Source organism: Mytilus galloprovincialis, chromosome 4 (assembly GCF_965363235.1).
Source record: "Mytilus galloprovincialis chromosome 4, xbMytGall1.hap1.1, whole genome shotgun sequence".
Taxonomy (NCBI): domain Eukaryota; kingdom Metazoa; phylum Mollusca; class Bivalvia; order Mytilida; family Mytilidae; genus Mytilus; species Mytilus galloprovincialis.
This window is the reverse complement of record NC_134841.1, coordinates 99,389,187-99,533,365: the sequence shown is the minus strand read 5'-3', so window position 1 is coordinate 99,533,365 and position 144,179 is coordinate 99,389,187. Positions and strand designations below refer to the sequence as shown.

At 31.7% G+C, this 144,179-nt stretch overlaps 3 protein-coding genes across 17 annotated transcripts in view; 2 read left to right on the top strand and 1 right to left on the bottom strand.

Moving 5' to 3' along the window:
* Positions 1-18,797, top strand: part of LOC143073591 (serine/threonine-protein phosphatase 2A 55 kDa regulatory subunit B alpha isoform-like) — a 19,973-nt gene extending 1,176 nt beyond the window's left edge. Inside the window, exons 3-8 of the mRNA XM_076249245.1 lie at positions 809-906; positions 2,003-2,168; positions 3,747-4,037; positions 14,902-15,066; positions 17,010-17,271; positions 17,944-18,797. Coding sequence (XP_076105360.1) covers positions 809-906; positions 2,003-2,168; positions 3,747-4,037; positions 14,902-15,066; positions 17,010-17,271; positions 17,944-18,220 — 1,259 coding nt within the window. The 3' untranslated portion in view covers positions 18,221-18,797. The remainder of the gene's footprint in view (positions 1-808; positions 907-2,002; positions 2,169-3,746; positions 4,038-14,901; positions 15,067-17,009; positions 17,272-17,943) is intronic.
* A 12,444-nt stretch (positions 18,798-31,241) lies between these two features.
* On the top strand, positions 31,242-126,335 carry LOC143073589 (nucleolysin TIAR-like). Of its 13 annotated transcripts, none has more exons than XR_012977536.1 (16): positions 31,242-31,412; positions 31,540-31,636; positions 42,788-42,823; positions 44,693-44,788; positions 85,037-85,094; positions 87,089-87,176; positions 108,774-108,849; positions 111,867-111,972; positions 112,998-113,087; positions 113,643-113,727; positions 114,282-114,444; positions 114,994-115,169; positions 115,568-115,644; positions 117,704-117,777; positions 119,723-119,763; positions 121,865-126,335. XR_012977536.1 is itself a non-coding variant. In XM_076249234.1 (16 exons), the coding sequence occupies exons 1-15, from the start codon at positions 31,381-31,383 to the stop codon at positions 119,759-119,761; spliced, it is 1,275 nt and encodes a 424-aa protein (XP_076105349.1). In that variant the 5' UTR covers positions 31,242-31,380; the 3' UTR covers positions 119,762-119,763; positions 121,865-126,335. The 13 variants fall into 13 exon arrangements, 11 of the variants coding, with proteins under 11 accessions (XP_076105349.1, XP_076105348.1, XP_076105350.1 ...); XR_012977535.1 differs by having other exon boundaries at positions 115,568-115,671; XM_076249234.1 differs by lacking the exon at positions 117,704-117,777 and adding an exon at positions 116,069-116,124.
* A 6,826-nt stretch (positions 126,336-133,161) lies between these two features.
* LOC143073588 (baculoviral IAP repeat-containing protein 7-B-like) overlaps positions 133,162-144,179 on the bottom strand; it is a 17,344-nt gene continuing 6,326 nt past the window's right edge. For 2 of the 3 annotated variants that reach the window (XM_076249232.1, XM_076249231.1), the window contains exons 4-6: positions 142,472-142,493; positions 139,852-140,007; positions 133,162-138,946 (exon numbers count right to left, since the gene is read on the bottom strand). In XM_076249232.1, the coding sequence (XP_076105347.1) occupies positions 138,753-138,946; positions 139,852-140,007; positions 142,472-142,493 (372 nt within the window). In that variant the 3' untranslated portion in view covers positions 133,162-138,752. The remainder of the gene's footprint in view (positions 138,947-139,851; positions 140,008-142,471; positions 142,494-144,179) is intronic. The other variant, XR_012977534.1, reaches the window with a different exon arrangement.

Below are 144,179 nucleotides of genomic sequence, written 5' to 3'. Positions count from 1 at the left end.
GTTTGAAAGACATTCTGTTGATATCATACATGTACATGTATTTATTACAATTTAGTTGTCCAGGGCGTCTTCCAAAATTCAGTATTGGAACCCTGCAATTTATGTCCTTGCAAATTCAAAACATGTTGAGGAAATGTCACTGTAGTGTTTTTGTTTCGAGTTGTATATAAAAAAAGGTGTAACTTCCAAAAAAATGACACTGTAAATTTTGAATAATGCTTAGCAATTCACTGATGTTGAATCATTCTTTCCCCTCTAAATTATTTTACATTAACCCTGAAGAAGACTGTCAGAATCTGAAATTCCCCTTCCAAGTGGTAGGTTTCACTTTGCTTGCACTGCCAGGCTTGGCCAAAGTTGCTATAAATACAAGTAGTTCTTGCTATATATATAATTTGTCTTGCCGTGTCTAAAATTCATACAGTATGGGAAATATATTTCAAAAAGCTTAACACATGGACATAAATATTAACTGAATGTAAATTTAAGTGAAGTTCCCGGGTTGGAAAAAAGTGCCAGGCCAGGTACATGATGTATAAAGTGTCGGCAAACATTGAATTGAATAAAAAAGTCTAAATATCTTTTGTCTTGATCACAAGTTTCACAATAGCAACTTGAGCACATGTACAATGTACCAGGGTATTGGTCTCATTATGCAGACAGCTCTTCAGATTGGTTCTTTTCACCAACATATTTACTGCAGTTCATCACACCTACATTTATCTGCATGATCTGTGTCTGTTCCATGCGTGTGTACATGAAACCTGAATTTGATATTTATATACATGTATGATGTCCTTTATTACAGCTGACATAATATCTTGTGTGGAGTACAACAATACAGGTGATCTTCTGGCTACTGGTGACAAAGGGGGACGAGTAGTAATATTCCAGCGGGACAAAGCAGTAAGTTCAAAGTTAAAATGTGTCTTCTTCAAAATTGTTCCAGGTTTAAAAAAAGTGATGGTCCAAAGGTTCTGACCATCAAAATTTGGACAAACATCATTTCACTAATTTGCAATAGAGATACAATGACTGTTAGGACTAGCAGTTTTCTTCAAGGACCACTAGGTGAAAATAGATTTCGAGAACTGTATTTTCACCGACATATGAATTTTTGTAATGACTAGATTTTTGTCAAAATATCATGAATATGTTAAGAAATTATAAAAAAAAATAAAACATCATAAATGCATACATAGAAAAATTGCAAATGGCTAGAGTTCCCATATATGGTAAACATGTACTCTTATTTTATTATAGACCAATGTGTTAATATTTTCTGGATTTATTCTTGTGATTTGTTATGAAATGTCATACAGTTTTAGGGTTATGCCCCTAAATAGAAAAATTGATTTCAGTTCTCTAACTTTAGTTTGCATCAACCAAATGTCATGAAACTTATACACAATGCTTCTTACCACAAAACTCGGATCAATTTGATTCATGTTTACAGTTCTTGAGTTATGTCCATTTTATCTAAATATAACGTTGTATGCAAGCAGGATATCATCTGTGTAATTTTGTTCCCCATTTAATTTTTAAGAAGCACAAGAATTTTCTTCAATGGAGCTTTCATTTTTTTGTTATATAAGTAATTTCATCTGGACTGTACACTGTCAATAGACCACTTGACAAACTTGGCTATAAGATTTAGCTTTCGGTTTAAATATATATAGTTTTAAAACACCTGCTATTCACATGAAAAGCAGTTGCTCAACATGTAATTAGACAATTCACTGCACATATGACAATACACACAATAATAAAACCTGAAATAATAATTATTAGGAAAGAGCTTGACGGACATCAGATAGTTGTGATGATATAATATGGTTGTTGATACTTGAAAACGACCTTTTTTTACATTGATTATGTTAAAAAAACTTGCATGGTATGGATGTCTTGTTTATTGCATGTTGTGAGATAATGTCTCATTGATAATAACATGAAATCTGCATCTACTTTCATATGTAAATTTTGTAATTGATCTATTTTACAGGGAAAGGTATCTGTTCCACGTCGTGGGGAATATAATGTATACAGCACTTTCCAGAGTCATGAGCCAGAATTTGACTACCTGAAAAGTTTAGAAATAGAAGAGAAGATCAATAAAATCAGATGGTTGAAAAGAACAAACCCAGCAAACTTTTTACTCTCCACTAATGGTAAACAAAATCAGCTCATTTCCATTACCTAAACAGTCAGAACAGATTTTGACCATCCATGTCAAATGCTGGCTACACTACATAAAATAATTCTGTAATTATACCCCACGCAACAAAGTTGCAGAGGGTATAATGTTTTTGACCCGTCCGTCCGTCCGTCAGTCCTGTTTCTTGTCATCGCAACTCCTCTCAAACCACACAACAGAATTTCACGAAACCTTTTCAGATGAAAAGGACATACTATGTAGTTGTGCATATCGACAGGAAATTGCGATTCAATTTTTTTTATAAGAGTTACGCCCCTTTGAACTTATTTGCTTAATGTACTACTGCAACAGTTTGTCATCGCAACTCCTCTGAAACTACACAACAGAATTTCACGAAACCTTTTTAGATAAGGACATACTATGTAGATGTGCATATCGACAGGAAATTACGATTCAATTTTTTTTCTAGGAGTTACCCCCTTTGAACTTATTTACTTTATTGTACTACTGCAACAGTTTGTCATCACAACTCCTCTGAAACTACACAACAGAATTTCATGAAACCTTTTAAGATAATAAGGACATACTATGTAGATGTGCATATCGACAGGAAATTACGATTCAATTTTTTTTCTAGGAGTTACATCTCTAAACTTATTTGCTTTAAGGTACTACTTCAACAGTTTGTCATCTCAACTCCTCTGAAACCACACAACAGAATTTCATGAACATTTGTAGATAATAAGGACATACTATGTAGATGTGCATATCGACAGGAAATTATGATTCAATTTTTTTTCTAGGAGTTACGCCCCTTTGAACTTATTTGCTTCAATGTACTTCTGCAACAGTTTGTCATCTCAACTCCTCTGAAACCACACAACAAAATTTCATGAAATTTTGTAGATAATAAGGACATACTATGTTGATGTGCATATTGACAGGAAATTATTATTCAATATTTTTTCTTATACAATTTTTTTTTCTTACACTTATTTAATTTCTCCAATGACAATGTGGGGACGTGGGGTATGTGAGCATGCTCACTAAGGTTCTTTAATTTATTTCTGTTAATGATAAAGAATTAAGGATAAACAAGATCTCCACCCTGTTCAATTTGTATATCTATGCAACCTGAAATTGGTTTCCATTTTCTTTAAGTTTGTCTCAACCTAATGTTATTTAAAACTTGTACAGGATTCTTATTACCACAAAAACAAATCAATATTGAATTTCAATTATTTGGGTTATTTATATTAAGGTAGCATCACTTTCACCTTTCTTAAGTTATGTCCCTTTATAAATGACAAAAATTACTTCTAACTAGCTGTTTCTACACTCTATCAAATGATATAAAACTAATGCATCCAACTATCAAACACAGATCAGGTTAAAATTATGCTAGAGTCACTTTAACCATTCTCAAGTTGTGTTGGTTCATAAAGCAAGTGTTTAAAATTACTGATTAGTTTTACAGTTTGATTTGATTAAACAAATTGCAATTGAGAAAGCAGTTCCAATGGAACCCACCACTTCAACAACAAGTCGTAGTAATATATGGTATTTGTATTCTGTTTCACTTATATTTCAGATAAAACTATCAAGTTATGGAAGGTTACAGAGAGGGACAAAAGACCAGAGGGGTTCAACCTGAAAGACGAAACTGGCATAATGAGAGATTCTACCTCTATTACTTCCCTGCGGGTCCCCATCTTCAAGCCCATGGAACTTATGGTGGAGGCCAGTCCTCGTAGAATATTTGCTAATGCTCATACCTATCACATCAACTCTATATCAGTTAACAGTGACCAGGAAACTTATTTGTCTGCTGATGACCTTAGGATTAACCTTTGGCATATGGAGGTCACAGATCAAAGCTTCAGTATCCTTATTTAATTTTCAACAGTTTCATTGGGGAAAAGAGGATAAAAGATGTTTCTGTTTTAGATATAAGTTAAATAATTAGGCAATTTAGGGTGAACAAATTTTGAAAAAGCCAACTTCAGAGTACTGTTTTTATAATTTTTGCGGTCGTATATTGGTATCGCGTCGTCCGAAGACGGATGGTTCCCGGATAATAACTTTAGTATTAATAAATAGAAATCAATAAAATTTCAACACCAATGCTTTATGAAATCTTCTTTGAAAATTGGAGTCATCTTTCTTTGTCCAGAATAATTGTTAAATCAACTTAAATCAATGCTATAATATATACAAAAAACAATGCAATATTCACTTTTTTACTATCAACTGATAAATTAAAGCAATCTTTACCATTCAGTGATTAATAGCACTTTGACTACCATTCTAGGGTTATGCCCCTGTACAAGTGGAAAAATTAAAGAATTTTTTCGTTTCTGGTTCTCTTACTTAAGTGTGTCTCAACTAAATTTAATGAAATGTGTATATAATGCTTATTACCTCTAAACTCGTTTAATTTCAATTTCGGCAGTTCACTTTTACAGTTCTTGAGTTATGTCCCTTTATAATGTTATCAGTGTTCTCCCCAGGCCGATATGACGCTGCGGCGCCGCAGCGCCTTCATAATATTTTCGAAGATCCCGCAGCGTCTTAATTGTCCGCTGTCCCTTAATACTTGATCCCGCAGCGTGTTAATTTTCACATTTTCATTATAAATGTTGGTTAAAATTGTCAAGTTGCTGATCACCGCTGAGAGGTCGGTCAGTGTTACGCAATAACTGATAATTAGTTTTACCTGAGCCACGCTTATCTCAGCCTTATCGGACTATGTTATCATGTAATAGCATACATGATCATCAAGAAGATAGATATTTGTAGAAGAAAATTAAAAAAAAATAAAAACTTCAGTGCAGAAATTGAAGAAATAGATCGCAAATACATTGTATTTACGCATTGTGTGTGTGATCACTTGACCATTTAAATAACGAATTTTTTCATTGGTCGAGAAGAAGAATCTATTTTAACACGACCAATGAACGTGATGAATACACGTGATAAATTTGAATACACATTGCTAAAGATATTCACGATGAAAATTATGAATGAGAGTATTTGTAATTGAAAAAAATAGAATAAACTTTGATTAAAGATAAAGAGAAGTGATTTATTTTAATATAAAGTGATAAAATGTTACTTGCAAGGTAAATTGTCTCAAACTCTTGTGTTTTTACAAATATAATAATCATTCAACATCGATCGTAAAATTCCGTTCGTCGGAAAATGTGACAATCAACACGGGTACGGAATTGCTGCAGCTTCTATATAATGTCACTAGTTGATAATTTCAATGGTCTTAACTTTAAAAAACTTGCAAAGTTTCGTTTATATCTACCTGCCAGAGATAGGTTTTAACAATAACACACACGGAAGCGTAATGTAAAACTACGGAAACTTGTCAGCTGTTCATTAACATATTTTTGTTTTAAAAAGTTGTATACAAAATATGATCAAATATTTTAACCATATTCGATTTTATTAATTCTGAATGAACATGTTCTCTGCAAATAACAAAAGGGTGACTTCTAAGCAAAAGGCAGATAATGGAAGTAGAAGTTTTTTTTCAGCCTAATGACTTCTAATGAAAAGGGGAATACACCTTCCTCTTCACTGTCAGTATAAGCAGATGTCATTGCTTCTCCTAATCCCAACCTATCTAAAGTTTTAGCAAGTGATAACAGCAAGCACCATGTTTATGGTTTCAATGACAAGTGGCTGACTGAGTTTTCATGGCTTACAAATGTTAAAGGGGGTATAAGCAAAAGTTATTGTGAGAGGGGGTTTTTAACCCTAAAGAGGATAAAGACAAAAATTGAGGAACAGACTGTCCAACAAAATAACACTATCTTGAAACATTATCCCAAGAAGGAGCAGAGAGTACAGGGATGAATATTTATATTTTGACTTATAAATAACTTCAATTTATTTCATATATATATATATATATTCTTGTAATTCATTATTAAATACTCTGCATTATCAAACACATAACACACAGCATTATAATTCATATTGCATGTCATGGATTAATGACTGATTGCTTCTGACAGATCACAAAAGTTCACTCTCAAAAAAGAGTTACGCGCCCTTGAATTTTGCGCCTTAAAAAAATCCTGGGGAGAACACTGGTTATATGCTAGCGGGGGCATCATCTGTGTCCCCTTCCCCATTTTTTGGGATACGATTGCTTTCAACCAATCAGTAAACTTATACCAGTGGCTCAGGACAATGCCCTCGCGTCAAACGTTTTATTCTAAACATTAAGGACCATCTCAGATTCTTATGATTGTCTTGGTTTAAAAGGTAAAAACAAACAAAGGGATTGAACTTTAAACAACTTTCCTACAATGTTCTTTTCATAATCTTCATGTTTGATATTTCTCTTGCCTTATATGCGTGTTTTAACAACATGGAAAATCAGAATCGAGCAGTATTTATATTTAGTGTTTTTATAAATTTAGAAACACGTCCGAGGGAATTCCCCAATTGTGATAAAAATGCGAGAGTTCTCTGCATTCCGATAAATCTATTTCTGTCATATAAGAACTGAAGTGGAGTTTTACTTGTATGTCACCGTTATTAAACTGATATTTGATATTGTACTTCCATAAAAAATAGAGAACCATTTAGGTTTAATATACGTTCTTACTTCAGGGTTTGTGTAGGTCATTATGTGCATGCGTATAGTTTTCTTGACTTCAAGGGGTACTAGGTTAAATGGTTGCTCTGGATTCCCCACTCGATTAATTAATTTATAACTCGTGGGACCCTTTCTATGTATGTCTGCTATTGAGGGTTATTGTTGTTGCATAATTTTGAATCATATGCATCATTTAAATTAAAATAAATTAGTCCACATCGTTCAGGTTTATTTTCAACACCCCTTCAGGCGAAATGGAGTCTTCCATATTATCGTTTCAAGTTGTCTCCCTTCCGGAAGTCACTTCCGTGAATTCTGAATCGAAACATTACGTTGAGAAAAATTAACTGGTTCTGTCGATAAACGTCGTATTATATTAAAAACGATCGCAATTTAAACCGAGGAATGTGTACGGAAAGGAGTCATGATCACTGACCCAAAGGAAATTATATATTTAAAGAGATAGGAATGGGGTTCCTCCTAGAATTAACGTAGGAAAATTGGTGATTTGATACGAAGTGAAATACTTCTCTCACTCTGAGTCTCAGTGACTGCTGTGGAAAGTAAACTTGGAATTGATAGTACAAAAATAAAACACAATAGGCCCAAGTACGTTGTCACACACTTTTAACCAGGCTTTGGCTATTTTGTAACTATTCAGATGACGTAAATTACATTTTACATGTGCAGTTGAATTAGTTTTGAAAATAATATCCAGCTACATGTATACATGTGTCAATGAAAGCAATGGCAATCATATCCCTCAGAGCAATCTGCTCTTTGATTTTTATACGACCGCAAAAATTTTAATTTTTTGGTCGTATATTGCTATCACGTTGTCGTCGTCGTCCGAATACTTTTAGTTTTCGCACTCTAACTTTAGTAAAAGTGAATAGAAATCAATGAAATTTTAACACAAGGTTTATGACCACAAAAGGAAGGTTGGGATTGATTTTGGGAGTTTTGGTCCCAATATTTTAGGAATTAGGGGCCAAAAAGGGCCCAAATAAGCATTTTCTTGGTTTTCGCACTATAACTTTAGTTTAAGTGAATAGAAATCTATGAAATTTTGACACAAGGTTTATGACCACAAAAGGACGGTTGGGATTGATTTTGGGAGTTTTGGTTCCAACAGTTTAGGAATTAAGGGCCAAAAAAGGGCCCAAATAAGCATTATTCTTGGTTTTCGCACAATAACTTTAGTATAAATAAATAGAAATCAATGAAATTTAAACACAAGGTTTATGATCTCAAAAGGAAGGTTGGGATTGATTTTTGGAGTTGAGGTCACAACAGTTTATGAATTAGGGGCCAAAAAGGGGCCCAAATAAGCATTATTTATGGTTTTTGCACCATAACTTTAGTATAAGTAAATAGAAATCTATGAAATTTAAACACAAGGTTTATGACCATAAAAGGAAGGTTGGGTTTGATTTTGGGAGTTTTGGTCCCAACAGTTTAGGAATAAGGGGCCCAAAGGGTCCAAAATTGAACTTTGTGTGATTTCATCAAAAATTGAATAATTGGGGTTCTTTGATATGCCAAATCTAACTATGTATGTATATTCTTAATTTTTGGTCCCGTTTTCAAATTGGTCTACATTAAGGTCCAAAGGGTCCAAAATTAAACTAAGTTTGATTTTAACAAAAATTAAATTCTTATGCTTATTTGATATGCTTTATCCAAACATGTACTTTGATTTTTGATTATGGGCCCAGTTTTCAAGTTGGTCCAAATCAGGATTCCATATCAAGTATTGTGCAATAGCAAGAAATTTTCAATTGCACAGTATTGCACAATAGCAAGAAATATCTAATTGCACAATATTGTGCAATAGCAATTAATTTTCAATTGGAGTTATCTTTCTTTGTATAGAATAGTAGTTGATAATATATGTTGGAAATTTGCCAGACATGACTATGATGTCATTTTCTATTTTTATTTGCCAATAACTTTATGTAAATAACTTCATTGGAAATTTGCCAATATAAAATGTTGCTGATGAAGCTTTCTTTCCTTATCTTATCTAAAATGTTTTTAGATAATGTATGTTGGACATTTGCCAGACATGACTATGATGTCATTTTCTATTTTTATTTGCCAATAACTTTATGTAAATAACTTCATTGGAAATTTGCCAATATTAAATGTTGCTGATAGAAGTTTTTTTTATTGTTTTATACAATAAACAATGTATATTCACTTTTACTACCAACCAATCTTTACCATTCAGTGATAACAAGCACTTTATTTTACATTTTAATATTTTATGATGTATTTAAAAGAGTAGTTATTGTTGCAAACTCCATTAGAAATTTGAATTGATATCAGTTTTGGAAAAAGGGAAACGGAGATGTGAAAAAAAAATGGGGGGGGGGGGGGGGGTTAAATTTTTCTCATTTCAGATTTCATAAATAAAAAGAAAATTTCTTCAAACATTTTTCTTAGAGGATTAATATTCAACAGCATAGTGAATTGCTCAAAGGCAAAAAAATTTTTTTAAGTTCATTAGACCACATTCATTCTGTGTCAGAAACCTATGCTGTGTCAAATATTTAATTTTAGATTTAAATAAGTTTGAAGAAGAAATATTTAATTGATTTGTAAAATCTTGACATTTGTTTTGTGTAAAAAAAACCATGTAATGTCAAAAATTTGATCACAATCCAAATTCAGAGCTGTATCACGCTTGAATGTTTTGTCCATACTTGCCCCAACTGTTCAGGGTTCGACCTCTGCAGTCGTATAAAGCTGCACCCTGCGGAGCACCTGGTTAGAAGTTACTATTCATTTATATGATGTATATTACTGAATTTAACCATGACTGTATGAAATTTTATATTTTAATACTTTATGATGTATTTAAATGAGTAGTTATTGTTGCAAACTCAATTAGAAATTTGAATTGATATCATTTTTGGAATAAGGGGAAGGGGGTGGTGAAAAAAAATTGGGGGGAGTCAATTTTTCTCATTTCAGATTTCAGAAATTAAAAAGAAAATTTCTTCAAATTTTTTTTTTTTTTTTGAGAGGATTTATATTCAATAGTGAATTGCTCAAAAGCAAAAAAAAAAAAATTTAAGTTGATTAGACCACATTCATTCTGTGTCAGAAACCTATGCTGTGTCAACTATTTAATCACAATCCAAATTCAGAGCTGTATCCAGGTTGAATGTTGTCCATACTTGCCCCAACCGTTTTGGGATTGTATAATGGTATGACGTCGTCCGAAGACACATTGGTTTCCCAACAATAACTTTAGTTTATTTGAATGGATTTCTATGAAATTTAATAAGAAGGTTCAATACCACAAAAGGAAGGTTGGGGGTGATGGCCTTAACCGTTTAGGGATTCTGGGGCCAAAACATGCATTTTTCTACTTTCAGGATAATAACTTGTGTATAAGTATTTTAATTGCTCTGAAATTGTTCCACAATGGTTGATACCACAAGTCAAAGGTTTGGAATTTTTTTTGGAGTTATGGTGCCAAAAACAAGTATTTTTGTAGTTTCTTGACAATAACTTGTATGTAAGAGTATGGATCTATCTGACAATGTACCATAAGATCTTGATATTTGTTTTGTGTCAGAAACCTATATTATGTCAAAAATTTGATAACAATTTAAATTCACAGTATCAAGCTTGAATATTGTGTCCAAATTTGGCCCAACTGTTCATGGTTCAACCTCTGCAGTCTTATCGGGCTATGCTCATCGAAGCATTTTATTATAACTAGCTTTATTCCTTTAAAATTTGAATAATTTAAAGAAATTAATATATCTGATATTTTTTAAGGACAAACAAAGACGGCTCATTTCAGATGTCAAAACTTGCTTCTCCACTGTTCATGTCGTACCGTGCCTTCTAAATACCAATAATGGAACTTTGAGGAAGATTTATTATATTAGTTTTGATGAATTGTAATCCCTCTGTTTAAGGAGACCTATTTACATAGGTGCATCATTTGTGCATCTAGAAATATATGGAGATTCATCTTAAACTATATTTATTTTTTGTAGTACAAACTAATTTGTTCTCAATACCATTGGATATTTGGATTTCAAATTTATACTTGATTATTAAAAAAAAAAAAGGATGATCCAAGTTGTACACATTCAAATCATTTATATTCACGTTCCCTTGTCACCATCTTACAGTGTTTATATATCTCAACTTGTACGATTCGCTCGTGTATGTAACAATGTTTTAGATTTTAACGAGAGAAATTTATGTATTACTGAAAAATTATTACACCAGGGTTTTCGACAGAGTTCGCGAAAACTTTATTTGACCCGTTGGTCATGGGACCGACAAAGCAAGATTATTTGTCAGTCCTACAAAATTTTAGCCAGTCCTAAAAAAATCTGTCAATTTGATCCTAAAATAAAACATGTAAAAATAATAACATATTTTATCCAAAAGTAACTTTATTATTATTAGTTTTTTTTTTCACAGCCACGGACAAATTAATAATGAAGGACCAGTTCTGACCTTCTGTTTGTTCTTAATAAAAGTAATTTTCTCTATCCATTTCATCATCTGAATCATTTTCACAGTGAGTATTTGTTATCTCCATCTAAGATCGCCGATTGTTTGCCATGAACAATTTTAGCAGGCCACGTGTAGTACGACACTTTGGTTTCCATAGGTTTCAGTTTGTTTATAACAGGAAACCAGTACCGGAAATTAGCAGCAGGTACATCTGAAGACCGATGTAAACACATATTGGAATTAGTTCTGGTACAACTAATTACCGATAAAAAAAGGCACTGCAATGGCCTTTTTTACATCGGTCATCGGGACCGGCACTAGCTTTCAAAATACTGGTCCGAGCCTCATTTTGACCGATAGGACCGACAGGACCGACCATTTTCGCGAACTCTGTTTCGATATCACAAACTAGTCAAAACATTTACTAAATTTTATCATCGGTATAAGGACATCATTCGTAAATATAGCTCAACATGCAGACTTCTTATACGTTCAGGTATTTCACATCCAATTTTTTATGGAAATATTCTTTATAAAGCACAAAGGTGTCATTTGAATAGACTTATTAAGAAAGGATATAGTTACGATACTGTTGTCAGGTCATTAAAGATTGCATATTTTGGCGATAATATTGATTCACCTATAGGGTCTTTGCATCGGAACTAAACACATTTATTCAAAAACCAGTTGTTGGCATGACACGGGTTATGTTCTTTTCATATATTTTATGATGGTATGATACTAAACCCCTAACGGGAAGGATTGTGCCTGATGTTCATATGATGAAATCATAATCTTTTAGTCAATTTAATTGAAGTCTGGAGCTGGCATGTCAGTTAACTGCTAGTAGTCTGTTGTTATTTATGTATTATTGTCATTTTGTTTATTTTCTTTGGTTACATCTTCTGACATCAGACTCGGACTTCTCTTGAACTGAATTTTAATGTGCGTATGTTATGCGTTTACTTTTCTATATTGGCTAGAAGTGTAGGGGGAGGGTTGAGATCTCACAAACATGTTTAACCCCGCCGCATTTTTGCGCCTGTCCCAAGTCTGGAGCCTCTGGCCTTTGTTAGTCTTGTATTATAATTATTTTAATTTTAGTTTCTTGTGTACAATTTGGAAATTAGTATGGCGTTCATTATCACTGAACTAGTATATATTTGTTTAGGGGCAAGCTGAAGGACGCCTCCGGGTGAGGGAATTTCTCGCTACATTGAAGACCTGTTGGTGACCTTCTGCTGTTGTTTTTATACGACTGCAAAAATTTTGATTTTTTGGTCGTATATTGCTATCACGTTGGCGTCGTCGTCGTCGTCGTCCGAATACTTTTAGTTTTCGCACTCTAACTTTAGTAAAAGTGAATAGAAATCAATGAAATTTTAACACAAGGTTTATGACCACAAAAGGAAGGTTGGGATTGATTTTGGGAGTTTTGGTCCCAACATTTTAGGAATTAGGGGCCAAAAAGGGCCCAAATAAGCATTTTCTTGGTTTTTGCACTATAACTTTAGTTTAAGTGAATAGAAATCTATGAAATTTTGACACAAGGTTTATGACCACAAAAGGACGGTTGGGATTGATTTTGGGAGTTTTGGTTCCAACACTTTAGGAATTAAGGGCCAAAAAAGGGCCCAAATAAGCATTATTCTTGGTTTTCGCACAATAACTTTAGTATAAGTAAATAGAAATCAATGAAATTTAAACACATGGTTTATGACCACAAAAGGAAGGTTGGGATTGATTTTGGGAGTTTTGGTTCCAACAGTTTATGAATTAAGGGCCAAAAAAGGGCCCAAATAAGCATTATTCTTGGTTTTTGCACCATAACTTTAGTATAAGTAAATAGAAATCTATGAAATTTAAACACAAGGTTTATGACCATAAAAGGAAGGTTGGGTTTGATTTTGGGAGTTTTGGTCCCAACAGTTTAGGAATAAGGGGCCCAAAGGGTCCAAAATTGAACTTTGTGTGATTTCATCAAAAATTGAATAATTGGGGTTCTTTGATATGCCGAATCTAACTATGTATGTAGATTCTTAATTTTTGGTCCCGTTTTCAAATTGGTCTACATTAAGGTCCAAAGGGTCCAAAATTAAACTTAGTTTGATTTTAACAAAAATTGAATCCTTGGGGTTCTTTGATATGCTGAATTTAAAAATGTACTTAGATTTTTAATTATTGGCCTAGTTTTCAAGTTGGTCCAAATGGGGGTCCAAAATTAAACTTTGTTTGATTTCATCAAAAATTGAATAAATGGGTTCTTTGATATGCCAAATCTAACTGTGTATGTAGATTCTTAATTTTTGGTCCAGTTTTCAAATTGGTCTACATTAAGGTCCAAAGGGTCCAAAATTAAACTAACTGATTTTAACAAAAATTAAATTATTGGGCTTATTTGATATGCTTTATCTAAACATGTACTTTGATTTTTGATTATGGGCCCAGTTTTCAAGTTGGTCCAAATCAGGATTCCATATCAAGTATTGTGCAATAGCAAGAAATTTTCAATTGCACAGTATTGCGCAATAGCAATTAATTTTCAATTGGAGTTATCTTTCTTTGTATAGAATAGTAGTTGATAATATATGTTGGAAATTTGCCAGACATGACTATGATGTCATTTTCTATTTTTATTTGCCAATAACTTTATGTAAATAACTTCATTGGAAATTTGCCAATATAAAATGTTGCTGATGAAGCTTTTTTTCCTTATCTTATCTAAAATGTTTTTAGATAATGTATGTTGGACATTTGCCAGACATGACTATGATGTCATTTTCTATTTTTATTTGCCAATAACTTTTTGTAAATAACTTCATTGGAAATTTGCCAATATAAAATGTTGCTGATAAAGTTTTTTTTTCCTTATCTTATCTAAAATATTTTTAGCTTAAAAGTTGTGTCCATACTTGTTCTCATTTCAGATTTCATAAATAAAAAGAAAATTTCTTCAAACATTTTTTTGACAGGATTAATATTCAACAGCATAGTGAATTGCTCAAAGGCAAAAAAAATTTTAAGTTCATTAGACCACATTCATTCTGTGTCAGAAACCTATGCTGTGTCAACTATTTAATTTTAGATTTAAATAAGTTTGAAGAAGAAATCTTTAATTGATTTGTAAAATCTTGACATTTGTTTTGTGTAAAAAAACCCATATAATGTTAAAAATTTGATCACAATCCAAATTCAGAGCTGTATCACGCTTAAATGTTTTGTCCATACCTGCCCCAACTGTTCAGGGATCGACCTCTGCGGTCGTATAAAGCTGCGCCCTGCGGAGCACCTGGTTTTTCTATGGTCGGCTTGTTGTCTCTTTGGCACAGTCCCCATTTCCATTCTCGATTTTACATTATTTTTCTTGTTTTAAAAATAAATCCATCTTTAATATTGGTTTGCTACAGTTTACACCCATAACACATAACTGGAGTCAACAAGTCCGACTCTCAATTTGTTGAAAATTTTAGTTGGATTCTGTTGGCTTGTAGAAAAGAATTTTACATGCCAATGCCATAGGTCTTGTGGACCATATGTAACCAGTAACTTGTAGGTAGTTTTACATACTTTCAGTTAACATGATTGATCATATACAGAAAGAATAATTGGACATGTTATATAACCTTAACCTAAACAGATATTGTTGATATCAAGCCTGCTAACATGGAGGAGTTGACAGAAGTGATTACAGCAGCTGAGTTCCACCCCCTAGAATGTAACTTATTTGTATATAGTAGTAGTAAAGGAACAATCAGGCTTTGTGATATGCGTCAACAAGCACTATGTGATAAGCATGCCAAATGTAAGTTGACTGGGTCAGTATGGATAAAAAGAATAGTCTTGTGTTTATGGTAATACTAGAATCTATACTAAGGTATCTTGAATTGCATTTGATTAGTCCTGATTCTTGATATTTTACTGAAATAAGAGAAATGTGAGTTATTTGATGAATTTTATCTCGCAGCTAAAATATTAAACCACATGTGTTAAAAACATTTTATAAGGGGAGATAAATCTTAAAATTATGTTCAATAACAGAGTTAAATGTCGATTCTACCATTATATTTAACTTTTTAATTGTTTCATTTATCATTCTAAAAGTTGAAAGTAGTGTAATCAATCTAGAGATTTAGATTTTATGACGAACTTATTTATAGAGCTAAACTTTCATAACATTTTTGGAAAATGACGCTATCAGCGGCATGTTTCCGATACCATTGGCCAGAACTTACGGAATTCGATTATATTTCCACCTGCCACACTCTGTTTCATATTTCCTATGTCACATACTAACTGAAATGTGCTTGTATTACACTACAATCGAACAAAGTGTTGTAGAAGGATGGGAACCAGTTTTTACCAAAAAAAATCTTGACCTGTCCATAGAAAGGCTTGTATAGTTTGTGGTTTTATTCTCCAAATTGGACCTTCCAGCGGGGGTGGGGACTATAGAGAACAAGTTCAATTTTGCGGCAAGGTGGTTTGTTTACGTTCCGCCATCTTTGTTATTGATATTGTAGAGGGCGCTCTCATCATTTTTCAAACTAATAATTTTAACTCGTCCATATTAATAAGTTATTTCTGTTCAATATCAAATTAATACTGATAAATATAAAAACTAAACCTTTCAATACAAATTGTCTCATGTCAAGACAAGATATCTGCTTGATTGAACAATACAAACATAGTAAAAAAAGACAACCGTAAACCAGCTTAGAATTTGTAAACTACAAAACGTAATCGGTTAATGTACATTCTGTTTTGGTGTTTTATACTGACTAATATGCTTTGTATTAGCTTAAGACCCTTCAAACATTAATGTGATAGGTATATTAAAGACTGTTTTACAAAAGAATGGAACTGTTTTACTCTCAAATTTGTATTATACTGATATATGTCATGTACGGATTTTGACTCTCACCGGTTTATTTCTTCTTTAACACGTGCTTTTTAAACTTCCTGTTTAAACATACACAAGTTTCTAAATTGTTTTTAAGTGAATTAAACTTATTTTAACAATCATGAAGTGTTCAAGAATGATTAACAAGCAGTTTTATAATGGAAAACAGGTTTTCCCAAGAAAATACTGCAAACGGTTGCACAGGATTTGAAATTACCGGAGTTTCATTAGACCTTTTCTAACTGTACCAAAAAGTTTTTTTACCTAAAATTTTGTGGAGAGAAGGGGTTCAGACTATGTACCAGTGCAAACTATACAAGCCTTCCTACGGTATTTATTTGTCCAAAAAACCAGCCAGTAAATGGATACTGTAGATCATTCAGGTAGTCTTGACCTATTCATTTTTACTATTAAAAAAAACCAGCCAGTTGTCATCTTCGCTTCACACACACACACATAGACGTATATCAATTAATCAAACTAATTACGGTATGTGAAAATCAAGACTTGCATAAAAACATCCCAATATTTGAGACAGTGGCGTCATTTTTCTTCAGAGCTTTCAGCTCTTTGATTCTGAAACTTGGACAAGCTTCTATGTGATGAATAGATAGCATCTTAAGTAAAAAGTTTGAAGTTTTTCTCTGAAATTTGCTGACGAGTGCACATGTTCCAATAAACAAGGTACAAATTTGTCTGCTATAATTCTAAACCAAGAAATCTTTAAGTATAATTTGTAAATTCTGATAGCTGTTAATATCTTGTCTTTTCTTATGTTTTGTAATTGCAAACTAAAAAAAATCTGTCTGAATTCTGCTTGCATTTTTGTCCTTTTATATTTACAGTATTTGAGGAACCAGAAGACCCTACAAATAGAAGTTTTTTCTCAGAGATTATATCTAGTATATCCGATGTTAAATTTAGTCATAATGGTCGCTACATGGTGACTAGAGACTATTTGTCTGTGAAAGTATGGGACCTGCAAATGGATACAAAGCCAATAGAAACATATCAAGTACATGAATATTTACGAAGTAAATTATGTTCCTTATATGAAAATGACTGTATATTTGACAAGTTTGAGTGTTCATGGAGTGGTGATGATAGGTAAGGAATATAAAAAATATTAAGTTCATGTAGTTGTAATTTAAAAAGAATTCATCATTATAATAACTGTACAGTTATCAATTAAAGGCAAAAAATCTTATCCTTATGCAGTAAAAGAAATTCATAAGCCATGTACATGAAAATATTGATTAGAATTGCTAATCAAAAATTGGGGCTACAGAATTGATATATATATAAAAAGAATATGTAAACAAAACCAAAAAAAAGAGAACCTGTGAAGATCAATATCTATATGGTCCTCTGCAATAGAAAGTTACACACACTTATAGAACTCTTAAAAGGTCAATAGATGATGAGAATATATTATATGGAAGTTATACTAAATGTTTATATAAATTTATTGTGTAAAAATAATGCAATCATAGAATTCTGCTGGAAAAATTCTTATCAAACCAGCTGAGAAAGGCATTTGTGTAAAAGAAAGATATATCTTGATTACTTCCCTTTGTTTATAAAATGACTTATGTATAATTGTATACTAAAAAAAGATACTTTACCTTATATGAACAAAGCATTTAGAAATTTTAACCACATGTAAAGAATACACATAAGAATAAAAAGAAGTTTTGTTATAAGTATAGATATTTTCTATTGAATGGGGAAAAACACTTATATTTACAAGCCTTGAAGTACTTTATTTATCTATTATAGGAACATTATGACTGGGTCATACAACAATTTCTTCAGAATGTTTGACAGGGAGAGTAAGCGTGATAATACTTTAGAGGCCAGTAGAGAAAATATGAAACCTAGGACAATTCTCAAACCAAGAAAAGTTTGTACGGGTGGAAAACGGAAAAAAGAAGAAATAAGTGTTGATTGTTTAGACTTCAATAAGAAAATTCTTCACACAGCTTGGCATCCTAATGAGAATATCTTAGCTGTAGCAGCCACAAATAATTTGTACATTTTCCAAAGTAAAGATTGATGTGAATAAGACGCATAGTTAAAATTTCATATAGTGCTGATACTACTTGAAGGACCAAGGTCCACAAGTGCTACTGGACATGAGTGCTAACATCGATGGTGAGAGTTCTTCCATAGTCTACTTAAAGAGTCAGTTGGTGTCACTCCAGATTATTGACAGATAAGCTGTAAAATGAATGGATGTTTTGTATTTTTTCAAACAATTTTATAAATGATAATGTGAACAATAGTCGTGTATATTGTAACAAGTTGGACCCAAAATATATGTGATTATTTTCTACAATAGTCATATATATTGTAACAAGTTGGACCCCAAATATATGTGATTATTTTCTTACAGCTGCAGGTCTGCTGTTACTCAAATAATATTTGCCAAAGAATTGTAAAGTTGGTTGAGTTCTGTGACTGTGCAATAGTATTGTGTGTGTTCAGATAAACTCAACTTAATGCTCAAGCCTAGTCAGTAAACAACTTAGGTTTATATGTTGCTTATTTAGAATTTTCATTTTTGAAAGCTTCCAGTAAGGTCCAACTTCGTTCCTCAAATAATTCTTACATTAAATTAGACCTTTAATTAATTCTGAATAAGCTCTTCTGTCTCTTTATATGGGATTATTCTAAAAATATATAAAGTAAAGATTTTAGAGATGGATGGCAGAATTAAATGAAATGGCAAATACTTGGTGCAGATGAAACACGTATATAAAATAGTTGGTGCAAGTATGAGGGTGAAAAATATTCTTTAAAGAGATCATTTCTCATGTACAATGTAGTTAGTATTTAATATAAAACTACATATTTAGTGCTCTAAATTTATCAATAATAGAGGACCACTCTAAACAACATTAATACTGTGTAACTGGTGTATGTGTATGGTTGTAAACCAACTACCTGGTTAATTAATTCTCCCAAATCAAGTAAGGAGACATATTGCAACTGTCATACCCAACCACTGCCATAAGAATATTAAAATATCTTGAAAATGGTTGAGGTCTGCCTCTATACCATATATTTTCTTGTTTCACATGGCAGGGTGAATTGAATGATATAATGGGTGATTCCTTGGCCTGGGGTATTTATATTTAGGGGGGTCTTGGGAGAAACTTATCTTTAAATCATTTCTCCATTTTGTATTTATTTCAAATTGACAAACCTTGCCATTAACTAAAAGTAGAATTCCTGGATAAGCATTTTATGCCCTGTCATAAAGTGGAAAAGTCGTGCATGGTGTTACTCCTTTTGTTGGTTTATCTCCTGTGGTTAAGAACAATCTTCTAACCCTATCGTACTCCTATTGTTTCCATGTTAGTAGCAATACAAATCCTATATCTTCATAATCCTCTATAGGTGTCAACATCTGCATTCTGTTGGGTCATCATGACCTACAATGCATTCCCCAAAAAATACATGTATGTTTGAAGTACAATGTTGTAATAACTGCCCATGAAAAACAGTGTTTAATTGACAAATCATTCTTTAGTACACAAAAAAAAAAGATTTTTACATATCATTGTTACAAAATGTAGTCTGTACTTTCTAAATTGAATGTCTAAAGTTTTACTGACTGTCTTGTCTTGCCTGTAAAATACCATGGGTTATCTCCCTTAGATTTCAGGTATTTGTGATTTATTTATAACATTCCAGGAATAGAAACAAAACAACAAAGTTAACTGTCTACCCTATATTAGGCCTCAGCATACAATTCTGGGGTTCCATTAAATTTTGAAATGCCAAATGTGCTACTAGGATTGATTAGGTTGGACTAATTATGTATCTGAGATTAACAATAATGATCATGTACCTGATTGTGAGAGTATTGTTATATTTATGTGAACAAATATGTTTTTTGTTGAAAAGTATTATTTTTTATGTCAAACAATAAAATTGCAAAAAAAAAAATTAAATAAAAAATCTGAAGTATACATGCTTTTCTCTTTAGTTTAATGCATATGTAAGTGTCTTGTACAAGGTCTTGTAATGTCTAAATGTTTGACGAGTCTCTCATCATGAACTTGTTTTCTAGCTACCGACAGTCAAAAATCGGTGTCAACTGTTTATTTGTCCCCTACTAAAGAGGACTTAAGGTTGCACTCTGTCTGTCAGTCGGACAAATTAGTTTTCCGCACTTTAATTCGACCTCAAAATTTTTTTTAAATTTGGTCGTATATTGGTATCGCGTCGTCTGAAGGTGGATGTTCCAATAAAATTTATTTTCAACTGGTAGGGACGGACTATGTATTGCCATGCAAACTCTCAGAATGCTTGTTATCTTATTTTACTATCAAAATTTTATAGTCTAGACGTTTGTACAACATTTTTTGAAGTCTTGTCGGATGACTCATTATCAAGATGTTTGATTGACAACATATTTGTTACGTTTGGAGGACATATTTTTCAAGACTACCAGTATTCCAATGGGAACCAATTGTGCCGACTTGTTTCTCTATTATTATGAGACTGTTTTCATACAGGAACTTCTTTGAAAGAAAGATAAGAAGTTAGCAATATCCTTTAACTTTACTTTCCGCTATATACATGATATAGATGATGTTCTCTCACTAAATAAATAAGAATTTGGTGACGATGTTGAACGCATCTATCCCATTGAACTAGAGATAAAGGATACAACAGATACATGTACAGTTAAGTCGGCCTCATATCTTGACTTACATTTAGAAATTGGCAATGAGGGTCGGTTGAAAACAAAATTTTACGAAAAAAGAGATTGTTTCAGCCAATTGTGAACTTTCCATTTCTAAGTAGCAAATTCCTGCATACGGGGTATATATCTCCCAATTGATACGATATTCAAAGAGTTCCAAATGGTGAAGTTGAAACCATCCCATCGTAAATTTTATGGACGCCATCACTAGTTGTTTGACCGTTATGGAATAACAATTTTACAGATGATATCAGATTTGTTCCTCACGTCATGACAATCCCCTTCCTATTCATGAATGTGACCTACCGGATTTGTAATAACAGGTGCCAAATGTGGAGCAGGATCTGCTTGCCCTTCCGGAGCACCTGAGATCACCCCTAGTTTTTGGTGGGGTTCGTGTTGCTTATTCTTTAGTTTTTTATGTTGTGTCATGTTTACTATTGTTTGTCTGTTTCATTGTTAGCCATGACTTAGTCCGTTTATTTTCAATCTATGAGTTTGACTGTCCCTCATGTATCTTTCGTCCCTCTTTTGAAAACAACAAGAGAAAATCTGACTTATGGCAGAATGTTTTAAGATCTGCCTTCTCATCTTCTGTCTGTTTGTATGAAAACTGACGTTTTTGAATGCGAGTTAGTTTCATGAATTTAGTTTTTCTCTTTGTTCAATGTTGAGTTGTAGACCTTTCAGTCTAGTTATTATAGGATTTGTTTTTATTTTGAGTTATTTTCCTTTGAGCAAAAAATTGTGAAATCAGTAAATTAATTTCATCGAAAATTGAATTCTTTAAAATTGATATGCTGATAATAGAAATGTACTTATAAGATTTTGGATAATGGACCATAATAGGTAAATGTCGAATTTCAATTTTTTTACTTCTTTGACCATATTCATTTTGTGTCACAAACTTAATCTCTATGGTTCATAAGTTAATGTTCATTATTTGTAATTATGTCTTTCTCAAATACTATAAGCAAATGTAATGGATAACTATACTTGGTATATGCTATGATTTTAAGGTGTGCACCTTTTCTAAAAGGGGCTCATCGGACTATGACCTCATTTAACATTGATAATGTTATGTTTGGGGAAATAAAATTGAGAATGGAAATAGGGAATGTGTCAAAGAGACAACCCGACCAAAAAGCAGAAAACGGCATAAAGCCCCCCAAGGGTCTTCAACACAGCGAGAAAATCCAACGTGTCTAACAGATCTACATTTTTAAAACCCAACAAAACAATGCCTTCGTAATGGCACAACCTGATCTGAAACTGCTTCACCCTAATTAAAAAAACTAAAAGTGATTCATATTATCTCAAGTGCTCATAAATTGCTGAATAACTATGATTTATATTCCCCCTTAAGGTTTTCTCAAATATATGCTGCAAAACTAAATCAGAACAATAACTTAATTCCTTCCGGGCCCCTCTTGTGACACTGCCATAGAAAGATCATGTGTACTATCACCGGCAAATGATTGCAATTTTAGCCAATCTTTACTGATAAACCATTAGTTTTAAATTCTCTGCAATGAAAAAAAAATAATCATATTACTTTATATCTATTGGTCTAGCTTCATTATAGATCATGACTGTTCATCCTTTACAATTTGAAAAATTCTTTATTAATCACATAAGCAGATGATGGTTTTCCTAAAATGTTTGAAAAGATGTTTATCAGTTGCTGAGTTAGATCCTGAACAGTATAAGAGGATAAGCGCCTGGTAAATGAGCACTCAATTTTATCCTTTTGACCCAAACAATTTCATGTAAGTGTGCAAATTAAAAAGGCAACCTTGAACAATTAAATTTACGAGGATATTCAACAAATGTTTCTTGACTTTTCCTTCCCTTCGAACAAGATGAAGATTATGCTTTTCTATCCAACGAACTCGCATCTTCCCCTGTTAAGCATGCCAGTCTATATACTAGTAATTATCAGTTAATACCATCTGCAACATTGCATACTATATTTAACTCCTAACAAAATTACAAAAACATACCACATGTATATATATATTATATATAAGAAGATGTGATATGAGTGCAAATTAGACAACTCTCTACCCAAGTCACAATTTGTAAAAAGTAAACCATAATAGGTCAAAGTACGATCTTCAACAAGGAGCCTTGGTTCACATCAAACAGTAAGCAATAAGGGGGCCCCAAAATTACTATTGTAAAACCAAACAATAGTGTAACATCACAACATAAAAACGACAAACTATGAAATATCAATTAAAATGGCTTAACTATACCAAAAGACACATTAAAACGAGTGAACACACACTGAACGAATAAATTTAATCTATGACACACAATGTCAATGTAAATACAAAATCAATAAAATAAGGGGTGACATGTTGAACAATTTCAGAAAGACAACCACAACCTTGATCAAAATGCCGCCAAATAGAATAATGTATACAGGTAAACGAAAATAATTTGTTGTAAGGTATACAGTAATGGAGAACGAAAAATTAATATAGACATAGTACGAGAACAGAAGTGAAAATTTATAGTCATACCAAAAACTTATTAAAGCTGGTATATATTAAAAATAGAGAGACGAGATATAACACTAAATAAGTTAACATTAAATAACAAAAAAGCATTACAAATTGTATCAACAGGTCAAATGACCAGGAAAATGCGACATTCTGACAAGATGGAATAAAAGTGATCAAAAGTAGAATCAAATCAATGCAGATCAATTTTAAAATTGCTACAAATCCAGGGCCGTAACTAGCCCCTTTTAATACTGAGGCAAAATATATTTTTGCGAGGGGTCTTGGGCCGCTTAAGCTCTGAAGCTCAGAAGCTGTGAGAAAAATAACGCAAAATTGTGCATTCTGAGCGTTTCCCGGACTCTTTCTTACCTAGAAACGCAAATCATTTTTAGCTATTTTTGCGACAATATTCTGGTCTCAAAGCAAAAACATAGATTCACTTTAAAGTTTTAGGGAAATTCAAAACACTAAAAGACCGATATGTAGAATAAAGCAAAAATCGTAATTCACATAATCATTAATACCGGATCTGTCCGTCTGTCTGTCTGTTCTTGTCTTGTATTGTGCTGATTTTTTATGACTAGATTCAAATATAGTGACAGTCATAAGTGCAGTAATATACGTTAAATACTAGTATTGCTCATGTCGACACTAGGGACCATATCGACCTTGTTTTACGGTATTTATGATTATTTCATTATTGAAGACCCTCCAGCAACTATCAAGATGAGGAACAGGAATAAAAATTAACTTTGACCATTGATCATTTGTATTTTTTGCTTTATACATTGACATTGTGTGCGAATAGCTCCCGTGCACGTGTACTTCATATTCCTTTTTTTTTCTGTTAAAGGGTCTGAACACGACTTAATGGAAATTTAACCCTTGAATGTAAAAGGTCATATATATGGCAATACATTGATGTTTTTTTTCGACAAATGATTTGATACCGGGAAATTGGTGGTTTTACTTTAATTTAAACCATGTCAGCTATCTTGTTTTATCCACAGGCGCTTGGGTATATGATACAGTTATTTTTTCTAATTTTTTTTTGTTGTTGATTAAGTTAGATATTCAATTTTCTATATTTATAATACATATCTATTACTTCTGTGCATATCTCACCTACAGAAAATATCTAATTTTGCCCTCTATACTAAGAAAAATTGGGTATGGTTTTATATACAAGAAAGGCAGTTTCGTATTCTTTGATATCAAGTCCAATTCTCCATGCAGAAACGACCACTTTTTTCTGTGTCCAGTAGCATCGTATATTCTAAAAATACTTTCTCGCATAATGCATGGAAATTAGTGGACATGCAACATTACACAGTGTGACACGTTTACAAATTAAAATCAACACTCAGACTAGTCATTAAGTAGGACAATAAATGAACAAAAGACAAACCCGGGACACAGAAGTTCAAACAAAAGACCATCAACTCTGAAAACGAACAAGTAAAATAGACATGGATTACGAAAAATATGCAGGGGCGACATCAGAGAGTGCAGAGAAATTGCTTCTTGCAAGACACTTTCAGTGAAAACAATTGATATGAAGACAATCTTTTGTTTTAGTTTTTTTTTTTTTTGAAATTTAAAACATGAGGCATTTGCCTCATTTGCCTCAATGTAGTTACGGCCCTGAAATCTAAATACTAGTATTCATTTCATAATACCATTTTTGTCCTAACATTTACCGCCCTGACTATTCCATGACCTTATTGCTTTCATTTTATCAGTCAGCAGGTAGGTCAACACATGGATTCAACAGAGTCTCCCTCAATCCTTTTACTCGATTGATCTTGTGTCAGTATCAGACTTTAAGATACCCACAAGTTTCTCCTCACTTTGCAGTACCAGAGCAATATTCCTATAACCAGATACATTCGCTGACAATTCGACCTTCTTGTCAAAATAAAGTCTCCATTTCGAACAACCTGACCAATGATCAATGTTTCGCCAGTTATCTAACTCTTCCTTCAGAGCTCCTAATACTTAAACCACTGTACTCACTTCCTAATAGAAAAGAACATATCGTTGCTGTAAAATTCCTATATAAAAATATCGTTGCATTAATCTACCTACCTACAAACAAAAAAATACAACACGGTTCAGCCAGCGACATAGAAATGCAAAACCCACAGAATCTTTGCAAATGAGTATCTGATTGCACGATAGAATAAATTCTTAAATAACCTTTAGGTTTTTATTATCTGTTTGTTATATGAAGCTGGCGAATATCAGGTTTATATAAAGATTTGTTTTCAGAGACTACTGGTGAATCATGTGATATTCCATCCGACGACCTTTCTATAATTTGAAAAAAAGTACCTGATTTTTTTTTTTTATTTTATTTTACTCCAGTGGATTCTGACTCGTTTTCAACTTTTTTTTTAATTTTGGGATGCTTAAGCATGTTATACGTTAAGGCTTGATTGTGCAAGCACCATTGTGGAGCTGTTCTGATATAGCAGTAGATGTCATGTCGGAATTCCTTTTTAAATAGTCTCCCCTTGATTGAATATTGTTTTCAATCGTGGTTAATAATTCTTATATTTGTATCGATACTACATGTCTGAATAACTTTTTATGTCCCATTTATGAACATTATGTTTTTGGTCTGTGCATGCGTCCATTCGTCCATCTGTCCCGCTTCACGTTAAAGTTGTTGGTCAAGGAATTTTTTATAAGTTGAAGTCCAATCAACTTGAAACTTAATACACATATTCCCTATGATATGATGTTTCTAATTTTAATGCCAAATTAGAGTTCCGAGACCAATTTCACGTTCCACTGAACATAGAAAAGGGTCATACGAGTTGGGTATCCATGTGTTATTGACACATTCTTATTCTTTTCTGTCTTCCTGACAATGGAACATGTGCTATCGGAAAAGGCAACATAAATTTTTCACTTTCTGTGTCTTGGTCTGAGATGATAATGGTAATGTACTCATACCCAAGGATTTGTATGGTAAGATCTTAATATACAAATCCCACTCATATCGCACTACTCGGAGATACAAAATTGGCAGAGAAGCGTCGTCATTGAGTTTTACCATTCCTTATATGTCTTGCTATTGATAGATGTACATCATGCGTGCATGGAGTAATGTGTCGAACTTGTGTCATGCATGATAGCTCCAATAGCTCTCAAAAGATCATGAAAACACGATTTCTATCAAATATAAGAACTTGGGTACAATTCATGAACATGAATTTGACAGGTGATATACCCCTTTCAGGCTTTCGAGACGTTTCGCTATTCCACAGGTCGTTTCGGCCACACTATCAGTTCAACCACAGTAGTTTCGGCCTAAGTCTATTCGGCCACACTTTTTTGTATTGTTCTTATATATGCATTAGCGGAAGTTTGTTGAGAACAGATATTTTACATAACAAAAAGTAATTCGATCAAATCAAATAAATAGATCAATAAAAAAAGTAAGAAAAATTGTAAAAGTTGATGAGATACTGAAAAAATTGTATGACCAAAAAAGTAATAATTACAACAAACTAAAAAAAAATCACCTACGTTTTGACAATATTCAATAAATCATAGATTTGCAAGCATGCGTTGGAAAGTAAACATTTGTATGCTTTAATTTCCTTACACGCTTTTAGTCTCTTTTCCTTTTACGGGCAAACACCAACGGCAGTTGTTTTATGGACTATTCTGTCTGTAGGAACGCATGCCGTTGTGAACAGCTGGGTAAACGGATTTCGTACAAACTTGGAGGTCCCGTCAAAGTACCACCTCCTAGCTTTCTGTAATCATCTATACTGAGCTGATCTGGTGATGCCTCGGAAAACATGACATCTGAATCGAACAACAATATTCTTCACTCATATCTTGTTATATCAAGGATTTGCATAGTAAGTCTTACTATATATACTGTTACAAATCCTTATATATGGCTATATTATATATATAAATATAACATTTCCATTAAAATTAGAATTTTGCATTCAAAAATCATGCGGGGATTCCTAGCACTGATTCTGACCATTTCGCCAAAATTATACTTGGAAAATAAATTTGTGTAAACCAACACTTAATAATGCTCAAATGATTTGTACATATATGATTTGAAAGATTCCAATCCAAAGCGGTTGATCTTGGCTCTTACTGTGAAACTAATTTCGTGGTCACTGAGACTATGAGTCACTGTTTTCAACATAACATATACGTTATATGTATAATAACAGTCATGTTTTATTTCCTTTGCAAACGATTTTTTTTACACAAAGTGTCATTGCCTAATTATTTTCCCCCAAAACTATTCTAGAGGTACCCAAGATGCCATTAATAGTCATAAATCTGGGTGAAAGACTCTGAAAAATTAGTGTATTGTTCTTCAATCCATATCTTGATTTAATATAACTATGAAGACAAAAAACATGACAATTTGTTGTTCTTGATAAAATATGTATCAAGACTTGTTAAAATATCATTTATCAACAGCTGCTCTTGTAAATGTTTACAAATTTTATCTTTTATTTTTCAACTTGGAAATGAACAGATCACGTATCTGTTGAGAAGACAATTTTAATATTGAAAACTCTGTTATATCGGTTCTAGATCTATTAATTAGAAATTAACTTTAAATATTATATAATATTTGAAATCAAAGAAGTGAGTGTAACGCTTCAAACTTGAATGAAACAATAGGATATACAATGTAACGTATCTAAAACAAATACGTTGCCATAGAAAACAAATATGTTACTGTTTGCACCATCAATTACAATACTAAAAAGTACTTTAACATTATGTTTATCCTGTAGTTCCTGTACTTACAAAATTTAAATGTCTAATTCGTATCTATGTGATAAAATATCTAAATTAATATATAAGCGAAAAATATATTAAAATATTAAAATCAGTACACTGATTACTAAAATTTACTTTGTTCCTCCATATGTCTTCGCAAATTGCAGGTGATCACTTGTTGAACTGATCATGGAAGTAATATTTGAATATTACTTCTAATTTTAAATATTACTTCTATGAATAAACAAAACTAAAATGTATTAAGGCAGATAGCTCATATGTTTGAATTTTGACTTGAAATCATATCGACATTTCATCGTTAATCGAAACATAGTAACGTATCTGTTGGTATCTGTTTAACAAATAATTATTGGTCCCGAGTATTTCTAATATGTTTCTAATAACAGGACATTTTTCACTGTTGAAAATTAACATCAAATATGTAAAAACATATTTATGCAGTTAAATAGATCCCGTGCAAGTGGGTAATGTTTATGCAAATGAATCCATAGAAACGTATCTGTTAGAAATTAACGTACAAACGGGCCATTTCCTAGTTCAATAGCTTATCAATTTTCTAAACCATTAAAGGTACACATTCATTTTGTTTTGGTTACAACTATCATATGGACTAACACGTCAAAAGCAACATAATTATACTTTCAATGGACCTGTATATAAATCTAGAGTCTAATTAAAAGTTGGTAACGTATATGGTCAAAGAAATTGTGACATATAAATTCAAAACTGGGTAGGTTTTATTTTATGAAAAAATCCACAAAAATGGCATAAATATGTATTGGCTAAAAGTTTGATAGATCGGAAAAGGCAACAAAAGTACATGTTTGCAAGCTTCTAAAGTCGACTACTCAATAAAAAAATATCTGTACATATTCCACCAGAGACATTCGTTGTACTCGTAATAATACGTTTTAGTGTAAGGCTGGAGTAATTTTTATATTCTTCTACGTAGTAATTGTGTTAGTTTTAGCGAGAAAACTTCCTGGATTTTCATAAAACATAAACAGACAAGGCTTCACATATCTACAGGGACAACAAATCAAGTATTGGATTCAATTTCCTGAGAATGAGTGCTAGGTTCTTCCAAAAGTTAATTATAACTGTTATTAAATTCTTTCTTCAACAAATTTAAACAACAAACATGTTTCAAAAAGCTTTATGATGCATTACACATATGATGCAAAGCAAATACTGTTTTACAAGTCTTTTTAGAATGTACCCAGAATACATGTGATTCAACTAAAGGGAGTTCGTGTTCATGCCGATATATCAATTTCAGCCTTGTCCTGAACATGAACATGTCCAACAATATTGATGTATAGAGTTGAGATTTGGAGAAATCCCTGTTGACATTGAAGCAATATTGACTATTGTTTTAGCAAGACTGTATTTATAATAAAAACTTTCTGAATGTATAAATAAAACTAACGTATCACCATGTTACTATATTTCTTTAAAGACTGATTCCAACAATTTATACATAAAACTGTACATGGCACAATTCTCAGAGTTATACAGATCCCAGGGGCGGATCCAGGATTTTGGAAAGGGGGTGAAGTTTTAAAAATTTTGGGACCTGTTTTTAGCCTAAAAAAACATAAAATAAGTGTAAAATACACTTTTTAAACGGTTTCTGACGTGGGGCATGTATATTTTATAGTTGATGTAAAGTGTAAGGGTAGGACATTTTTGATGCTTTATTCTCCCTGAGACTATAGTAGTCTCAGATTCCCCCTATTAACTGTCTATCATAAAATGATAGTATGGATTCAAAGCTATGTACTGATATATTTGATGTGAGACTTGTCAGTAATAAATAGACCTGGACAATTCTCGTTTGTTGTATGTTAAGTTAGCACAACCTCGTTAGATTTCTTGTTGCAAACAAAATATACGCAGGGCTATTCGATGGAATACAAAACGACCGACACGAGTTAAAACAGACGAACATTCAATTTTATTCAAATGTTTGGTTGATATGTTTCACCAAACAAAATGAAGGGAAGTGAGGGGTTCCAAATCAACAAAAGGCTACGAATGAGTCTGAAATGACAACGAATTAATGAACAACGGTCGACAAAAGGAGACATAAAGGCCTCACCCACATGGCAGGCAGGTTGCAGTCTGGCCTTGAGAAAAAAGTCAATATATCAGTTCGGTGAAACATGCATTCAGGTCAGACATTCAAACCTCCGACCCCCCCCCAAAAAAAAAGACCGTGAATACGCCCGCTTTTTATTCATCATGTTAAGTTAAGCTAAATGATTCTGTTGGAAATTTTCGTTTCTAATAGCAAAAATCAGAGTCAGATTTTGTTCACTCATATATCTCAGACTGCCCCCTCAAATCAAATGGTTCTTACCTTAGACTTAAAATATTTCTACATATATGTCATTTTACACCACGTGAAAACTTCGACTCATTCGAAATTTCGAGTCAATTGAGTTTGATACAACGAGAGTTAACTGTATGTTATTTTAGAATAGGCTGGGGTGTTTGGGGTTACACATGATTAATCCTGTGTCGCTTTGAAGGTGTCATGATTGTCAGTCTCAGCTTAAGCAATGTGTTACTGTAATTTGAATTCCAGGCTAAATGACTGAGTGACGTTTTTTTCGACCCACTCGTCAACTCCACCCTGAGACTACTATAACAGAGTTATAGTAGTCTCAGCTCCACCATATGACATTATAGCGAATCATGATAAGTAAATACCAGCGAGAAAAATCTTTATAAGTAAAGAATTGTCGCATGAAAATCAAAGACACGGTAAATGGCAAAATTCACGAAGTCTAGGCTATTTAATCATTTTAAAAAAAAAAAAAAGTCCGAGCAAAGGGGAAAGGGGGGGGGGGCGTTTGTAAGTCCCCCTCTGGATCCGCCACTGGATCCAACAGCTTTTCTACTCCTGATTTACACTGTGTTTAGTAAAAAGGAAAACCATCAATTATGAATATGAATTATCAAATATAGGAAAACAAAGTGCAGTTATAACATAAAAGAGAAAACAATTTTCAGTTCTCGGTTTTTGGACATGTCTTCCCACAATGCAGTGTAAGACAACGAACTTCCTGTACGTGTTTGTCGCCATTCGAGAAATTAATAGGTGCTTTATTTGAAATTTATCGCCGGAATTCTTCGTTTTATATTGATTGTTCTTGTTTTATCTGAGACGAATCAGTTTCTATCATCATGGACATGGACGAATCAAACCCAAAGACACTGTAAGTATCATTTTACTGTTTAATTATCCACAAATCTGTTTCGTTTTGTTTTTTCACATGTCGTGATGTTATTACTTTATATTCACCCCGTCTCACTGCAAGTTGTTGCAATTCATTTATTTCATAGGTATGTCGGAAATCTGGATCCATCGGTTACAGAGAGTCTAATACTGGCCTTGTTTGGACAAATTGGACCATGCAAAAGCTGCAAAATTATATACGAGGTATGTAAATATAACTTGTAATTCTTCTCAATTTATTTTCTTATCTTTCACGGCTGTTTTTGTTATCGTAATAGGCCTGTTTCTGTGTCTGAACTGCAACATTGGTGTTGTCATGTTTATTTTTTCATGTTGGAACCACATTTGACTAAAACTAAAAGGCAAAAAATACAACCTTTGTTCATGGTTAAACCAGGAAGCTTATTAAAAGGAAGTTCAGAGTATATTTCCTACTTTAAAATTGATTTACATTTATCTTGTCAATGTTGGTCAGGTCTTAAAGCTCCAATGTGTCCGTAGGAATGTCAGAATAGAAGTTCAAAATTTTGAGAAACCACTGTCTGGATTCATATCAGAGATGCAAACAGTTTTTTTTTCCTGTCAGACAATGGGGCCTACAGGGTACCAAGTTTTGCCAGACCCATCAAATTTCTGCCAGACCCATATTTTCACTCAAAAATCAAATGAAATTATGCTATTGAACAAACGTTAATTTTGATTTTGTTGATATTATTATTATTTTAAAATAACCTGTGATTCATAACAATTGTAGTTTATTGAATAATACATTACATAATATTGATCTGATTAAAAGTTATTCTTCACAAGAGTACTTGGAAACAAGATAGTCATTGGTAGTTTCATTCTGTTCAAATTCAAAATCTGACTCATAGTCGTACAAAGACCGCTTTACAGCTTTATCAACTTGAATAGGTGACTGGTTTGGTCTTTTACCGGGTTTCGACCCACTTACAAATTTTATTGGCCATGACATATTTCCTGAACTTATCAACTATGCTTAATAGACCTCCTTCCTAGAGAGCGAATTTCTAAAACAAAAAACATGACGGAAATACGGAGAATTGTTCGGGGCGAGATGGACAAGGTACGAAAGACTATTACTGGGCGGAAATACTGGTTCCCGGAGTTAGAAAATGCAGGGGAACAGGACATTTACTTTTATTAAAGATGATCGCAATTTTATAAACAAAATACTCTGCCGGGGCCGACGGGGATTTCAGTTTTGGCGGACCCAAGCGGACTTAAATATTGCCGGCCATCAGGTCCTGCACAGCTACGAGTTTTGCCGGACTTGCATAAATTCTGCCCCTTAGGTCCGACGGGTCCGACGATTAGTTGCATCTCTGATATGTATCCACATCTGGTCAGAATGGAGCAGAGATGTGCCACACCATTATGATTGAATAAAGAAAGAACGATATGTGCCGTGGTATAATTATCATGAGACAACTATGTATATATCCAACAGTCCAAATGACATAGATTCCCAAGATGTAAGAAACTATAGGTCACTGTATTCCTATGGCATTCAGCAATGAACTTAACCCTAACTGTATAGACAGATACATGTATCACAGGCCCCACATGACAAAATTTGAAAATTCTTCAAAAAAAAAAAACCAATGGCATGACTTATGCTTAACAGGTATGACAGATAGCAATCAACATCAACCACAAAATTACAGGCCCCTGATTTGGGACACACACATATATAATGTTTCTTGGTTAAACATGTCTGTGAGTGCTCAACCTTCCCTCACCCACATGCACAATTGAAGGACTGTGGACAACAGCAAGCCAAACGAAAAAAACTAAAAATCAGTTTGAAATGGCTTGATATGTCAATCAGACCTGAAACCCTAACCAATCTTACACATTGTACACATGTACAGTTGTGTATGATACTCATCCCTTTTCATCCTTCCAAATGAAAATCGTATAAAAGGGGAAAACAAGGATTAAAAAATAAAAATAAATAGATTAAAAAGTAATTATTGTTTTAGAGTTAAAAAAAAGTGCATACTATAAACACTTAACATGCTTAAAGACAACTTCCTTATAATTTGGCGGGAAAATTTGCGGAGATCCTTGCACAATTTTATGTAATTTAGGTCCATTTTCAGTAAATTTTAACAGAAGTAAGATGAAAAAGATTTAAGATGCAGCATTTTTTTTTCTTAATTCCTTAACAAATGCTTAATCAATGCATTCAGACTGAAAGATGGGAAGTTACACATATGATGCAAAGCAAATACGGTTTCACAAGTCATTTTGGAATGTACCCAGAATAAATGTAGAATAACTAAGGAGGTTTATGTTCATGTAGATGTAGCAATTACAGCCTTGTCCTGAACCTGTACAGCAATATTAATGTATAGGGTTGAAATTTCGAGAAATCCTTATTGACATTGAAGCAATTTACTAATGTTTTAGTGAAGATGTATAAATTACAAACTTTAATATATATAAAAATAACATATACATGTATAATTCTTTAAAATATTACCTACAATTGATACAGAAAATAGCAAAATTCACATTTTAGCTCATATGGCCCAATTCTCATCTTTCTGTGAAACTATTGGGCAAACTGGATCCCAAATTTGGCCACAATTGTTCTTCCCATCTTTAATGTGCGATGGTCCCCATCCAACATGGCTAGCAAGTCTAAATGGAACAAAGGGATAAAATGCAAGTTTTCTCTACTATTTTGAAGACCAATTTAGATTGAAAAACCTGACTCGCAAAACTCTCCAGAATGTAAACTTTGTACTGTGTACCTGTTGTCCTTGTTTGAATGACAAATTTTGTTATTTTGTTTTCATTTTTGCTAAAAGAAACTAAAACCTGAAACAAATATATACAGAACTCCAATGAAAATTCAAATAAGAATGTCCTTACTCAAAAGGCAGCATCAAAAGCTTAAACACATTGAACACTTCAAAACATAAAACTAAAGGAAAACAACTGTCTGGCTGTCATATTCCTGACTTCATATAGACATTTTCTTATGTAGAAAATGGTGGATCAAACTGATTTTAAAGGTACCTTAACCTCTCACTTGCATGACAGTCACACCAAATTCCATTATATTGACAACAATGGGAAACAAAACAGAAAGAGAGAAAAACTTTTTAAAAAATGGCAAAACTGACCAGCAAGACAAGAGTTATTGCCCTTTAATGAACATATATAAACACATTTTTTGCAAAACTTTAGAAAATAAAGAAACAGTTTGTAGCAAAACAAGATATGTGTCAAAATGTCAACATAGGGGAAATTTTTTTCCAAAAATAGTCATTGTTAAAATTACAAAATGTACACATACATGAAGATCCTGTTTAGCAACACCTAGTAAAGATTTAAATGCAAAGCCTATTTATATATACATATTCTGATACATGTATAGTTCACCTGCACCTGCCAATATGTTACATGTACATGATGTTAATTTAAATTCAAATATTGATTCATACGTGTATGTTTTACTTTAGTAAATTACACAAAAGTTATCAATGCATATTGATTACTTCAAAAAGGGATGAAGGGTAATCTGGTATTTATATTAAAATAAACATCAACCCAACAACACAACTAACCAGTAGAAATCCAACACACCACTATTGCCAATAATTAAACAAGCTTTAGTTAAATTGCCTTATTCTCAACAAATTGTGAAAAAATTAACAGACCTTCCAAATCAAATTCAGTGTAGGACAAAAAAAGCAGGAAAGACATTCATGACCTTATAATTTAAGTCAAACAGATTATAAAAAGATATGTAATTTTTTTTTCATAGGAAATGTAGTAACAGCCTGACTTGATTTCAAGTGCAATAAATGTTTTTACGGGGGACAGCCTCTTTCAGCAGCTTTCATTTTAGTTTTTTGGGTTCGAAAAGACATTTTTATGCCCAGCCGTACTGCTGCAGAGGGGCATTAAGTTTTACCCTTGTCCGCCCATATGTATGTACGTCCCAAAGTTGGTCTTGGTTCTCTAGCTTTAGTTTGCCTCAACCAAATGATATGAAAGTTATACACAATGTTTATTACCACTAAATACATATTTAGTTTGAATTTTGGTGGTCTCACTATTACTGTCATGACTGTTCTAGAGTTACGTCCTTTACAAATGAAAAAATTGCTAAATTTTTTGTTTAGGTTCTCTAACTTCAGTTTTCCTCAATTAAATCTTATGAAACTTATACACACTGCTTATAACCAAAATGAACAGATTAAATTTGAATTTTGATGCTTTCACTTTTACTGTTCTAGAGTTATGCCCTTAACAACCTTTTATTTTTGTTGTTGTTGTTGTTGACAAATACACATGAGAACTTATGATGAGAGCAAGAGAATAACATGTGATTATCTAAAATTAACATTTTGTACTTTATCTTTAGGGAACAAATGATTGGCCTAGATATAAAGAACTCATGATTTATAGGCTCCACAAAAATACATTTCAGGACCATATGAGAGTCCATTTGTATGTAGATCTGATAAATGATATTACTTTCAGTTGTCATTGGTTTTGTTTACCTTGTCATTTGATGAAATAGCTCTGTTTCTTAGAAACACCCACAATATTTTGTTGTAAGAATTAGTTAAATGAAAATGAGCATGTACTCCTAACAATTTTGATTGGACTTAATGACCTTTCATTCTACTTGAGCAGGTGGGTCCATTTTGATTGCCAACTATTGTTTAGTTTTACATGGTTTTATGAAGGAATGCCTTAATTTTCTTAACTGTATGCAAATGTAATTGTGCAAACTACAGGAAGAAATTTACTGTTCAAGATCAGGACCTTCTGTATGTAACTAGCATTATCAAATAACACTTCAATTTAATGCTTATCTGGGTCCTTCTAGGAGCATGTCTTCCCCTGTAAGACCATTTTTTTGGAGAGAACTATTGGCTGTTTAATACAAGTTACAAAAGATAAAGATGAATTGCTTCCCTTTATCATATAAATTGTGTGTATGCCTAGTAAATGTATGAGAAAGCTTTACTTACTGAAGTGTTACTAGAATTGAATAGAGGTGTTTGAATCAGTTAGATATTTACATTAATTCTTTGTAAACTTTTATAAAAGATGTACTTTATGTTCTTCCATTTTATATGCATGATATGCTAAGTCTTGTCCAATATCACCCATCTGAACAAATTTTATCAAATAAATATGAATTTTGGAAAACTAAATTGGATATTAATATTATATGGAGCACTTATACTTTAATTGAAATTCAAATCTAAATTTTGTCCTATAAAAATATGTATAAGTTTTAAAATGTTGGCATTTAATATTGATCAGTTCGGTTGATTTGATATGACAAATGTGACATTCGTAGAGAGAGGTATGTTGTCTACTGCCGTCATGTGATGTTTTAGATGTAACTAGCAATGTTCAAATCTAACAGAATAAAACATGAAAAAATTGATAATGTACATTTAATAACAGGATATTTATTGTGGGCAATAAACGTTAGGTTCCCTAGCGTGAATTACTAAATGTCACCAATTATCCTGTTAACAAATTGCTTTTAGTAAAAGTCCACCAGTAATCGTTTGTTATGAGTCAGTGTCCTTGGCAGTTGTGTTGTCGTATAGACCTGTAGGAATGGATAATCTGGTTTTACTTGCCCCTGTTTACAATCCCCAGCCACAGCTGTCATTAGCCTATGGGGGACAGGATCTTTACTGTGTGGTAGGAACTTTTTCAATTGTTTCTGGTAGTTTGTTTCAACATTTTTTTTTATGAATTTAATTTGGAAGTAAACTTTGTTTAAAAACTTACATTTGAATTGTAGTAAGCTCATTTTGAAATATTAATTTGTTTACTAGATTTGACCATAAAAAGTTTACTTCTTTTGAAAGAATTGCAAAAGGAATTTCATTTTCTCCCTGATGTGACCCTAGTGAAAATTCTTATAAATGTCAAAGTCCAGAATGACATGTACATCTTCAATTGTCATAATCTATTGATATTTCTATAGAATTTTTTCCAGAATGATGGTGATATTATAGAAACTTTCATGTATACATGTATTTATACTAATGTATTAGATGATTAAAGACTATAATCAATGACTTATTTAAGTCAAGCTCAATGGTGTCCAGCAGTTATTGTAGACCTTTCTTGATATCAGACTGAAGGTCTGTGATGACAAACATGTGTCAGATTTCAAATTTTCAAACGTTTACCAGCCTGTCATTGAAGCATTGATTTGAAAGCTTTGTTGACCTAAATAAGGGACACATGATTCATTAAAGATAGCATTTCCTGATAAAAACATTAAAAAAGGTTATTATGGAAATGCTTCCTCGATCTCTTGACCATATAAAAATACCCATGTGACTAAAATTTGTGGAACAGGTTTTAATTTGGTCTCAATCACAAAAACACTGAATTTACTGAAAAGCACTCCACTTTTTGTGTTGTTTTAACTTATTTTCATCTGGGTCCATACCTCTGCTGATGGACTAGTTAGTCCCCATGTGTTCTGTCAGGGACATCAGCTAATTAAGAAGCCAGTGCTTCTGTACTGACAAATTGAACATGTTTAAATTCTCTGTAGACAATTTTAGAAATTATTAAGAAACTATGATTCCAACTCCCTCAGGCAAAGTTGACCTTTAAGCTTGAGTTTATATCCTTTCTTTGTGGTCTCTGAAGGTTAGCTGGATCTTCACCTTATAGATTTGTTTTAATGCCTTAGCTTTTGATATTTTGGATTTGAGTGTTCCTTTGAGACATGCATCATATTTTAAAGTCCATAATCACATGGCAAAATCTACATATAGTGTTTTCATATAAAAGTACCAGGGTCAATTAACCATATGGTATTTGACCACACACAGGTTCAATTTTCAAGGGGTTTGACATATGACACCAATATTACATATATTGAGCTTGAATGGAAATATACAGTCGTATCTGTCTGAAAAGTTGATTTTTGTTGAGTTTTGCTAGCTATGTCTCAAGCTACTTGAGTGAGTCATAATTGAGTATAACTGAAGTATTCTATTGTTGTTAGATAAAAGCATGTTGACTATTAGAATTTAGAAATAATAAATGCATGGTAAAGTTGTGGACACAGCTTCTAGAACGCAAAGTATAATTAGACCCACCTATCAGGAAGGATGATATACATCCAAACTGTGCTGTAATTGTACACAAATGTTGTAGTAAAATCGATTTGAAAATTAGATGAATTTGTTCTTTTAGTTAATTGGTTCTTTTTTATGATACTGGGACCTATATAGGAAGAATTGGATCAAAGACCAGCATTTATGGATTCAAATTTGCTTTACCTAATGAAAGGTCCAGGACTAATTCAATTTTCAAATGAAAAGAGCTCCTTTAAAATCAACAGTTTGGTATAAAGCATCAGTGTATTTAAGAATGAGGACCTTTGAAATAAATTTGTATTGTAATTCAATGATGAAAAGCCCCCTCCCCAAAAAGACTGGTATAGAACCTTTGACCCAGATTAATGTAAACACCTGAACATCTATACTATTAAACGAGAAGACCTCATTTTGTGTGTCGCTTCTCTTCCTCCCACAATAAATTGATCATCATGCCTCTGTCTTCTATAGGTACCATGCATAGTCGCATTTGTCATCCATTCTTATGACTATTCAGTTTGGGTTATTTTGGAAGAAAAACGAAAATAAAGGCATCTGGATATTCACTCCTTCATCAGACCGACTATTATGTCAGACATGACTACCCGTTTTAACATTGAGAACAAATTGTATGATGGATAACAAAAATGAAAAATAAATAAGCCAATCAAGGTGTTATCCATATCGTGGATTTTAGATCATAAGAATTACTACTATTATACCTCGGTTTAACTTCCACATATCTTTCATAAGTTCTCGGACAGGGACAGGACAATTTTGTTTATTGCATGTATACTATGATTAAAATACTACTATAATATATATAGACTTTATATAATATAGCAGTGATCACCATGGAGAAGAAACTTAAAATTGATAGTTAATAGAAAACTAAATAAACTTTAATATTTATGAAATAGATATGTATGTTCATAGCAGAGCTTTAAAATATTATCCTGTCTCCATGTACTTATATGACTTTTGATATCATTTCCTAAATTCTCCAGACATAAAATCTTTTACAAAAATTCATCATAAAATAGATAACATACTTTCAACCAAGCTTAAAATGTCTCTGATTTTGCTTTAAAGTCAAACAGGACTTCCGGTTTTGAACTTGATCATAAATTTCATTAGATTACTTGGGGACAGGACAATAATTATCGCGTTGATAGAGACTATATATAATATAGCAGTGACCACCTGGGAGAAGAAACTTGAAATTGTTAGTTTATAGCAAATACACTTTATTTATAGGATACGTATGTTCATAGAATACAGAAACACGAAAATAATGGAATTTAACAGAAACAAATAAATAACTGGGACTTTGGAAACAAGGGAGAGGGCTGAAACTGTTTCCAAGTACCTATGAATTTTGATACCTTTTCTGAAATTCCCCAGACATGATCTCTTTTACTGAAATTCTCCAGACACAAAATCTTTAACAAAAAATCTCCCTACAACAGTTTACATACTTTCAACCAAGCTCTGAATGCCAGCGATTTTGCTGGTGTGTTCTAGTAGTATATTATTTTGAAAGCATATTGCACTTGTCAGTCAAATGTGGATCCAACAACAGTAATTAAGAATGTAGAAATTCATGATATTCATTTTCATCATACTTATGTTGTTGTTGCAGGAATATATGTTTTATATGTACATGTGTTTTATTTTTAAGTATTGTCATTTTTATCAAATCAATAAACACTTGTTCACCAGGATGTTACCAGTTATAAAAGGGCTATCATAGGCCAAATGAAATTAAATCTTTGTCTTTACCTTTTAATGCATTTCATTGTGATTACCGTAAACATATTCAACTATTAGGAAAAGCTATATATACTCTTATTGTTTCTTAGATATACATATATACACAAGATTGGCAATTTTCTAAAACCTAAACCCTTTGAGGACACAACATTCCTGGAAGAGTGACTGACTAGACCAATTTTGTACTTTACTGAATTTCAACTTACTAAAAGAAACGTCTTCATTTTACTTCAATTGTTTCAACTGATATTTAACAATACTGGACTTTACTTGTTCTGAAACGTATTTGAAAAACCATGACTGATGCTTGACAGACCCCAAACTGTACTGGTTCATTGGGACAAAAATAAAGGTCTGAACTGTTCAACACTGTTCACAGGTTCAGTGTTCTCCCCAGGCCGTTTTAGCGTCGCGGTACCGCGACGCTATATGTTTTCACCGTGATGCTATAATAATTCCCGCGACGCTATAATTATTTTGAAGATGCTATTTTACTTGTCCTCAATTTTGAACTTTCATCTATTATCGATTATGATCATAAAAGTTATATCACCTTTAATTGTAATCCCTTTAAGTCGGACACTAAAGGCAATTAAGAGATTAAATAGCTAGGTGTTAATTGCCCTCAGGGTGATAACTGTAAAAGTGTTTGGATGCGAATATCCCAAGCTGACACTTGTGACATGACTAATACCACGTGTCTGCAATCACCAATATCGACATGGAGAAATGCAATCACAAAACAATTCGAAATCAACGTTTTGTATTACGAAATTTCAGAGATTAAAACGATTTTTATTTTTTTTAAAAAGGTCGTTTATTTGTGCAACTCTCCAAAAATTACTTTCTTTCTCTTCCGGTAATACGAGAGGTTTAAAGCTAAAATAAGTTTAATACTTCTATAAAAAGTTATCATAATTGGCTTAAGTTTATTTTTAATCCATTTAATGCATTAAAAGCGTCTTATTCATTCACAATCTCTTGTCAAACAATGTTTATTCTCGGACTCATTATCGTAAATTTTACAATCGGAACAACTCGGCCTTTCTGGTTGCACGAAGAAATAGCTATTGTACTGCGTAGCGAGAATGGCCGAGTAGTTACGATTGGTAAATTTTACTACGGCCGCCATTGCACATTTTTGTGTAAACTACGGATCGGAACCGGACCAGATATGACAAAAATCCGCATTTTCACGATAATGACAACAGATGGACAGTAGACAGAAAAATTAAACCAAAAGAGAAAACTACGCATTAACAGACTATTTGTTAGATAACTTTGTTAAAAATACATATGATTTTGAAGTAAAGATAAGAAACAACTGGGACTAATTCATTGAGTGGCATGAAACAATGAATTTCATAAACATGATAAAAAAAAGTTTTTAAATTGATTTTTTTTTGCTTCTTTTGCTACTTTATCTTTACTTGATATAATATAAAAAGTAGTTAATTTTGTGTACTAGATAATTTAGTTTTGTATAAATACAGGTTGCACTGTAATGAACCATTCATGAGGGAGGGTAGGAGGGGTCCTGATCCCGAAATCCCGGGCTTAAAAACACGACATCCCGAAATCCCGGGCTTAAAAAACACGAAATCCCGAGGTCCCGAAATTCGAAGAAAAAATTCCCGGATCCCGAAAGGGTCAATCCCGAAATCCCGAGCTTAAAAACACCCGATCCCGGAGTCCCGATAAAGGTCCTATCCCCCCTCATTCATTCATTTGACTTATTGTTGGGTAACTGAAACCACATATTTATTTTTATTTGGCACAAGAGGAAAAAAATAATTCTGTAACTATAAATGAATAAAGAAGACATAAACTGAAACAACTGTTTTTGTGGTTATAGTTTAATTGTATTCTCAGTTATGAATTGAACAATATAAACTAAAACATATAAAGGAAATAAAGCATCAACGCGACGCGACAAACGACATTAAAAAAAATACAGTTATTTTTTTTTACGCAAAATGTGATGCTATCCAAAATTTCTGGGGAGAACACTGCAGGTTTAAACAAATTGGGTTAGAATTCAAACTTTTCTCTAAATTGTCAAGTAAAAATCTAAATAGTTATTGACTTAAGTTCATTGGTTTATTAAGACTTTTCAGTTTTAGCTACTTTTATGTTGCAATTCTGCACTTCAAAATTCCGAGACTAATTGTTGGCCAAAAATCATTTTGAAATTTCAGATTTTCAGGAAGTCCATGATTATTTTTTTTATAAAACTTGAACACACAAAATTATAATATAATATATAAAAACAAGCGCATTCTGTATCTTGTATTTTTTCCAAAATAATTCATCAATTTATTCAGATATATAGACTTGCTTATCAATAAATCTAATTTATTTTTAAATATTGAATCGTGAATATACTTGTACTAACACCATACTAGTTTAATACCATAACCACTGGAAAATGTTGATTTTATTCCAGACTATGACCAATGCCAGAGGGGATCCAGCTGCAGAAGTAGGTCCTATTTCATTATCTTATATTACATGGCGCCGCTCAACCACGTTATAATGTTTATAGATTCTCAATTAAATTCTTTCAAGTTCAAATTAGATTAATCAAAGAAGCAGTGTACATGTAGCTAAAAATCATGTGCTCGTTGTAGACAGTATCAAAATTTAAAGTATATGTAGCTAAAAATTGAATTATAGATGGAACCAAAATCTGACTTTCAAAATGGGTAAAGTTTTGTGTTTTGCTAGGACAGGGGGTTCTGCTTTTGAGAAGTATTCTATCTGAGGTCGTCTATAAATATAGTTCTAAATATACTTACACAAATGAAAGTAGGAGAGATAAGTTATTTATATAGGATAGAGTCTATCATAGAGATTAACAAGTGAAGATTATTTAGATATTGTACTCTGACCAAGTATTTAACAACAAGCAAATGTTCTGCAAAATTGCATTTATGGTTCTGTGTCAAAGGTCTGATAGAGAAGTCGGGAAACTTACTTACTTTTTAAAATGAATATTCTAAAAGATTAGCAGACTCAATTGAAAGATATGACATAAAAGCTTTTGAAATGAGTTTCTGTTAGGAAAAACTAGAGGATTTACTGAGATCTTTAAACATTGCATGGTTCAGCCTATTAAAAATAGTAATCATATCAAACAAGAGTTATTGCTCTTTGTAAGTTAATGGAGGTAAAAATACCAAAATGAAAATGATACAGAAGAAAAAAGCTCTGTTGTTATGATTGAACAGAGTTTTACAGATCTATATATTGTTGAATTACTGATTTTGCATTTAGAAGTTAGTAGCTCATGATCAGTGGTAGCTCATGGAGTACTTATGTCTTGGTATAAATATTTACATCAGTTGTGATAAAAACAGTAAGTATATTGTATCCATAAGCCCTATTTAAACAGTTTCTCAGAGAAAGGTGGCAGAACAGCTTACAAACCACTTAATACATCACAAATGTTACTTTCCATTTAAAGATTGACAGTTACCCATCAAAATGTGAAAATAAAGGTAAGTTTTCAATGAAATAGGGATCTCCTCTGACCTACCACTGAAATGTTATTGTATTATATAAAGTAATGTACAGCTCTTATTTGTTAGTTTGATTTGTTTGATTTCAAAATTGGTAGAACTTATCTGACAGTTTTAAATCTGTTGTAATGCATTGCCTTGAAAAATATCAGTTTGAAGAAATTTTGAAATGAAAAAGTGTTACGCTCTTGCAAAGAGATTTTATCAACAGAGAGTTGAGAAGAGGGATATCTACAAAAATTCAATTAAAAATAAAGCAGGCATCACCAGGTAAGACCATTTTCTTTACTTTTTGAATTTTTTAACATTTGACTGCAAACATTTTGAAAACTTGTCTTTAAGGTTGGCTGAAGAAGTCCAAAGCCAGACATCACAAGTATCAGGTCTGATGACAAGTCGTGGGTATGGACTTTTTGTTTTTATACATTATATAGTCCATTTCTGATTTGTACACTTAGAGTTTGCTGTTAATAAACAGGCAAACAATTATAACAGTTGTCAACATGATTTTTAGGGAATATACATGCATAACATTCTGATGAAAATATGCAAAATTCACACTTCTGACAAATTTGTTAAATTGACACATGGTTATGGCTTAAATTTTCTGCTTTTCTTCTATTTTGTATTAAGTCCATCTTAAATCTTTTTGGATTTTTTTCCTTAAGAAACAAAAACATTTCAAATTGACTTGGGAGCTGTACTGTCAATTAGCCTAAACCATTTGGACTTTTTATGGTCAAGTCTACAAAAAATGCAAGATCAGTAAAAAAAAGCTTAAAACATTGAATATTCCATTTGAGATTTGAGTAACTTTGTGTTTTTTTCAGCCTGGTGCAGATCCTTACTGCTTTGTTGAATTCTATGAACATAAAGATGCTGCAGCTGCTCTATCTGCCATGAATAAAAGAATGTGCATGGGAAGGGTAAGTCACAATGTGTAATATTGTCATTTATTGTTATAACATTGTCATGGGAAGGGTAAGTCACAATGTGTAATATTGTCATTTATTGTTATAACATTGTCATGGGAAGGGTAAGTCACAATGTGTAATAGTGTCATTTATTGTTATAACATTGTCATGGGAAGGGTAAGTTACAATGTGTATCATTATTATTACATCGTCATGAGATTGACTTGTTGTTTCACATTGCACGATTGAAAAAAAAAAAAAAACTCCACAAAACCCAAATACTGATGGCCATATTAAGAAATGGACACTAAGGTGCACAGTTTTGTTATTTTGATGTTCATATATAATCTTTCCAACTTTCAATGATTCTTGAATACACAGTAGTCTAAGTGATATCATAAGTCATTTCAAGAATAACAAGGGTCAATTGTATGTATATATTTATAAAGTCCATTGAGAAGGGGGTAGAAAACAGGCACCATTCTATTGAAAAAATAGTGAGCTATGGATTAAAAGTAGAAAGAACAGATTGCATAGAAAGGTAGGTTTTTGGGAGTCAGATTACAGAGGCAGGTAAGTGACTGTGTTATATATAACATAAAAGTATAAATATGAATAATAAAATTGTTGATGATTCTGACCAATTACTTTTTATGTCTATAAGAAATATAAAAAATACATTTAAATAGGAAAATTTGTGTAGGGTTGAATGTACGTGTTCACATCTTATTCATGAGAGGTTTTTCGTAAATGGTAACAATTTCATTAAAAGAACTGTTCTTGGAGTATTCGTTTTAATCATTTAAGGATGTTCGCTTGTCATGTTTTGGGATTTTTGTCAGATTTTCAGAATCCTCTGGTTTTATCCATTTGAATGCCATAAAAAATTTTGCCCATTGACCCCCATTTTTCTTTTTATAAATCTTTTATATGTATGATTATAAACCATCTGTAAAAGTCTTATAAAATCGTTGTTATTTTTTAATAGTTTTTGAGAGCTTTAACTTGTCAATGATAAAGCAATGAAAAATCAAAAGAGATAATTTTCCCGCCAAATTTTCAAAGGCTAATATCTCGAAAACAAGCACATTGACCTATATTTATGTTTTGCTTTTTTGGTTCCTTTATTAAACCCCTATCAATATATACTAGTGTTATGACAAGCTTGTTATTTTGAAAATGAGTAGCGAACTTCCTTAATATTGATTTATCTCAATAAATATTGTTTAAACTAAAACTAATGCTGAAATCACAAAATCCAGCATTTTAATTGGTTGAATTTTGAGTGTGGTAATCATACTTTAAACTTTTATGCCTGCAAAATCTCGCTTCATAGACGACTAGAAAGGTTAATCAAGATTGCTGACACCTGTAGCGAACTATATATATTATGCAAGGATAGTCGTTGACTTTGCCAAGCATGATATAGTAATATTGAAATGACACAAGTTATGCAATACTTATTGAGTCCACAAAATAAGAAATGTCATAGACAACCTGCAATGAATCATATATTTTAATAAAATATTAAATATTTCAACAGTTTCCATCTGACTAAAACGTTGATGATGGCCCACGGTTTCAAGGTTTGGAGGCCTAATGAGGAAGCAGGGAATTTATCAAAGTTAAATGCATCAACAGTAATAGAAGTCTTAGGGTTTTATCATTAACTATTAATGGGTAATGTGTGGATTTTAACGCCTCAAACATTAGAATCACACTATTTATATGGTATTATTGCATGTTGGAAATACATTCTCATCCTATTTTTACATATTAAGAGATTTTTGTTATCCATTTTCATAGCGAGCAATAATTTTATACCCTTTGTGGTTTATTTTTGGTTTAGGAGAAACATGGTACATGTATTGATACTTGATCGTACTGAATCAATTAAACTTCAATCTATCTGTAAATTATCAGACTGCTTTTTGCAAAATCAAATGTTGAATCTATGAACTCCAAAAAAACATTGTAAATAACCTTTTTCATGGCTTATACAGCCTTAATAGGACAGAATATTAAAAAAAATAGCAAAACTATACATAAATTCATGACTATTTGACTTGCATATATTTAAAATAAAATAGAACACAGCTAATATTTACATAGTAAGTGTATGATGTGTATTAATTCACAGGCAAAATATGAATATGGATGAGACAAACTTTTGTTATGCTAATTTAGCCTGTGTCGCAAAGGCTTGGTAAATATAAATGCTACTTGAAAGCCTTTTTTATACGACCGCAAAAATTGAAATTTGGTGCAGTTGTCGTTTTCGCACTCTAACTTTAGTAGAGGTTAATAGAAATCTATGAAATTTAAGCACAAGATTTATGACCATAAAGGGAAGGTTGGGATTGATTTTGGGAGTTTTGGTCCCATCAGTTTAGGAATTAGGGGCAAAAAAAAGGTCCCAAAATAAGCATTTTCTTGTTTTTTGCACAATAACTTTAGTATAAGTGAATAGAAATCTATGAAAATTTTAACATAAGGTTTATGACCACAAAAAGAGGGTTGGGATTGAATTTGGGAGTTTTGGTCCCAACAGTTTAGGAATTAGGGGCCAAAAGGGTCCAAAATTAAACTTAAATTATTGGGGTTCTTTGATATGCCAAATCTAACTGTGTATTTAGATTCCTAATTTTTGGTCCTGTTTTCAAATTGGTCTACATTAAGGTCCAAAGGGTCCAAAATTGAACTTAGTTTGATTTTAACAAAAATTGAATTCTTGGGGTTCTTTGATATGCCGAATCTAAACATGTACTTAGATTTTTGATTATGGGCCCAGTTTTCAAGTTGGTCAAAATCGGGGTTCAAAATTGAACTTTGATTACAACAAAAATTGAATATATTGAGTTCTTCAATATGCTGAATCTAACCATGTATTTAGATTTTTACTATTTTGGCCCGGTTATCAAATTGGTCCACATTGAGGTCTAAAGGGTCTAAAATTGAACATTATTTGATTTCATCAAAAATTGAATTCTTTGGGTTCTATGATATGCTGAATCTAACCATGTATTTAGATTTTGGATATTGGACCATAATAGGTAAATGTCCAAAAAAAACCATTTTAAGTTCATTAGACCACATTCATTCTGTGTCAGAAACCTATGTTGGGTCAACAATTTTATCGCAATCAAAATTCAGAGCTGTATCAAGCTTAAATGTTGTGTCCATACTTGCCCCAACTGTTCAGGGTTTGACCTCTGCAGTCATATAAAGATGTGCCCTGTGGAGCATCTGGTTTTAAGCTGAAAGAAGTTGAATTATATTGACAATCATACCGGTAGTTCTTTTTAGAAAAAGATGACTTTAAGTACATGGCCAAAAGTATTTGTCACTTGAGATTTTCCCTACGTATTTTCACACTCTGCATAATAACTTCATCATAAGCCTCAAAACCTGCCATCTTTATTCTTCCTATTTATATTTAATTTTTGTTCATTATCTCCATGAACTAATATGACTATCTTAACGAAATACAAGGAAATACAACTTTAAAGGTGCACAAAATATGTCCAATACAATTCCCTGTAGACATTTCAGCTGACAGCTTTGTTCATAAGTCATGTTTTATATGCCATCAAATGCTGGAAAGTTCAACAAGACTGTAGATTGTAGAATTAATAATTTAAGTACAATAAATTGCCCTGAGCTGTCTTAACTTTAGAAAAATAGATTAAACACATCAATCTTCCTTTTGAATGGAAAGAGAAAGCAAACAAAGACATCATTTTTATTGAGGCATATTGCAGCTAATGTACAATTACCTTTTCAATTAGTGCATACATCTTGAGTTGGGTAAAATAGCAACCTTGATACATGCTTCTTATAGTGGGGTTAAATATGCTCTTTTGGGTCCTTAAATGTTGAGCTAGATACCTAAATATGTACCAAAGAGGTTACATGTGATGAGCTATGTACTTAAAACATGTGTCCTACTGGGGATACTTGTGCTGGATTTCTAAACATAAGTCCAATGGGACAACTAACCAGTATTGATGTATATGCTTTAAGTTTATATTTTATTCTAAGGACTTGCATAATGAAATGAAAGATTTGTATGAGCATCTTTAACATGTATTTGTTACAAATATCTGAATATTATTTCCATTACAGTTTACATTGACAGTTGTGGTCTCTGTCCCAGCTCAGACCTGGTTCTTATGCATACAGATTATAATAAGCAAGCATGGAATTCATAAACATCCAGTACAATTTCTGTATTTAAACATATTTCTGCTTACAAGTTTTCCATGTATTGTCTGATATGGTTAAATTGAAAGTAGAAACATGTAATTCACAGTTATCCTAAAGGTTATGCAAAGTTACAGCATGTTCTGTGACAGACTAACATTTTTTTCATAACAAAATGAAATTCAGTATAAGGCCTGTATATAGGTTCTTTCTACAACGATTGTTTATTAGGGCGGAAGCTTGGGATGTTGGTAATCCCTCATAATTAAACAAGACCAATGACAAGTTTCTCCTGTGATTCAGGCAAAGAAACAGATGGGATTTTCATGTCTTTGTGTCAGAGACGGCCATTGTTTGATGCAGTAAAAAGCTTAGAGTTATATATTGATTAAGTTGGCATGTTGTATTAAAATTCCACTTTTTTCCATAGCTAACCTTTCATGCTATATTATATTCCTATCAACTCAGCAGGATTGTTAAATTAACTTTAATGGCCACACAGTTGTGTTGCTTGTATACTTATTTTTAATGTGAAATGAACTTTGTTGGTCTGCATTAGGTAAAAATTCCAACAGAAATCTATTTCACACATAACTCAGTCAGTCCTACATTGTTATACATATAAAGTGCATGTATACTGACTTTTGTTGATTTCACTAGAACTAAGGTTACACATTTTACTAGCATGAATATTAATGTTTGTTAAAGTATGAGCTTATTCTTTTTAAAAGATATTGCTGACAGATAATTTACTCTTTATTGGTCTTACTTTTGTTGGAAAAGTTTTATGGCATATAATTTGGGTGGGTGTATAGATCCAGTTTCTATTTTAGGATTTTTATATTTCTAGAAGAAAATGCTTCTTTATAATGTTCATTTTAAAATAAATTTCATCTATTGGAATTTTGAAAACAAGGATGTTCATTTTTGACAATCAAATTTTCCATTTATAAATGCTAAGCTGCAATAAGGAGAAAAAACCGTGATGACAGTCCACAAATGGTCCACTAATGTTACAGCACTGTTCCAGGGAAGAAAAAAGGTGGGAAGGTTCTAAAGGGGATGCTTAGCAAACATTTTTACCCTACCACTTCTTGTGCCTGTCCCAAGCCCTTGGTTGCTGTACTCAAAAATGTTGTAAGCATTATACAGACTTAGTTTTTTATTTCTCTCTGAATTGCTCCTGCAAACTAAGTTTTATGGGAGTATATAGTAATTGCCAAGCCCATCTGTCTGTGTATGTGTCCATGTGCCTTGTAAACGCAACTCCTCATAAATTGTTCGATGGATAGAGATGAAACTTTACACAGTTGCAGAACACTTCCTAAGGATGTAAAGCTTAAAAGGAATATAATCCTGGTCCCACATGTAAAAGGGGAGATTATCAATCTATTTCCTCAGTATTTCAATTTGTGAAAATAGTCTCTCTTAAGTAAAACTCCTTCTTTTGTCATTTGTGGCAGGCTTCAAGTTGGAATTAAAAACATCATAGTTTATATATATATGATTTACCTTTGAAGACCTCTACAGACTTAATATTGATCTATATAGATGGTGAACGAGTGGGACTTTTAATGTGAATACTACATAGCTATTGTCTGAATAGTTGGATATTTATTGACTCGATTCCTAACTGTAAATTATGGCACGACTTGAAAAGAGATATCAAAAAGTAGACTATAGGGAATTAAGGAAACATTGAGAATAAGAGTTGGATTTTAGAAAATGTCTTTTGTTTTCATGTTAAGCAGTAATTCTTGAAGACACGGTTTGAATGACAATTTATTGTAAGGCTATTCATGAACAACTAATTCTGTAATGACTGAAACGATAATCCTCAAACACATCTGTTTGAAGGCTGAATATGACATTTCTCATTACGTATTCCTTGTTTGCTTTGAAAAGAGCAGAAATCTGCAAGATACAAGAATAATTAGGAGTAATTTTTTTGTGTATTTATATAAGAGATTTTCCTATTAGCATTCTTTTCTTTGAACATGTGACTTAAGTGCCAATAAGTGGTATAAAAATGTCAATGAGTACTTTTGTATAATTAGGAATCATTTGAAATGGTTAAGATATTTTACAAAGCTTTTTTGACGACTTGAAAGATCCAGTTGGCATGGCAGTTAGTCAATGTACTCTTTGTCAACTATGTGGAAAGATAGCTGGCCAGTGAGCAAAACAATGGGGACAGAGTGCCATTTTTCATCTTTCTGGCAAGAGAGCTTGAGAGTGTACTGCTAATAATTCAGGAGGTGAAGCAGCTAAACCATGGCGTGTCAATATAGTCTTGCTGATCCAAGGTACATAGACACTGGTCAACGAACTATTGGTGATCTATTGGTGAAAACATGCTTGTCAATTAGGTCTTGCTGATTCAAGGTACAAAGACAATAGACAATGAACTATTAGTGATCCATTGGTGAAATCTGGCTGGTCAATTAAGTCTTGCTGATCCAAGGTACAAAGACACTGGTCAACGAACTATTGTTATCCATGGGTGAAAACTGGCTGGTTAATTAATTCTTGCTGATCCAAGGTACAAAGACACTGGTCAACGAACTATTGTTATCCATGGGTGAAAACTGGCTGGTTAATTAATTCTTGCTGATCCAAGGTACAAAGACACTGGTCAACGAACTATTGTTATCCATGGGTGAAAACTGGCTGGTTAATTAATTCTTGCTGATCCAAGGTACAAAGACACTGGTCAACGAACTATTGTTATCCATGGGTGAAAACTGGCTGGTTAATTAATTCTTGCTGATCAAGGTACAAAGACACTGGTCAACGAACTATTGTTATCCATGGGTGAAAACTGGCTGGTTAATTAATTCTTGCTGATCCAAGGTACAAAGACACTGGTCAACGAACTATTGTTATCCATGGGTGAAAACTGGCTGGTTAATTAATTCTTGCTGATCAAGGTACAAAGACATTGGTTGATGAACTATTGGTTATCCAAGTGGGAACATTTGCTTGTCAATATAGACTTGCTGGTCCAAGGTACAAAGAAACTGGTCCACTGGGCAATGTACTCTTGGCAGTCTAATTAGTGGAAAAGTGATCCATAGAGCAAAGTAGCTGGCCAGTGTACTTTTGGTTTTCAAGGAAGCAAAGTCCATTTTCTTTTGTTGATCCAGTTGGCAAAGGGTTTTTACTAGATCAAACAATTTGGACAAGACTTTTTACTAGACATTCAAATAGATTTTTCCTTCAATAAAGAATTTGCTATACAGGGAACTTGGTTAAACAGTATTTTTGGCTTATAATGCTGGACATGTAATTGACAAATATTTAGAAAAGCTGTCAAAAAGTCAAGTTTAAAAAAAATGTTTCATGTGATATAAAAAAGAAGATGTGGTATGATTGACAATGAGACAACTTTCATCAAAAGACCAAAATGACACAGAAATTAACAACTATAGGTCACTGTACGGCCTGTTTCGAGAATATTTTTTCACTATTTTTTTCAAATAATGATTAGGCTGAATAAATGAAAATATAAATAATTAATTACTGTATTTGCAGCCGTAATGAATCGGCATATATTTTTTCAAGGGGAAAATTTCAGGTAATGATAAAAAGATTATGAATTGATTTTTGCATCCTAAACAAAAAACGCATAATATTTATCAACTGATTGTTGTCAACAAAATTCATTACAAATTATTGAGGCATTAATTCTTGTTGTAATGGGAATTACATTTAACTGATGAAACAGGATCATTATTTGGTGTTCTGCTTCTATTGCTTTTCTATTCTCTTTGAAATTGGTGTTTTGTGGAATAGGATTGATGGTTTTAATCTGTGATCTCACATGATTAGGATTGAGAAAAACAAGTAATGCAAATAAAAGGAAAAAAAAGAAAGAAAATGCTACAGATGAAATGTTTTGAAATTTTATATGGACAGTGATTTTCCAGATAATTTTCATTACCATTCAATTGTTACAAGAAGCACATCTGTGAAAAAATGGTTCAGAAAAGGGAAAAACTTATGTTCTAGAACATTCTGATGCCCTTGATTTATTAAGACCCCCTGCTTTCAGAAGTGGATTTTTTTTTTATTGTTCCCTATATATTATTATAGAGTCCCTTGCATTTATCCACCCACATTCACTAAGTTTTACTTGCATGATATTCTTTTGCACTTGTACATATTAGTACATATTATTTCATTTCTTGATCTGAATTATTTTGAGGTTTTCTATGGCATGACCTGGACTGTTGTCATATCAGCTCAGTACAATACGCTGAGTAATACCACCATTGATTCTCCCCTATTAATCTTTGTTAAATTGGCTAGGATTTGGTGGATAACACCTTGCATGTTTCTTTGTTTCTTTCCTCATACATTGGTCATGTTTCTGTTCAAGTTTCAGCCGAGTGTTTAGCTTTGGTAGATATTACACCTTACAGAAAGCAATGTTTTTCCTCATACATTGGTCATGTTTCTGTTCTAGTTTCAGCCAAGTAATAAACTTTCGTGATATTACACCTTACAGAAAGCAATATTTTCCCTCATACATTGGTCATGTTTCTGTTCTAGTTTCAGCCAAGTAATAAACTTTGGTGATATTACACCTTACAGAAAGCAATGTTTCTTTCCTCATACATTGGTCATGTTTCTGTTCTTGTTTCAGCCGAGTGGTAAACTTTGGTGATATTACACCTAACAGAAAGCAATGTTTTTCCTCATACATTGGTCATGTTTCTGTTCTAGTTTCAGCCGAGTGGTAAGCTTTGGTGATATTTCACCTTACAGAAAGCAATGTTTCTTTAATCATAGATTGGTCATGTTTCTGTTCTAGTTTTAGCCAAGTAATAAACTTTGGTGATATTACACCTTACAGAAAGCAATGTTTCTTTCCTCATACATTGGTCATGTTTCTGTTCTAGTTTCAGCCAAGTGGTAAGCTTTGGTGATATTTCACCTTACAGAAAGCAATGTTTTTCCTCATACATTGGTCATGTTTCTGTTCTAGTTTCAGCCAAGTAATAAACTTTCATGATATTACACCTTACAGAAAGCAATGTTTTTCCTCATACATTGGTCATGTTTCTGTTCTAGTTTTAGCCAAGTAATAAACTTTGGTGATATTACACCTTACAGAAAGCAATGTTTCTTTCCTCATACATTGGTCATGTTTCTGTTCTAGTTTCAGCCAAGTGGTAAGCTTTGGTGATATTTCACCTTACAGAAAGCAATGTTTTTTCTCATACATTGGTCATGTTTCTGTTCTAGTTTCAGCCGAGTGGTAAGCTTTTGATATTACACCTTACAGAAAGCAATGTTTCTTTCCTCATACATTGGTCATGTTTTTGTTCTAGTTTCAGCCGAGTGGTAAGCTTTGGTGATATTTCACCTTACAAAAAGCAATGTTTTTCCTCATACATTGGTCATGTTTCTGTTCTAGTTTCAGCCGAGTGGTAAGCTTTAGTGATATTACACCTTACAGAAAGCAATGTTTTTCCTCATACATTGGTCATGTTTCTGTTCTAGTTTCAGCCCAGTGTTTAGCTTTGGTGATATTACACCTTACAGAAAGCAATGTTTCTTTCCTCATACATTGGTCATGTTTCTGTTCTAGTTTCAGCCGAGTGGTAAGCTTTTGTGATATTTCACCTTACAGAAAGCAATGTTTCTTTCCTCATACATTGGTTATGTTTCTGTTCAAGTGTTAGCTGAGTAATATGCTTTAGTGGTATTACACCGAACAGAAATATATTGTTCTAGTTTCAGCCGTGGTAAGCTGAGATAAAACGACATAAGGATAATTAAATAACAATAATGATTCAGTCTGTCAGTGACAAAATCACAGCAGATAACTTTCATCCATTATATCTCTATTGTTTCAGGCAACATTAAAATTGTTTTTATAATGACATTACATTTCTCGCTGAAAATTTAAATGTGGGTTAATTGCCAACATTGTAGATTTATGTTTGTGTAGTTTCAGGATTTATATCCTTATTTTACCATATAGAACAAGGACTAACAATTATGATATTGAAAAGAGATTAAACTTATTACACTTAAGAGATATTATTATGTCATTTTCTATAGGTTTTCTTTCGTTTAAGTTTGGTTATTCTGTTTGATAAACATAGGTTTATTCATGCAGTTTAAACATAATTAGCGTTTAAACAAAGGGAAGTAATCAGGATTTGGTTGTTGCATGTCTAAGAAAGTGTTTACAAGTAAACTTGGAAGGTTTGACATTATTAATCCGGTGACAGAGATATTATTTTGCTAATGGATGAATGCCTCGGTAATCACTGCCACTTATGTGTAATTATATAAATTAACTCGTTCAGATATTGTGATTTACTATATTTACCGAGCTCGACTGACAGAAGATGACAATAGAATCAATGAAAACATATTGTAGTGGAGGATATTGTTTTAATTTTCAAAACATCCAAAACATGCAAGGGTCTTTTGAACATAGATAGGAATGTTCAACTTTAATGTGTCTCATCTCAGTTGTCATGAGAGCTAATTGTCTTTAAGGTCATTGCATGTTTAAATTGAAATTATGAAAATAATTAGGGTTTCTAAATGTATTGTAATGTTTGATTCTAGTTCTGTCATGTTTCATGTTATATTTATTTTAAAAAGTTCTTTTCCATAATGGTTGACTAACAAACCAATGAGTCAGCATGAATTTCTGACTGACAAAACAAAATATAGTAAGTTTGTGTTTCTTTGTTTTGGTTTATTATTTGGCAAGCAGAAACAAGCCTATTTAAAAGATTAGAGAGTCTGCTTACAAAAAATGATAATACTAGTTATAATAACACTAATTAGTACAAATCTATGATAAAGTCTCTAAAAAATGACAATCACATATATACCTTATCTATTAACCAACATAACTACCATGGCTTAAAATTAGATGATGAAATTACCTTCTGTTACTTTAGGGGTACCTGTTCTTTTGGTTGACGGTTTTGACAAGTGTTAGGGTTATAGTATAAATTAGGACTACCCTATTCAAACTTAGAGATGCTTATAAGATGCATCTTGGTCTCTAAGGAGCCTAAAACACACAGATTTCTCCCACATATGTATCATATAAGTACCACTTAGGTTGACACGGTTTTCGGATGTGACCACTTCATTTCATCATTCAGGACATTAATAGGTTTTCAGGAAGAAGTTAAGATGCTGCTCCTCAGTGACATGTTTTTCCAATATTTCTTGATATTTTGTTCCGTGTATATTTCATTTTGCACCTCATTTATGAATCTGTTTTAAATCAAATAAATAACAGCGCATTTATGTTTTTCTTTTGTATTTATTTTGTACATTTTGTGTTAGATTCTAATTTGGATAGTTTATGTGATTGCATGTTTTAAAATTTAGATATAATTGCATCAACAGCTTGTTTGCCAATGGTCTATTGACTATAAAATTACGAATGGTTTAAAGTTTTGATTTTGATCAGTGTATGGGTATCACTTAGGCCAACATTAAAAATATCTTTGTTTCCCCTCCCCGACTGAGGTTATTAGGGTATGGGTAGGTAGGTAGGCAAATTATTTTATTTTATTTCTTGATATAATTTTTATACGCCCGTCGTCTTTTAGACGGGACGTATTATGGTATACCGTTGTCCGTCCGTCTGTCCGTCCGTCGTCCACACTTCGGACAATAACTCAAAAACACTTTCACCAATTTCCATGAAACTTAAGTGAATTGTTTATATCTATTGACGTAAGCTCCCTTTCCTTTTTTTTTAATTTCAGATTTTAAGTTTTGGATTTATGGGGCTTTATTCATAAAAAAGGGGGGATTTTCCACACTTCGGACAATAACTCAAAAAGGCTTTCACCAATGTCCATGAAACTTTGGTGAATTGTTTATATCTATTGATGTAAGCTCCCGTTCAATTTTTATAAATTTCGGATTTTAAGTTTTGGATTGATGGGGCTTTATTCATAAAAAAAGGGGGATTTTCAAAACTTCGGACAATAACTCAAAAAGACTTTCACCAATGTCAATGAAACTTTGGTGAATTGTTTATATCTATTGATTTAAGCTCCCTTTCAATTTTTATAAATTTCAGATTTTAAGTTTTGGATTTATGGGGCTTTATTCATAAAAAAAGGGGGATTTTCAACACTTCAGACAATAACTCAAAAAGGCTTTCACCAATGTCCATGAAACTTTAGTGAATTGTTTATATCTATTGATGTAAGCTCCCTTTCAATTTTTATTAATTTCAGATTTTACATTTCCGTGTTATGAATTTTTATACTTAAAAAAGGGGGGATTTTCCAATTTTGGGACAATAACTAACACTTTCACAAAATTTTATGCAACTTTGATAAATTGTTTATATCTATTGACATAAGCTCCCTTTCCATTTTTATAAATTTTAGATTTTACGTTTTCTTAAGTAATGAATTTTTATACTTAAAAAAGGGGGATTTTATGAAACTTTGGTGAATATATTAATGTAACATCCCTTTTGATTTGTATATATATTTCTAGTTGATCATATAAATTTATTTAAAGCATAAAAGACAAGTTAAAAGAGCAACGGGCGTATCATGCGCTAAAGCGCAGCCCTTTATTCTATATTGAATTCAACAGGTAAGATAAGTCAAGAAAAGTGGGGTATTCCCTGTATTCAGTATACACCCCAGTTTTCTGGTGTTAAAAACAGTGTAAAGGAACCTTCTTTTTCCTATTCATTTTATGGTATGAAATCTACAAAAGCACACATTCTTCATGTGATAACAATGTTTAATGAAAGCAAGTGTTTAAAATCAAGCTTATTTCAAGTCTTATTTCATGCATATCTCACAACAAAACAATTCCTGTGTTCACCAATTTATACCTTGATCATCAATTATGAGATGACAAAAAGATATGTTAATGACTTGGAAATCAAAATTTAATGAATAAAAATATTCAATAGAAGTGAACATAATTCAGTTATGTTCAGTTACACCTGGATCATGCAGCTTGGTCAATTAATTCCTAAACAAAAGATTTGTATGTTTTATCCAGTTCTAGAAAAAACAAAGCTTCACGTTTATGTTTTGTTGTTCCTAGAATACTTTAAGTACTGATGCAGTTATAACTCAAAACGTGCCCTTTTGTAAATTTCATGCCATAAATTGAAAAATAAAAACACATTTAAACTGGTTTTGTTTACACCAGAAATCAGGAATTTCACGTATCCAACATTTTCTGACTTGTGCCCAACCTGTTCAAAGACAAAGTAGATTGATTTCAAAGCACGATTCAGACCATTTTTACTCAAAGATTTTATCCTTTAACAGTAACAGAGGTAAAAGACAATCAAGGTGCACTCAGTGGGTTGAAAGATGCTTCAGATTTTTAATTTTCAAATATCAAATCGTGTGGCAAGGCATTATGGTTTGTTTTCTTTGACTCCCAATCATATAGATGCTTCCATGCAAAAATGCCTTGATTTAAAACGCTCGTTGAATACAGCATCAGAAAGGTATGACAAAAAACCAACATAGCAAAAAAAAAATTTTGGACAAGAATGGCCAATAAAAATTTTTGAGTCACGGCGATTTTACCTGGTTGGTGGTGGGAGGGGAAACAAACAATATTTTTTTTGGGCCTTATGGTAAGTCTAAGATATTTGTTATGGAGTTGTATAAGCATTTGTATTTCTCATTTCCACATCAGCATTTTTAGTCATGGTCCATTGGGTTTAAAACTTTTGAATGGTTAACATGTTAAAAGTATTGTCATCATTTGCATTATTGAATTGAAATTGCAAACATATGTGTCAACTTCATTTATGTTTATGCCCAACCTATGGTAGTAGAGGGGCATTATGTTTTCTGGTCTGTGCGTCCGTTCGTCTGTCTGTAGGTCCGTTCGTTCATCTGTTCGTCCTTTCATCTCGCTTCAGGTTAAAGTTTTTGGTCAAGGTAGTTTTTATACACCCGTCAAAATTTTGACAAGACTTATTATGGTATACAAATGTCCGGTGTCCGTCCGTCTGTCTGTCCGGCGTAAACATGTTGCACCGTAACTTGAGAATGACTTATCCAAATTTCATGAAACTTAATATAGTTGTTTCTTATGATGGTAAAATGATCTGTATTCTTTTTGGTGAAAATATGATTTAAACTTTTTGAGTTACGGCACTTTGTAACTAAAACAGGGGTGTGCTTTTTTCACATGTCGCACCGTATCTCAAAAACGATTTTTGATTATGGCTTGAAACTTTATACACTTTTTAGTAATATTAACCTTAATATCTGTATACTTTTTGGTGATAATTCAAAATTTCATTTTTGAGTTATTGAGTATTTTGTAAAAAAGGGGGAGGGATTTTTTACATGTCGCGCCGTATCTTAAAAATAATTTATGATTATTGCTTAAAACTTTACACACCTCTTTGTTATATTGATCTAAAGATCTGTATACTTTTTGGTTTTGATTCAAAATTTTATTTTAGTGATATTTAGTTTTTTGTAAAAAAAAACATGGTGGGGGTTTCACATGTCCCGCCATATCTCAAAAACTATTTATGATTATTGCCTAAACTTTACACATGTCTTTGTTATATTAATCTAAAGATCTGTATATTTTTTGGTGATGATTCAAAATTTCATTTTTGAGTTATTGAGTATTTTGTAAAAAAGCGGGAGGGTATTTTTTTTTACATGTTGTGCCGTATCTCAAAAACTATTTATGATTATTGCTTAAAACTTTACACAATTCTTTATTATATTAATCTAAAGATCTGTATACTTTTCGGTGATGACTCAAAATTTTATTTTTGAGTTATTGAGTATTTTGTTATATAGGGGAGGGTTTTGATTCAAAATTTTATTTTAGTGATTTTAGTGATTTTAGTTTTTGTAAAAAAAAAACATGGTGGGGTTTCACATGTCCCGCCATGTCTCAAAAACAATATATGGTTATTGCTTTAACTTTCTCAGAAACTATAAATGATTATTGCATAAAACTTCCACACAAGACGTCGGGCGTATCATGCTCTCATGGCGCAGCTGTTTATTGATGAAGTTGAAGTCCAATCAACTTGAAACTTAGTACACATGTTCACTTTGATATGATCTCTCTAATTTTAATGCCAAATCATCAGGTATGGGAAGATAAAAGTATTGTTATTTTTGTCTAAATTAAGTCTTTTAGAGACATTGTTAAAATAGGATTTATATATATAATTTTTTTGTTCAAAATATTTTGAGAACCTTAAGTTAAAATTCAAGACCTTGCATCTTTTGAGTTTTACGTTGTATAATCATGGTTACAAAATACATGTCAGTTTAACGATCGTTATTAGATAGAGAGGCTGATAATTCTCGGTTATTTGACAGGCCAGTGGTAAGCATTGTATCAGTTAAGATTTATTAGGCTTAAATTGCTTTAATAATTTATTTCAAATTTGTTTTCTCTTTTATTTATTGTCGCAGGAGCAGGCCTCATACAGAACGAAAAGCTAATATAATTTCAATTAAAAGCAGTAGCATCTAGTACCCTGACTGAGTTAATGATTATTAAATTTTCCATGCTACAAACACCAGGTTTACATAGTTGATCTGAGAGTCTTCCAATTAACACAGTAGTGTGTGAGGATATGGTCATTTGACTTACAGTCGAGTGCCTGCTTACAGATGAGACAAAGTCATTTATTCTCAGCTTCAGCTGGTAAAAAGGAAACTAATTTCATTTTTTATTCTTCAGGGTATTTCTGATAATGGATGAGTCTGGGATTAGTTAGTTAAGAAGAAAATTACCTGCCCACAATTGTCTCTGACTATTCTATATAATTTGATATTAACGTTATAAATGTATTTATTTGATCTTTGATGATAGAGAGGCTGTCATTATTCAGTCATAGATACTGTGTCATATATGAATATCTTACAGAATTATGATGTATCGGGATGTTTGTCTGTCACCAATACGACTTACGATGCCACTTTACTTGTTTACAATTTATGCAATTTTTCCCCGTTTTTAAAATCTGTTTCTCGCCTGAAGATTTGATTGGACAATCTAAAGTAGTTTTCTATGCTTTGATATATTATCTGTCTGTAGTGTTTACATTTAAGTTGTTCATTGTATAATTTTGCCACTTTGTCAAGTTTTGTTTTGCCATTTATTGACTATAACTGTGATGGTGTTTTTGATATATTACTAGTTTACAGCTCACAACTTTTAAAACAAAAAGACTTCTTTTCCACATTTTTTGTCATGATAGATAAGCTGATTATTCCAAAGTACTCTTAAAGTAAAATAAGTCAAATTTATTAGGGCTAGATATTTTTGGCAATTTTTGGCAATAGCAGTGAATGCTGAAATATTTCAAAAAACAGTCATATTTTCTTTGCTTGAATTTTGTTGCTGTAAAAATGCACATGATCTGACAGTAATTTAAGGATTTGGCCAACATAAATATTTGCTCTCTTGTATCTTGGTCATGTTAGTACAAATAGTCTAAATCATTACAATCGATACAGCGATTGTGGAATATATATTCTATATCCACATTTTGCATGTTTATTAACTGATCAGATCCCTAGTGACAGAGTTACTGAGTCATTGTAGAGTAACAATAAAGTACCCCTATAGTCAGCTCAATAACATCTAAGCATTAAATATTAAAGTCACATTACTGTGTTGCTGTCATAATTAGATTATAACATATTGAAGGGAAGTTTGTAAGTATGCCTGTAGCGGAATTATTTATACTGTAATTGAATATCGTAATGGATTTTTTCACCAGTATACTCTTTTCCAATTGCAATTTAGGGTAGCTAGAGACTTGTTGTTGAGAGTCGTATAGCAGAACGGAATTTTTTAATGCCTCATCTAATTTCAGAAATGATCTGATGTAATTTATATGAAGTTTGGAGAATATTTAATTTCCCTGGTTACTTTTCTGTAATCTAGTCTTTTTATTTTATTCTTTACTTGTACTTGGCTATTTTTCCGCTTTGTTCAGTGCACTTGATGTCTTTATATATAGTCTAAATGTTATGTTTTTGATTCGTATTATACTTCAGTTTGAATAACAGAATTCTGGTTGCTATGAGACAGCTTCTCAAAAACACACAAAAACCAAGAAAAAACTGGAAAACATCAAGATTCAGAAGGTCAGTCAAACACAGTCTTCAATTGTTAATAAAGGCCACTGTGGCCACTGTGGTCTAATAAGCCTGTAAACACTGAGGTTGTGTCAGTTAATCCAGCAAGTGGTACAGATGCATTTGACTCCAATATTAATTTCACTTAGATATATAGTTTTCCTAACGATACAGGATACAGAAGGTTGCTGGTTTTGTCTGGGACTCTGGTTTCCTCCTTATATAAAAAATGACCTGCACAAAAAAGAGGAATTAAGTGCTGAAAGTTGTGTTAAACACCAATTAGTCCATCAAATGGTATGTCAAGCTCAAGAAAAGTTTTAAATAAATTTTGCAAAAATGTAGATTTCTGAAGAACAGAATACATTAATTTTTTGCTTCAAACCCAGACATATTTAGTAGAGAGGCAATGGCTATATAAAGCAAACCAAAAAATATACTTATTTAACGGCAGCTTGGCAACATTAATTTGGAGATGAAATTTCTTGTTGTAAACATATGCCAGTCCGATTTCAATTTATTCTAGGATAGATAGACTAACATTATTTTAATTTAGAAGAAAAATGATCCTTACAGATAACCTGCAGGCTTGAACAGAAGTTTTCCATTATATTCTGTGGGAGTCTTGTCATTCACTTTAATAAATTTATTTTTCTGTGGCGAATATTATGGATAAAATTTGTGTAAAATAATTCAAATTAATGACCACTATAATGACACGAAGTTGGAAAATATATTAAATTTGATATTTAACAACCATTGATAGGAGAAAAAAATCTTGATTAAAAATCTTCTACTGTGTATGAAGTTTTCCATACATGCATAGGTCAGAAACTTAAAACAAAAAAGGTTTTGAGAGCAAGACGGTAGGTTATAGATAAAATTCACGTTTCACTAAAAAGCCTTCAACACTAAGCAAAATCTATACCTTTTAATGAGCTATAATGAAGGCAAAGATAAAAGATTGTTTATATTGATCTTAATGTAACAACTTTTAAGGACATTTTGCATTATTAGAAAATTTGGATTTCCTTCAGCTTCTTCTGTAGATTGTTAATTAGATAGTTATAAAATTTCAAGCCAATCTGAGGTCTATTTCATAGCAGAATTTATAGTTAAACTGGTATCATTTTTTGTGACCTAATGATTCAATGTACTTTACTGAAGTATCTTTGCTTGTACTTTTCTCAATGGAGTGTAAATTTCATTTGATTATATAACTGAGAATGGGAAATAAAATAATTTGACAAGAGTTTATTATGTGAAAGCATCTTCAGTAATGCAGTGATGGAAATATTGAACTGTCAACAATTTTTTACATATTGCACCATTGGGAAATATCATTGATTGAAACTTTGAAAAAAATTCCACATTTTGAAAGCATATTGCAGATCATAAGAGTGAAAATATTGAAATGTAACTTGGGTATTATTTGTTTGTTTGATTAATCATCGGAGATGATATTTTAACGTTAGTTGCTGCTATAAATTTCTATTTATTCCATTGTATCACGAAATTTTACACATATAGCAATACGGTAATTGACTAGAATATATATGTTTTTGATGGAGCATATCAAAAGTTGATATAAAATATGAAATTTTTCAAACATTTACGAGACAAGCATGATACAATACAGTGTGGTGTTGTTGGAATTATGCCATTTGGTTTCGACAGTTACTGTCACTATCTTTATACCAGCACTGCCCGATTATTTGGTTTTATTTCTCATTGTATAGTAAAGAGTGAAAATATACTCATAAATTTCAATTTAAGAAACAACTTGTGATTCTTTGATTTGTTTTAAGTGTAAAATGATGGAAGTTTTTTGTTAGATTTATCAAGGGATTAAGATGGTTGTCGTTTAATGAGCATTTGGATTTTGGTTTCCAAAATTTATGATATGTTACATGCAATAGTTAAATCAGAAGTGAAAAACTTTATTTGATGGTATTGAATAAATGTTAAAAACTCCCATCATAGTTTTTGGCATGCTCTCTTCAACTTGAACTTTATCTCTGTAATGTCAGTTCTACAGAAAGTGTTAGTCTGAATAATTTGACCTAGTTAACTCTTCAGTAGGATTGTAGGATTGGACAGATACAAATGTTTTTTAGCTGAAGCATTTCAAATATAGTGTCAGTCCAAACTTCCCATTTTTTTCCAAATACTCATATTGTCACATTATATTATGCCAGCCAGTTTTGCCATATACATTCATAGTCATGTATTAAAGTGCATTATTCCCTTAAAATACTACCAATAGTCTTATCAAATTGTGTCTTCCATAACAAAAATATATTGTGCCAGCATAGTAATCTTTTACCTTAATATGCTGAGCCTTTTTATAGTCAACTTTGAATGAATAAGGGACGACATCAAAAGTTCAATGTAGGATAAAAAACCAGTGTAGGATAAAAAACTTAATTCACATAGTTTTTTCACCGACCCCCACACCCCTCTCTTAACTTTATTTGGGAAAAATTGATTGACCAATAGAGATATATGTAAAATCGATTTTGGATTAACAAAACTTGCAGCAATGTTGACCCCCCACCCCCAAACTATTTGATTTAAGTTTTTTATCCTACATCGATCTTTTGATGTCGTCCCTAAGATAGAAGTTGAGAAAAATGTTGCTGATAATGAGAGATTTGCTAGATTTGACATCACAGCTTAGGAATTTCAAATTATTTGATAAATTAATATGTGATTTTAATTGTGACATAACATGACTACATATCTCAGATATTGAAGCTTTTTAAGGTTTTTTTATGGAATTAAAAAAAAAATAGTATGATGGAAATTTTTAATTTTTCGTCAAGGGCAGTTTTGAAGTAATGGAAGTGAACCAGACTATTAACTTTCATAAAAATGCATTTTAACCTCATTTTATTAAATTTACCGATTTTTGGTAGAACAAATTAAGTCCCTGGAGTCAATCGTGATGATACATAGACAAAACTGAGGTATAAATAGATTTCAAAGTCTACAGAAAAGTTTCCTGGGAATAAGTTATTGCATGATTTTAACAACATATTTTATCTTCGTATTTATTTTAAATAAAACAAATTGTAAATCACTTTTTAAAATGTATAGGTCTGAGAGTCGTAAAGGCAATGAATTCTTATTTGAGAATTTAAATATCTACATTTGAATGTTGAGTGAGTGACACCTAGTGTTTATAGAAAGCTTTTAGAGTCAACAAGATGCTTTTAACAAAGGAGAACAAAAGCCACCAGGACTTGTAATCTCACCATTTCAAATTCATCATCACCATTATAACACTTAACAATAGCTAAAAAGAATTCTTATACTTGTATGGACAAGTTTATTTTGCAAATGGACTGCATTTCCTTGCTTTATTATACTTCTTCCCACGGAATTGCAAAAGTTGACATTCTTTTTCAGATTGAATAACTTTTAACGGTTCAGTGGAGTTATATTTATAATTTATACAACAACCTTGAAGACGAATTGATAAATTAATCATAAAAAATCCTAATAGAAAATTACAAAAGGAACATAAAGCAAAATTGATTCTTAACATTTTTATTAACTTAGTTTTATTCTAAAAGATATTTTTATTTGGAAAATAAAAAAAAAAGATACATATGCAACTTATATTAATGACATATGGAGTAGATGTTTAAATCATTGGTAAAATGCAGAGTTGAAGTGTATCAAGGAGAAAACTAATGTTTAGCAGTACTTTTATTTTCTAAGTACAAGATTTGAGCTCACCTGGACCAAAGGACCAAGTGAGCTTCATCCATCACTTGGCCTCTTATCATCATCCATTAACTAGTCCAGTAAAGACAAGTTAAAGTATACATTTTGGGGAAAAAGTATTTTGCTTTCTCAATAAAAACAAATTGATAAGGTATATAGATAAAGAAGAAAGAATTAAAGATAAATTTTTGCATTTAAAAACCATACAAAGTAGGAACAAAATTGCCATGTATTTTCTTTACTGCTTTATATTTTGAAAATCAAATTAACATTCAATTATTTCTTGTCCACAGTTGAGATTTAGAGCGCATTTGTTTCTAACCTAAACGATGTAAACGATTACGCGTGTAGTCGTTCAATCCATTTGTTTCTTACAGTTTTTGGTCAACGTTGACATCGTTCACATAAACAATGTACGCGCAAAATAGTCGCGTAGTCATTGATCGTTTATCGTTGAGACGTGTAAACGATAAATATGTTTCTGCATCTGTCGTTTAAATAATTACGAGCACGTGTTGTTTTCATAAAGTCCTGGTTATTTATTTCCAGCACTTTTACCTGTTTGTTTACAGTGCGTGAGTGTAATCTATTTCTGTCTGACTACTCGGGGTCGATAAAGTTTATTAAACGATGTATTTGTTTCTAGCAGCTTAACGTTTACTAAACGATAGTCATCGATGACAAAATTTCGGGTTAGAAACAAATGCACTCTTAGATTTTCTTTAGACATCCCCTTGAATTTTGACTGAAGATTGGAAATGTAATTGCATGGAAAGAGCTTATGGATTGTTATGTTAGTATATAGTAGAACCATCTGCTTCTGTGTCATACATATCTTTCTGCTGTCCTTGGGAAATGTTTCTAAGCCACATTATTGTACTTTTAATATGTAGCCAACATGTCTCTCCCTAAGGATATGTAGAAAATTAATTTTGAGTGATTCAAGTAACACTCATGTAATTTGTACTTTATAATTGACCAGCCATTGATCATATATTATAGATGGCTGTGTGACCGATTGATTTTCTCCAGGTTTTGACATGTTATGATACTTCCTAATTTTTGTCAATATTTTTTCATTACAACTTTCCCCCAAGGGTAGAAAAAAACACTAGCAGATTTTTTTACTGAATATTATTCATATTTTTAATTTTTATTAAAACTGATAATTACTAGATTTGTGACCTTTTATTCTGAAAATGAAAAACTTTGAAGCTTAAAAAAACATCATTATTATCACAGTATCAGTTGTTAATGATAGATTAGGCTCTGAGTTGATATATATTATGTGTCTATAAGTTTTTATACAAGGATGTCATTTCAAATTAGAATAGATATTCTAGCATCATGTTCTTTAAACCATTGATACATTTATTATACAACTCGAATATAATGATGATGTTGAAAGGATGAAAGAATTATAGATGATTTAGACTTGTTTTTTAAGATGTCATTCTCAAACATATCGCATCCTGTAGATCAGCATACAGTCTTGAAAAAAATGTATTTTGAATCCTTCTTTTTCTTTACAGAAAGCCTTAAAGGGTTTTTGGCCATGGTACCTTTATTAAACTTGCTCATTTTGAAAACAGAACATATTTAGCAGCCTGATACTGTTACATTAGTTTGGTATAGACCTGTTAATCCATTCTTATACAACACAGATCAAAACATCTTTAGGACTAACTTATATTATATCGTGTCCACTCAATAAAACTTACATTAAATTCTGTAACATAAAAACTGAGTGTCTGCCCAAATATGATAGTCAAATTAGTTGAAAGCCATTATACAGTAAAAAAAAAAATAATTTAAAAGGAGTATTACATTTTGTAAGAATTTTATATTATTTGTGAAGATCTATAATAATGACAAATGATTTCTACCTCTAATTTACCTACACCTGTTGCTTTATACAGGTATTGATTAGTAGATATACATATGTTACAATCTCCTTAATATGCAAAACCATTAAAACCTTGTTCATATTCACTCTATATACTTTATATAGCTTTGTTTAATCTTCTCTTTCATCTAAACTTGTCATTAAAAATATAGTCAAATATAATTTGGTAAAATAAATGAAGCAAAAAACTCCATTAAAAAATCCTGAATTATAAAGCATTGGATTTAATCCATTAGTGATGCACTAATGAGGGTTTTTACTATTCTCTTTAACTGTTTTAAAAGGTTGATTATTTTAGTATACCCCAGTCAACATGTTATGTTGAGGACATAGTCATGTGTGGTTAAAAAAAAATTCTGTCTTGTGGATTTGGCCATAGTGTTTCCTGTTTGCTTGACTTATAATTTTTAATTGCTCTCTTGCTAGTAAATTTTGCACTTTATACACTTTTAAAGACTAGGATAACATGGAATAATTTTCATAGATATTTTTGGAGGCTGGAGTGGACGAGTGGTCTAAGTAGTTACTACTGTAATCACTAGTCAGTCAATTATGGGAGTTCAAACCCCGCTCATGCAGGTGCACTTGTCTGCAATCTTAATTGACTAGGGTTGTAAGTTTTCCTATCGAAGGTCTGTGGTTTTCTCCGGGCACTGCAGCTTCCTCCACTAATAAAAACTAGCCGCCACGAAATAGCCCAAAAGCAGTACTTAAATGAGGCATTAAAATACAATCAATCAATCAATCATAGATATTTTTAGGAAGCAATCAAATATTTCTAAATCAGATGTTTGACCCTTTTATGTACCCCGTGTTCAGTATAATATGTGTAATTTTCTCTATAAAGACCCAATATGCAACAGCTGAAAGTATGGTATTTTCTTCATGAGAGGATGTAGTACTGTTGTTAACAACATTTCAGTTTCTTTGTAAGGAAATTTCATTATTATATGTTGTTCCTTCATCAGATATTTTCTATTGATTTTACTTTTGGTTTTTTCTATCCTTTAAAAGCCTAGATGTTCATACTGCATGAACATTTGATTACATTTTAATATACAATTTTGATGACGAGGTGAATTTGTTTCCTCTAACTACAGTTACTTGACATTTTGTTGGTAGTTTAGTGTCCAAATTTTTTGTTATTAATGAAAAATGACAATTCAAATGTCTGAAGCTGTAAAGGAGTAGTTTCAAGTGAGAGATTTTTGTTTTTCTTATGATTGCCCTTATAATCTAAACACATTTTACAAGTTATCAGAAAGTTGTCATTCTTTAAATCATCTTTTTAATACACATTGACCTTTGAGCAAATGCAAGGGTTTTTTTTGCCACTTTTACATAAAAAAAATCCTCTCAGACTACTCTGGGCAATATAGAACATAACTTGGCCACATCTATCTTCAGGGTATCTTGTTTTTAAAAGTTTCCAATGATCTAGCTGGCCAACCACATGGCCACTTGCATCTTAAGAGCCTAAAGATAATTTTCACTACTTAGAAAAAAGTAAAATCACAAAAATACCGAACTCAGAGGAAAATCAATTCGGAAAGTCCATAATCACATGGCAAAATCAAATAAGAAAACGCATCAAAAATGAATGGACAAGAACTGTCATAGATCATTTGTTCAACATAGTGGCTTATGTGAGTTTCATTACTTGACAAGAAAATGAAAATGAGATAGATGCATGTGTGGACCAAAAACTCAAATGAAAAGAATATGGATAGTAATTCTGTATCTGTAGGATCTCTGGTCTTTCAAAACACATTAATATTGCCCAAAATATGTGGCTTCTTTATAAGAATGAACATTATGTCATATGATACCCACATATGCCTTTTGAAGGTAACATTTGCAGTGGTAGCTCAACTTGATATAAATGAGTCATCTTGAAGGCAATGTCATCTGTTGCAGGAAAACATATACGCATAATACACTGTACAATGAAAACATAGCATAAACTGTCCACGGACAAGATGTTTGCTAGATAGTTAGAAGAACTTAAGACTAAAGTCAACAAAAAGGAAGAAAATTGCAACAACAAAAGTTTTTTTACTCCTTTGTTTTTGTATTTACTTTGATAATTAGTTTTCAGGGAAGGTTTAATTTTGACTTTTATTGCATAACCTAAATGTTTAGATATTTTTTGGGAAGTTACATTGACCAGTGATATTTATTTGAAACATCAACATTCTGAAAAAACTCTGGTTTATATTTTTACTTGTACTGTTTCAAAACATATGTTGTCCAGATTCTGTTAATAAATAATTTACATATTTCACTGAAATATCCATATTTTATTAATTTAGTGAAATCAATTTTGTGAGTAGAATGACAAATGAACACTTAAAAGTGGTAATCATAAAGTTATTAAGTTTGAATTTTTCATCCTTTGTTGTGTATTGACATTTATATTTGGCCTAGGATTAATTCTCTTCATGTTGTCAATATAACTAACTATATATGATTGTTAAATGACTGATTTTCATGGGTCCAGTTTCCCAGGGGATGGCTTGGGTTCAGATAAGAAATGAATTGAAGCCAAATTTTGTCAGTTTTATATGTACATTTTATACCTCTAATCCCTATTCATAATTATGGCTACGTTTCATAAAAAATTTAAAGCAGGGAAAATGTTGATTTGCACAAAGCCAACTTGATATTTAAATGTTTGAGAGTTAATAATACATGAAGCAATACGAGAACGAGTGCATCAGTGAAAAAGGTAATTTCAATTTCATTTCAAATGTATGAAATTCAGTCTTGGTTGAGTTATTTTGCTTGGGAACTGTAGACTTATTTGTGGACACGGTTGACTAGATCTTTGGATAACAGAAGTACGGATGATTCACTGATTGATCGTCATTTAGAGGACCAGAAGACATATTTCACTTGTCACCTTGGAGGACTCGTACCCTCAGATCACCCATGTCATACCTTCACTCGTAATGCAATGGAAACCAATTACTACAGCTAACACCAAACGTTTATTTTACTAATAGTTAGTTATTAATGCTACCTTTTTTTTAACGGCCACTAGTGGAAAAAAAAAGAAAATTAGTGATAATCTTCTTTATAACGACAGGAAATTGTCCACAGCCGTGCATGAATGAAAAAAGTGAGTGAATATTGAACACATTATAGGAAAGCTGACACACACGCATTCACCTGTTTATCTATATTGAACTGTGACAGTGTATAATTGTGTAGCGTAGTTCCTCGTCAGTCTGGATCAATTCAGTACTATTGCTGCTTTACAGCTAGCCTCGGCAGGCTCCTCATTAACACCTGTTCCAAGGATAAAACCCGTTGTTAATCTTAGGAGGTTCGCCGGCAATAACGTCAGGATGCACCCGTACCAATATTACGTTCAGTATGTTCCTATGCCTATAAAACAGTCTGATTTAATGGTAAGAAAACACTTTTTTTCAATTTTTTCAACAACTTGGATTTTGTAATTTTTTTTTTTAAGTATTTTTCTAAAATTCGTTATTTGCTATTTTAGAAAGAATAAAGTTAATTTTAAATTATTTAATTTTTTTATTGATAATTTTTTATTGGTGAAATTAGATTTTTAGGTAAAGGGGTAATTTATTTATAAGGAATTGAAACTTCAGTGTAAACAATTTGGATTATTGTTAAACCAATTGATATTTATTTGGAAGAAGTTTTATTTTGTAACTCCATACAATACACTTGATAGATGATGTGGCTTACTTTGTATTTTTCCACATAAACTAAGTTACAGAAATTTCTTTAGTCATTATACATTCTTATCTAATAAGGGACGCTAATTGTATCAATTTCTTAAAGTTTTGTTCAATAAGGTTTATAAGTATTTCAAAATTTAAACCATATTTGTGATAAAAATCTCTTAGTAACCATTTAAACCAGAATTATGCAATTTAAATATGGTTTTATTACACTGCCAACAAGAAGTTCAATTTCTTTTGGATTAACTCAAATGATTTAAATTTAAATTTGTTTTTGATTTAATCAATTGGAAAAGAAAATTTTTCAATGATATAAATTAAGTTTGAAGATTTCTGACCTACGATTACATCACAGTGCAATTAAATTCATTCAAAGTAGAAAAATAAGGTTTTTAATAGATTCCTATATAAAAGTAAATATGTACATAGTCTGTAAATTGGTATATGAGAAATTAAATGATTTTATGGTAATTTAATTTTGATTTGGTCGTAGCATGTCTTCCTGGTAAAACATTGCTAGTAGCCAAACTTTGTTGTATTTACAACTAACTAGGTGTCAAAAGGACTTTATAGTTTACTAATTGTGAGAATATAACATCCTTGTTTATAAAATTGTTCTCTAGATAATTTTCACGCTGCCTTCAGGGTATGTGATTTTGGAAGTTTTCACTTGATTTCTAAAGATAAAAAAGTTGTAAAGTGACAAAATCCAATTGATTAAATGTATTATGTTCATTGAAGTGTATCATTAAAAAAAAAATAAAACATTCAAGTGAATCTAAACGCTTTAGAGAGCAAGTTTGTTTAACCTAAGAAGGATTTTAAGTAGATGTGTCCTAAACTTAGTCAGTATTTTGGTGTATTGCAAGTTAATTGTTGTTAACTTCAGTTTTAATATTTTGGTATATTTCAAGCTAAGCTGTCGGTGTAAAGGTACATGGCCACTATTTTGGTAGCTTAAGGTTTACTGGTCATATTAATGAGAACACTATAAAAGCTATATGTTACTTGTCATATTTATAAGGCCACTATTTTGGTAGCTGCAGATTAATGGTCATGTGTATTAGGCCATTAATTCTGTAGATCTAGATGTAGGGTTACAGTTGTATTATTTATGATGCCACTATTATTTTGGTAGTGTAGGTAAATACTGATCCTGTTTTTGTGGCCTCTATTTTGGTAGTTGTAGTATACTGGACATGTGTATGTAGTCACTAATTTAATGGGAGCTGTTAAGTTGCTGGTCATTTGGTCATTGGATCATACGAATGTTTTAATCACTATTAGAAGTTTGTTATGTGATCAGTAGATGTGATAACATACATGAGAATTTAAAAGATAAAAGTATAGAATTTTGTGGAAATATCCGCTGAAAATAGTTAGATGTATAGATGTCCGTTCCTATTGTAATTATGTCCTAACCTGAATTAAGTATAGATAGATTTAGGTCACTGTAACGATTACAATAAAAAATTAATTACAAATTAACCATACTTAACATTGTTACATTAATAAATAATAATTATGAGAGGTCTATAAAGTTTCACATAAATTTGTGTTGTTATTTCTACAATTTGATTACTTCTAATCCAATAGCATCCTTCACTGAGAAATGCCTTGGTATTTTTCATTGAGAAACACTTTAGTTTTCTTCCCTGCAAAATGCAATAGTGTTTTTCACTTCCAAATGGCTATATTATACTGCAACTTTGCTATTTGCACGGTCAAATTGCATTGACCGAATATCCGTTTGTACTATACAGTCACTGACCGTATATTGCTTTTTTTGTGACATTGATAATGTATTTCCGTATAGTTTTATTTATGACATCAATAAAGAACACAAATTCACAGAATTTCTGAAAGTGTCTCGCTGCATATTTGAAACAGTTGTAAGTGTTGCTGTATGAAGACAACAATTGTCTTAAAATATAAAATGTATTTGTACTCATCTGGAAAATGATGATGAATTGTCTTCAAAGGTTTGGATTCTTCCTGTTTCTAAGCTTTGGATTCTTCCTGTTTCTAAGCCTTGTACCAAAAAAAACTTAACATTTTAAGACCATGTATAGTTATTCTATGTGAATTCTTAACTGCAAACCAATATCAATTATTGAAAAAGAGCAGTTAAGTTTAAAGCTTGTCTGATAACAGCTTTCCCACCTTAAGTAAAACAAAACACCAAGACAAAGGTTCTTATTGGTATAAAAGGTTTTTTTTTTTAAGCAGTTCTGCTTTCATACCAAGTTAAGTGATTTCATACTGAAATGGAAAGAAAAGTATAGATATGTTTGGTTAATTGTGACATTCCCTCTCTCATTGATTATACCACAGTAAAACCACACATATCTTTTTATCATACTGAAAGCTCAATGTTTGATGCCTTCAAACTTTAATGTAGTGCTCTCCTGGGGGCTGCCATATTGGTTTTTGACATTGTATTTCTCACATCAGGAGAGCATTTAGATGGTTGGATATTTTTATGTTATTGAGTGTTTCTAAATGTTTCTGTCCTGATACTAATCAAACTTTTCCATTTGTGATTCGAACCTGAGTGGTAAAATAAATAAATTCTGTTCTCATCACTTCCATATAAATAAAGATGATGATGGGTAAATGTCAGTGTGACAGCTACCCAAGTACTAAAATTCATCAAAGTAAATAATTCTGTAGTAGTAACCATTGGGTCTTGAACAGTAGACAAAGACCCACATGTTTAAATGCATTTACAGTTTGAAGAATGTTTTAGCAGTGTCATAGTTACATAACTGAATATATTTGTGTCTTATTATATTAAACATTAAGTGCACATTTATATGTGAAGAAAATATTTTGAGGTCATTTCAATTCAAAAAGTTTTAAGCCTTTCATTTTAATGTCCATTGATGCAGAGAGAATATTTTATAAATGTCTTGTTAGACAGGAAGTTAGAAAGGATGTAGTTTGCATAAAAATCTCGTGAGAAAAATGAGATAAACATTAATATTGTAACCATTGCCTTCTTTGGGGGTGCCAGTCACTTTAACCTACACCTGACGTCACAGTTATACACTTTTAATGATGATGTTTCACAAGAAAAAGCCCTGCCTTACACCTCTATATGTAAACCATAGATTTATGAAATTATGCTGAAATTCAGTAATGCTGTCCAAGCTGTCGCGTGATAATGCTTGAAATCGTAGGGGTTAAGCAAACAGGATTACACAAAAATGATTTCTGCCTGTTTGACTTCCAATAAGTAACATGTGCTGAACTTCTCAAAAAACAACATCCCCCGTCTAATCTCAACGGGTTTTATAAGTAAACAAGTCGGGACTGATTACGCCATATTTAATTTTTGTACACAAAAAAAGGTTAAATTCACAAGGTAATTCAAATGATTGACTTAATTACTTTGACAAATACCAAAAGTATATTCTCAACACAGAAATTATATTTAATTGGATCCCCCTTATAACAGTGCACAATAGAAGTTACGTACACAGCTGGTGATATTATTAAACCCTTTCACCGCTTTATTATACTGCCTCAATAGTAGAGTTCCTCTGAAGAATAGAAAAGCTTTCGTCAATAAGAAATTATGAATAATTCAATTTTAGATGAGACGCTTTGTATTTCCTTTCTAAATCTGTCGACTGTACTTTCAAATCAAATTTTTGAATGCATACAACCTCTACCTATATGAAAAACTTCAAATTATCGGTTTTTAAAAAGAAGCCTTAATTAAAAGTAATTAGCCTAGCATTGGTCGTGTATAATCAGACAATTATTTGGATGTTTGGAAGACTTTAATTAGAATCTTTTAGAGTAAAGGAATGTTTAAAGCGTGAAGTCATACATAAGCCTTGAAATCTATTTTAGTTCATTATTTAGAAAGACATTAACGCCTTTTAAAATTTGATGTGTCTTTTTAACACACTAATTCAACAATAAGACTTATGCTTTTCTGGGATAGTTTAGAATATGTCAAGCATATTTTTCATACTTTTTGTATCAACTTAAAATCAAATCTATTGCGTGATTGATGATGGAGTAAAATATGCCTGAAAAACTTGAATTAAGCTTAGGTATTGATTTTTTCTTTACAATTTTGTACAAAAAGTTCAAAAGATTTATTGCTGTATACTGGTACACAGTCATCTTTATAAATATTTTTTGAGATGCTAAAAAAACCTATTGAATTGATACTGATGCATAGAAGTTTAAGCAACAGTCATTTACCAATGCTCAAATCTCATAGTTTGATTAAGAATATACAAATTAAGATAACAAGCTTAAACTGAGGAAATCACAAACTTTCAAATGTGCAAGCCTGGGTGGGGCACCAGGATAAGGGTCAGATGCCAAATACCATATGCTTCCACCCTCTGGAGTTTAAAAAAAAAGAAAGAATAATCTGTCTTCTTTTCCATATTAGAGATCTGATCATTTTCTTTTAACTATTTCCACCAATATATACTGGCCTGGCGCAACGCTGTATTCCAATAGTGGTGAAAGTGGCTTTTAAAACACCGACACACAATTAATCAATTAATTTATTAAATCTTATAAGGAAATATCTCAGGCTTTTTTTGTACATTTCTCAAAATGAATCTAAAGCTATATGAGTGATTGGTCTGAGCCATTGTAAGATAAAAAAAATTGTGTGAGTTAACTGATAAATAATTCTGGTATTCTTAGATCAAACAGAAAATCTCACCATATTGTAAAACTTGAGGGTGACCCCCCCAAAAACTCAAATTAAGAAAGCACATTTCTCAAGATTAACCAGAATAAATTGTTCAAAAGTGAAGAAATGATATCAGTTTCAAATCTTGGTAAGTAAACATAAAATTGATACCACCATTGTATCATGTTTTGGCGTGAAACGGAAAAGTTCTAACTTCATGCATGCAAGTATAACACGGAGTAGTGTGAAAAGGATTTACCACACTGAAAAACGTGACAAGAATTGCCTAATGAAATCTCCGTTGTTTATATAGAGCTTGAATGTGCTAAGATAAAATGTAAGCTAAGTCAAGCTCGTCTGTTAGACCATGATAATGTGCACCATTATATTCCATAATGGATTTTATCATTAAAGTTGTGTTTGCTTTCGGCATCAGTAAACACTTGAAATAGTGTATACAGTAGTTCAATTCTGTCAAAGCATATTCCCTTAAGGACGTTATTACAAGACTTTTACATTTTGTCTAGGTATTAAATCTATTGGAGAGTAGCGATTACGAGATGTAATTCTATCTTAGATAATTTCCTGGTGTTCACTTTCCCAGTTTTGTCTGAATGATTACTAGGAGATGACCATATTAAGGAGATAATAAGTGTGTGAATGCTTATAGCATCTGTTCTACTGTAGATATAATGTATAACTAAACATAACCAGTTGTGGATAGTAATGGTTTAGTCTTCTTACTTGATGGAAATTGTCATTGGATGAAGTTACCATTATATATCTTTCTATGGTTCCAAATAACTCCATGATATTCCCTTGTTATTTATGATTTAAATGTAGACTTGACTTATTTATGTAGCAGTTCTTTCTGTTGTCGCGGAAATAATCCCTCATTTTATAAAAAAATAACTGTGTGGTTGGACTGTTTGATGAGTTTTCTTGGTGATAATTTATTGTTATTTATGGTACAATGTAACTGTGGAAAAAGAGTCCTATATCCATACCCAGCATTCGTATGTTTCTCTACTACAGCAACATTTAGGTCATGGTGGCCTTCATTTCAAGTTTTGCATTTCAATTCTTTCCTGACAAACCTTTAGATATATAGTTGACATATACCAAAACAGTCTTCTGATATTAATCATACTGGTACAATTTTATTTTATATTCAATAGCAAAACAGCTCCCAGTTCATGTTTTTAAGACAGGAAGTCCATGTCTAAATGAGACATCAATTTGTTCATCCATTTTTATTTGTAATTTTTGGTATTTGAAAAGAACAAAAAATAATATACAGTCATTTCAAGTCATCTAAAATTAATGCAATTTGTTGACACAAGCCTTGAAGGTTACTCTACAGAGACTGTATAGATAAATGGTCATCTTTTTATAATTATACCTTCTAGCTGATTACATTATCAAATATTCATAAATTTTAATTGAATATATATGAAATTCTATAACATATTACGTTGGTAGACACGAAAAGAGAAAATTATAAAACTAGTAATATGAAATAAAATAGGTTCAACGATGCACTCAATTCATTTGGGTTTAATTGTATAATATGTTGTATCACATGATATGAAATGTTTGAAATAGCTTTTTGAAAATGAATTAATGAATTATTCATGGTTGGTATTGAAATATGACGGAAAGTTTGATATATAATTTTCTATAATACTTTGTATTGATTAGGTAAACATGGAAACTGCTGTACCTTGGGGAAATAACAGTCCCCAATATTTTTTTCATCATTCCATAGTCTATGTTAGTGTCTTTTAATGGTTCGTAATTTGATAAATTTAAGTAGTTGGATTTGACATTCAAGATTTTTTATTTGCGATCGATATTTAGGAAATGGGGATAAATTTTATTTGAAATCCCAAGTCTTAATATATAATGAGAAAGTGATGCTATGGTTGGGTTTAAGTATGGTTTATTTGTTTAAATTGCTTCATAAAAGATTAATACTTGTTTAGAATATCAATTGTAATTTATCTTGTTCAAATACTGTATCGATGGAAAGCTGGTGTGTTTCTATGAATTATGCATGCCTCAAGTTACTCTACCTATTAAATCAAAAAGCGTATGATGAGTATCGGTCCTTAAAATAAGTATCAAATGTTTTTTATTCCTTGTTTACGTATCATGATATGGCATGATTTAACATCAGAATTTCTCTATCTGTACTTTGCTCCTGTCAACAAGGGATGTATCATGCTTGATCAGTCTTCTCTCTGTCTGTATCCAAAATACTCAGCTCTTCTTTGAATTGAAAATGATGCCACCTATGAGAGTCAAATAAATTGACCCAACCTTAGATATGTTGACTGAAACCCTATGAGCCCTTTTTCCATTTATTACTGTTGGTTCTTTATCATTATTATTCAGGGAGATTAATTTTGTTAATATAGTTGGTATATGTGAAATCAGAATTCAAGTTTTCAATAAAGAATTGCTTATATAAAAATCAAATCGAGTTTTAATGGATATCCAATTTTCGCCAATCCACAAAAATAAATGAATAATCTACAATAATTAAAATGTGTTATAACATATAGTGACTGTTGTTGATTTCTTGATGAAGTGGATTTTCTATCAACACATTCTCATAGAGGAAATTAAAATCATTCAATTCTCTATACTGTCGAGTAATATTTTGGATGGCATTTGATTATCTTGGAAACACAGATCCTTTTAATAGGAATGGAGTTATGAATTCTATGTAGTATTATTGTTTAATGTTTATATCTCATTTTAATTGAATTGGACCGTCCCATGGTGTGTGTCTTGCAAGTTTTTCTCGCAGGCTTCATCCTAGTTGTATAATGTCAGTGTTAGAGATCAGTTGTTAATGACATTATATTTATCACATTGTGGAATGGAAAGTAGACCTCTAGAGAGGTAGGACAGAGGAAATAGATAATTTATCCTCAAGATACTAATTTTACTGTAATAACATAAAAATATGGAGATGTGGTATGATTGCTAATGAGACATCTATCCATAAACGACCAACATACAAGGATTTTAGCTTGCTTATCCACTTTATGCTGGTCTTAAACCAAGATGTCATGATTTTTTATTATTGAGCAACTGCAGAAAAAAAAATAGTTATGAGTATCAAAGTGAAGGGATCAGATTGGAGGGAGTTCTCAAACTTTGAAATTAAAAAATGTAGCCTTTATTTATTACTGTTACATCGAAAGTCTTTCTCTACTGTAGACCCCCCCTCCCCCCCCCCCCCCCCCCCACACACACCACACAAACACACATGCACACACACTTTAGAATGCTTTTCCTAGCTTGCTAACTGTTGAGGCACTAACTAGTGATCAGTTACCATCAGTAGATAGTGGCCAAATAAGTCATGTTAATAAGTTATCAGACACTGGCTAGTGATAAGTCATGTTACTAGTTTGCTAACAGACACAGGTTAGTGGTCACTGTTACCATAGTGGTCACACAAGTCATGTTGATAAGCTAAGATACACAATCTAGTGGTCAGTTACCACTAGTGGCCAATCATGCAATGCTGAACTTCAGTTACACTGGCTAGTGGTTAGTGGACAGTCTGACAGTTGACTATCTTTAGTAACACTGGTCACTGATCAGTAGATAATAGTCCAGACCTACTATGAGAGACTATTTTTGTTACACTGGTAACTGGTCAGTAGATTATAATTGTCCAGATATACCATGTTGGGTGATATAGATAAAGAGTATTTATATATTCTAGTATTGATTATACCCCATATTCTTGCATATCAATAAACTAATGTGTTCTTCAATACCCAGGAGCAAACATTCTTCTTACTCTTTATAATTATTACTCATTCCTTGATATCTGATCACTGTTACATACTGTCATCATATATTTAAAACTTTGTGTTCAGCAATTTGTCAAAAAAGATCCTCGCCTTTTGCTTCAATTTGTTTTGCGATATATCTTTGCTTGATTCGGAATTGAGATCTATGATCTAATTAATTGGCGTTATTTATTTGATTGTGTTATATTGATTTGGAATGTTAACGGAGACAGCAACCCAAACTAATCCAGTTAAGGTAAGAGATTACGCAATATTGAAAATTAAACCAAACAGTTCTACAAGATTTCTTAAGCTGTTGAAAGTCTGTTTTTGGGTTTTTTTATGACAATGATTGAGAGCTGAAAATTTGACCTGATTTATAATTTGTTTGCAGAAAAAAATCAAATTTGTGGTATATTTAGTAACTTTAGAATAAAAAAGTGAGTTTAAAAGAGATTTCTTCTTTCACAGCTTACTATATGCTATGGGTTTTGCTCATTGTTGAAGGCTGTACTGTGACAAAGTTGTTTACATCCATGTCACTTGATATCTGGTGAATTATATTTATCTCATGAATGCTTGTTTGAATTCAAAGATTATTTCTATTTTTCTTTGGATAAATGAGAAGTTTATAAGGACTATTATTAAAGAATCAAACATGTATAGACATTAAACGTTATCAAAACTTTTAGTACAAATGTTATACAAGTTATTCAACATATCATCTGCATATGTATGGGTTATATAAGATGAGCGTCACAATCATTAACAGTGACCTTCTACATTATGAATTCTATATATATGTTAGAATTGAAGTTATTGTAAAGAAAGTTAAACATAATACCTGTAATATAAATTAAATGCACTTTTTGAAGATTTTAAATCGAGCATTGGGACAGAATAATAATTTAAAGTCCTGTGAAAGCTGATAAATATGACAGTTTTCTACATAAATTGTAGGGGTGCTTTTATATGTATTCTTTACATGGGAATAGCTTAATTGCATGTATTTGCAGTTGGATTTAAATAAATATGTTTATACCAAGACTTTGTAAATAGATGGAGACCTTTACCCAATTCTCTAAATACATTATACACTTACTGCCAAGGTTTTTGACTAGGACAAGTGAGATATGAATCCTCTCCGTTTATAATTTTAATGTTTAAATATCAGAAGTAAAAACGAGGTAGAATACCTTAAATTACTAACTAATAAATAACGTGAATTAACTTCTATTATAAAAGATAAAGTATATGGCTTCAGCTGTCTAATACAGCAGACTTAAACAAATAGGACTTTTAATTGAGTAAACATAATGCTTGACTATCCCTCTGTCTCAATGTTTCTAATTCTTTTATGCATACAGTTTATGTTGCAATCAGTAGTTAATTTACTCATAAGTTTTCTTCCCCTTAAAACTTGTTTATAAAACTCAATCTTTACATAAAAACCTACTTTAATGAAGATGCTTTCAGTTTAATTCCTAGAATTTCTGACACCATTAAGTTCTAACGAGTAATGAGGTTTTTTATGTAATGGCCAATTTCCTTTTAGGAAGGTGTTAAGGGTATTGTTTAAAAATGTTACTTCCTAATTAATCTAATGATTTGATGTTTTTCTGTCATGACCTGAATTTTATTACTTCCTTCTTTTTCTGAACTATTTTTAGTTATAAGGACTTTTTTTACATAAATATTTTACATATTAAATGGATTTTCTTGACTTTTGCTGGTTTTCTTGACATTCCAAGTTACAGAATTATTAACAGTGGAATCTTAGTGGTATTTAACTGGCATTTTGTAATTTGAAATGTATTCTAGTGTAAATATCACTTCAATTTAAAGTGACAGCTTGGAACTTTTGAATTTTTAAGTTAGTGAGTCAGTGATTATGTTGGAGTGCGATCAGATTATATTCCATGCAGATACTTTTATACAATATCCAGTAATTCCTGCACAATATCGGGTAATGCTTGACATAAGTTTTCACAGTATTACTGAAAATAATAAGTAAAATAGGCTCTCATCATAATTGAATTATTGAATGATCTGTAATGAAAAAAGAGATGTAGCTAGCAGTAGCTCTACATACAGTTTGTAAAACATATCTAGCTGAAATTATTGCATGTGGCTATGAATTTGAATGCTTAAGCATCGTTGGTTTTTATTGCATTGCTTTACGGAGAAGTTGTGCTGACACATAGGAATCTCTCATATCATCTTGCATTTTAGTCGAAGTATGTAGCACACCATCTCAATCTTCAATCTCCTTGATTCAGTGATTGGTAGAATTGAACATAGATTAAACAGATTTTTCTGTAGGACATGAAATTGACTAGGATTGTCAGTTTTTCTATCAAAGGTAGGTGGTTTACTTTGGGCACTCCAGCTTCCTCCACCAAAAAAACTGGCCGCCACGAAATAGCTTAAATGTGGTGTTAAAACACCAAAAATAAAAAAAATAAAAATCTTCTTAATAAAGGAAGCTTCACACATATTACTAAGTCATGGTAATCCAACTCTTGACAAGGTTTCAGTATACTTCTTCAACCGATAGAATGGTCATTAATTGTCCAATTACTAACTCTGTTGATTCCATTCCATCCATCTCCATAATGCTTACAAGCTGTTGTAGATTTCATCAAATAATAGAAAAGAATAAGAAGTTTAATTTGGAGTAAATGACCATTTCTATTGGATAATGGGGATACAATAATGGTGAATATTGTGGAATAAAATGTCCTCATTTAGTGTGTTACGAAGAGGTAAAAATGGGGATATAATAATGGGATATGATAATGGGGATACAATAATGGGGATACAATAATGGTGAATATTGTGGAATGAAATGTCCTCATGTAGTGCATTACAAAGAGGTGGTAAAAGGTTAAAGCAATTATGTGATGAAATCAAATTGTTTTCTAGAATTACCCATCAGCCTAATAACTTAATTGTTTCGTAGAATTCGGTGGAGAAAGTTATGGTATTCGTTATAGATTGATCTGAATTAGATAAATATATTACATTGTTGTAAATGATATGGATTATGTATAGAGATGTTTACATTACCGCTTGTTTTCCAAATTTAATTGAAAGGTTTATATTGGATTTGAAAATAAAATTGATTTAAATCAGAGAAACAGATCAAGTGTTTAATATTGCATCAAGAAACAAATTTAGATTATTTCAAATATCATCTATTAAGTTTGAAATGTGAAATGGAAATTTTGATGTAACAGATATGTTTTCCTTGTATTTGTGTATGAACAAAAGAATATAACTTGTAAGAAAGATATGTTTATACTTGTCCCATCTCTCTCGTGGACTTTTTGGCTGATTGCATCAAGTGCATTTCAGCTTAGAATATAGTGTATGATTGGCACTGAAAATGAATAAATTGTTCAATCTAGATTTAAGTCACTGTAGAATGTTTCTATATTAAATTGACTTTGTGTACTTTATGGAGAATTTTAGAAATCTCCCATTGTATTACGCTGTTTGTCAAAGCAGGTTTTTGTTTCTTGCCATGCTCTGTTGTTTCCTATAGTGATATGCTGTGTATCAGATTGCCTATCATTCAAACCACTGTTGTTTCCTATAGTGATATGCTGTGTATCAGATTGCCTATCATTCGAACCACTGTTGTTTCCTATAGTGATATGCTGTGTATCAGATTGCCTATCATTCAAACCACTGTTGTTTCCTATAGTGATATGCTGTGTATCAGATTGCCTATCATTCAAACCACTGTTGTTTCCTATAGTGATATGCTGTGTATCAGATTGCCTATCATTCAAACCACTGTTGTTTCCTATAGTGATATGCTGTGTATCAGATTGCCTATCATTCAAACCACTGTTGTTTCCTATAGTGATATGCTGTGTATCAGATTGCCTATCATTCAAACCACTGTTGTTTCCTATAGTGATATGCTGTGTATCAGATTGCCTATCATTCGTACCACTGTTGTTTCCTATAGTGATATGCTGTGTATCAGATTGCCTGAACCACTGTAGTTTAATTATGATATCCAGTGATGGAATCATTAAGTTTTCATAATGCAGTCTGATTGACTTTCTCTCATGTTTCATTTGTTAATTGAACGATAAGGTTATAATAGAATTTAATTAACAAGCATAGAATATCCTGATCAAATTGAAGTTTTCATTGTTTTGACAGATCAATGCTGTGCAGGTAGCCACATCTCTAATATCTATGTTAAATGTTTCTGTAGCCATCAACCAATCAATAATTAAAAAAAAAAAGAATAGCATTCTTTGTTGATGTATAAACTGAATTAGATGTTTAGATTACTTACACCTTTATAATAAGCTGTTACTGAACCATATGGTCCTACACAGAACATATGTTACCTTATAGAAACATGCATAGTAATGAACGGCTTAATTGTTAATCAGACATGACCAGTTTTTTGCCTGGTTGATTGTATTTTTTGTCCATTATTTTGAAATGGCTATGGACCAACAGGCAGGGTCCAATCTACTTGCTCAGCAGTATAACAGTACCATGATGTATATAATACTACCTAAGGTATAGTCCATTTGTTAATTCCAGTCCAGATGAATTTACCACTGGCTTGGAATTATACATGTAGTTGTAAATGGTGCAGAATGATAATTCTGTGAATTAACTGTCAAAAACTTTAATTAAGAAACCTTTTTTTCAGGATTTCATATCTTCCATCATTGTGTGTGTTTCAAATTGTTGAACTTAACTCAATAACATTCATAGGAAAACTTTGGCTTCATGAGGAATAAAAGTTGGGAGTAAACAAGACATTTTTAGAGAGAAAATATTACAGCCGAATTATTTGCACAATACTTTAAAAGTCTATAGTTTGACAAAATCGAAAAGACAAAATAAAGAGATTGGTCAGAATCATAACAGGGTATAAAATACATCGGAGAAGTAATGGACCTATAAATCTCTATGTGATAGACCTCAATAGATTTATTAGGTCCATTACTCCTCATGGTGGTAGCCTTACTTAGGTTAATCTTTAGAGAATTGAGATTTCATGTCTCTTGTTAATTTTTATTTGTCTTTGTGTTTAAATCTAATTTGTTTTCTTCTTCAGGAAATGAAAGTAAATTGGGCCACATCACCTAGTAGTGCACCAAAACAAGACACAAGTAGTAAGTAAATAAACTGACACACCAGGGCATCTCATCGGTAACAATATTGTCAGGTAGTCACTATTAAAACACTTTTAGTAATCAGCCAGCATTAATGTAAACTGGAAACTGAAGGAAAAAAACTTAACATCAACATATATCTATCATCAGACCAACGTTATTGTTTTTTATACGACAATAATTTAATTTTGGATGTAGCGCATATTCTGATTGGCTTATGTCGTTTTGTTTATCAGCACATAGACATAATTTTGTCTTGTGACCGTGACGTCATTAACGTTTTTTCATGATTTTCTCCAGTTTAAAATGGAATTAAAAATTAAATTATAAGAAATGACTGTAATATTTTCTGTCTATTCGAAATAACATTAAAAAATGTGCTGCACACTTTAAATAACCCGCTACGCTATTCTTGAATATGTATATGTTGTAGTGTGGTATGTTTAATTCCTTGCATTCAACTATATATGTGGCATAATAAATTTGGATGCACACTAGAAATAAAAAACACAAGGAAACAAATCTTTTTCTTGGGTTCTCTCTTTGTTTTTATGGGACTCATCTACACCATCTATTGAGGTCAAAGCATTAGAGTCACATGATTTATTTCACATGTGACATTACCCATTCTGATTAGACCTGAAAATAATGGTATTTCATTGCTACTAATGTAATATTAGAATTTAATTAATTAACTGTGTTTATAAATGTATTTGTTAATGAATATTTATTATCAAAAAGTCTGCTTTTGGACAATCAGAATACAAAAGTAATGACTTAAGACCTGAACACAATAAATATAACCTGTACAGAAACATGAATCATTTGATCTTACAAATCTTAAAGTTTTTAGTGTGGGAGACAAAGACTAATTTTTCATGATGAAAGTTAAAACCAGTATGAATCAAACTGTCTAGCTTCATTAGCACTTATTTTGACCATATTTTTGAAGACCAAGTTTAGAATGACAGCTGTATTGTTGCTCTAATGGTTGTAGATAGTAATTATATGTCCGCTTGTAGACCAGACTTGATTGGATGGTATGCTCCTCAATCAAGCTTAATTCTCTGTTAATCAACAAAAATCTCTTGTTATTAAAAACATAATGAATCAGGATAGATGAGATTTAGATGTGTATATTAGGAGAGGTCCATACAGGACAGTATATAGTCTTATTTTCATCAATTCCTTATATTTTCTTTACTATTCTCATTATTTTGGCTCTTTAAGGTAAATTAATGAGAAAAAAATGGCTAATGAGATTGAAAATTAAAGAAACGTCCTTAAATGTTAAGCCATAGACCTGCACTGTGATCATGTATTAGGGGGTAACATCTGTTCATATAGAAGTATTTATTAAGATCCTGACATGTTGCATAAACAGGAAGTCAGTAATGGACGATTCTGTTTTGTCCGCAAGCACTAATGAACATGCTGTCATCAAGAAAAATCGTCAACCATATTTTTGTCATGTGATCTCGTCTTTAATATATTTGTTTATTATGAAGCCCGATCAAGTTTCTTTTGTTGATTAATAAGGAGACAAAATCCTTGATATTTGCTGTTTAAAACCAAAAAATATGATGTAGTAACTTTAAGGATTAGAATTTGTAGGAAACCATTTAAAGATATAGCTCTGTATTGAATTGAACTTTTCTGACTATATGTTTTATAGTATACCATTTAAATGTTTATCTTGTTGGTTTTTTTTCTATTTCCATGTGGGTCTTTGATCCATGTTGATATCCATTAGGAATGAACACATAGGACATTAAAGCAGAAAGATCACATTAGTTTTTAAATTGCTTTTAAAAAAATCTATTAAAAATTCAGACAAATATCAATATTAAAAATATATAAAAACATTAATAAAATACATAAAAACATTAATAAAATACTTAAAAAGAACAATAGAAATGACAAAAACTAAAACATAAATGTTTGTAGAAATGCCATTATGCATGTTAAAACAAACAATGATTGTTTATTTTCAGAGCATTACCATATATTTGTTGGTGATTTGAGTATGGATATGGAACAGCAACAGTTAAAAGAAGCATTTCAACCATTTGGTGAAATTTCGTAAGTATACAATAGAGCCTACATTCACTCTTCATCCTTCTGTTTCTTTGTTGAATTACCCATAATGCCTTGTAAAAAGAGTGGATCTTTACTCTTTAAGGACTTAGTATAATTAACAGCTCTCTTGTTGACATTCTGGTCAACTTTTCAGACTGTGATTTTGAGATATTTGGTTTGTATTTTTGGGCTATATAAATCTTTTTGTTGGATCTCGGAGAATTTTTATCACAGGTATTTGGCCATCCAGTGTTGACACACTGTCTGGTTTCATCTGACTGTCACCTCATTTTAATGAATCATTGATAATAATAAGTTTAAGTGATTCTTTAGTAAAGCCTTCATCTTAAAGACTTTTAACATAAGTTCAATCATAAGGAAAGCAGGCAAGACATTTCAGTGTGTGTGCACTCTTGTTAAATCCTGTTTACGTCATGTTCACATGACAAATATGTAGTGATCTCTTGTTCTTCATAGAAGTCAGTTGTTTTAATACATCACCTTAGGAAGATCTGTGTATTTCTTAGCTGGGCTGAGAAGTTTCAGAATCTTTTATTTATCTGCTTATTGCATTGGTCTTGTAGTAATCTGCTGGTGATGAACTCTAAGTACTGAACAAAACTAACGTCATGTTCACATGACAAATATGTAGTGATCTCTTGTTCTTCATAGAAGTCAGTTGTTTTAATACATCACCTTAGGAAGATCTGTGTATTTCTTAGCTGGGCTGAGAAGTTTCAGAATCTTTTATTTATCTGCTTATTGCATTGGTCTTGTAGTAATCTGCTGGTGATGAACTCTAAGTACTGAACAAAACTAACGTCATGTTCACATGACAAATATGTAGTGATCTCTTGTTCTTCATAGAAGTCAGTTGTTTTAATACATCACCTTAGGAAGATCTGTGTATTTCTTAGCTGGGCTGAGAAGTTTCAGAATCTTTTATTTATCTGCTTATTGCATTGGTCTTGTAGTAATCTGCTGGTGATGAACTCTAAGTACTGAACAAAACTAACGTCATGTTCACATGACAAATATGTAGTGATCTCTTGTTCTTCATACCAAAGTCAGTTGTTTTAATACATCACCTATGGAAGCTCTATGTAATTCTTTTATTGAGCCGAGAAGTTGCAGACTCTTTTAGTAATCTGCTCATTGCACTGGTGATGAACTCTTAGTACTAGTACTGAACAACAGTTTTATGTTAGGCTTTAGATAAAAAATATATAAGATGTTTATTGAAATAAGTTAGCCTTGAACAGATCAGATATCTTTTTATATTGACATTTTTTAAAATAATTTTAGATTTATAAAAATAGTATTTTAAAACTGCAAACTTGGTAATAAGTTCATTATAAATAGTAACATTTGATCAGAGACTAGTGTTACTAATCTGAATATTATACTTTATAAAGTTGTGTTACTAATCTGAATATTATACTTTATAAAGTTGCATGTTCTCAGATAAGAATTTTTAATGTGTATAGATATTTTGGTTTGGATAAGCTATTATAATGGTACATTAAGTTTTTACAATCAATACTGATTATTTTGCAAATGTTTTGACATCAACCGGATCAGATTTATAGAAGTGGAAATTACATTGTTTTCAATGAAAATGATATTCTTTATTAAAAAGGGATTCTCCTTTAAAACAATATATTGATTCTTATCTTTAGTTCGCTTTAATAAAACTCATCAACAAAACAATTTCTGAAAAGAAAAACGTGAAATTGCCCGAGTTTGCCATTGGTATTTTAAACAAAGAAGTTGTAATTTGATTAGACATGATTGTGTCCGACCGGACTTAGGTCACATAGACAGACATAACGTTGAGGTATAATCCAGGATTTTATGTCTCTTCGTTATTAAGCAAGTCACAACATTCCATAGGAATTCATTTCAAGAACAAAGAAAATGTTATATAAAAAGTCTGCAGCAATAATTGGAATGGTTTCATAGATAAAATAACCTCTAATCAAAGGCTTGGATAATCCTTGTAAAAAGTATATAAAAAGTCTGTTACGCAATGATTTAATTGCTTTCAGTGATGAAATAATCCAGTCTGGAAAGGCTTAGAATATCAATGGGGCAGTTGCTTTAAAATAAATGCTGGTTTTCTCTTTTTATGCCCCACCTACGATAGTAGAGGGGCATTATGTTTTCTGGTCTGTGCGTCCGTTCGTTCGTTCGTCCGTCCGTCTGTTTGTTCGTTCGTTCGTCTGTTCGTTCGTCCGTCTGTCCCGCTTCAGGTTAAAGTTTTTGGTCAAGGTAGTTTTTGGTGAAGTTGAAGTCCAATCAACTTGAAACTTAGTACACATGTTCCTTATGATATTATCTTTCTAATTTTAAAGCCAAATTAAACTTTTGACCCCAATTTCACGGTCCACTGAACATAGAAAATGAAAGTGCATGTTTCAGGTTAAAGTTTTTGGTCAAGGTAGTCTTTGATGAAGTTGAAGTCCAATCAACTTGAAACTTAGTACAAATGTTCCCTATGATATTATCTTTCTAATTTTAATGCCTAATTATATTTTTTATCCAATTTCACGGTCCATTGAACATGGAAAATGATAGTGGGAGTGGGGCATCCGTGTACTTAGGACACATTCTTGTTTACCATTGAATTTAAACGTGATTTGAGGAGTCACACAAACTCTTCTCATTGAAGGTTGCAACACATAAATGAGAAAATTTTTAACCCAAAAAAATACAATAACCATCCTGCTATAAATTTAACATAATAAAAAACAAGATATCTATAATACTAAATTAATGAGGTCCAATTTTTCAGCCGTCATGGGGTAAAAACGACAAATCAAAGAATTCAACTTTATAGCTAATGTAGGACAATGGTGTAGATTAAAAATTACACCACTCCAGACCCTTTTGTTTTCCACATAATTAATATTGCCAATAATTAACAAGTTCGGGGTCAAATTCGATACTGATACCAATAGTAATAATCACCTGTTACCTATTACCTTATCTGTACGTTCAACATCTGACAGGCGCACCACCAAACGGTATATTTAGGATTTTGCTATATACACGGGTCATAGTCACAGGGTTGACACTACTAAATTCAATCATTGTCAAATTGTTTTGTTTTGTAGTATTTTAATCAGTAAGACTTTCTAAGAGAATATTACCAATACTAAAAATCTGGACTTAAAATAAGACGTATAGGTACCGTTTTCAATTTGTTAACGGGGATGACGTAAAACAGCGAATCAAAGAATTCAACTTATTTATAACTAATATAGGACACTGTTGTTGATTAAAAAATACTCCATTCCAGGACTTTTTGTTTTCCAAATAATTAATATTACCAATAATTGATAAGTTCCAGGTCGACGGGTTCAAACAGAAAAAATTGAAAGCAGAGAAAACTGTGTATCTTTTAATCAGTATGACTTTATCAGATGACAATACCAATACTAAAATAAGGCTTACGCATAGTTATATACTTTAATTCAGTCACGGACCCACAATATCACGGTGGTGTTCTTGTACTCTTTAAATTCACACAGTTGTTACTCCTAGAAGATACCATAGATGTGTTGAATAATCATGGTGCATTTCAACATATTTTATCCTCACACTAAATAATGTAGCTGTTTTAAAATAGAACCTTTGCTCTTAAAACAATAATGGTTCACAGTTGATAATTTGTTCCTCACAAACTGCTAACCCCCATTTTTCAACACCATGCGATTAACTTTACTTCTAAATGCTTTAATTCATGAATTTGAGTAATACAACAAGTAATGAATAAGTGATATCACCTTGCTAATTTGATTGCTATTAGACAACCCTTATATTTGAAAACCCTATCATAGTTTTCAGTGGCGGATCCAGAATTTTTCATAAGTGGGGGCCCACTGACTGACCTAAGAGGGGGCCCGCTCCAGTCACGCTTCAATGATTCCCTATATAAGCAACCAAATTTTTTCTCAAAAAGGGGGGGCCCGGGCCCCCTGGGCCCCCCCTCTAAATCCGCCTCTGGTTTTAATCTATGAACTGATTGAGTAAATTTGAAATAAAAAAAAATAATTGTTAAGACCAGAGGCAATAATTTGAGCCAGACTTGTTATAAATTAATGATGTCATTTCATTTGTTGAATTACGTCATTTGGGTTCTGGTTTTTCTCTTACTATAAAGCATAAACGAATCTCATTGAGAAAACTGGCAATTTCCTGGTATGTGATTAGTTTAACAGTTTAATCATATCATAGGGCATTTATATCTAATTTATAGCAATTTTTAGTTAGGATAAAATCCTGCATTTGTAATAATGATGCATTTTTAAAAATTGTATTCTTAGCTGGAGAATGAATTTGAAACAAATTAAAATATTTGTGTTGAACAGCTGAAGTATCATAAAGTTTAAGATGATCTACCATGCTAACATACATGATGAAAAATAAATTTATAATCAAGTAAATCTTGTATTAAATAATTACAATCTTGTTGACGGATTTGATTGTCGTTATAGCGTAATATCAGTTTTGTATTATTTTCTCCATTTCTTAATATTGCCTGATTCCATTATATTTCAATTTGTTATCTATTTGTGTTCATTAGAAAAGACGATCAGAGCCAGATTCGCTTGCGTTTTATCGTGAATGAGATCGATAAAGACATGTCTAGAATGGAAATGATACGATAATAAGTTAGTGTCATTCAAACCATCGTCTTGGTTAATGTACATGGAATACTTGTGTCAGATACAAAAATGTTTTCTTGTCACAAATTTTTATGGAAATGGTTAGGCCTGAAGGGAGTAACGGAATCTCTGGAGCAGTACTGGACATTATTGTCCAAAGAAATTCCTAATCAACGGAGACTTGACGACTTAACTAGTTCATTCTTCACATTACGCTATAAAAGGTTTTGTAGCAATCGTAAAAGTAGCCATTATTTAATGAAAAAGTAAATCTCTCTTCTTTTCCATTATTCTTTGTCGAATGTTGAATAAAACATTTAATCCCAGGAGATTTCACTAGATTTTTTGCTCTGAACCTTTTAATGTCTTTTGAACTGTTTTATCGTGATACCATTGTGAAGTAATCAACTCCATCAGCACTATTTTAAGCAATTTTTCCACGTTTAAGATAAAAAGATAAAAAAAAATCATTTTATGCCTAAAAAATACATTACATGTTATAAATCCTGTTGAGGGAATTTCTCAACGTCGTTAGTTTAGTCACCTTTTTCAGGCATTAAGAACTGTTTTTCGTTTTTTTCCTGATTTTTTCATCACTTTGCATGAAACAAATGAAATATTTTGATTTACTGTGAAGAAGTACATTCTCAGAAGTTTTTAGACCTTTTAAGAGATGGGACATATTTGCTTCAAATAATTCTTTGAATACATCTATAATACTATTGACATGATTTACAATTGAAAGAGACAGTTAATTTTTTTTTAAAGATTTATTTATTTTGAATATTTAATTCTTGTATTTTACAAGTTAGAAGTAACTGTAAATTCTTCGCCATGACTTCAAAGGATGAATTGATCGCCATAGTTCCAATAGTTTAATTTATACAGAAATATTCACACGATGTTGTAAACCACAGAATCCTTGAGCTTAAGGCTATTGAACACAAGGTTCATACACCATTGACTACAAAGATTTGAAAATAAATATGTCATTATTTTATTATTCCACATATATACTGGTGAATAAATCTTCTCTTTTAAACCTGGCTACAAAAATCTACCTGAACGCATCCATTAATAGAAGTTTATTGAAGGTAATGACTTCAAATGAACAAAACAAACACATAAAATTTCCTGTCATATCAAAAAGCCAGTGTGATAAATGTGAGGCTAATGTAGATAATTTCCCGTTATCAAAAGATTTGCCTATTGAAGACTTGTCCATGATATGCCATGATATGCCAGGACATGAACGTATCTTGTGGTTGAACTATGTTTATCACAACGATCAGGAAACATTGTAGAACATTGTACTTCTTCAACTAACTCTTTATTACTTCCTTTATAAGATATAAACCGATCATGGTCTTTGTGTCTGGCATATTGTCTTCAGGGCTTCAGAGACAGTCTATTCCTGAAACTAATACTTTTTTTCATTTTGAATACTGTGTACATATATATATATAAAAGTCATATATATAGCAATAGGAAACTCTATCCTATATAAAGTACAGAATACACATTAAGGTTGTTGGTACTAAGTATTACTTTAGGATCTTAACTTTTATTGGACTTTTATGTACAGTTTTCCTTCAGGTCTTGACTTCTGTTGTTCTTTTGTGTAAACTTACGCTAGATCTTGACTTCTGTTGTTCTTTTGTGTACACTTGTGTTGTTATTTTGACCCCTATCCTATTGTACTATTTTGTAAAGTTGTGTTTTGGTTTTGACCTCTATTGTTCTGTTTTGTAAAGTTGTGTTGTGGTTTTGACCTCTATTGTTCTGTTTTGTAAAGTTGTGTTGTGGTTTTGACCTCTATTGTTCTGTTTTGTAAAGTTGTGTTTTGGTTTTGACCTCTATTGTTCTGTTTTGTAAAGTTGTGTTGTGGTTTTGACCTCTATTGTTCTGTTTTGTAAAGTTGTGTTGTGGTTTTGACCTCTATTGTTCTGTTTTGTAAAGTTGTCTTTTGGTTTTGACCTCTATTGTTCTGTTTTGTAAAGTTGTCTTTTGGTTTTGACCTCTATTGTTCTGTTTTGTTGTGGTTTTGACCTCTATTGTTCTGTTTTGTAAAGTTGTGTTGTGGTTTTGACCTCTATTGTTCTGTTTTGTAAGTTGTGTTGTGGTTTTGACCTCTATTGTTCTGTTTTGTAAAGTTGTGTTGTGGTTTTGACCTCTATTGTTCTGTTTTGTAAGTTGTGTTGTGGTTTTGACTTCTATTGTTCTGTTTTGTAAAGTTGTGTTGTGGTTTTGACCTCTATTGTTCTGTTTTGTAAGTTGTGTTGTGGTTTTGACCTCTATTGTTCTGTTTTGTAAAGTTGTGTTGTTGTTTTGACCTCTATTGTTCTGTTTTAAGTATTTGGCTTTGACATTGACTGTTATAGTATTTTATATCCTAGACAATTGTGTAAGGCAGTACTATGATCTTGTCTTTATTATGTTTTATGTGGGGAAATAGTTTTGTTTTGGAAATTAACTCATAAAGTCTCTGAATTTATTGGGAATTCTATCTGCTCATAAGCCAAGGTTCAGAAGATGTCTTCAAATGAAAGTAAAAAGTACTTTTTGCATATGAGATCTTTCATCTATGATAATTAGAAGTCATCACAATCAATTTTACTGTCATTTTTTGCATTAATACACACTGTTGTTGTAAAAACCATGTATTTCGCCTGTTGGTAAATCATACATATTCAATTATTCTTTTGTGTCTTTGATATAGTAAACTACAGAGGAATATCTACATTGTGTTTTTTTCCCTGAGTTGTGATAAATTCTAGACAATTGTTTTCTGTAGGTGTCTGACAACATTTAGATTTAATAAATAGTTATCAGCATATATTTTATATAATTCAGTATAGATCTATCGTTCATCAACATTAGGTCCCTAAAGACTGATTATATCCGACCAATCAAGCAAAAATCGCATGTTTGTGTTTATCCCATAAAATATTCAAAAGAAGTATGTAAATTTCTGCTTTTTATATGTCTGCCACAAGCATTGCCATTAACTCTTGAAAGGAAATTGTTTATTAAATGTGTCCCATGGGACTCCTGTTATAATATTTTCACTAGATTCAAATTTGGTTATACATAATTGATGATCAGACGAGGTTGTTTTGATATGTCAGAAAGAGTGTGATATGATACAACTCAGACGAGAGGATATGGTCATCTGGAAATATTCAACGTGGCATGGTAGAGAGAGAGAGGCAAGATTCTAGACAGATTACAAACAGTTCTGGCACCCATCAACTTACTTTTGAAAAAATGAAGGTTATCCATGAAAACTGACGACTGTTCTGTGAAAGTAATGTTGGAACACTTCAATAATAAAGGTTAAAGGGCCAATCAAACAAAAGGTACTTATTGGAGATATCTAATGTTGATATAGTCCACCAAATGATTCTGTGTTGAAATCTGTCATTTAGACTGATACAGGCCTGTGGAATACAATTGATGTTGCACCAAATATGCTATCAAAACAATTTTTAAATTAACCTGTTTTGGGTTTTTTTTTTTTTTTTTCATTTATTCTGGATAATCCATCACTGTGCTTTTGAAACAAACATGTTTCATTGAAGACCCATTTATGGCCTTTGGCTGTTTTCTGCTCTTGTTGGGTTGTTGTCTCTTTGACACATTCCCCATTTCCATTCTCAATTTTATGTAATTAGCTTGAATCTATGTCAGTGAATCATGCCAGTGAATCATGCAAATGAATCTATGTCAAATACATTCATAATCACATTCATACTTATATGAATCTAGGAGTTAAAATTATATAATTGAGAATATGGTACAATGTAATATTCTCATCTCTATCAGCCATCTTCTTTCCTTCAGCAGCTTTATGATTTATATTGTAATTAACAATGACATATCTTGGTGTACTTTAATTGTCTGCATGTGTTGTCTATTGGTGATAAGTTTGTATGCATTTGATTGGTCAGAATAAAGGTTGGCCTAGATAAAAACAAATATTAGAGCATCATTTGTTCTTTCTTTAGATCTGAGATTTAATTCTTATTTCTGTCTTCATACAAATTAAGTTCAGCAAAAAATGACAAAAGCAGAAAACATACTATGACTTAAAAAAACACAGAAAATATGCTCAAAAGAGAATTAAAGTGCAGCAAAAATGAACCAATTAGAAATGGCATATAACTAAACAATTGCAAGCACATTTTAATTTCAACTTAAAGATAGTGCATGTACTTTTTAGTTCAGTAATTGAGAAATTTAGTTAAGTTACTGTCATTAACAATAATTCAGTCCACTAGTCCCAGACCTAGTCTTTTTGTTTAAAGGATAGCCGTCACTATTTCAGAACCAACTACACAGTAGATATTAACTTGATTTATTGTATCCAAACTGATCAAGCTCTTTAATCCTGCTTGTGTCCAGATATATATTTACTAATATCTGATTTTTCTTGCTTAATTATGCCAAGATTGGAAGGTAAAGAAAGGATTCAAGTGGTAAGAAAGAATTTGTTTTGCATAAATCATTGTCAAATATTGGCAGAGATGGTTTAGATAGTTATTTCTTGTATTGAGCTAAACTATTTTATGCGAGTATTGTATAATAAAGCCAGTCTGAATCATCTAGGATTAGAAAATTATATTCCTTGCTATATTATAGCACAAAGGCCGTGACATTCACAGAGCTAAGAACTTAAATCATATCCTATTTGGATCAAAATGTATGGAATATTCACATGACGGCCATTTTTTGTGCAATTAAATTAAATATACAAGACTGGTGCTTGACAGCAGGAGACATATTTGTTTGTTTGTGAGGAAGTTTTTTGATAGGACGGCTTGTCGTAACAATCAAAAGCATCATGTATAAAGTAAACTCAATACGGCTCACTGATCAAAAATGAATGTTTTAAATCTTTGTCAGAAGTATTCAATCAGTGCTTGTAGAAATGGGATAAAACATGTGATTCAAACTTGTTTTATGTTGGTATTATTGAAATTGAAAAGTGTTCATTCATTTCTATTGAATTATCAATCATTGTAATGGTAAATTTAATATATATATTTAGATGATGGTTCGATTGAAAATCGTGTCTGAGCTTTTGTATTTTCCAACAAATATAAACATTTAAAATGTATATAATTAATTCTGCTAGAGTGGGTATTTTTGAGGTGTGAATTATTTAAAATTCAATTAAATTATGAAAAGGAATCCCTCCTTGAAAATGATAAAAGTTGAAATCGAATCAATAATTATTTAACATCGGTTGTCACAAAGAATTACAAAAACATCATGTTGACAAAAGGAACCTACAGTGAAAAGGGTCCTTATGCTATCATATATGTGTATAGATTTTAATACAAATAGTGTGAAGTCTATTTCAGAAACACAAATAAGAAATCAAGGACTTAGAAATTATCATCTAAAGCCAATTATAAAAAGATAATGGCCATTAAGATCATTGGGCAGTATTCCCACTCAGTAAGACCATTGCACATAAGACCATGGTGCAGTACTCCCATTCAGACCATGGAGCATTACTTCAAGTCTGTAATACTATGCAGCAGTAATCACATGTAGAAGGACTATGTTGAAGTACTCCCATTCAGTAAGACCATGTATTAAGATATAAGCAGATGTGGTATGAGTGCCAATCAGACAACTCTCTATCCAAGTCACAATTTGTAAAAGTAAACCATTATAGGTCAAAGAACGGTCTTCAACACTGAGCCTTAGCTCACACTGAACAGCTTTACCAGGTGAAAGGACCATCTTCTTATGGTATGGTCTACTGGATGAAAGAAACAATCTTGTTTTGGTGTGTTCTACTGGATGAAAGAAACCATCTTATAAAGGAATGGTTTAATAAAGGAATGTACCATTTTATTTAGTGCAATCTAATCAGAATCTGTTATAGCTTCCTGCATGGTCAAAGAGAACTTGAAAATAACTAGAAGAAAATAAAGATCTGCATACATAATTGTGTGTTTTAATAGGTGATTGTGTAGACAATAGTTGTTTGATGATGGAGTTTGAAATGCAATATAAATGCAAGTGACATTTGAACAGTTGTGCTCTATTGACATTTTATGGATTTGAAATGGAAGTTTTTGCATGATGAAAGACCTATAGGCAATATAAATTAAACAAAGATCAAAATAAATTTTATATGCAATGTAAATTAAACAAAGAAATATAAATTGCAATTGCCATTCACGTTCTGATTAATTGATGAAATGCACAGATCTGCAACGGAACACATTTCTTCTATATAAATAATTGTGTAGTATTAAAATAAAATGTTTTGAACTTTCGCTTGATTATAGAGAAAAAGGTAGATATTTTTCATCAATCAATGTGAAATTGTAATAATTACTGATTATATACAAGAAGAATCTGTTAAATTGATTTGCAATTTTAGGGTTAGAACTTTTTTTTTTTATATCTTGGTCATTTCTACACAAAAGAATGCATCAAGTTAAACAAGGGTCAGCTCTTTCCAGAAAAGTCAATTCTCCAAGCAGGGACTTCAAATAATGAGGAGAACTTCTCGTTTTCTGCCTCTGGGACCTTTTCTGATGTTGTATTTCATTGCCTTTAAAAGGCAAATACATTTTTCTAAGGCTAATACAATTTCTCACTAAAATGCTGTTTCATGAGCTTCAAAAGTATCAGCTTTTCTTTAACTGAAACATTTTTGTTGACCATATTTTCAAATGATTGAGAATGAAAAAGGTAAATGTGTAATACTAGTCTTTGATCTGAGTTTATAGAGTGCCTAGACTTTGATCTGAGTCTATAAAGTGCTTATCCATGAATTACGCATCAAACATTCAATTAAACACACGTCTCAAGCTTTACTTTCAAGAAAGGAAACTTAAGATTAGAAGAAGAAAAAAAAGTCTTTTATTGACAATTGACAACAACTGACAATCAACATCAGTCAAAGTCTAATATTCCTCAATATTAGAAATTTGATTTAAAAAACTAATTAGATCAATGGAAAAAATTAAGATAAAGTTAATTTTCTGATGAGTTAAAGACTTCACAGGTCAATCATGCTATTGTTAGTAAATCAGAGGATTGATCAGTCTTTAAGTTAATATTACTGTTTTTGGATTTGATAAAAGATATGAAATTCTGTTAAGTTTGGCAGGTTTTATTGTGTACATGGCATGTCATGCCGTCATCAGAGCACCCATTCTTACAGAAATAGACGGGCAACAGTTCCATCTTAATTTAAATGGATTACAGTCTAGACAATAGGCTACAAGTACTTTCTTATTAACAACAAATTGAAGAATGCCTTTCAGCAAACACTGACTGGATTTAAGTCACATATCTATTCTGAAAAACTGGCATATAGTTGTTAATTCCTGTGTCATTTTGGTCTCTTGTGGAGAGTTGTCTCATTAGCAATCATACCACATCTTCTTTTTATATATGTAGAAAAATTGACTATATCTATACCAGTATTTGAGTTTGAATTGATCTCTGAGTGCATATGCTTAATACTGTCCACATTTTACTGTCTAATACAGCATAGTATTGAGGCACTGTATAACTAATGCACAGGTTTAAAACAAAAGGGTCGTAACGGTACCTATTGGCATTCTCCCCCTTTTCCAAGTGGTTCTTTCAGAGTTCTTTCAGATTAATGGTCAGTCTGAAAAAAAGATTTTTTTTGTCACTTTTATGTGGAAGGTTAAGAATCAAGGTTTGTTTAGGTTTAATGATATCAATGTTAGTTTTATGTGATATAAAAAAAAATCTTAATTTAGGCACATTTAAAACGTTTAGTTGAAAAGAAGATATATTTTTTTGGTGAAGAGGTGACAATTGAACATCAGTAGGAATTAAAGTATGTTTAAGTTGTGTTCTGCAAGTTATTTCCTTCCTTGTTTACAAGTGATAAACACTTGTTGTAAAAGTTTACAAGTGTTAATGGTAGAATGTGGGTGTTTCCCTTACTGACCAATAACAAATTAACTCTTCTACTTTCATTTTACAGGAACAGTACAATAAAGAGAAAAGATCTTTTTGACACCTACAGACACAAAATTCAATAATACTCTACAAGTCTCTATAGTGGAGTTAATAGAATTTATTGTCTTACTACAACAATGTTCTCTTTGTAATCAGTTATCATTTTGAAATTCAATTCATGTGAATTTGTATAGTTTCATACCATATATTGATTATTATTCCTGGAGCAATTTTCCAATGAGTTTTTTGGCCTTATCTTTCTAGCCCGGGACTTGACAAGACTAATATAACAATTAACAATTCAGGGTTTCATCCCAGAGGAGTTATTTTGCCAATACAGCACAGAGAAAAAGTCAATTTTGGTTTATCTCTCTCATATTGCAGTGCCACAAATTAAGAAATTATATTGGAAGCACGGCCACTAGGGACTAATTCACTCGCCTTTATAGAAGGCTTTCTGGCAAATATCATAATGAGAAGTGTTGTCTTCATATATTACCAACCCGTCACAAATATTACAACCAACACTGCTTGTTTTGACGAGTTTCCAGATCGATTTCACTTTACAAATCAAATTAGGTTAATGTTTAAATTTGTTTAATGATGAAATTGTGATGTGTCAAAAAGATAAACTGCAAATATGGTTTTATCTGTCAATAAATTGTCATAGATTTTCTAGATAAATTTTATCAATAAAACAAGTAATTGTAACATCATGAAGTGGCTGTATAAAATCATTAGATAGATTCACAAACTATTATTGCATTTTACCATTGATGTAGTTTTTGCTGTTTCTTCTGAATCTCTCTCTCTGATGGAAAGATAGTTGAGGACATGGACTCTTTAATGGTTCTAAAAGATACTTACAGTAAAATTTGACTAGGTACCAGTCTTACTTCCGCAAAAGTTTTAAAATAAGACCCTATAATGAAACATGAATTTTATTGTCGTGAAGTGTCACTGAAGTAGGATCATTTGAAAATGTCAATGGAACTTGTAAAAAATGTCTGACCTTTTATTTAGATATTGTTGTAACCTTGGCATCAGAGAACTAGCTTGGTACTGGTTTTATGTCTTTTTTCCCCTGCTTTTTAATGCAAATTATGTTTGATTAGAGACTACATCTATGTCTGTCCGTCTGAAGTTAGTGTTAATTATATTATTCGTCACGAGTTTGTTAGGTTTGACAGTATTGGAGTAGAGATGAGGGAAACATTAAACTTTGACTTCCAGATGAGACTGTCTGTAAGGAGATGTAAACAATGTGTGACCAAAAGGAAAAGTTTGTATTTGGTCACAGTCCTCTAACATCTTTATATACCCTGATTTGTGATGAGTTTACTCCAAATACTAAGATATACAAGGTTTCCTGCAAGTTCAAAGCAATGCAGCTTGGTATCATGTGCTCTGTGAAATACAATTGTCTTTATAGTTCCTCAAATAGCATAAGAGAATGTGTTTTAGCATATTAAAAAAAAAAGTAATCTAATTTTGACGAATAGGTTCAAGTTACCTTTAGAAAGCATAATTAAGTTCTTTGCATTTTTTTTGTATTTATCTAAATCATTACGACTGAAATCAAAATAAGAATTACAAAGAATCTTGTAATCAAATTGACAGTTTTTCATTAAATCATTATACGACCGCAAAATTTGAAAAAATTTTCGTCGTATATTGCTATCACGTTGGCGTTGGCGTCGTCGTCGTCGTCCGAATACTTTTAGTTTTCGCACTCTAACTTTAGTAAAAGTGAATAGAAATCTATGAAATTTTAACACAAGGTTTATGACCACAAAAGGAAGGTTGGGATTGATTTTGGGAGTTTTAGTCCCAACATTTTAGGAATTAGGGGCCAAAAAGGGCCTAAATAAGCATTTTCTTGGTTTTCGCACTATAACTTTAGTTTAAGTAAATAGAAATCTATGAAATTTTGACATAAGGTTTATGACCACAAAAGAAAGGTTGGGATTGATTTTGGGAGTTTTGGTTCCAACAGTTTAGGAATTAGGGGCCAAAAAAGGGCCCAAATAAGCATTATTCTTGGTTTTCGCACAATAACTTTAGTTTAAGTAAATAGAAATCAATGAAATTTAAACACAATGTTTATGACCACAAAAGGAAGGTTGGTATTGATTTTGGGAGTTTAGGTCCCAACAGTTTAGGAATTAGGGGCCAAAAAGGGACCCAAATAAGCATTTTTTTTGGTTTTCGCACCATAACTTTAGTATAAGTAAATAGAAATCTATGAAATTTAAACACAAGGTTTATGACCATAAAAGGAAGGTTGGTATTGATTTTGGGAGTTTTGGATTTCATCAAAAATTGAATAATTGGGGTTCTTTGATATGCCGAATCTAACTGTGTATGTAGATTCTTAATTTTTGGTCCCGTTTTCAAATTGGTCTACATTGAGGTCCAAAGGGTCCAAAATTAAACTTAGTTTGATTTTAACAAAAATTGAATCCTTGGGGTTCTTTGATTATGCTGAATCTAAAAATGTACTTAGATTTTTTATTATTGGCCCAGTTTTCAAGTTGGTCCAAATCGGGGTCCAAAATTAAACCTTGTTTGATTTCATCAAAAATTGAATAATTGGGGTTCTTTGATATGCCAAATCTAACTGTGTATGTAGATTCTTAATTTTTGGTCCCGTTTTCAAATTGGTTTACATTAACGTCCAAAGGGTCCAAAATTAAACTAAGTTTGATTTTAACAAAAATTAAATTCTTGGGCTTATTTGAAATGCTTTATCTAAATATGTACTTTGATTTTTGATTATGGGCCCAGTTTTCAAGTTGTTCCAAATCAGGATTCCATATCAAGTATTGTGCAATAGCAAGAAATTTTCAATTGCACAGTATTGCACAATAGCAAGAAATATCTAATTGCACAATATTGTGCAATAGCAATTAATTTTCAATTGGAGTTATCTTTCTTTGTATAGAATATATATATATATAGTAGTTGATAATATATGTTGGAAATTTACCAGACATAACTATGATGTCATTTTCTATTTTTATTTGCCAATAACTTTATGTAAATAACTTCATTGGAAATTTGCCAATATAAAATGTTGCTGATGAAGCTTTTTTTCCTTATCTTATCTAAAATGTTTTTAGATAATGTATGTTGGACATTTGCCAGACATGACTATGATGTCATTTTCTATTTTTATTTGCCAATAACTTTATGTAAATAACTTCATTGGAAATTTGCCAATATAAAATGTTGCTGATGAAGTTTTTTTTATTGTTTTATACATTAAACAATGTATATTCACTTTTACTACCAACCAATCTTTACCATTCAGTGATAACAAGCACTTTATTTTACATTTTAATATCTGATGATGTATTTAAAAGATTAGTTATTGTTGCAAACTCCATTAGAAATTTGAATTGATATCAGTTTTGGAAAAAGGGAAATGGGGATGTGAAAAAAAAGGGGGGGGGGGGTTTAAATTTTTCTCATTTCAGATTTCATAAATAAAAAGAAAATTTCTTCAAACATTTTTTTGAGAGGTTTAATATTCAACAGCATAGTGAATTGCTCAAAGGCAAAAAAAAAAACTTTTAAGTTCATTAGACCACATTCATTCTGTGTCAGAAACCTATGCTGTGTCAACTATTTAATTTTAGATTTAAAAAGTTTGAAGAAATCTTTAATTGATTTGTAAAATCTTGACATTTGTTTTGTGTAAAAAAAACAACATATAATGTCAAAAATTTGATCACAATCCAAATTCAGAGCTGTATCACGCTTTAATGTTTTGTCCATACTTGCCCCAACTGTTCAGGGTTCGACCTCTGCGGTCGTATAAAGCTGTGCCCTGCGGAGCACCTGGTTAAGATTTGTGTTCATGTATTAATGGAACATTTTTATTATAGTAAGAAATGATATATCTTTCTCAAGAAATCAATCAAAGATTATAAACTTATTTGCATGTTATATTTTTGATATCTTTCTGGAGAAATCAATAGAAGATTATAAACTTATTTGCATGTTATATTTTTGAAGACTATTGTGTATCAGTCTGATTTGTTAATGATGGAGATAAGTTCATAAAGTTCCTCCCATAGTAACAGTGTATTTTAGAGGACGTCTAATGATAGACGACAACAGATTAACTCGGCAAGATAAATAATTGTCTTGTAGTAATCACAAACTTTAGAATGATGCAATTTACATTTTAATTGAGAAAATCTTGATAGGTTTTGTATGTGATCTGAAAATTTGAGAGTTCTGTAACAAAGCAAGATATGGTAAAGTTTATATTCAAATGCATGGCCACTATAAACATGATACATAAAAGGAGATATAATAGAGTTCAATCTATTGGTGATGGGATAGACTGAGGATAAGTCTAATATACTTTCAGTAATCTATTCTCAAATTATTGAAGTCATTAATTTTCAAGCCATATATATATGTACAAGTCATTTTATGTTATTAACCTGCAGATGAATGAGTGAGTTGATGCTGTTTCCAGCATATGTACAAGTCAGTTTATACTCCTGCTTATGTACAAGTGATTGAATCCCCCAGCATGTGTACAAATCATTGGTGAATTCCTAATAAATTGTACAAGTTGGTTGATGATTTTCCAGTATATTGTACAAGTCAGTTGATGATTTCCCAGTATATTGTACAAGTCTGTTGATGATTTCCGAGCATATGTACAAGTTGTTGATGATTTCTATCACATGTACAAGTTATTTGTGATTGCTCAGCATGTGTACAAGTTGGTAAATGATTTCCCAGCATGTGTACAAGTTGTTGATGATTTCCAAGCATAATTGTACAAGTGGGTTGAAGATTTTTCTACATATTTACAAGTCAGTTGATTTATTTCCCAGTTGACATTATTTCTTTTGAGAAAATTGTCTTTTATATACTAGTGAATGTACTTCTTATGTATGATAGGTATTTGTTCATCACTAGTTTTGGGTTGAAAGTGAATATCTTTATACATTGAGATGATGTTTTACTTTTAGTTTTATTAAACTTCCAATTAATCTTTCTACAGATGAAAAGAGATGCCATCAGCTAGCAAAAGCCAGAATGCAGGCCATGTATGCCTTTTTCTTTCTATTACTTTTTTTATTTTTGTTTTTTATTTATAATTCTCTCTTTACTGTATGCATATTCAGAATTCAGGAAAATTTAGTAACTTTTTATTCACTATATTTTCTTAACTTTTTTTACTTATTATATTTTATATATGCTTAAAGTATTGGATATTCAAATTTCATCCCTTTACTATTTAAAATTATAGTCTTTATATAAAATTTTGGGGAAGTCTTATTGGCTATTTTATATTTCAGTACAGTAGTAGTTTTCCCCCTTTTTATCCTTGTTGTGCTTGGATGAGCAGTAGTTTTACATTTCTCCCTCATGCTGTAGAGCAGGCATGGATTGTTGTTTGGTACATGTATGAAATAGTTTGGATTATTCTGCCATTATATCATGAGATATATTAAAAGAATTAATTTTTACAAAATTTTCAGACTTGGGTTTGTTTTGTCTTTTTTGCGGTTACATTCTTTTAGCCTTTTGTCAATGAGGGAATATATAAAGTTTTTTTGAATATTATTTTATACCAGATGCCGTATTTCTTGTTATAAAATTAAATTAGATTCTTAATCTCAAGTTGTATTTACCAGAAATCTTATTGTTTTCAGTTGGTTACATAGCCCTATGTTTATTTTTACTTTAGAAGCTCTATTTTTCAAACCTAACAGACTTCTTTTAAAGCAGCACCAGCTTTGTAATTTTTTCATGACAAAGTTGACCATCTGAAGTCTTAACTAATTTAGAAATTGGTGAAAATTAAAGTACAATTAATAGATCATTGCTATAATCTATAAATTCTTTTTAAAAATTTCCTACACAACTTTTTTTTCTCAAAAATATGAATTCACCATATTTCAGCATGTTCAGATTAGGTTGCTTTAAAAAGATAAAAGAAAAATAAATAACTTAATTTTAGCTGGTGCATTATTTTTAAGCATAGAAAGACCAAATGCAAGGTTGTCGTAAAAGATTTTTTTTATTGCCATCAATTAAAATATCAAGATGGGGTGGAGTCAAAAGTGTACCAAGTAACAATTTGTGATCTCTATAGTTGGTAAGGGAGAAAGTGTACTGTTTGATAGTATGTTGTTCATTTTAATTGAATAGAGCGTTGTATCATAGCAGAAATATTTGAATAGTTTAACACAATATAAGTCCAATTTTATTGCATGTCCCAATTTATAAATAATATTTCTTCAGGTATTAGTGCAACAAAAAGTCATGAATCAGGCTGAACAGTATGTCTACAAGAAAGAGGCAAACTTTTTCTCTAGCTGCTAGAAGTTTGCAGGTTTTTCAAAACAAACAAACAAAAAAACACCTAAGAAGTGTGTTGTATTGTGCTGATATCATGAAAAGGACTGTTTATTGTTAATTATTGGAATATATTCCTCTTCATTCAGAATCTGCATTACATGCATATGCCATAGATTATTTGCCCAATAGAATTATCCAATTGCAATGATATTATCGGGTTGCAAAATTTTGCAATTTTCATTGAATAAGGTATACAAAATATTTTAGCAGATTCCAATCTTTTTTCAAATTATACCATTGCATTTGCATTCTAAATTGCTTGAATTTTGTTTGGCAAATTTGTTCCAACTGCTTAAATGAAGCGAAAAATTACACCCTGCGAAAAGAACTGGCTTTATTGTAACTCAAGTAGACAAAAGTGGTAAATTTAAAGTTGATTGCGGTGACAGGCATAAAAAGTATTTTGTAAGATCAAAGTTTTTTGTTGTGCATACAGTTTATTAGCAGTACACCACTGATTTGTTAATAAGAAGGCATACCATTTCAATGAGGCAGTTATGTTGACATACAAAGAAATTCACAATTATATTAAACGTCTTTGTTCTTGGGCTGGTTTTTCTTGATTTATATCTTGTCATTAATACCTGATTAGAAGTTTTGCAATAGAAAATAAAACTCCTGAAAACGACTGCAAATTATAGAGAAATTAGATTAGAAATAGAAGTATCCCTCTAGGGTTCTTAATTACGTGACAAATCTTAAACCCAGAGAATTAATATCACTTAAATTAGTCAATAAACAAGCTCTTATAGATTAGTTGAATTAGAGTAAAGATTTTTTACCAAATATTTCCTGATGGTAGTCATCATTTCACGTAAAATTCTTATTTGTGTTGACACGGAAAATGTATCGAATTGGCTGAAGGGGTACAAGTAAAGCAGATGATTTTAATAGCCATTAGCACAATTGTTTTCAAATTGCAATCTGAAACTAGTTTAAGATGTGATGTATTAGATTCAAACTAACAGTAGCAGCTGACAGTGAAATAAATGTTTGGTCCTGGCGAGATGCTGGTGATTAATCTCAGGCGTATAAATGTTTTATCGTGAGCCGAATGATGAGTGGTTGTGTCATGTTACAGGAAACTTGATTTTGTGATTTAAACTAGGGGATTCTGGGGGAAAATCAATAGCTATAACCATTAAAGCAGGGGTCTGCCACCCAAGACCTGGGTAATTTACTACTATTATATGCTTAGGTCTATAATTGAAATGATAAAATTGAAACATATTAGCATCAGAGAAGTCATAGACGATAACTTTGATTGCATGTTCAATTCCATCGGAATTTGATATTATTGTAGCGCAATAGTAATGGCCTGTATCGCTGGCAGAAAACTCATTAGTATCTAGTTCTTAATGAAACAATGGTAAAGTTAAACTGTCAATGTACTTAGCTGCAAGTCAATAGAAAAGACATATGTTGGTAGTCACTTACATCTAGACACAATGAATATATGTTAAAGTCTGTTATTAGGTTCTAGTTAAAGAGAACTAGTACCATCTCAATGTTCTAAGGTGAAACATTTATATTGTTTCCACTTAATTGTATGCCATTAAGGGTTAGTCGACTGTGACTAGCAGATTGTTTCAATGATATATAGTGCAACCAATGATCAGTCAGTGATATTGTGACACGTTTGGGTCTTTTCGGAAGTATTTTGAAAACTTGCTATCATGAGAGATATGATATTGAATGGGGACTGATTTCTAAAACTACTCCCCAATATTCTTATTCTTGGACTTAAGTGCAGGAGATTCACTATTTGAAAATTTTAATCTCTGTCAAGTTCTCAACATTTAGGAGTAATATCAAAGAATTGGATTTAATTGGATTTTAGTTAGAAAATTTGATACATTTTGATATTCTTTTCCCCGAGATTGCACATGACAACATTTTGTTCCACTTGTTTTATCTAATACATAATCTCATTTGTTGTAGATTATTCATTAGACAACAGTATCTGTACCATTTCTCCCTGACCTTTGTTCTGTCTCCAAGGCTCATTTATAAGATTATAAACTATATAAACTATAGGATTTATTACTTTTTGTCAGATTATGTTCACATTATCTTTAAAATCACCAGTTCTTAAGAGCTATGTCTCACAAATTAGCGAGTTAACTGAATTACAAGTCACATGTTGTGCTATGCACCAATCAAAGTGTAGAAATGTCACATGGCACTATTCAAATTGCTAGGAATTTTACACTTGTCTTGTCAACAACAACAAAAAAGATGACAGAACACTCTAGAATGTAGGGCCCAACCAAATGTACATTGGTGTATAATTCTGTTTATACCTTACAATATTTATAGCCATGTCATAGTATCATATTATTAACTATCTCATCTTTACTTAAAGCATAAAAAAAAAACATTGCACTGACTTTTAAAACTTTCAGCAATTCATTTCAATGAACCTTTTTTTTCCTTTAGCAAATGTGAAATTCTAAAGTAAAGATTGTTAATTAAAGTGGTGTTTCTAAATGAAAACTTTTCTCATGAATAAGATGTAAATTAAGATGTTTCTCAAGTTAATGAACATTGTGTTTGTTGTATTTTTCAGAGATTGTAAAATAATAAAAGATCCACAGACACTGAAATCCAAAGGCTATGGTTTTGTCTCATTCGTTAAAAAAGTTGTAAGTATTACAGTAAATAAATAAATACCAGTCAAGGCAACACACCAAACATATTTGTTGGTGTTTTTTTTGCGGTCTGATTCCTGATCCTGCTTATTGTTTTATGTGATACCCACGATGAATACTTAATTACTCTTGCCAATTCTGGGCTGGTCAAGCATGTTAAAATCCTCACGTTTAGAGAACCAAAGACACTTGAAAAAAATTTGAGCTTTAAATACACAAAGGTCCAAAACTTATCAGAAATAATAACCCAGTATCATAGCAAACCAGAAATGATAACCCAGTATCATAGCAAACCAGAAATGATAACCCAGTATCATAGCAAACCAGAAATGATAACCCAGTATCATAGCAAACCAGAAATGATAACCCAGTATCATAGCAAACCAGAAATGATAACCCAGTATCATAGCAAACCAGAAATGATAACCCAGTATCATAGCAAACCAGAAATGATAACCCAGTATCATAGCAAACCAGAAATGATAACCCAGTATCATAGCAAACCAGAAATGATAACCCAGTATCATAGCAAACCAGAAATGATAACCCAGTAACATAGCAAACCAGAAATGATAACCCAGTATCATAGCAAACCAGAAATGATAACCCAGTATCATAGCAAACCAGAAATGATAACCCAGTATCATAGCAAACCAGAAATGATAACCCAGTAACATAGCAAACCAGAAATGATAACCCAGTATCATAGCAAACCAGAAATGATAACCCAGTATCATAGCAAACCAGAAATGATAACCCAGTATCATAGCAAACCAGAAATGATAACCCAGTATCATAGCAAACCAGAAATGATAACCCAGTATCATAGCAAACCAGAAATGATAACCCAGTATCATAGCAAACCAGAAATGATAACCCAGTATCATAGCAAACCAGAAATGATAACCCAGTATCATAGCAAACCAGAAATGATAACCCAGTATCATAGCAAACCAGAAATGATAACCCAGTATCATAGCAAACCAGAACAGAATGAGTCACCTTTAACAAAGGGAGTTTATCTGATCATAGATGCACTGCTAATTTTTCCGTCTTTTAAGTTATTGTTGCATGCTATTTCATAAGAATTGTTTAACAGCTACCTTTCAGTAAAACTGAGTATTTCTATACCTGCCATTTGCTGCACTGCCAATTTGCATATCGACTTCTTCTGGCAACACAAGTCCATATAGGTTGTCTTTCTGATTATCTTAACAAATGACCTTATGAATAAATAATAAAACATTTATTTTAAGCAAAGATGAGATACAAATATAACTTAAACATTGACTGATAAAGGTTGAAGAGTTTTTAAAGACTGCGGTTATAATTGTACTATTGCATTACGAAAACATTAAACAATCACTGTATTAAAGTTCTAAGTATTGGCTAAACTCATAATCTGATAATGAAAAATAAAGATTCATATGGGAAATTTTATGGGAAATTTTAAATTTGATTTTAATTGAAGATCGTGACCTTATTTATGGGCAGAAGTTACATGACTAGAGTGATTTTCATCAACTCCCATTTACAATGTTTCTATGAAACCGAGCTCTGTTATTATTATGCAACACATTCAATTTTAATCATTGCACATGTCATCAGATTATACTTATTTTGTCGGGGGAATAAATTCCTTAACAAACTAAGCTAATCTTTGATTACCGTGTAAAATCCAGGAAATTGAATCCCGTCACAGATATATGGAAGGGACGGACTTGTAAATGGAATGTGCTTGTAATCTTCCTGAGCATGCTTTGTGTAATTAAGAAAAAAATAATCCCCCTCTCAACGCTCTTAACAGGAACAGGATATTAACATATGGATTGGTTACCAGTCTAAACAAGGATGAATCGTTCAGAAATGTCGTGCTATATGAAGTATCTTTTCCATAGAAATTCACAATTCTTGTTGGTAGGAAATGCCAAGGTTTGATAAGCCTTTGTGTTTTATGAAACCAGCAATACTTTGTATTTGACTTGCAGTTGTCATGTGGAAATTTCTAATAATTGATTAGAATTTTACCTTTATAAATTTAATTAACAGAAAATTGTCATTATGAAAATGTTGATTTTTTTTTCTCCTTTTTGTTATAAAAAATAACAACATGAGTTCAGATGGTTCACAACATGTTTCAGGTTTACCGGGTTCAAAGGATTCTTCACAAGTTTAATGAAAAAATATACATTCAATGTATCTGGTTCATAACATTTTTTTTCTTAGTCTGTAATTCAGATCTCTTCAATCTTTTACTTATTTTACCTTTTAGGAGTATACTTTAATAGAATCAGCTGTTACCTAGAAAATAACCCCCAAAAAAATATGAATGTTTCTACTTTTATTGTTTTAAATCAGAATTGATCAATAAAATAGGGAGAAACAATTGATAAACAATTTATTTGATGCTTTTTTTTCTGTTTAGCAGACTCAGTAGAAAAATAGGCAGATGCAAACATCAAGATATTTTAATGATTCAAAAACATAGCTAGCAGGGTTTTAAACTAGCAAGAGGAACAAAATAGCTCGCAGGGTTTTAACCTAGCAGGAGAAACAACATAGCTCGCAGGGTTTTAACCTAGCAAGAGGAACAACATAGCTAGCAGGGTTTTAAACTAGCAAGAGGAACAACATAGCTAGCAGGGTTTTAAACTAGCAAGAGGAACAAAATAGCTCGCAGGGTTTTAACCTAGCAGGAGAAACAACATAGCTCACAGGGTTTTAACCTAGCAAGAGGAACAACATAGCTCGCAGGGTTTTAACCTAGCAAGAGACTAGGAAGTTTTCTTTATAATTGCTGTTATGTCCTAGGCACCCATAAGCCTTATAATAAATACTCAAACTGATGTTGGTCACTTCTTTCTTAGCATGATTTAATATGATCAAAACACAATGGAACAGATACTTTGATCTGGTCAGGTATACTTGAAACTTGTTTTCTTATGTAGCAGAATTTTTGATAAGAGAGGTCAAAAGGGTGTTTTCTTTATCTACATACTTTTTATTCTTAGGATGCTGAAAATGCTATACAGAGTATGAATGGTCAATGGTTAGGTAGCCGACCAATCAGAACCAACTGGGCAACGCGGAAACCTCCTGCTCCGGTACCTAAAGAAGGTAATTAAAATTAAAGAATGAAACACATTTTTGTTTTATATTTATAAAGTAAAGTCTGAGTAATTTATGTCAATGGAACTACAAACCACCAAGCATAATTTACAGTGGCATAGTTTTGGGATTCATGTGTTATACAAAATTTCACCCACTTTGAATAATTACAAGCTGAGGTCTTGAACTTTACAGTGTCTCTCAAACAAAAACAATAAGTAATTGAAATAAAACAATCTTCTTCAAATGAAGACTTTTTCAAGATAAGTGGCTTAAGTTTGAAAAAAAAATGAAAGGTTTCAAACTAGACCTAATAAAACATTCCAAAACTGTATAAGGTTTTCATTTTTTAATACATTAAAAAATCACTTAACTAAATGAACAAATAAGTATTAGCTTTGATGCATGTTTGTATCTGCAAAAAAGACAAGCAGGTTGACCTTGGTCCAAGGTTATTCAGTACAAGTTTGATAGAAAATTGATAGGCTTTTAGAAGCTCTCAACAGAATCATGATTACTTCTTTTGTCAAATAAAATAGGATACTGAAATATTGATGTAGGTATAGAAAAAATTCAATTGAGAAAACTTTATAGAAAATGAAACAGAAGGTCCCATGACATTATACTTAAAAAAAATGGCATATTGAAAGAACAAGTTAATATGTATTGTCATGGAAACACAATATACAATCCTTTGTTTATTAATTCATTATGAGTAATGCTATAGATGTCAGATAAATAAATAACATGTTGACAGAAAGTTCAATGTTTTTTGATATGCTACAAATATTGATTGGAATATATATATGTATATGTATATGGTGGCCTTGTGATGTTTTCCACTCTTGCCAGGTGGTTGTCTCTTTAACACATTCCCTGTTTCCATTCTCAATTCTGTAATAAAAAAGAGGTTGTAGAAACATTTAGATAGAAAAATGTAATAGAGACCCTTATTGTTGATTAGAATAATTTCTATTTTATACATATGCAACCTATGTTGCATGTTATAATTTTTGTTTTTCTCTTCATTTCAGTAAAACAATTATCATATGATGAAGTTTATAGTCAATCTAGTTCTACTAATTGTACAGTATATTGTGGTGGATTAACACAAAATCTAACAGGTATGTAGAACACAGGAGAAAATCACCAGTTTTCTTGTTTATTGATTGACAAGTGCTTAAAGTCCAGTGGCAAATATTACATGCATATTAAGGACTATAGTATCATGAGATGTGAATATAACCTTCTGACATGAAAATAAGGAGATGTGATATGTTTGCCAGTGATACAACTATCCGCCATTAAAGTGGATATAAGAAATTAAAGGCAACATTTCAAGGCAGACACACTTAATCTACAAGAGACATAACAAACAAAACTTGAAAACCTGCCTGGGTTTTGTTTTGATTACTATAAAGAAATTAAAGTTTATCAAGCTAATTTGGGGACCAAGCATCCTTTGTAATCTTGAATACTTGTTTATTATGGCCAATGCACATGGCAGTTGTGATTTTGGCTCATGATGTTCTTTCAATGAAGTTTATGAAAGCAAAATCTCGACTTATAGATTGTATGAAACAGCTTATAATTTACAAATTATAATGATTGTATTCATGTATTTTCTTAATCAGTGACTTTCATTCAGTTGTGATGTAAAAGATTTTATGTCATTTCAGAGGAATTAATGCGACAGACATTTACCCAATTTGGTCAGATACAAGAAATTAGAGTATTTAAAGATAAAGGTTATTCATTTATAAGGTAAGAAAACACTAAATATGGAACTAATGTAAAGGGCATAGTAACTCAACAACAAAATATATATAATCTAATCACATTGTGTACATTTAACACAGTATTTCAATACATGATCTGATCAAAACTAACATCCTTATTGAAATTAATTAAAACAATATCCTTACATTGCATTTTAAAAGATCAATCATGAAAATATATAATAAGGAACTGTGGCGTGATTACCTATGATACAACCTTTCAATGGTCTAAATGAAGCATAATTAATCAGCTATAGGTCATTACATGGCCTTCAACAATGAGCAACACCCATACAATAAGGTCAGTTTTATCATTTTACTTTAAGTATTTCTTTATGTTGTCTTGAATATGGAATTTTTAACATAAAAAAGTTAATGCAAGGCTTATAAAGAAGTCAGTATTTGCATAAAAGACCACATCATGTATATGATTTGTAGAGTATATTTGCCTAAAAACATTTTAAACAGAAGTAAGCAAAAGCTTGAAAAATACATACTTTATCAAAAAAAAGTCTTACATTTATTTTCTTTTACTTATAGATTTTCAGAAAAACAGGCAGCAGCCCAAGCAATATGTCAAGTGAACGGTACAATGGTGGCAGAACAGCAAGTCAAGTGTTCCTGGGGGAAGGAATCAAACGAACCTAGTCAGACCAACTCATCAGCTGGAGGGGGCAGTGGAAATGGTACACCACATCAGATGGTATGTACACGGCTTAACAAGTTGTGCTATAAGCACAGAAGATGCTTCTACTTGTTCATAAAATATAGATTTGAACTGCAGTTTTGCATAAAGATAACATAAGAAAGAGTTGTATATGGACAAAATTGAAAGTATTGCAGATAGGGAATCATATGGTTTTTCAGTCTTGAGAAATAATTCTGATATCTTCTTCAATTATTATTGTGAAAAAAAAATATTGTTTCAAGTGACTTGTGCGTGAAATTTTCAAACTTTTGTCTTGTGTTATCACTTTAGAATTGAATTTAATTTGTTTTTAAATTATCTAACTCATTGACTGATAGGTACAATGACTCACAATTTACACAATATATTTTTGAGCTTTTTTATTACACTTACACAAGGCATTATGATAAATGTTCATCATTTGTAGTTATTTGCATGATTTGTTTGCAATACTTGTAAAAAATACAACATGAATTGGTTATTTAAGAACATTTGTTGTAAGACAGTATGAATATTTACTTTATTGTAAAATCCTTCTAATGGTGTTTTTTTGATGTTTTGTAGGTTAGTCAACCATCACAACAACCGCCTTCACAACAGCAATATTCTGGTTCACCAGGTTCCTATGGCCAGTATTATGCCAATATGGGCTATTGGTACCCAGGTGCATACCAAAACATGGGGCAGGGATACAACATGCAGTCAGGCTACCCTGCTGGTTATGGTAGCTATCCTTACAGGTAAATAGACAGTCAACAATCAGGCAAGCTTTCTTAAATAATTCCTGATAGCTGGCTGTAGCCTTAAAGATGTACATGTTCCAAATATTTGACATTTTAAATAAAGATAAAATTGAGAATGCAAATGGGGAATGTGTCAAAGAGACAAAAAAAAAACAACGTAAGAGCAGATAACAGGTAAAGGCCACCAATGGGTCTTCAACGCATCGAAAAAATCCCTCACTCTGGAGGTGATAACGGTCATATAACAATTTTACGGCCCATTCTTTTATTTCAATATAATAATATACTGGCTTATAATGAAACAGCTGTATTGGAACCTCATTTTTGAAGAAAGAAAAAACTTTAGTCGCCATAATAACTGTATTTGTAATCTTTATTTATTATTTCATTAAAAGCGGCATGAACATGCCAATGCAGCAATGGGGACAGATGCAAATGCCTCCGGGTCAACAGTTCAACGGTCAACAACAAGGTATGATGGGATACCAAATGCCACAGGGTACGTGTCTACGGCTTAGCTAACAACATGCTTTATTGAGCTGTGTCCAAACTTATTGACCAAATTCTCTTTCAAAACTTTGTAGCACTTCATTAAATTGTTTAACATTCTGAAGAAAAAAAATATTTTTGCTTGTTTATTTTTTTATTCAAAATTATCAATACTTAGAATTAATTATTTTTAATTGATTAGCAGTTTTGGGTAATTATTTTTGCTCTCTTTTTTATTCAAGATTATCAATGCTTAAAATTGATTATTTTCAATTGATTAGCAGTTTTGGTTAAATTATTTTTAAAGAGATTTTTTTTGGTTGATGATTCAACAATACCATATAATTTTATTTGATCAATTGTCATTTCAACCAATCATAAGTTGTGTTTGTCATATTTCATCACAGATGATTCCTACGATAAAAGTGATAAGAGTAGTTACGATCGACATGATGAATACTTTGTATGTATTAGTGCTGAGTGCTATACAAGATTATTAATATATAACTATGCCAATTTTCTGCAGAGCTCAATAAGGGTTTGATTAGAACCAGTTTACTGCTGTTACCATATTCAATTCTTGAAGGACAAGGTCACCTTGTTTCATGATTTTGCCATAGATATTGTTAAAAAATTTCTGCAATTTTTTAACATAATTTATTTAATCACGCTGGTAACATAAAATTTAGAAAGTCTTACAATTTTTTTTTTCTTTTCCTTAAATATGTGCAGATCATTGACCTTGTGTTTGAAAGTTTGTGTAACGGCTTGAATAAACTGATTCTATGTTATTTGCATATGCAAAAGCTAACACAAGATGCTGAACACACATTCTAAATCTGAAAGCTACATAACTTAATCATTAATTTAACTTGGTTGATCTAAAGTTAGATTTGATCAAGTTTTCAATTGAATCATTTCTCAGATTTACAAAATGATGTTTGGAATTGATAATTCATGTTTGCTAGTTTTTGAAAAATAGGCAAAGACATCGTCCCCCAAAAAGGGGAAGTAATCATGTGTGTGTTCTGCATTATGTGTTACTTTGTTTCTTGTAAGAGTTCTATGTTTTAACAAGTGTAGTTACTGTGTTATATGGTCTGTGGGAAACTTACCAAACTCTAATTATAACATATATATATTGACACTCAGTCATCTGATGGTCTCTTTGTATCACTCAAACTTCTTATTTCACTAGTTTTTGTCCTCCCCTTTTCAAAACACACCATTTTAGTTTGCAAAATTTTTAATTTATAGAAAAGACCTATATTACATTTATTCCAATATAAAGCTTAGAAAGTGATTTAGTTATTTCTTAAGTAGCCTTAAGTTCCATGGTTGATTAAACCATATATATTTAACACTTTGTGAATATCGAGAAGTTTGATTGTTCCCTTGTATATTTAACACCTTGTGTAGAAACTTTGTATATACACTATTAGAATCATATTCACAAATCATACTATTCCAACCTTGTTTATAGAAATGTTGTTTGCAGTTTGTTTTTGTTTGATTTCTGTAAACAAGGTTTGTTAATCTCTCCCTACTGATGGAAGCCATACAAAAAGTTATTTACATTATCATTTATATACAATGTTAAATTTCGGATTCTTTTTTTTTTGTCTCAACCTACAATGATAGTCACTAAGACAAGACATTTTGAACCTTCATTCTATACTCATCCCCTTCAAATAAGATGACAGAAGTTTTATTTTATATGACACCGTAAAGAAATGCATGCATGTTTCTTTATCTATAATTGGTCACTAAATCAAAATGGTGTCTGTTTCTGTCCACTCATTTGTCTGCTGGCCATACAAACTTTTATAGTGGTCGTCTTGTATGTAGATAAGTTACATGAAGATGATTAATTTTACCTTAAACAAAAAACTTTTTGAATCTGAAATGTCTATCATAGCAAGAGCTTTAGACAATGATACTTGTTTTGATTTGACCTTGAGTGTGACCTCTAAACTGATACCATTTTGTGCACAGTAGATTTACGCTGTACAATTGTAACATGTATGTATAATATTGGGCAGGTGTCGGCAGTGTGATGGCATTAAGTTATATCAAGTCCAGCCCATGATTGACCAATCGGCTATCTATCGGTGGGGTGAGTTGGACTTTTTGGCCAACTTTTCCTATTTTAGTCTTCTTTTTCTTTGTTTACTTTTTAAGTGGAATGATATTTTTTTTTAATTCATTCAAATGAATACTAGCAATTTAAACTTAAATTCAGTAGAAGTAGAAACTTTTATATTGTTTTAAAATCTTTCAAATGTTTGTTGTGATTTGTCAACTGAAAGACAATTTTTGTATATGTCACTAAGAAAAGGAATGCAATAAAATTGTAAAACATTTTCCTCAATTTTTTCGATCAAACATTTAGGAATTTCATACTATTGTGAAACAAATATTAAAATGGAACATGAAGCAAATCGGATACTAGAGGTTACATTGGTTATTTCAAAAACCTTATTTCTGTTTCACAGCATTTTATGAATGTCACTTTAAGTTATATAAGACAAAAGAAATTTGTTTCATTTCCCATATGACTTATTTTTTCAGTTGATAGATTATAATAAAAAATTCAATGTATTGCAGGCATTTGAACTATCCTCTCGTATTTCAGACTTTGCACGTAATTTATTTTCTCGACTTCCTTCTACTTGATTATAGAAAAAAGAAGGAAAAATATTTTTTCTTAGGACTAAATTGAAAAGCAAGTACATTAACAATTGCCAATTGAATATACACTGTGAAGTCTCATACAAATACTCTCTACCAGTTTGGATTTTATCGTTGAAGGAATTGAAATTTCATTACTGTGAAGAAACATTAAATAATAAAAAACCAACAAAAAAATTAAATTATATAATGTGGTTAGTATTTTAAGGTTCCTTGTGCACTGAAGATCCCTTTTTTGTCTTCAGACACTTTGTTTGTTCGTAGATAATGGACTAGAATAGCGACATATAAATCCTTGTATATGATAATGCCTTTAATGGGAATAAGGATCATGTACATACATTGTTAATGCATTTTGGATTAATCTTTATTCCTCAGGAGAAAAGTCAGAGCTATAAATTTTACAATTCCAAGTAAATTTCCACTTTTACATGAAAGTCTGTTTTTAGAAGAAAACATAACTGTCTGGGATCTTAAGTCTACTAATTACTTTGAAGAATTTCAGTAATGCAGAACTTAATTATGTAATAACTTTGAAATGTAAAATGAATACATTTCAAGGAACCTTTTCCTTCATTAAGCATTTTTCTCAGACAAAGTTTTAAATTTTAATGTCTTGTTTCCTATTGCGAGTCTGAACCGTAATAATTCTACTTTATGCATGTCTGATGTCAGCTTTTTGTCTCATTCCTGGCAAAACAGAAACCTTTCATTATTAAATCATTGTTACAGTTATTTGTGCCATATTTCTATGGATATAGTTCAATTATATTTTAAATAATTTGTCTGTAAACGGTTGACTATTGTTATGTTGACACCATAGACAGCTTATTTAGCTGGTTAATTAGATTCAATGAAATAAGTTAAGAGTCCAAATATTAAGTTAAAAAGTTTAAATAAGAAATCTCATTGAAGAAGTATCAATATCCACACTGATTAGGCTATTAACATGGAACAGTTACATTACCATGGCAATATTTAACTCTTCCCCTCCCCCTTTTGGATAATAAGGAGATACAATTTGAAGTTGTATGATTGAGATGTTGAAATCTGGAGCACTATTGATATCTCCTCACATAGTTCTACAAGTTTTTCTGGGGTCATTTTAATTTATGCAATGACAAGGCATGCAAGGTCCATTTCAATGGCAAGTGCACATGTTTTTTCATATATCCTTTATTTACTTATCAGAATTTTAACTTGCTATTGCTCAGTATGTCATTATAACAAGTCAGTTGCCTTGGTGATTTGAGTTCAACATAACAAGAGTAATCTTTATTGAATTTATAGTTTTAAGATGGGTTTGATTAGAAAGACTAAAAAAAATAAGTTTAGAATTTATGATTGATTTGGTTTTTTTTTTATTTCAGAATGATGCAAGTCCAGAACTAGGCTCCAATCACTATTGACAGTAAGTTATTTTAAGTTCACTAACATGAAAGCCATGACAAGCTTTTGCCATCTCTTTGTACAGTCCATCTGTGAATTGTTTTATCTTCTCCTCCTCTGAAACCACTGAACCAAACGGATTAATTTGGCAGCAATATTCCTAGGAATGTCCTTGAAAATGGAAATGTGGAATGTTAAATAGACAACAAACTCAAAGGCTACCAATGGTTCTTCAACACACGGAGACAACAAACTCAAAGGCCACCAATGGGTCTTCAACACACGGAGACAACAAACTCAAAGGCCACCAATGGTTCTTCAACACACAGAGACAACATCCTCTACCCAGAACTAAACAAACTCAAAGGCCACCAATGGGTCTTCAACACACAGAGACAACATCCTCTACCCAGAACTAAACAAACTCAAAGGCCACCAATGGGTCTTCAACACACGGAGACAACAAACTCAAAGGCCACCAATGGGTCTTCAACACACGGAGACAACAAACTCAAAGGCCACCAATGGTTCTTCAACACACAGAGACAACATCCTCTACCCAGAACTAAACAAACTCAAAGGCCACCAATGGGTCTTCAACACACAGAGACAACATCCTCTACCCAGAACTAAACAAACTCAAAGGCCACCAATGGGTCTTCAACACACGGAGACAACAAACTCAAAGGCCACCAATGGGTCTTCAACACACGGAGACAACAAACTCAAAGGCCACCAATGGGTCTTTAACACACGGAGACAACATCCTCTACCCAGAACTAAACAAACTCAAAGGCCACCAATGGGTCTTCAACACACGGAGAAAACAAACTCAAAGGCCACCAATGGGTCTTCAACACACGGAGAAAACAAACTCAAAGGCCACCAATGGGTCTTCAACACACGGAGACAACAAACTCAAAGGCCACCAATGGGTCTTCAACACATGGAGACAACAAACTCAAAGGCCACCAATGGGTCTTCAACACACGGAGACAACAAACTCAAAAGCCACCAATGGGTCTTCAACACATGGAGAAAACAAACTCAAAGGCCACCAATGGGTCTTCAACACATGGAGAAAACAAACTCAAAGGCCACCAATGGGTCTTCAACATACGGAGAAAACAAACTCAAAGGCCACCAATGGGTCTTCAACACACAGAGAAAACAAACTCAAAGGCCACCAATGGGTCTTCAACACATGGAGAAAACAAACTCAAAGGCCACCAATGGGTCTTCAACACACGGAGAAAACAAACTCAAAGGCCACCAATGGGTCCTCAACACATGGAGAAAACATCCTGTACCCAGAACTAAACAAACTCAAAGGCCACCAATGGGTCTTCAACACACGGAGAAAACAAACTCAAAGGCCACCAATGGGTCTTCAACACAGGGAGAAAACATCCTGTACCCAGAACTAAACAAACTCAAAGGCCACCAATGGGTCTTCAACACACGGAGAAAACAAACTCAAAGTCCACCAATGGGTCTTCAACACACGGAGAAAACATCCTGTACCCACAACTAAACAAAAACTTTACACGGCATGTTTGTTCAATGAAACATTTATTCAAGAGTCATTAGTTCAATCTAACTTCAAAAACTCCCAAGAAATATATATTCAAGGATTTAGATTTGAAATTATTATAAGGACATACCCTAAGTGTCCAGTAAATCTTTGGCAGATTTTCTATTGTATTGGACTTATCTCAACAAATTCCTTCTTGTAATAAAAGATATGTTGGATAATTAATACTGATATTAGGAGTTTATAACAGGGTTAGTTCTTGGTTCCTTCTATCTCTATCCATTGAGGTGTCTCATGTTACAAATTTGACATAGTCCCTCTTGTTTCATCCATGTGACACAACTGGAGTATTTATTGACTTACAAAAAAAAACAATATCAGATTAACCTGAGGCCTTTTTACAAAAGTTGATTAATTTCGACTATCAAATGAAAATTAAAGTTGACAAATCAAATTTCCTTCAGTAGAAACAAATGATCTGCAAAATAAATAAAATTAATCAATATCTTGAAGAATCTTGTCCCCAAAGAATTGTTCTTAATTTTTGAGATGTAGATTTGAATACATATTCTTATTTCTTCTTTTTCAGATTTGATCAGAAACTGTACATGAAATGTACGACAGAGCAGGAGGCAGAAAATGGGAATAGAATAAAAAAAAAAACATTAATGATGTGTAAATACATGTACATAGTATCAGGGAAAGGGGGGACAACTCTATGGTGCACACAAATCATTATCATTTTACATGAGAGTACTTGTTTTTATGCTGCTTTTATTTCATTTTATGCATTTTACCCTGTTTTCTAAATCTGAAAATATTTTACAGTGCAATTGATAAAGTTTTTTTGTAATACCGTTATAATTTTTGACAGAACATAGCTTTACTCAATCATGTCAGATTTAATTGTTTTAGAAAAGCATTATGGTCTTGTACAGAAATGTTTCTTTACAAAAAAAGGTGCAGATTTCTGGGTATATACCAAAGTTAAATGTAGTTGTTTGTCAATTTTTACCTTCAAAATAATGTTTAAATCCATTTTTTTTTGGAACACAAATTTATCAATTTTATGTTTAAATTTATCATCATTTATAAGCCTCTGTAATATTTATTGAAATATTTTATCTATACAGAATAAGAATAGGCTTCAATAATGGATTTTTTTTTAAATTTTAAATGATTGCAAGGATGCAATGAAACATTTTTCCTTTTTATATAGATGTATCAAAAAATGAAATAGAAATAAAATGCTAAGAAAGCTATTATTATAAGAACAAGTCAAATAATAAATTTCTGGTACCTACTGCATTACGTTTACTGTTGTGTTTTTGTAAGAAGAAGTATTCTCATTTCTAATCATGTGTACATCATTTTTCTGCTCAGTACACAACTGTGATGTAAATGTGAGGAATATGTGTAGAGTGTGGACGATCAAAGATTCCATGTTCAAAAAGTATATGTCTGAACTTCCCTGGCTGAAATTTTACAATACTACACAATTGCATAATGAAAACTAGAATTCTAAAATTAACTTTATTAAGCTTGTTTCCCAAGATGGAGACTTTTAAATAAAAACAAAAATGACTATTTAATCTGTATTATTCTTGTACACATAAATACCTCCCACTTTATCTTATCAGATTTAGATGATACTGTTGGACATGGAATCTTTACTATTTGGGTGATGTAAAAATTAACTGTTACTTAGCCTTACAGCTTGTAATCTATGTCATAGACAGGGATACAGTCATGAAAACTTTATGGTAAATAAAAATAATGTCAAATTCAAAATATTTCAGGGCAATACATTTTTGCTTTGTGTATTGTTTCAGCCTGAACTTTGACTATGTTTTCTAGATAATAGAAATCCTTCAGCACTTCTGCCAAATTTACAATAATGACATTACCTAGGAAATGGGTTATTGGTATAAAAACCACCAGATTTCTCCATGCAGTAAATTATTTGACTAATCCTTGTTTGTGGCATATATTCCAACATGTGAATGTCTTTGTTGATGTGTAGTAATCTATATTATAGGTTATATGTCAAGATTTATATCTTTGTTATAAGAATTTTCTATGATTTGTTACATAAAAATGTTCCTTTTGTTGAAAAAAAGACATGTTTTTTAACAATTTGTATTGGAAAGTATTATTGTATAACATTGCCATTTTATAACTGTCTCTGAAATGAAATACACCAAAAATATCATTTTTACCTGGTCCATCTGATATTGCATCATATGTAAATATAGCATCAGAGGGTTAAAGGTCATCATTGTAAAATAAATGCTTCCAATTTAATGTCATGCTTGTAATAATGATGTTCTGTTGTAGCAGTGTAGTATAGCACCCTGGTTAAAATAAAAACATGATATAGCAAACATTTAGTATAAAAAAGAAATCTTCGGCTAGTTTACTTTTTAATTACTATTTCAAAATATTTGAAATTGTTTAAAATGTTAAATTTCAATTCACAGGATTTCTAAATGTGGTAATGTCTAAAGTTTTATGACCCAATTTGTTATTGACAAAACTAGAATTGAACGAATATAGTTTTACTGTTTAAAAATAGTGTAGTAAGTTTTCATACTTTTAAGTTTTATATTATTGTGTAGCATCACTGATTTAGGTCATACTAATTTGTGTATCAAGTAGAATCTTAAATTTAACATTCCTAAAAACTGAAAGTAGAATCAACCCCCAAAACCAAGATAATTGGCATTGATTTGTGTAGATGAGTGTTATAAAACGATCTGCTGGATTCTACAAACAAACCGTAATCTATTTAGACGGAAAATAATCATCCTCAAATATTATGTAACTGTTCTATTTTATAGCAATTTGATTTTATTAATGGCTTTATGCGGTGAATTTAATTTGCTGTTAAAGCATTCTCAAGTTTATTCAAATGCAGTTTTATTTTTGGTTATTTTAGTTCATTGGCTCTAAATCAGAAGTGATTGCTTAGGAGTATTTATGAAGTGATTTTAATCGGAATCATTACTGTTAATGGATATCACACAGTACAAATACAGAAGATAAAACTCATAGATAACAAATGCAATTGATGCAGTTAACATGTTATTCAGGATACTGATTACCTCAGAGTTATAGCTATGAATCTTAATCCTAGTCCAGTAAGGTATAATTTTTCCCCCCATTATTTTCACATATGTATATTAAAACAAAATACCAGTAAAACATTAACAACCTGTTGCTATTCTCTTAAAATACAATGGTCATCACTGCGCTATTCATTTAATTAGTATGGTATCATATGTAAAGATTGTTTTAAGAAGATATTTGGTGTAAAGATAACCCTACATAATATATAAATGATTTAAGAACTGTGTATGGATGAACTACATGAATAATTGTGAGTAATTATAACCAGGTGTTTATAGAAATTGTCATATTTATTTGTGTGACTGTTATAGTGCTGATGTGATTTTAAATGAAGCAACATTTTTATACATCCTGTATAATTTAGATGAGTGTTGTTTTATCATAGTACAGTCTTGAAATTATCCTATTTGATTTATTGGTACTGGTCATTCCTTGAATAACAACTGGTAGGTAAGGCATTGATTATTGACCACTTCTGACATGAATAATTAAAAGCCACAGTAATCAACACCATTGATTAGTAAGATACAGACTCTATCACACCATTGATTAGAGTAAGATACAGACTCTATCACACCATTGATTAGTAAAATACAGACTCTATCACACCATTGATTAGAGTAAGGTACAGACTCTATCACACCATTGATTAGAGTAAGATACAGACTCTATCACACCATTGATTAGAGTAAGATACAGACTCTATCACCCCATTGATTAGTAAGATACAGACTCTATCACACCATTGATTAGAGTAAGATACAGACTCTATCACACCATTGATTAGAGTAAGATACAGACTCTATCACACCATTGATTAGAGTAAGATACAGACTCTATCACACCATTGATTAGAGTAAGATACAGACTATCACACCATTGTATTATTGGCATTAAAGCATTTAACACCTAAGACTAGTTTTAGATTAATTACAGATAGTAACAACTTTTAACATGACACTTTACTGATTTGCACTAAGGTTGTCGTATTTATAAGTTAATTCAACTCCCCATTGCATAAGCCTTATACTTTTTTGCTGACTTGCAGCTCAAATTAAAACTAACATGTTTTCTGATAAGGAAGTTATCCTTTTGATATCATATGGTTTTATATTGTCTTATATCTTTGATTTGTTTTCATCCTTTATACAGATTTATATGATAACAGATTTATGTGACTATGAATAGGATAATTTCAAGACTTGTATATATATATAAGTTCGATAATGTCTTATTTATTATTGTACATAAGATATTTAAATTGTACAAAAAAAAGGAAATTTTGTTGTATAAACATTCATGTAACAAAAGATGTCTTATTTCTTATTTTTATATGATAAAAATTGAAACCAACATTTTATTTTGGGAATGAGAATTGTTTTGTGTTATTCATAATTCAGGATTTAACAATTGTTGTATGTATTGTGAAGTTAGCATTAGTGTTCTTTACAGTATATAATCATAAATTGCTTTTGAAATATGTCCCAACTCCAACTTACAAAATAATAGCAGTTATGTCTTGTCAAGCAAACACTCACTATTTTATAAGAATTTATAGTTCCAAAATTGCATGTAAAACCAGTGCTCATAAGTAGCATTCAAATACAATGCATTTGAATACTTTAAAAGACCAATGTATGTGAATTTTGTGTCAAATGTATGTGTTAATTTTGACCTTTGCAAGGTCATATGTTTGAAACAGTCATGTTGTTGTCAGGGTGTGAAAAAGACCAAATAATTGGTCACATGTTGTGTGAAATAGACATGGTCACATGTCTTGTGAAATTGACCGAATGTGGTCTCATGTCATGTGAAATCGACCTAACATGGTCATATGTTGTTGTACATGTCTGTTTCATGTTGTTATCATTGAAATCATCATTGTAAATCATGTGACATAAAAGAGAAAAATATAATTTGTACATAAAATATCTGTGTTTTTCTTTTAATTCTTATCTTCATGTTTTTATCCTTTTATGTATTGACTGAGAATAGTTCTGATGAAAGTCCAAACAGTTGTGTGCAATTAAACTAAAAACATTTGCCCAGTGCTGACATGTTTAAACTGTTATAGATAATCATCCGCTTATTTTCTGATGTCACACTTTTAGTAATTATTTTGGATATAGTAAGTATACTTGCCTAAAGCCAGAAAGTTAACATAACAACATACTTTCAAATATGAACAAAACATGGAGTATAAAGTAAAATAACAAAAATACTGAACACTGAGGAAAATTCAAAATGGAAAGTCCCTAATCGAATGGCAAAATTAAATAATAAAACACATCAAACGAATGGACAACAACTGTCATATTCCTGACTTGTTACAGGCATTTTCAAATGTATGTCAATGAAACCGCAACTCAATGTCAAAATGTTCCAACTCTTAGAATGAGAAGACTCCCTAGACCATACAAATCACCAAATATATGTAATGTATTATAGGATTGTGTATTGCTACTGCTTCATTTATTTCCTTGGAATTTTTAAAATTCTTTAAAAAGTAAGAATATACCAAGAAAGCAAAATAAAACTAACCACTTATATCTGTAAATTAACTCATAGATACCAGGATTGCAATTTTGTATTTTCACCAGACGTGCGTTTTGTCTACAATAGACTAATATTTAAAAGGCCAAATAAAGTACAACTTGTAGTAAATTAGGATCATATCAATGATAATTCATGTGAACACAGCAGTGACTACTACAAGAATTAGTCAATATGATTATCATAAAGTAAGCATGCACATAATAGCCTGTTTATGTTTAAAATTGCAACTTTATACTGTTTTGTGGGCATAACTGTTTCTTGTAATTTCTTCACTATACAGAATCACTGCACAGAAAAGATGTACATATGTTTGTGTTAGGTTCATTACAACATAAATCCCATCTTTGCATCATTATGTAGTAAAAAAGGGACGAAAGATACCTGAGGCATCAAACTCACAGATCTAAAATAAACTGACAACTTCACGGCTAAAAAAGAAAAAAGATAAACAGACAAATCATAGTACACAAGTCACAATATGGAAAATAAAGACTAAGCAACACGATCTCCACCATAATCTGGGTGTAATCTCAGGTGTTCCGGAAGGGTCTAATTCGGAAGGTCACATTCATGAAAAGGGAACAGGATTGTAATTACTACAAGGAACTCATCTGATATCTGTGAAATGTATATTCCATAACGGTCTACCAACTCGTGATGGCGTCTGTAAAATTTACGGAAGGATGAATTAAACTTCAGTCATTTGGAACTCTTGGTTTAATAGCTTCCTTGTGAGCAGCTATCCTCTATCAAGGAAATACAAACCCAGGAATATCGTATCAATATGGAGATATATACTCCGTATACAGGCGAGGCTAGAATTTTGCTACATAAAAATGGCAAGTTCACAATTTTTGCTGAAATCATCTCTTTTGTCGTAATGTTTTGTTTTGAGCCGATCCTAATTGTCAATATTTAGGTGTAAGTCGGGATATGAGGCAGACTTAACTATATCTGTTGTGTCCTTTATCTCTAGTTCGATGGGATAGATGCGTTCAACATAATCACAAAATTTTGATTGAAATTATTCAGTGAGAGAACATCTATATAGTGGAACATAAAGTTATAGGATATTGCTAACTTCTTATCTATCTTCATATGAAGTTCCTGTATGAAGTCAGCCTCAAACTAATAAAGGAACAAGTTGTAAAGTCGGCATAATTGGTCCCATGGGAATGCCGATAGTTTGTTGAAAAATGCGTCTTCCAAACGTAACAAATATGTTGTAAATCAAGCATCATGATTACGTCAGTTTTAGATATTTTTTTGTTTAAATCAGAGTGATTCTTTATAAAGTATGATTTATCCCTCCCTAAGACAAGCTACTTGTATCTACGTTGGCCATTTCTTTTATGAAACAAAGTAATACCAAACTCTTGCAGTTTGTCTTTAGTTTGGAATCGGGAATAATTGTGTTAAGTGTAGAAAAGTCAAATGTTTTAAAGCTATTGCAAGATGAAAGAGTCTAAGGTTGTATGTACTCTAAAAAGACTCGACTTTTATAATATCCACATCTGATTCCCCCCACCTCTAGAATAGGCAGTTTCACAATAACTTTGAAGTACGGCTTTGATTGCTGATTAAATACTGTGAAAGTATTTCTATTCGTGGAGAACCAATTTTTGTGGTTTTCGTGGATGACTTTATCCACGAATTTAAGTGACCAACGAAATTAAACAACCGATGTCCAAATCAAGACATGGAAATATCAACCAATACGTTGACGATACCTTGCAAAAAAACGAAACACGACAATGATACAAACAGCAGTACACAACACAATGTGTTTTTAGATCAAGGTTTTGATGTGTCATTATGATCCTGAACAAAATTCAGAGATTATTTGTCTTTTTGGTAACCAAAGACTGAATGAACATCACGAACCAAACAAAGTTAACAGTTTGGAAGCTAAAATCTTTTCTTTTGTCACAAAATATTGTTCTGAACCGACCCTCATTGTCAATTTCTAGATGGCAAGTCAAGTTATGAGGCAGACATACTGTATCTGGTGTATACCTTTTTTAGTTGGACAGGATAAAACATACAATAGCAAAACTACCGAACTACGAGGAAAACTGAAAAATGATAGTCTGTAATCAAATGGCAAAATCAAAAGCTTAAAAGAATGTCATAATCCTTAATTGGTAAATGCGTTCAAGATAAACACCAATTTGTAAATTATTCATTGATAAAACATCATTCCTATAGCAGAAGTAAAAGGATAATGCTAGCTTATTTTCCTAAGAAGCACCTATATGAAGTCAGCCTCATATGGATAAAGTTTAACATTTATATATTATTACGTGCAACATATGCAACTATTTTACATTTGTTGAAAAACACGTCCATCAAACGTTACAAATATGATGTCAATCAAGAAGTCAAGCATCTTGATAATGTCAGTTTCAGACATTTTTTTGTTTCAATCGAAGTAGGTTTTTTTTTAAGTACGATGTATCCGTCCAAGTGAGGAATATGATAGTTGTTATCCATTCGTTTGATGTGTTCGGTTCATTTGATTAGGGACTTTCCGTTTTGAATCTTCCGCGGAGTTCGGTATTTTCATGATTTTACTTTTTTTTTTCTTCATCAGACATGATACTTGTAACAATGTTGACAATTAATTATTTATAGGGAAAAGCAGGTGCGACTCTTTCATTTGCCGTTTAGTTAGGAATGGGGAATATTTTTGTAAAGTTTAGAAAATCATGTTATTAAACTATCGCAAAATGAAAATCTTATATTAAGTGTAATCTGACAGATCTTTGGCATTTTTCTTCTAAGCTCATAATTTACTTTTAACGAGACAACACAAATAACAAAGACATACATACAAACAAGGAAACCAAGTCTTAAGAAAGTAAACGAAATTGAGGAAAAGGATGTTTATAAAGGAGAAAGGAGATTCCAAAATCATTTCTCCGTGAATCTAATGAATCTAAAAATATGTTCAAATAAGACATGTGAAAGATGGCTAATTATGAAGACCAGGCTAAAAGATTGAAAGCGTACTTCATGGAACAAAACATTTGACCTGATCAATCAGACGACGAAATAAAAATAAATTGCTATGGAGATGGAAATTAGTGCATGTTCTCCGAGAATTTAAACAGTACAAAATTCAACTAAAACTGGAAAGCTAAATAACAAATGATGCTAGTATATAAATAAAGGCAACAGTAGTATACCGCTGTTCAAAACTCATAAATCCATGGACAAAAAACAAAATCGGAGTAACAAACTAAAACCGAGGGAAACGCATTAAATATTAGAGGAGAACAACGACACAACATTAAAATGTAACACACACAGCAACGGACCAAGCATCAGACAACATCCGATGAGAACAACCAATATAACATCAAAACTAAATACATGAATTTGGGATAGAAAAGTACCGTAACACGTCTTATAGTAATGTGAATTCACACTCAAAAATAGGAGAAAACAAACGACACAACGGAAACACAACGTAAAAATGTTACACACACAGAAACGAACTGTGATATAACAATGGCCATTTTCCTGACTTGGTACAGGACATTTTTAAAGAAAAAACGGTGGGAAATTTTAGCAAAGATGTTATAAACCATTTATTATCTTAATTACGTTTTGTCGAGTTTTTTTTTATTTTACTTTTTATATTTTTTACCTTTACTGTTTAATCCATTTTTGGTAATATACTTTTGGCGTGGCGAGGTAAATATACCGCCATCGTGTTATTGTTCTATGGTTATTTTTCATGTTCTTGTCTTTCATTTTTGCGTATGTACTTTGTCTATACAGTGTTTCTATGTCATTTCGCTTTTCTTTGTTGGTAATCACTATAAAAACTTATCCATCACTACACTTTGTTGACTGCTGTGACCCAATTGTCTGTTTATTTGCTCACACATTGTTGTCAATATACTAGTAATGGAATTATATGCGACTGTCATAAACGTAAGAGGTGTCGCTAGCTATAAAACCTGGTTCAATCCAATGTTTTTTACATAAGGAAATGCATGTTTCAAGTAAGGAATATGGCAGGTTTTTTCCAGTCGTTTGTCCTGTTGGATCTTTCGATTTTGCCATTTGATAAATGACTTTAATTTCCGTTTTGGATTTTCCTTAGAGCTCAATATTTTCCTATTTTACTTTTTTACCAAAAGCACTAACTACTAAGATGACGATACCTCCAGGGACTAACAATCCACCAGCAGTGGTATAGACCTAATGCTGTTAAATGAAATCATCCTTTATGGATTTCGTGCAAAGCGCATTTTTTGATAGCTTTATCAAAACGCTTAAATCAAAACACTATGAAAACCAGTGATTGATAAACACAATAGAATCTATGCTAACAAGAGCGGCTTAAAAGAGTACTAGTTAGTATCTCTAATTCATCATTAAAGATAAAACAAGATCGACCACATAATCCTGGGGAAAATTATACGACCGAGCTACATCATACATGAGATTGACTACATTTTTGGCAATTTCAGCTATGACTAATGAATGGAATGGAATTGAAGAATCTTGTTGTAGCCCTATGTTCGATTCGGTTGAAGACGATAACTCAGTTATATATCTTAACAATAATGAAAGAGGGACGAAAGATACCAAAGGGACAGTCAAACTCATAAATCTAAAACAAACTGACAACGCCATGGCTAAAAATGAAAAAGACAAACAAGCAACAGCACACACGACACAACATAGAAAACTAAAGAATAAACAACACGAACCCCACCAAAAAAGTGGGGGTGATCTCAGGTGCTCCGGAAGGGTAAGCAGATCCTGCTCCACATGCGGCACCCGTCGTGTTGCTTATGTGATAACAAATCCGGTAAATGGTCTAATTCGGTAGGTCACATTCATGAAAGGTAAGTGGATTGTAGTTACGACGTAAGGAACATATCCGACATCATTTGTGAAACGGTTATTCCATAATGGTCAACCAACTCGTGATGGCGTCCGTAAAATTTACGAAGGGATGATTTCAACTTCACCATTTGGAACTCTTGGTTTAATAGCTTCCTTGTGAGCAGCAACCCTCTATCAAGAAAATCATGATAGGAAATGCAAGCACGGGAATATCGTATCAATTGGGAGATATATACCCCGTATGCAGGTGCTGCTGGAATATGTATAACTTGTCTTGTTGGATAATTAAGAATAAGTTTCAAATAAAACCAAGAGTTGCTAATGGTACAGTTGTAATCATCCCTTCGTACATTTTACGGACGCTATCACGACTTTGTTGACCGTTATGGAATATCCCTTTCATAGATTATAGCAGATATGTTCCAAATGTTGCAACTACAACACCGTCCCCTTTTCCCCGAATGTGACTTTCCGATTTAGACTTATAACCGGTTTTGTACGGAATATGTTCTGCTTTAAAATAGTCAAATGAGACGACACATTATGTGGATCCTTCATTACCAAAAGTGAAATCAGCTTATAATGTGGAATAAGGACTATTTTTGGTCTTCCATGTTAACAGTAATAACTATTGACAACTAGAGCTCTTTGTTGAAGAAATGATTTGTAAAAATTATGAAAAAGATGGTTTGTCTACTGGGAAACGACTAGAACCAAAACATACCACAAAAAGTAAAGTAGCAGACCTATTTATAATTATCAACTTAAATGTGATATAAGTGACAACACAGTAATGGAAAGAGAAGAAGAGCTTTGATAGTGACAAATAAAAAGGGGAATGTAACTGTATATTTCTACTACAAGATAACAATAAATCCGTATTACCACAAGTATGCCTCATCTGGACTATGTTGGATAGTGTTTCATTGGTAGTGGCAATCATATCTAATTTCATATCAGATTTATGGGCTATTGTGTAAAATCTTTAGTTGCTACACTAAGGGGTACAGCAACATCTGCATTGTGCTTCTGACAAACAAACAAATATTCTAAACTGTTTTATATCACAAGGGTATCACCAGACCAGTAGTCAACACTTCGGTTTTGACATTAATATCAATTATATGGTCATCTTTTATAAATTTCCTGTTTACAAAAGTAGGAATACTAAGGATTTCTTATTCCAGGAATAGATAACCTTAGCCGTATTTGGCACTACTTTTGGGAATTTTAGGTCCTTTTTTTTTTTAACTTTATAACTATTTTGATCTGAGTGTCACTGATGAGTTTTATGTAGACGAAACGCACATCTGGCGTATTAAATTATAAGCCTGGTACCTTTGATAACTATTTGTTTAAAATTGTATTACATTAACGAAATAAGCAATTTCACAATAACTATACGAACAAAGTACTATAACAAACAAAATACAAAAGTGTAATCATACATGTATCATATAGGATCATGCATGACATAATTACAAAATAATATCACATAAAAACTCATTATTAACACAAAAAACATTGATGTGTTTCATTATTCATGATGTGCATATGGTGAAGCAAAATTGAAAACGTTAATGTGTTATACAATTGTGTGTTGTTCACAAATCTTTGATTGTCTCTGTTAAACTTACTCAGAACTTTTCTGGATTACTGGATTTATTTATTATTATGGGTAACAATATTCGTGGTTTTAGGAAGGACAATACTTTCACGCAAACCCGACTTTTTCCCCCGTGGTTTTGACTAATTCTGCAAACAATCCCTATAGAGATAAGTTCCAGTTTGAAGATTTGATTTCATTGTTTACCTTCACTTACGAAATCAACGAAAATATGAATCCGACGAATAAGAATTCATCCACAGTAGTGGGATTTAAAGCTTATTTATTGTACTGAAATTTGTCTATTGTTGAAGACTTTGAAAAGACGCCTAGGCTAGTGTATGTCTTTTGGTTTTCTTGTTTGTTATTCACAAAATACCCAATTTCTCCGTTTGTTCGTTTCTAACTTTTTTTGCTTTTATCTAGTCAATTTTATTTCAATTGTTTCTATCAAATCAAAGTCTGGTACTAGAAAATATTCCAATTAACTATGGTATTAAGTAAATTATGAATTAGAATAAAAACAAAGTATAAAAGTTACTTTGTCTACAACTTGATAATAAACTTATATCAGATAATGTTTCATAGCCACCACATGGCGCTGTTAATTATGTGAATTGACATATAAACTATATTTTTATGCTTTTAAATATCCAACAAGACTGATTGATTAAAAGCCCTCAACTTTAAAAAAGAAAAGAAATTTAGTAGTTGTAAATTTTTGAATATTCTGGTTCATTATTGCACATGGCACTGGCTTTTAATCAGTTGTTATAACTAATGAAATGTTTTCTTAAATATCCTTTGTTAATCGGTTTGCTTGTTTGCTTGTTTTCTGGTTGATGTAGATCACTTTCCACAAACATCCGCAATATCATGACAGCCAGCTTTTATTAGTTGAGGAAGCCATAGTATCTTAAGAAAACCAATGACCTTCCACAAGTGAATCCTTGTCAATTAAGATCAGTCTCAAAGGTGCATTGCCAGAAGCCGGGTTCGAAGTCACAACCTTAGAGTTGACAGGATAGTCATCACTGAAGACAGACTACTAAGTTAATTAGGACCCCATAACACAATTCCTTATTTATATGCATTCACATTTCCTGTGTAATAATACTTTTTTTTAAGCTTACTGGTAATTCCTAACAGTTGCTTTTACTGCCTTTTATATCTTTTTTTTATAACTTTAGTAATTTATATTCTTTTTAAGTCTATATACAGTAACTTTCTGAATAAAAGAAAACAACTTATGAGATATCCTTTACTGTGTTACCGTTTCATTAGACCATGACATTAAAAGCAAACATTCTGACTTTCTATCTCAACAATTCAGTTGTCTTAACTGGATATATATTTTGTATCATACCATTCCATCATTAAAGATCAAACTGGGATATCCTAATTTACAACTTTAAAGACCATATTTTGTATCATTCTTTTGGTCATATAAATTATATGTGTTGAGAGCACAAATGGCTGATATTTTACTTGCTTAAAATTAAATTGAATGTTCCATATTTTTATGATAAAATTCAGTGTCAAAAATATATTTTTCGTAGCATATCTGGAGTATTGCTCCGTTTGATTTCTTCTTAAATAACTACTTCATATATTCATAAACAGTGCAACATTTAAACTTAAAATGCTACCAATAAATACATTATGTATATATACAACTTAAAGTAGTGTGTAGACATATTATAATACACAATAAATGATATGTCAATAGATTAACACTATACCAGGCTGATGATTGTAGAATATTTTGTGTAATACATAAATCTTTTATTACAAATAGACATTCAAAAAAATTGACCATCAGATGCACCAATAATCTTGCTGTAGAAGTAATATCTCATGTAGGCTTTTTTAAGACAATTGTTATAAGGGTGTAATGAAAGTTTTTTTTCTGAATATCACATGTCTTAATTGATTTCTTAATACTTTATGCCACTCATCAAAAGGTTGAATAAAGCATGATGATTTAGTTCAGTGATGACAAAGGTTTTGTAAATGATATAAATAAATTAAACATGTCTGGAATAAGAATCACTACCTTATCATATAACAACACATCATGCATTCTGATATGACATAAATAGTAAAATTTATTGACCTTTACAAACACAGAATATAACAGCAGGGTGCACAACCATCTTTATTTTTGTGAATCACCTGAATGATTTATACGACTGTCAAACATAAGATATATGTCAATTTCTCCCCCACTCATTTGATGCTTTTGATTTTTTCATTTTGCCATTTGACAAGGGACATTCTGTGTTGAATTTTCGATCAAGTTCACTATTTTCCGTTATTTTTCTTTTAAAAGTACCAAATGAGTTGAAGACCAAAACAACAACAGCTGTATCATAATACGATAGGCCCTCTTAAAGTTTCTCCCATTAAACTTGGGACAGGGATTTATGGTGAATCCATACATATTTTATTACTGAATTTTTGCTTGTATCCTTATTTGGCAAAATATAAGAAAATTGTCACATTAATGATCTTTTCCATCCAAGATAATGTTACTTTTTACTAATAATTGCCCAAACCATTAAAAGGTTTAAAATAAATTAAATATTTCAATCATTTGCTCATTTTACGATAACAAACGCTTGGACAATTTCTGATCTGCTTGGGAGTCAGCTTTTTTCTAACTTTATGAGTGGGTATATATACTTACACTGAGAATCTCTTGTTTACTTTGTTATTTGCCATCAGCAAGTAGAGTGGTGTTAGGTAGCTATATTTGTTTAGGCTGTCACCTCAAGTAGAGTGGTGTTAGGTAGCTATATTTGTTTAGGCTGTCACCTCAAGCCAATTCAACAAGCTTCCAACCAGCTCCAAAGCCAACTTATCAACTTTTAACTTATAAGATATGTAAAGGCCTACTTAATATATCTTTTTCATGTTTGCTTCAAGTTAGTCATTTATTTCCCTGAATGTTAAGGGGTGTAGCTTTCAAGCAATCGAGGTTCTTTAAAAAGCAAAATCACCAGAACTAGAGTAAAGTGTGAACTTAATAGAAATACTTATTATTTAGTTTATCAAACAGTCTGGTCTGTATATTGAGGTATATGTTCAGCCTACCATTACACACAATAAAAAAGGAGAACAGTTGAACTGTCAGGAACGATTTAATTTATCAAATCAAAATTTGCTAAACCCTCAACCATTTGTGAGGTGAACCCTATAGATCTGCTTGAAGGGGCTTCACCAACCTGTCCCATCCATTAACAACCAGTTTTGTGTGAACTGACCACAGAACCATGCTAACCCATTACCTATATTACCTAGTGGTCATAATTATATGAAATGCTTGTCTGGTTTACATATAAAATTAGTATTGAAGGAAAGTTAGTGCAAAAAGTACTATGATTATATATATAGCTTATCAAATCAGGTTTCACAATTGATTGAATGAATGCTTTCCTATAGAGTGCAAATAAATACAAATATCCTGAAATACTACTTAGTAAAATAAGAATAATAATTGCAAAAGTCAGTAGCTTTTCATCACAACAACAGCAATGCTGTTTTCTGTTGCAATAAAATATTTTCCCTTTTTTGGTAAACATTTGCATTTTGTTTCTTTGTTTACATTCATATGAACATTATGTACAATGTCTATGTGATAATATAAATAACTAAATATACATACAATGAGCATGAAAACCTGATATTTCTATAACAAGAATAATATAACAAGACAGCATGATAACAAGAAACTTCTTTCCTATATATAACATTGACAATGTAGAAGGGCTTGTAATGAGTTTTCTCAGAAGATATTTGACTTACAATACTTTTGATACATTAAAACTGTTAAAAACATTTTTGACCAATGAGCTAAATGCTTTACATTCAGACTAACAGCTGGTGAATAAATTCAGTACTTGTGAATAAACAAAAAAAATCAATAAAAAAAAACCATTTTAAACATAGTCTTACAAAAGATACTCAGTTAAATAATTATCTATCTTCTCATTTTAAAACAAATAGGTAACGTAATTTTCAGGATCAAATAATTTGGATAACAAATGTGTTTCCCTTGGCATTCTATTGTATAATTGCAAGGTATATTAAAACATATAACATCAAAAAAAATTTCTGGAGTAAGTTAAAAATAAATCTGCTGACAATACTGTTATTTCTTATTTTGTACTCACTAAATGCTTTTTTGAAATCTTGTTAAAAACCAACTTTTTTAAATCTGAGAAATGCTTTTAACTTCCGTTCTTAGTTTTAGACAAGCACAATAATTTCATCTACACATACCTTTATTTCACACTTTATTATCTTTCCTATCTCCATGCGATTTGGTTTTATCATGCTGTGCGTTGCAAAGTCCTTTTTGTTCTACTGCTTATTGTAAATCAAATTTGGTGACAATAATGAATGCATCTATCCCATTGCATTTCAAATAATGATACAGCAGATACAATTAATTCTGCCTCATATCTTGATTTACATCTAAAGGGTAAGTTGTGAAAAAAAACTTTACAACAAAAGATATAATTTCAGCTTCCAAATTGTAAACTTTCCATTTCTATTTAGCAAGATTTTAGAAGGGTCTGCATATGGAGTTTTCCAATTAATGTGATTTACACAAACTCCTGCTTATTACCTTGAAAGAAAGTTGCTGCTTAAAAGGGGGCTATTGAACCAAATGTTTCAAGTGGCTGAGTTGACGCCATCATAAGTTGGTTGACCTTTATTGACTATCTGTGTTACAGATGGTCATTTATATGTTCCAATTGGCATTACCTCAATCCTGTCTTTTGTTCTGGATTATGACATAACCAAATAGTCAGGCAGCATCTGGTTACCCTTCAAGAGAACTGAACAACCAAATAACCATAGTTTTTGGTAGGGTTGGTGTTTTTTCTAAGTCCTTAGTTTTTATGTTGTGAATTGTGTACTTGTTTGTACTTTTCCATGAATTCAATTTTTGCCATTGCATTGTCAGTTTCTTTTTGAATTTTTACTTTTGTTAATATCCCCTTTGTATCAACTGCCTCTTTCTAAACAGTAGTCAGACTTTGAACCTAATAAGATATTTAAATTGTTTAAATTTAGAAATATCGCAGATTTTCACATTTAAATAGTTTTCTTTACCAGGGTTGCGTTCAATATCCTAGCAGCTACATCGATCTACATAAGGCTACATAGATCTTTGACTACTGAACGTGTAGCTAGCCTAGCTGTTAAATAGGTCTAGATAGAAGCTAAGCTAGCTACACATTCAGTAGTTAAAAATCTATGTAGCCCTATGTAGCTGCTACGATATTAAACGCAACCCTGCAAAACCTTATTACCAATAGATTTTCACTTGTTTTTCAATATCTTTTCTACATATTGGACATTTGTCTAATGCTACAGCACATTTAGGACAGCACGACAAATGTCCACAAGGAAAGAAAACTACACTAACATCTTCGTCCATACATATTTTACACTGTTTTTCTTCCTTTATTCTTCTGTTTTCTGCAATAATGTCTGTTACATCTATAAGTAAAGACACAATAATAGATTGAGTTCATCAATTTACACAGTTTATCACAAAATTTCACTAAGGAAGACAAGTTTGGAGTGTCAACTATGAATGAGTTTGACTGACACTGTTTTAATGCAGCTGCACAAAAGTGAGTTTGCCAGGAATATGTGTTGACTTTAATATCAAAATAATACTCTGTAAATTCATCAATTTTTGTAAGCCTATGTTATTGTGGGATCATACAATGCATTAGGAAGCTGCATACAAAGAATGCGATAAAAATTTAAATACAAGAATTAATTCTTTTGGCAAAACCTATCCTGTAGCAATTTTCCAGCAATAACCCCCCCCTTATTATCTGAATTTACATTATCAAGAGTACAAACTTTTATAGAAAGGAAGGATTTACTGCTGATGTTTAAACAATCATATCTGGCATCTTCAAATATGTTTAATTTGCTACATTCTTTATGTGCCTGTCCACAGTCAGGAGCCTGTATTTCAGTGGTTGTCTTTGGTTAATGTTTGTTATCAAATTTGGCTGTTAGTTTTCTCAAATGAATTATTTCATATTTTTTATGTAAGGGCCTGTTGATAAAATGGTATGGGTTTTCTCATTGTTGAAGGTTGTATGGTTGCCTATAACTGCTAACATCTAATTCATTTGAACTCTGGTGGAAAGTTGTCTCATTGGCAATCATACCACATCTCCACATCTCCATATTGTAATATTTATCATTTAGAATGGTTTGTTGTTTGCATCATGTTGGCAATGTATTTAATATTGAAGAAGATTCTAATAGATGCATTCATCATACCTTAACTTTTTTTCTTTTGGACAGGACATGTTATAAAAACTGAATTTACTCAGTGATAAGGAAAAATGTATTCTATATAATAATAACTGCATACATACTTAGTTGTTCTTTTTCATTAAGGTGTTGTTGAGGAGTAAATTTCTTGTCAGGATTAACAGCAGCCTGTGCAGATGTACTTGGTTGTGAATCTTCAGGGATTTCTTTGGGTTGCGTTTCTTCTACAGTCTTAGCAGCTGTCTGTTCTGTAGATTCAGCTATAAATAGAATAATAATCTCGGAAGTTTATAAATGTACATAACTTTCACATTCATTTGTGCTTATTTTTATAATATCTTATACCAACCTGTCCATAATTCATAAAGCTTCCAACAGCAGACCTGTTAATCTTCAAGATTTTTCGGGGATTTCTGCCATGAGGGGAGTTGACAAAAGGAAGAATTTAAACCATTTTGGTGAGTTTTATCTTGGCTGCAACTATAGCCATTAGCTTTATCAATTGAATTGTTTCATTTTTTTTATGTCTTGGCCTGTTATAGTCGCTTAGGCCAACTAAAATTAATTAGTAGATTTTCATCCAAATTTTTGAAAAAAATGGGGCGGGTGGAAGGATTTTATTTTTTAAATTTTATTTCATATGATACCCTCGTCACGAGTTCTTCATGCCTTGGGGTATATGCTAGTGGAAAACAAGCTTGTATAATGTATATACATGCTGTATAACTCACTAGTATAAGGAATTCTACACTATTTTTAAACTCTTAAATAAAAATCCCTGATTGGCAACCACTGTTATACATGTAATTGCCGCTTTAGAAACCTATTTATAGTATACATCAAAAAGAAGAGAAATGCTCTCTTCAGTTGGACTATACCTACACCAAATTTATTTTGCTTTCTAAGCAATGGTTTGTAGTCCCCATAAAATCAATAAAATGTATTGGTACAATTGTATGCAACACAAGTACAAACTGTATTGTGAGTACAGAATAAAATGTAAACTCAGTGTTGAAAGTAATTATGATGTAAAACATGAACTTAACCAAAAAGTAGTTGTTGTTTAATGACTAAATTGAAGGTATTGGGACAGTTACAGAGGGTGTTTGCTGTTGGTCAACAAAATAACAACAGCCAAGGGCTTGTTATAATTAAAATGCGTGTTTGTCAACTTTTTTTTTTCAATATACTGTACGGTCATAAATCAAATAAGTTCGTGCTTGTGTCAATTTGTTTAATCCAGTCATGTTTTTTACCAATTTGTTCTACGATTCTTGCGCTTTGGATATCATTCACAGTCCACATTTCCTGACACAAAGTCATTGTATAAATAAAGAAAAAAACACGGTTTTCGATTCACTTGTGACTACCGCAGTTTGCGTTTCAGCGTAACACGAATATTTCATGCTCTTCTCGTTATCAATCACTATTCTCGGAAGATGATGTTGTCATCATAGAGCAACAGAATATGTCGACTTAATCATTTTCGTTTGATTACTCGAAGAAATACAAAAACGAAATTTGAAACAGGAAGTTTTGAATGAAACGAAATTATCGATGGTTCCCGGTAACGGACATGAACAAAATCCGGAAATCGTATTTTTGTTAAATAAAAAAAATCGGGGCGGGACGATTTCAGAGGGGCGGGCGGGGATGAAAATCTAGCAATTAATTTTAATTGGCCTTATAGGATAAGTGTTTCTCATTGTTGAAAACTGTAAAGTTGCATATAATTACTTTCATCCACTTAATTTGAACTTTGGAGGATTATCCTCTCATTTGCAATCATACCTCATCTCTTTATCTTAATATAGAGAAACTATACAGGAAAAATAATCAGCAGGACAAAATCTACTATTTACTTATCTTACAGTTACCATACTCAAAATCATCAGTAATTTTTCATACTAGTTATTCCCCTAGAAAAAACTTACCAATTTTAAGTGTTTTTTTGGAAATCATATATAGCAAGGGTCGACTTATGCACAGATGAGGTAAATTTTGACATATGCCAATAGAAAATATTTTATACTAGACCTTTAGGTCAGTGAATTTAAGATCAAATTTAGTATTATTACATTTAGAGCATCTTTGCTAGCCAAGGGTAAAGATCCCTACCCCTTTTCTTCTGATAATTTATATTCTCTCTTATAAAGGTTAAAAAATTGATAAGCTTTCCTTACCACTCCACTGAAAAATACAGTGATATTTAACATTTAACATTTAAATTAACAAATGGATACAACTGATCACTATAAACAAGGGATATATCATCCAGTACTCCAGTATTATAAATGCGAGAGTATAGCTGGGTATAGAACACAAAAATAATACTGGACTAATCAGATTTTCTTCAGAATGTAGTCATAAAATGGATAGTTTTGAAAACTCCCCACAGAATATAAATAAATAAATCACTGAATAATTTTTGCGAAAGTTTTTGCAAAATTTTCAATTGATTAATCATATGATAGCCAAAGCTTTTGAAAATAACTTCATTCACAATGCATCTAAAAAAGTCCATTTGGGAATACTGCAAATGAATTATTAACAGTAAACGTTGAAAATGTCAACTTTATAAAAATCTAACTGATGTACATATGTGGGCAAAATATTCTTTAAAAGAACCATAAAACATAAAACAATCAACAAGGCTTCAAAGCAGTAATTAATTTCAAGTAACATCAAAATATTTTTACTTAAATACATATTTAGTGAACATACCTATATTCATTGTCATCAAGTCCTGTAAAGAAACATCATAATACAATGTATGTAATCTCAGTAACATGTTTTTAATAATTTTGCTGCCACTAAGATTAAATGTGTGTTTATATCAACTTTCTTCTTTTGGTTGTATTAAAAGTGTTTAAAGCAATGAACATATAATTATGATACAAATTAATGATACATGTATTTAACAAAAACTTTATAAATGTATGTACAACTGTAGTAGTATATATAACATGTTACAGGGATTCAGATTACTTGTCACAATATGTACAGTCTTTTAAGACTAAAATGTGATTTTCATTTTTGCGATATTGAGAAAATCCTGTTTAATTCCTATAAAATAAATTAATAAATTAATAAGAGAGTTTAAATTATAGCGATTATAACTCTGTCGCATTTTTCACAATAATTTCTGAAGTTACAGTTTATGAGAAGTAATGGGTTTGATAAATCACTTACATATAGTAAAATGAATTACATGTACTTATTTATATAGCATGTATAATAAAATAAGTTAAGGAGGCTCGCGGGTATAGATTTTCTGCAAAAAATTAAACATTTATTTTTCATTAAAAATTTTAATCATTACCTTTAGTAGTTACTTTATCATATGATACAAAATTCATTCCAAAAAATCAATTCGTGTTGGCCCCAGGTGACTATTAAAATGTAGATATCCTTGAAAAAGCTCCAAATTATCTCCCTTTGGTGCAAAAATGCCATTTTTTGGCATTAATATTGAAATATCTTTTTTAACTCATCGGTGACCTATATTTTTTATTCTTGTTTTCGAATAAGCTGTACATAAACTAAATAATTGTAAAAATAAAGCAATTTCTGTAATTTAGTTCTTTTTTTATTTCGATATTACCGCTATTTCTCCTATTAGTTCAACATTAAAAAGGACATGAACAAAAATGTATGCTTCTTTCGAAAGCAGATTGTGAGCGTAAATGAACGGTGACCCCATTTTTTATTTTAATTTTTCTATTAAGGTTTATGTACCCTTCTGTAGCCATTTTTGTACGAACTTTTCAAACTTCAATTGTATCAAAACTACAGATATTATGAATAATAGAGATAGGCCATTTTGTACATATTCCAAGGGGAAACTTGATGCAAAGCATTATTTTTTACTGTTCCATTGCATTTAATAGAAAAAGAGGACTTTGTGGCAAATAAATCAAGATTTTTATAGAAAATCCACAGCCTTTATCCTTGTACTCTGATATTTGGCAATTTGATGACTGATAGATATAGGATTATTGCATGCAGTGCTAGCATTGTTTTCCTTAAAACAAGTTTATAAATGTAGTTATTGGTTAAGACAAGTATAAATATGACCAAAATCAAGTACACCTTTTAGGGTGCGCTCTACTTTAGTGACACAGCACGAGGTGTTTTGAAATTTACAGGTTACTTAGAACTTTTTGTAAAAAATAAACACTAGCACATCATAGAAAATCAAGTGAGTAATTTATGTTTCAAATTTTATAACAAAAATCTCTGTATTAAAGGCTGTGGATTTTCTATAAAAATCTTGATTTATTTGCCACAAAGTCCTCTTTTTCTATCAAATGCAATGAAATAGTAAAAAATAATGCTTTGCATCAAGTTTCCCCTTGGAACATGTACTAAATGGCCTATCTCTATTATGTATTATATCTTTAGTTTTGATACAATTGAGGTTTGAAAAATT

What these genes read in the sequence shown, in the direction of transcription:
- LOC143073589 (XM_076249233.1), top strand. Translation starts at nt 31,381, where the DNA reads ATGGACATGGACGAATCAAACCCAAAGACACT. An exon ending in GAATCAAACCCAAAGACACT is followed by an intron (nt 31,413 to 31,539) that starts GTAAGTATCATT and finishes TTTATTTCATAG; the next exon opens with GTATGTCGGAAATCTGGATC. An exon ending in TATGGTAGCTATCCTTACAG is followed by an intron (nt 115,170 to 115,567) that starts GTAAATAGACAG and finishes TTTCATTAAAAG; the next exon opens with CGGCATGAACATGCCAATGC.